Below are 114,243 nucleotides of genomic sequence, written 5' to 3'. Positions count from 1 at the left end.
TGCTTGAGATCATGGAGCTAGTAAATGGCAAAGATGTGATGCACACTCAAATTTTCTCTCCCTCAAATACTGGTATTCCTAAGTCATCATAACTACCTGGATATTTAAAATGTTTTAGGTAATTGAAAATAGCTTTGTAATAGACCTGAATTTTACTATGGTTCTATTCTTTTATTTCTTATTACAAGCAGTCTTGTTCTCAGGAATGCCCATCATTAGCCACTTCAGTCCTCTCTCCCTGGTTATCTTCCTACCTTTCCTTCCTCCCTCCCTCCCACTTCCCTTCCCTTCCCTCCCCTCCCCTCTCCCCCCGCTTCCCTTTTCCTTTTCCTTCCCTTCCCTTCCTTTCCCTTCCCTTCCCTTTCTTTCCCTTCCCCTACCTTCCTTCCTTCTTTACTGCTTGAGATAGGCTCTCACTTTGTCACCCAGACTGGAGTGCAGGGGTGTCATCATAGCTCACTGTAACCTCAAACTCTAGGCCCAAGTGATCCTCCCACCTTAGCCTCCTGAGTCACTGGGATTACAGGTGTGTGCCACCATACCCAGTTAATTTTAAAATTTTTGTAGAGATGGGGTCTTGCCATGCTGCTCTGGCTGGTCTCAAACTCCTGGACTCAACTGATCCTCTCCTCTTGACCTCCCAAAGTGCTAAGATTGCAGGTATGAGTCACTATGCCTGGCATAAAACCACACTTCTTATTGCCCCTGCTGCTGTATTTCTATATCCTGCAGATTCTGTTTGTATTACCTTTAGTGGAAGATGTTTTATTTGCTATTGTATATTTTTACCCCCTCCCAGTATATATTGTATGGTAATCTGATTTGTGAACAAATGAAAACATAGTGCAGGAAATAGATGTTGTTTCTCTTCTTGGACATTTTGAACTTTCTTTTTCTCTTACTTGGTGTGTTCTGGTTTATTTTATGATTCATTGAAACATAATAAATTCTCTCCTTCTTTTCATTTATATTAAATATTAAGGATTACCATTGCTTCTGTTACACGGTCCTCACAGGATGGACGTCAGTGTCTTCTATATACCCTGCACTCAGTGAAATTCTCTTCAAATTAATTAGGATATTCTATTTTTAGATGTGGAATCTCTTTATCCAGTTCTGGATGTTGCTTTATGGCTCAATTTTTTAAGATTACTGCAACCATACTGTTTCTTTAGTTTTTGAGATGGAATTTTTAATATCCACCAGAGCTTCAAGCTTTGCATTGAAGCAGCTCATTATACTCAGATAACAAAAGGACTTTGCGTCTCAAATATGTTTGACATAGTGTTCCTTCAACTACTCATATGGGTAACTTTTGAGCCAGCGATTGTTGATACTATACTGCTCACTTCAATACGTGTTGTGGCTACTCCAAAGAATCCCAAAGAATTTTTAACCTCGAAAATTATGCAAAATGCTGCTAAAAAAATACAGATTTTGTAAATACTTTTCAGTTACTGCCGTGGTGTGTGTTTGTTTCTTAGTGTTTACATTGGTCTGCTATTTTCTTCTAATTGGTGCTTTATTTTGTAGCAACAAAAATAATAACATAGGTAATAACAATATCTAACAGTTATGGAGATTTTACTGTGTATAAGTCATGACTCCAAGCATTTTACATGTATTTTTTTTTTTTTTTAGTTTTTCGATACCTTTATTGTCCCTTTGTGAGCTCCTATTTCATATCTTTTTTTTAAAAATTGCATCTTAGGTTTTGGGGTACATGTGAAGAGCATGCAAGATTGTTGCGTAAGTACACACATGGCAGTGTGATTTGCTGCCTTCCTCCCCTTCACCTATATCTGGCATTTCTCCCCATGCTATCTCTCCCCAACTCCCCACCCCCCACTGTCCCTCCCCTATTCCCCACAACAGACCCCAGTGTGCAGTGCTCCCCTCCCTGTATCCATGTGTTCTCATTGTTCAACACCCGCCTATGAGTGAGAACATGCGGTGTTTGATTTTCTGCTCTTGTGTCAGTTTGCTGAGAATGATGGTTTCCAGGTTGTCCATGTCCCTACAAAGGAAACGAACTCATCATTTTTGATGGCTGCATAATATCTCATGGTGTATATGTGCCACATTTTCCCTGTCCAGTCTACCATCGATGGACATTTGGGTTGGTTCCAGGTCTTTGCTATTGTAAACAGTGGTGCAATGAACATTCGTGTGCATGTGTCCTTATAGCAGAATGATTTATAATCCTTTGGATATATACCCAGTAATGGGATTGCTGGGTCAAATGGAATTTCTATTTCTAGGTCCTTAAGGAATCACCACACTGTCTTCCACAATGGTTGAACTAATTTACACTCCCACCAACAGTGTAAAAGTGTTCCTATTTCTCCACATCCTCTCCAGCATCTGCTGTCTCCAGATTTTTTAATGATCGCCATTCGAACTGGTGTGAGATGGTATCTCAGTGCAGTTTTGATTTGCATTTCTCTACTGACCAGTGATGATGAGCATTTTTTCATGTTTGTTGGCCTCATGTATGTCTTCTTTTGTAAAGTGTCTGTTCATATCCTTCGTCCACTTTTGAATGGGCTTGTTTTTTTTGTTTGTTGGTTTGTTTTTTTTTCTTGTAAATCTGTTTTAGTTCTTTGTAAATTCTGGATATCAGCCCTTTATCGGATGGGTGTACTGCAAAACTTTTTCCCATTATGTTGGTTGCCAATTCACTCTAATGACTATTTCTTTTGCTGCGCAGAAGCTGTGGAGTTTGATTAGGTCCCATTTGTCTACTTTGGCTTTTGTTGCCAATGTGTTAACAAAAGCTTTTTCAACAGAGTACTACTGTTATCCTCATTTTACAGATTTGAAAACTGAGGCACAGAGAGGTTGAGTAAATTATTCTGTCACATAGCTATAAAATAGTGAAGCCAAGATTGTCACCTAGGCACATCACTATACTCAAAAAGAAATATTAATAATAACATTTTGTTTTTAACATTTAACATTTTATTAACATTTATTATTGTTATTATTACAACATGCTCTCCAAGTTGGAATCCAAATTGGAAAGTGGACAGTAAAGCACAAAGGAAACTTGTTTCTTAGAATGTATTAATGAATTTCTTCATTCTCTTCAGACAATTTCTGAGTGTTCAACTTACATATTTAAGTACTGGTCAACTTTTAATATTTGACGTCAATCTATCTATCTATCTATCTATCTATCTCTATCCATCTAAAATAAATTGTTAGAATGGGAATTCTCAAGTAAACTCTTTGTATAGACTCTAAAATCTTTGAGGTTAAAAACTGTTGCTTATGAACTCACCATTTTTTTGGTTAAATTTTCTGTCTTATTTTTTTTAATTGAGGGTAAGGGCTGACTTGACCTGTCTTTGAAGGAAGCCTAAACTAGGAAGTAAAGGCAAGTGGGGGGAATAAAATTATAATAGCTGTGATGAAAGGATTCCTGGTAGCTGTAATAGCAAAAAGACTCATGAATAAAGGAGATAAAAAGTTTAACTCAGAAACACTAAAAGATAAAAGGAGTTTAAATATTCTTATATGAGAAGAAAAATAGGAATGCTTGGAAATAAATGTCAATCTATAAAACCAGAAATTAGAATTAGTTTTTGTAAATCAGACGAAAAGAAAACTTACATGTCTACATACATACCCATATGTCTACACACACACACACACACACACACACACACACACACAAAAGAAAAATTGGAGTCAATACTATTTTATCATTTTTCCTCAGAAAAATGACTGAAAAAAAGAAATAAAAAGTCAAAAAGACGACTGAGAAAAAAATGCAAAGTAACAAAAGGAAAACAAGAAAAAATTTTGATGGGGCAATATTTACAGAGAAATTTCTATGATTTTTAATGACTAAATGCCACAGATATGCAAAATGTGAGAGGAAGGCAGAGTTGAGTCATTCTCACAGCTGGCTGTTAAAGAAAAGGCTGTAATGTTTCTTTATTATGACAACTGACCGGCCAGATAATTTATGATTCAGTAAGTTACGGGTGTGGGAAATGGAGTGGAAACATACAAGGAACTCAGCAAACTGTAAAACTGCATTGGCTTTATCAGTGGACTCATGTTGAGTCCATCTAGTTGATGAACATCCTTATCAGCCAGCATATATAAATGACTTATGGGAATAATATTTCAAGGCATAATGACACAGCTATATCTAGTATTCTTCTCAGATCTGGGTTATTAAATATTAAATATCAAAGCTGTAAATTATAGTAGCAGCTTTATATAACTAAATTAAATTCAAACAAAACCTAATTTCCTTAATCATTGGCTGTAATCCTCCAGGAACATATGCTATTAACTGAACTACAAATGACACAGAAATTGTATGACTTCAGTTAAGTTATTTGATATCAAATTCTAATCCAGGGCAGACTTCTCTGTAAATCTCCTACAGGGATTTTAATACCTCTACAATCATATTGGTTTTTTACAGAGTAACTAATCTTTTCATACTGATTTCTTGCTCCTTTATTCAATTTCTTTTTTTTATCTCTCTTTTTTCTTTCAGAGCATATTCTAGGTCAATTTTTAAAACAAACTGCTTATGGAATTTTAAAATTTTTGTCCAGAGTTATCACCACAGTTATTACAACCTGGGATTTTGCACACAGAACTAATTAAACTTAGCCAAAAGTATTTATAGCTCCAATTAACTGTTTATGGCCATGTATGTCAGTGCAAACCCAAAATAGTAAAAAATTGATCAGTCTAATTTGGCTCCTTGTCCCCGTGGCGAAATGTCTATCGTGGAGTTTGTTCAGTGATGGAGTGTGTTGTGGCTATTGTAATTGTGAACAAATGGCTGAGGTGAATTAATTTTGTTCTCTTCTTGGCTAACTGTTCATTTTTTGAAAAGTTCATTATGGTCATAGAGTAAATAATTTATCATTTAGAATCTAAAATTGTTTGAAAGTAAAAGTTTGAAAGGGAGGGAAGTATCAAATCACATGATAGGGATGTACACAACAGTAAGAAAATAAGAGTCCTGGAGAAAATGGATGCCTGGGAGATTTGGGCTTCTGTTAATAACCAAAGTAAACAGTGGTATGAGGCATGGGGAGATTAGTCTTGATAGACTCTTAAAAGAAGGAGGGTAACGATTTCAGGTTTTAGGATTGAATGTCAGGATGCCTGAATGTGAGGATGAAGTAGTCCAGAACTTCCTTGAATCTAATAAGATTCCCGGAGGAGACAGTTGTTTTCCTGGAGAGCAAAAGGTGGTAAGTATTCCCTTCTGCCCTTCTTCACCTATATGGTGAAAAATCTTTTTTTTTTTTTTTTTTTTTTTTTAAGAGACAACATCTTGCTCTGTCACCAAGGCTGGAATATTGGAATACAGTGGCATGATCACAGCTCACTGCAGCCTCAAACTCCTGGGCTCAAGCAATCTTCCTGCCTCAGGCTTCCTAGTACCTGGGACTGCAGGTGCACACCCCCACTCCCAGTTTATTTGCTGAAGACACTTACATTTTCTGTATCCCAGACTTCCCCAGCCTTAGAGTCTCTCCCAACTCATTTCTGCTTGCTTATGTATATCTTCACTTGGATGTCTTATAGACAGATCAACATGAACTTGACTTTTGTCACAGTCAGGGTTTCACCATGGGACAGCTGGCATACTCAAAAGGTTTAATTGAAAGTTTAATGAGAGCCAGGAGCTGTGGCTCAGGTCTGTAATCCCAGCACTTTGAGAGGCTATGGCAGGCAGATCACCTGAAGTAAGGAGTTCAAGACCAGCCTGGCCAACATGGCAAAACCCTGTCTCTACTAAAAATACAAAAATTAGCCAGGCATGGTGGCGTGTGCATGTAATCTCAGCTACTGGGGAGGCTGAGGCAGGAGAATTGCTTGAACCTGGAAGATGGAGGTTGCAGTGCGCCGAGATCATGCCATTGCAGTCCAGGCTGGGCAATGAAAAAAAAAGAAAAAAGAAAAAAAGAAAGTTTAATTAGGCACATTTTACCACGGTGTGGGCAGAATTATAGGAGCCAATAGAAGGTGTTAAAGCATCCTAGGATTAGCAACATTGAAAGCTGTCATCCTCTTAAATCTTTTAGAGAAAAGCAAAAGGAACCCAGAGAAATCCTGAACCCGTAGAACAAGGTCCATCCAACTGAAGCAGTCATTCTAGAATGCAGGAACTGACAGATCTGCAGTGAGACAGGGAGGGGTCTAAAGGAATAAATTCTCTTACTTGTTTCTTATTCAGCCTCTTACTGGTACCTCATACTGCCTTATGCCATTTGAAATCAGATGACAGGAGCATACCCCAGCCATAAAGCAGAGCAGAGAAGTGTGGGAAATAGACAGGTATGTGCATGTGCACGCACGTTGTTTGTGGAGGTGGAAGGGGCGGGGTTGGAATAACTTGTACTATTACCGATCCCCATTTTCCAAATAAACACATACATCTTATTCTTTCTTCACCCTTCTCCATCTCATCAAAAGGCACCACTATACACTCAGCTGCTCATGTGAAAAAATGAAAAAATGAAAAAATGTTTATTCTTTTTTTTTCTTTCATTTTCCATATTCACCATTACCAAGCCCTGTTGGTTCTCTGCATCTGGGCTGCCACATCCTTATGCAAACCACCATTATTTCTCCCTTGAACCATATTAGGAGCACCCTAACTCTATTTCATTTTTTTTGGCCCTACTCCTCACCTACCTACCTCCCTATCTTTGTTAGGAGAGACTTTGTAACCTGGTGGTGACAAGGAGTTTTCACAGTCCAAACAGCTGTCAATAAAGCAATATCCCACTTCATAATTTTATTTCATATGTTTCTCCTGGGAACGAGGCCGCTGTAATAACTGTTCATTCACGATTCTACGCCCTGCAGATCTATCTGTGAACAAAACAAAGTCCGTACTCTGCTGGAGTTTACATTCTTTTAGGAGGAGACAGATGATAAACAAATAAGTGTAAAATGTGCCAGGTATTGAAAATTACATTATGGAGAAAAATAAATCAGGCTAAGCAGATAGTGACTGATGTGCTATTTTAGTCAGGGAAGTCCTCGCTAATGAGGTGTTTGAGCAGAGCCCTGAACGAAGTGACAGGGAGTTATGAGCCAAGAGTTCCAAGCAGAGGAAGAGGAGCTGCTGAGGTCCTGATGCAGGATCATGCTTGGATTTTATGAGGAAATGTAAGACGACTTCTGGCCATGCAGAGTGAGCAAGGCAGAGAGTGGAAGTGACGGACTGTGATCAAGTGGAGGCTTTCAGACTATGAAAGGGATTTGGATTTAAACTGGGTGTGATGGTGAGCCAGTAGAGGGTTTGAAGGATCAGTGGCAGGAGCTGTGTCACAACTTTAAATCATCACTCTGGTTGCTGTATGGATAACTGAGGTATAACTGAAGATTGAAGCAGGGATAAGCTCATAAGTAGAGAGACCAGTTAGGAGGCTGTGGTTATAGGCTAGGTGAGGCCTGGATTAGAGGGATAACAGTGGGGTGATAAGAAGCTTAGGATTGAAGATATGTCTTGAAAGTAGAATTTGCTAAATGGGAGGCAGGAGGTAGAGTCTGAAGTGTGGGGGAAGGGAGCTGTCTATGCTAGAATATCCAAATCTCATCTCATAACTCAACATGCCGTGGTGGGTTTTGTGTGGTCTGCCATACCAAGGCTTTGATTTATTCTAAGAAATTTTTAGCTAATTGCATGCTGTATATTTTTTACTTGTGACTAAATTTTCTATCAGTTTTAAAGCTTCTTGAATCTGTCTTAAAAAAGTAACTCTGGGTCAGGCTCAGTGGCTCACGCCTGTAATCACAACACTTTGGGAGCCTGAGGTGCGCAGATAACCTGAGGCCAGGAGTTTGCGACCAGTCAGGCTAATGTGGTGAAACCCCGTCTCAACTAAAAATACAAAAATTGGCTGGATGTGGTGACACGTACCTGTCATCCCAGCTACTCTACTTGGGAGGCTGAGGCAGGAGAATCACTTGAAACTGGGAGGTGAAGGTTGTGGTGGACCGGGATCGCCCCATTGCACTCCAGTCTGGGCATCAGAGCAAGACTCCCCACCACCAAAAAAAAAACACTGTCTGGTACCTTCCTCCCTACTGTTTCCATTCACCATTCCTCGCTTCTTTTGCCACCAGGAGTTTGGGAATCTGTTGTTGTTATTGTTGTTAGAAGGGTACCAACTTGATAGAATTTAGTAATATGGTAGAAGCCAAGTTGATGTATTATTTTTTATAAGGCTCTATAGGAGACAAAGGCAGCACTGGTATAGTTCTTAGGATTTGGGGCTTATAAAAAAAATTCGCTTTTTTTTCTTACATTGGGGGCTTTGAAAAGACGAAGCGGTAAGAACAGCAGTCAGTTTCATGCTCAATACAAAATATTATGAGCTGAAAATTCTGTACCAGAGACTTCAAAGAAAATATAAAACACACACACACACACACACACACACACACACACACACATACACACAATTTTAAAGGCATAAAGCTTACTCGTTCCATTAGGTAATTTGTAGACTCCAAATAGCTTCAACCATTTCTGTGAAGTGTCCACAATTTTCTGAAAAAAGTTACTCTTCAAATCACAACTACCATTCAATAAAAAGAAAAGAAAAGATATTGTCATGATATTTGTACAATATTTCTGCATTATCAACTTTTGATTCAGAAAAGCGGGGGAGAAACCTTAGTTTCCCCAAGGAAAGTCTGTAGCAATCTATTAAATGAATCTAACGTTGCACATTTTGGAAAGTTTAGAAATTGTTTTACAGAAAAACTGTATTCCTTTTATTTATAGCTTCATAGGTCATCTCCGAAGTCTGTGAATGCAGTGCAGTGAAAAATGGAAACACCTTAGTGTTGCTACAGACGACCCTTTGTTTGATGTTTCTTTTGGACTTACAGCACAAAGGTGTTATATTAGCACACATGAAAATATTATATAACACTTGGACGTATTTCAAGAGGTTGCTTCAACTTTGTCAAAATAAAAAAATAGTGTTACTGAAAGAATGAAAACCACCTTGTTACAAACATAAGGGCCTTGCAACAAATTAAGATTCTGAAAGTTAGTTATGTAGTATAAATTAAAACACACACACACACACACACACACACACACACACACACACACACACAATGTCTTTGTTACTCTAGTTTAGCTCCTAGGCATTGTTGGATTGCAAATCCCCCAGACTTAAACCAAGTCTTTTACAGCCTTGGTGTTGAGATGGTAGTATAACCAGGCCATGGTATCTGCTACTCCTGCTTATAGCCAAGGGTGATAAATGAAAAAGGGAACATCTTTGCTAGTTAAGGAGCAGTGTCTTCCAGGTTAAGGCTCTATGTGTAACTGTGCTTTCTACTAGAATCTCCAAATGAGCTTTTGAAAGTCAGTTTCTTTATTATAACAACCTTAAACGCTTAGATACAACAATACCCAATCCCTATCTTACAATCTAGGTCCCTCACTAGAATACTACCTAAAGGAAAGGACAGCACGTGCCTTTTTCCCCATTATATTTCCGAGGTTCAGCATATGGTAGACACTCAGTGAAAATTTGTTGACTCTTCTCTGTTCCAGACATCTTGCTGCTATTGACAGGTTCATCATGCAGCTTTTAAAACATGATGAAATCTTCCCCTAAGACATAAAGGAATTTATAATTGAGCCCTCAAAATACCCAAGAACATATGTCTTCTGATTTCTTTTTAAAAAGAGCCCCATTTAAGGTCTCTGTCCAGCCTGGAAATTCAACAGAACGGTTTAGAACATACACACAGTAACTGGACTGATATATTTTAAATAAATTCCCTCGTCTGTGATGGTGAGAAGTACCCCAGGTAGGGCTTTAGTCATTGTATTACACAGCTTGGCTACCATAACAAGGTACCACAGACTAGGTGGCTTAAAAAATAGACATTTATTTTCTCACAGTTCTGGAGACTGGAAGCCCCAAGATCAAGAGCCAGCAGGGTAGGTTTCTGGTAAGGCCTCTTGTCCTCACTTGCAGAGGGCTGCCTTCTTGCTGTGGACTTGCATAGCCATTCCTCTGTGTGAGCAGGGTGAGAGAGACCTCTAGTGTCTCTTCCTCTTTCTATGAAAACAGTCTAATTGGATTAGGACTTTACCCTTAAGACCTCACTTAAAACTAATTACCCCCCTAAAAGCCCTGTCTCCAAATACAGTCACGTTGTGGGATAAGGCTTCAATATATTGATCACAGAGGGGAGACTCAATTTACTTTATAACATTCTGCCCACATACTTACTTAAGATATGAGACATTAAGAAGAGGCCATCATGCAAGGACTTTGCATCCATCCTTTTCTGGGGAAAGGGTTAGTGTAGTTATGCTTGTATATAGGATAGCTGTATAACGTGGTGGAAGTATGAACTTGTTGATATCTTTATTTGGACACTGTATGTGTTTTACAGAGACATGTACAGTGCCAGGTTGACAAGGGGTGGGCTTATGATAGTTAATTTTGTGTCAACTTGACTGGACCATGAGATACACAGATACTTGGCCAAACTGGGTATTTCTGTGAGTGTGTTTTTGAATGAGATTAACATTTGAATTGGTAGACTGAGTAAAACAGATGGTCCTCCATAATGTGGGTGGGTTTTACTCAATCAGTTAAAGACCTATGGAGAACAAAAGACTGACCGTCCTGCAAGTAAGAGATTTCTCTTGCCTGACAGCCTTTGAACTGAAACACACACTTTATTTTTTTGTTTGTTTTTGGTGTTCTTTTTTCCTCTGCCTGATGGCCTTTGAACTCTGAGACACTGGCTCTTTCTGGTATTGTAGCGTCGTACAGCCTTCAGATTCAAGCTGGGATATAGACTCTGCAGGTTTTGTAGAATCCTATTAATTCTGTTTCTCTGGAGACCTCTGATTAATTATCAGAGGCCAATTATCACCCATGTGTTGTCACTTAGTCATGTGTATTGTAAAAGTATCCTGGTTAGTCATGTTTATATTTTATTGTTGTAAAATTTGGGAATCAGAAAATCTCAGCCATAGTTCCATGGTTTTCTGACTCTTAATTTGAGTCAGAATTTTGAGTGATTACAAAATAGTCAAGTGACTGTGAAATATTTCCTAAATTCTCTAACATACTAGCTGCATGACCTCGGGTAAATCACTTATTTGCTCCAAAATTCAGTTCCTCATTTGTAAAAAGGGAATAAAAATACATCCTCTTTCTATTTCATGGAGTCATTTAAGCATCTCATGACATGGCACATGTAAAAGTTTCTGTAAAGATACAAAGCACCATCATGTGATTGAGTTTCTTACTAATACTGCATAATATACACATGCATTTGCTGCTATGTAGATTTACCTTCAGTTGAAAAATCCTAACCTTTAAGAAACATATATTTGATGACACACTCCTTTGGTTAAATCAGAGATGGCAACTCAGTAGCTCACATGCTGCTAGTCTACCTTTCCACTTCCCTGACAGACATCTGAAATCCAAGGAGATCCATCTTTCCCATTGAGCATGTTAAGGGTTAAGACTGGGATTGGTGGCTCATGCCTATAATCCCAGCAGTTTGGGAGGCTGAGCTGGGAGGATCCCTTGAGGCCAGGAATTTGAACCTGCAGTGAGTCAAGATTGTGCCACTGCATTCCAGCCTGGGATACAAAGAATGTGTCACTTAAAAAAAAACAACCATCTAATGCCTAGTATTATGTTAGCATTTTAGTATTCCTGGCAACTACTACCAATGGACTTGAGTAGGTTCACAAATTGATGCCTTGTTGATTAGTAGCTAATCTCTAAATGTGTTACTAATTTAGCAATTCTGTGGGTAGCCTGTTCTGTCAAAGGAATGTTTGGATTACCTTTCACTTAATTGGTATGTGGATGGCATGGAGAACATGTTTAATCTTAATTGTTGCAGTTAGCAATAAGAATGACAACTCTTCTGCATCGACTTTGCTAAAGTACTTCCATTGTGTCCCTCAGCATTTGAAACCTTTACGGTCAGAAATACAGACATTTCTGCTCTTCCTTGCAAATTTTCTTACAAAATCTGCAGTTTGTGGGAATTGCCACTGTCGAAAAGAGTGGCTTGAAAATGAAAAAGAAATCAGACAGACTATGCTTCAAGAGAAGAAAATGGGCCAGGTGACCTACCTTCCTCGCTGTCCCACTCCTTTCTTGCCTTCCTCCCACCAATACGGGCACAATTAGTCCTTCTGGGAATGGTTTTTTTTCAATTCCTGCTCAAATTACATAGAAGAAACCAGAGTTCTCTGATTAAGTAAGCAGAAGGTTTTATATTTCCTTTTGTCACTGAGTCATAAAAAGAAACAAAACAAAACACATTCAGCTCAATCGAAATCTAACCAATTGCATAGCTTTATTAAACATAGCATCGACAGAAAGAAAATATGTAGTCTTTGCCTAGAAAGGATGGATGCCAAGAACAGAGTAATTTTCTGGCTTTGTCTTTGATATCTGTAAATTTTATTCTTTGTGCGAGTCACTGTGTTCCTGAATAGCTGTTGATATTAAACATTGGGAGAAACTTACAAATGGACAGTGAAATCCATTAGGGATTACCAGATGTTAACTAGCCACACTCCACAAGGACCCTACTCACATCTGTTTTTGACCTCCAGGGTGCATAAAACACTTTCTTTTCTCTTCTATTATTCTATCTCCTTATTTTTCTGGCCAAGTGTATTTTGGACGCAAAACTTGTTCAGACCAAAACTTGGCATGTGAACTCTTGATTTGGCTGCAGTTGGGTTACCACCAATTTGTGAAATAAAGTATGAATAATAATCCAAGCTGTAAGAGTGCAAAGTAAAACAAATCTTTACTTTACCATCTTATCAAGGAATATAAATCAATCTGGCATGTAAGTCAACCTTAATTTCGTGTAAAAGATCCAGATGTAGTTATGATTCTATTTTATAAATATAACCAACATGTTCGATATAATGAGAACTAAAGACTCCATAGATCTCATGAATGGCCCTTTCCTCATAAACACAATCCAAGCCTAGAGCCATGGAATTCAAATGAGTTTGCTTGATAACTTTGCCTCTATCCAGGCTCTCCTAGTCTCTTTGCTCTTGTCCCTTATGCAATTCAACTTCTTTCTCCCTCATTTTCTGCCAGGTATGTGCCTCCTCCTTACTTGCAGGAATTAGATTAGCTATTTGGGAAGCAATCACGGCCTAAAAGGAAATTGTCTTTTGTGTCTGCAGTCATGATTTGGGATGTTAACCTCCAACATTTTTGTCCCTCAAAGTAGGCATAAATATTAGACATGGAAACATTTCAAACTTCATACCTTAGGAAAGACTAGAGTCACACCCGCCCCTCACTGATGCTCTGTCTACCTAGTACCAGGATGTCTTTAGCCCTCTGCCCACTGTGTGCAGGCCTTGCACAGACCTTCAAGACTATGTAGAGCCTTTAGCTACAGTGAAAGCTAGGGGAAGAAAACCACTGACTCTCATTTATTAGGTACTTTCTCACTATGATACAGACACGTTACCTTCTTTGGTGCCACAGTATCATGTTAGGTAGTGTTCTTACAAAGGAGAAAAGGGAGGCATGGAAGGTTTAATTTCTTTCCTGTTGGGCCTTAGTGCTGTCAGCCTGATAGTAAAGCCTGTGCCCTCACCTCGTGCTGCTCCTCTCCCTGCCATATTAGAAAGGAGCTTTTTTAACCCTTCCTTCCATTTTGCAATTTTTGGTCACCAAACAAAAAGCGTTCCCTTGCCATCTGCTTTCCTTGGTGTGCGTGTGTTTTAAATGTTTTATTTTCATAGCTTTGGTGGAACAAGTGGTTTTTGGTTACATGGATAGATTGTATTTTGGTGAAATCTGAGATTTTAGTGCACCTGTCACCTGAGTAGTACACACTGTACCCAATCTGTAGGTTTTTTTAAACCCCTTGACTCCCCTCCCACTCTCCCTTTTGAATCTCCATAGATCATTATATCACTCTGTATGCCTTTGCATACCCATAGCTTAGCTCCCACTTATAAGTGAGAACATACCGTATTTGATTTTCCATCTGAGTTATTTCACTTATAATAATGGCCTCCAACTCCATCCAAGTTGCTGTAAAAGATATCATGTTCTTCTTTTTTCACGGCTGAGTAGTACTCCATGGTGTATATATGCCACATTTACTTTATCCACTCATTGGTCAGTGGGCACTTAGCTTGGTTCCATATCTTTGCAATTGTGAATTATTCCTTGTCATGCTTTTATCCCTTACTGCTTTGCAATTCTGCATGCCAACATCTGTACCTCCAACATGCCAGGATGTAATCTCTTGGCATCCAGTTGAGCTTCAACCCTTTTGAAGTGGCATCCTCTTCTGAAGCTGATGCCATATTCTTTACTAGCCTATGATTCTCTTAACCCTCCTGTCATCTCCTTTTATTCATTCAGATACTTCGCACATGAATTAGGATCCTTTTCTACCAAATTGACTCTTGAGAGATTTTACCTTCCCTGGTCATTATAGGGACATCAGATTTCTTGCTGCCTCTATTTTATTCTAGTCAGTTGACTTCATCCATTTTCTTTTTTGCCTTACTCCTCCTAGACTTTACAGCTGATCTCAGAATAGTTGATATCAACGTCCTTGGTTCCTTTAGATTTTCATACTCTGCTGACCTTGCTCCAGAAAACTGAATCCTAGATGAATGCCACAATCCACTTTCTCTATACTTGGACAACTGAAGGTTGCTAGAGGAAATGGCATATCCCTACATTATGGTGTTAATACAAGCTCAGGATTATTCGTTAACCTTTTATTTACCTTTGCTAAGATTCTATTCTTTATCTTCAAAGACAAGGTCAAATCCTCACCACTCTCCTCCAGTTCCCCACCCAATACCCACCCTTCACTATCACGTGGTCTCATGTCCTATTACTGTGATGATTGAGATCATCGGGCCTGACCCGTATCATTCTCCTGTTTCACTTTGCCTTATCCAAACCCTCACCCTTCCTTCCTCCCTGCAATCTTGGAGGACAAGACATCTCTTCTTCACCTGGAATCCTTTCCCCTTTCCCTCCAATTGGTGAACTCTTTCCTCATCTTTTAAGGCATCTCAAGTGGTCATTCTTTCAAGAAGGGTTATCTAAAGCCAGTCCCATAATTGGGTTAGGTGACTCCTTGGAGCTTTACACACACACACACACACACACACACACACACACACACACTCACTCTCTCTCTCCCTCCCTCTCTCTCTCTCTCTCTCTCTCTCTCTCACACACACACACACACACACACACACACACACACACACACACATATTTGAGGCTTTCCTGGCATACACACAGACATTCGTTTTTTTTTTCTAGTATTTTGGATGCAATAAAAATATCTCTTACTTCACATTCTTAAAGCTGCTAAAAATGAAATAGATTGACTATGGAAAAATAACCTGCCCTTTCTGAGCCTCAGTTTATAAAGTGAGAAGATTGGACTAGATAAGCTTGTAGATCCCTTGCTACTGAGATAATGAATTTTACTGATGACAAATGTCATAAAACAGACTATTTTCATGGAAGACATAAGAAAGATAATTATTTCCAGTATTTGAAAAGTATTTTCAAAATATCACATAATTCCTTTATCTGACATTTTGAAGTCAACTTTTAAATGCTTTGAAATAAAATTAACGCAGGGCATGGTGGCTCATGCTTGTAATCCCAGCACTTTGGCAGGCCAAGGTGGGCAGATCATGAGGTCAAGAGATAGAGACCATCCTGGCCAACATGGTGAAACCTCATCTCTACCAAAAATACAAAAATTAGCTGGGTGTGGTGGTGCATGCCTGTAGTCCCAGCTGCTAAATGAGCTAAGGCAGAAGAATTGCTTGAACCCAGGAAGGGGAGGTTATAGTGAGCCAAGATTGTGCCACTGTACTCCAGCCTGGTACAGAGCAAGACTATCTCAAAAGAAAGAAATAAAATTAAATAACCAAATAAAATCTTATATTTACGTTAAATATAAGATTTAAAAAACCTTTAAATTTTATAATATAGATTTACATGAAATATTTACAAAAATAATATAGAGTTCCTATATACCCTCCATTTATTGTTCTTACTAATATCTTACATTATCACATGAATTTTGTCACAAATACAGAACCAACATTGATATTTAACTACCACCTAAACTCTTGGCCTTATTCAGATTTCATTATTTTTCATTACTAATGTCACAGTAACTCATAACAACTATACAATATAACTGATACAACTCATAACAACTATTTCAAATATGTTTTATAACCAGCCCAGTCCTTGGTTTGTAAATATAAATGAACAACAAAAGATCATCAGAGTATTTGAGATCTGTCATGTTGTAAAACCCTGGAAGTTAAGGATGGGACTGAGCAACCAACCAAGTAAAATTTTGGTAGGAAGATCACAGAGGTAAAGTGCCATTTTAATAACATCATACCAAAGGTGTGTGCTATCAACACAACTTATCCCTGGTGACATTAACCTTGACCTCAATGTGCAAAGCATTTTCATATTCATTACCTCATGTGATCCTTTTAATGATCATGAAATGGACAAGATTGGCATTCTTAGCTCCATTGTAGAAAGGGGGATCTTGAGGCTGAGATGGAACTGAGATGCTAGGACTACCACTCCACTGGTTCCTTCACAGTACCTGACAACCTCTTCTAAATTGTTTGTAAAAGAAGCAACGTCTTGCAATGCTTTCCCATGTCAACTCACTCTAGACCTGCTGTGGCTAGGAATGTTCATGATTCAGTGATTCATGATATCTTCATACTATAACTATAACCCTAGGCTTGTTTGAATAAATTCAGATCATCACAGAAGATGATAAAATGTTTTTACTCATCTCCCTTTCTTGTGATAGAGTAAGGCACTGAGCTCATACAAATGACATTTACCAGCTTTATTATTAACCCCATCATTTACAAACAGCTGGCCTTAGAATACTCGGCTGTGGTCCCAGCTGGGGAATTACACCTTTCTGTTCTGAGTGTTGTTTACTCAATCCTCACTTATAGCTTCATTTATTTATTCAACAAATATTTATTGAGTACCTGCTCTATTTCAGACATTTTTCTGAGTACTTTTGAAGTATCAGTTAATTTAATCCTAATAATAGGCATGAAGATCTATCATTATTTTTTTAATAGATGAGAACCCAAACTCAAAGAAATTAAGTAACTTTCCAATCGTCACATAATAGGTGGAGTCAACTCTTGAGGAAGGTGACCTCATCAAGATCCTTCACCTGCACTTTAGATTTCTATCCCTTGTTAGCTGTTGAAGTGTCTGAAGATTGATTACTACCATTGACTTTTATTAGTTTCTAAAGAAGACTAATTATAATAGTTATTGCTAACTTAATAAAGTTCTATTTTCCTTCATGTTATATTGTAATGTGAAATAATTACAATTCCATTTCTTGTTTAATACACACATTTCAGAAGAGTAAAGCATTCGGTGAGTTTTCTCTTTCAAGTCTGTGAACTGGGAATTAAGATTTTGCCTTTGAAATGGCAGAAAAGATTTTGAAAACCCCAAAAGATACAATAAAAGCAGTATTAGAAAGCATGAGGGGGTGAACCAGGAATTTGGAGGAAAGCCAGGACGATCGAATGCAGACAGGACTGGGTCAAAGGAAAAGCCAGAGCAGAGGAAAACAGCCTGAGATAGGCAAAGTGGGTACAGTTCCTTCTGTGAATACCACCTAAGAAGCTGAAGTGACAACCAGCAAGTACAAAGAACAGTAATGCTGGAGGTGTTTGTTTAACACCTCTATTGAGAAAAGTTGAAATGTCTGAAAATCACTTCTGCTTCTTTGCACAGAGGCTGTCACCAGTGATATTTGCCCTCAAGCTAAAACCTGAGAGGTGTTCTTTAAAGAAAAGTTGTTGGGTGGGCTGTGAGGCTTCTAGTAAGGGTGTGGGTAGAATTAGAGCATTGTTATGGGTAGATATGGGTCTTCACAGCAGCCAGAACTGGCAGATGGGGTAGAAGAGAGAAGTCAAGACAGCTCTACCAAGAACTGAATGAGATGCACTAAGAACCAGTTCTCAGAGGAACCTTCCTTGCCTTGATACTCCTGCCTGCTCCTCCTCGTTGCACCCCTTAGGGAAGCTGAGCTGACAAGTGTTTCTTGTCCAAGTATCCAGAACCACAGCCAGCTCTTCCACTTAATAGATAAACAGCAACTCATAACACCTATTTTAAATATGTCTTGTAACCCGCCCAGTCCTTGGTTTATAAATGTAAATGAACAACAAAGGTCACCAGAGTATTTGAGATCTGTCATGTTATAAAACCCTGGAAGTAAAGGATGGGACTGAGCAACGAACCAAGTAAAAGCAGAAATAACTCAGGAAGACAAAAAGACATTGCAACCACCAGACAAGAATAAACTGCTGTAAAAAAAAATTCTCCATTAATAAATAAGGCTTATTACAAAATAAATTGACAAACAAAAAATCACTTATAGAGATCAACAATAAAGTGAAATAATCTGAAGACTAACTTAGACATATGGAAGTCAAAGGTAAGAAACTACAAGAACACAGATGAAAAAGACAAAGATGAAAAGACAAAGAGAAACAATAAATGAGAAAAAATTATCAGAGATATAATAAAAGAAGATTTGACTCTCCACCTAACAACACAAGACTACTGTGTTGGGTGAAAGAAATGAACGATATCTAGATGCAGTCAAATGATAAACATTATATGGTAAAAAGAATTCTACAAATTTCTGGAGATTAAAAAACATACTTATCTACACAAAGAAGACAATGAGACATAAAACAGACTTCTTGTCGGTAACATTGCATTCTAGAAAATAATGGAGAAACGTCTTCAAACTTCAGGGGAGAAACACATTACATCTGAAAATATATTGAGCAATAATTATATATATGTGCATATCTATACCTATATCTATCTCTCTCTCTCTCTCTCTCTCGCTCTCTCTCTCTCTCTCTCTCTCTCTATATATATATATATATATATATATATTTTTTTTTTTTTTTTTGAGACAGAATCTTACTCTGTTGTCGGGCTGAAGGGCAGCGGCACAATCGTGGCTCACTGCAACCTCCGCTTCCTGGGTTCAAGCAATTCTCCTGTCTCAGTCTCCCCAGTAGCTGAGACTACAGGCATGCACCACCATGTTCAGCTAATTTTTGTATTTTTTGTAGAGACGGGGTTTCACCATGTTGGCCAGGATGGTCTTGATCTCTCGACCTCATGATCTGCCTGCCTCGGCTTCCCAAAGTGCTGGGATTACAGGCCTGAGCCACTGCACCTGGTCAATAATTACATATTTTAAATATTGTTTGTTGATTTTCAATTTTTAGAGTAAACTAATTGACAAGGCACAGTATGCAGGTTTAATTATAGCTGGAGAAAAGAACGTTACAGACAATTTTAACAAATTTGGGTAGTAGAGGTGGAATGAGGAAGGAAGAAGGTATTGTAGGAGTAATGGATTCACCCAAATTCAAACTGAAAAATAAGGTCTGTAAACTGGTAAATCAACAAATAGAGAAATATAAAGTGTAATGTTAAAGTTATAATTGTAACCATCAGAAAAAAAAATTGAAAATGTTAATTGTGAGTGATTCCTCTGGGAAATAGATATATCTTTCCGTAGTGTGTGATTTTTTTTTCATGCATTGTATTACACGCCCCCCCCCCACACACACACATTTATGTATACAAGTAATATCTGAATAGGATTAAATGGAGCCAAGGGAAGAATAAAGATTGCCAGGAAACTGTAGCTTCTGTGACCAATCTGCAGCTTTGGCAGCCTCCACATGCAGATGTGACTTTGTATTGCATTCCTGTTGGTGGGTGCGTAATTGCACGCACAATGTTTAAATAATATTGGGGGGGGGGGGTTATCTTTGGCATCGTAGGTATAGGACGTGGTCATGTTATCCCACAGCTGCGATACTCCACGTACCAATGTACCTGCCATGCCTGTCCCTCCCTTACTTAAACTCTGCTGCCCAGAATCTTATATTGAAGGATGAACAAAACACTAAACTGGTATTTGCCTCGGGAAATCCGATGCATGGATTTCAGTCAGTAACCTGCTCTGTGGTCCATAGTGTTGACCCTGGTACCTTGAGTTGAAGGATGTCAGTTGAACTCCTTATCTCAGCAATTTGAAGACAACAGTGTCATAGAGTTGCTGTGCAAAGGTCTGGAAACTGTGCCCTTGGAAGCCTTGCTGCCATGCAAGTCCACAGCTTCCTCCAGCTCCCAGTTCCCGAGGCTCCGTCTTCATACACCTCCTATTCTTCATTCCAAGGAACTCCATCACCACTTTTAGACTTCACATTCCCTTCTAATAACTACTCCTTTTACATGAGCAAATTGAGAAAGTCTCTTCCTTGCAGCCAGAATCACTCAAATTGAAAGAAAATCCTGACAACTACATTCAGTTTGCATTCAGAAGGGAAGGGAGACCTGCTGATAGCTGCCTCCTGAATAGTGGAACCAGCTGGATACATTTTAGTGCAAACCCAGCCTGTACGACAAGACCTGGGTGCATGAAACTGAGATTGCTTTTTTTCAAGAAGAGGCAATTTTTAAACTTGCTTATTTTCCCTCTCTGTGTCCATGTGTTCTCATTGTTAAACACCCACTTATGAGTGAGAACATGCAGTGTTTTGTTTTCTGTTCTTGTGTCAGTTTGCTAAGAATTATGGTTTCCAGATTCATCCATGTCCCCACAAAGGACATGAACTCATCCTTTTTTATGGCTGCATAGTATTCCATGGTGTATATGTGCCACATTTTCTCTTGCTTTCTGCATTTCTGGTAAATAAAAAATTGCTTATTTTTTCTTCTTGTTTAAAGATTATTGTGCTATTTGTCTGACAGTTTTAAGATATTTCTGAAACTTCCAACAAAAAACAACCTTTAATTCTCTTTAATGACAATTTCATTTTTCAGTTCTAGAGACAACAAAACTTAATCTGTTTCTAGACCTTCAAAATAGGGAACAACAAATGATTGGAAGATGTCAGGCTGACTGCCTTCCCTTTTTTAAAGCTCTCCTAGAGAGCCCTTCCTAGTAGGCTTGAGAAAGAGAGAAGCAGTTGGGCACAGTGGCTCTTGCCTGTAACCAGCACTTTGGGAGGAGAGGTGGACAGATCACTTGGGGTCGGGAGTTCAAGACCAGCCTGGTGAAACCCCATCTCTACTAAAATTATAAAAATTAGCTGGGTATGATGGTATTCTCTTGTAATCTCGGGAGGCAGAGGCATAAAATCACTTGAACTTGGGAGGCAGAGGCTGCAGTGAGCAGAGATCGCACCATTGCACTCCAATCTGGACGACAGAGTGGGACTTCGTTTCAGAGACAGAGAAAGAGAGAGAGAGAGAGAGAAAGAGAGAAAGAGAAAGAGAAACAATCCCTGACCACAAGCAAGCAAGTGGTCTGGCATCATCAGCCAGGCATTGGTATCCTCCTCTTGAACATACAAGTTTTACAAAACATGTAAGGCCACTCTGCTATCATGGTGGATAAAATAGGACAGCTCCAAAATTACTTCTGACGATGAGTATAGTGCAAACCACAAACATCACCAAACATTCCTTTCCATATTAGATTTATCAACATACCCAACATAAAATTAACCCCACTTCTTAAGAGCATTCAATCTAGAGTAAAGCCCCACTTTTATAAGCCCCCAAATCACCTAAGTCAAGCCCAATCATGTCTAATAAGTTATCTGTAATGCTTTTTAACTTTTCCAACATCTTCCTACTGAGGTGCCCCGCAGTTCCCCATGGAGTACACCCTCTCCCTAAAAAAGTAATGAACTCAACTTGTTCAGTTCCAGATGTTTCTAGTGATGCTCATTCGGGGTTTTTGGACAGGAATGTCATGTTCCTCCAATCCAATCCTGTTACTACTTGCTCAAACCATTGAAGAGCAGCTCCCCTCAAGTAAACTTCTTGGTCCTCCCAATAATCACTGATGTCTACCAGGCATTTATCACTCACCCAGCACTTCACATGGATGAACTCATCTGATCCCCGCAATGACCCTGTGAGTAGATAGGTTTAGTGTCAAATTTACAGAAGGAAAAAAGGCACAATACTACTAAGTGATTTAGTGAGCAGTTTGTCAGCCAGTGGTGTGGGGCTCTCATCCCGACAGCACACTGCTTCCTTGCACGCTGTTCCTCTGCCACTATGCTCTTCCGCTTCATTGAATGGTGTGTGGCCACTGTGTCATCAGCCAACACTGAAGGACACTAGAAACTAAACAGCACCAGGAAATCATTGCTGGGTTTCCTGTAAGATGCGGGAGAATGCTGACTCACAGGAGGAAACAAAAATTCTCTCAGATTTCAGTATCGCAAATAACTTCTAAGCTTCTTCTGAGAAGTTAGATATTTCTCAGCTAATGGAGACATTAATCATATAATTCCCAATTTTTCAACTTGATTTTAAGGAAAGTATGAGACGATTTTAACTTGACTAAACCTAATCAGGAAAGATATTCCCTTTGCACATTTCTTTCATTGTTACTATGTGGTCAAGGGAGCATTCTTTCTTGGTATTATAGTAATATGACTATTAATGCTATATCTTCCTTTATAACAAAGAGGGAGTTTGAGGCACATAACTTTGGAAGGCACGAATCAATATCTACAGATATTTCAAGAACTTAATTCATTTTATTTTAGCTACTTTTGTAATTTACTTCCAACTATAGGGAACTCTACAGGCTTTCCATTTACAAATGATACAAAGTTTATTTTTAAAAATAAATTTCTTTGAGTAAAAATTTGAGTACATTTAAAGAGAAATGCTAACTATATAGTAGTACAGGCGGTGGGACACCAAACAAGAAAACAAAAATCATGAATGTGTTTTGGGAACCCTGACTTCGTTTCTTGTGTTGGATGCTGGAAGGAGGCGAGTTTAATTCGTAGTCATTGATCTCAAGAGCGCAGGTCCTTGAAATTGAGACTGGATGCATGTTACCGTCTAATCGCATTAGAAGACAACTTTATCATCCGTCTCCTTCTCCACTTCCCCTCTGCCGTCTTATCTTGTTACCTTTATATTTTTTCAGGAAAAAACCCTCCGGGATGGGCTGCGGTGGGGGCTGGCACAATAAGGAATCTTCAAGGAGTGAAAGTGACCAGGGCTACCAACTGGTCCAGAGATGTGCGCTAAGCTCGCAGAAAGCCCAGAGGGTCTGACTGCCTCTGATCCTGGGAAGTTTTAATTCTTCACACTGGTCAGTAACTGGGTTTCTAAAACTGCTTGGATTCTTTGGCTCCGTTGCGTCCCGGCTTCGTGTCACTGTGACAGCGTGAAACGTGTGAGTGAATGAAAGTACTTCGGTGGAAAGTAAGGAGGAGCTGCCAGAGATGTGCTCCTCCTCCTCCTTTCTGGCTGTGCGGCACCTTGACCTTGAGTCCACCTCCCTCCTCTTTCCACCCACTCGTGATGGGAAAGTCCTTGGGTACCTCCTGGAGGCCCAGGGGCGGGGTAGAGGACAGGGATGGAGACTGGCCCCGAGATTGGAAGGGGGGTGGGCAGCGCTGGAGAATAACGCCCAGGAGCGAGGGCAGCGCAGCCCCAGACTCCCTGGAAAGCCCAACAGTCTGGAAAAGCTGGGTGTGGATTCGCCCCTCTTTCAAGAGTTTTCAGGAAGTTTGGGGGAGGGGCGAGACGCGCTCACCAGTTCTACCGGCGTCGGGCGCTGAGGGTGAGAAGGGACACAGCAGCAGCAGGTCTCAGTGCTTGTCACCTTCCTGCCCACCGGGGGGCTTCGGGCGCGCCCGGCGGGGTCCTGGGGGCGCAGGCAAGGGGCCGCAGGCACAGTGCGCGGGCCAGCATGGAGGGACTGGTCTTCTTCAACGCTCTGGCCACCCGGCTGCTGTTCCTGCTGCACTCGCTGGTCGGGGTCTGGCGAGTGACCGAGGTGAAGAAGGAGCCTCGGTACTGGCTGCTCGCGCTGCTCAACCTCTTGCTCTTCCTGGAGACTGCGCTCACGCTCAAGTTCAAGCGCGGCAGAGGCTACAAATGGTGAGAGTGCCCCGGGAAAGCGAGGGCGCACGGGGCCCTAGGGTATTGTCCCCCACCGCACTCGCGGGCAGCCCTAGATCCCATCTTCCCGAAACCCGCCGATTCTACTCGAATTTGGACCCGGTTTGTCCTCGCTGGCAGCTTGGAAGGCGCGAGATGCTTGCACGTCTCTTGGGCACGCCAGGGCTACCTTAGGGTCCCAGTGCAACACTGGGAAGGCTCGATCCGTGAGCCCAGGCAAGAGTCACGCAGTCTGAGGTTTGGAAACTCGCAAGATGAATAAAGAGAGGAAGCGTTGGTATGTTTTACTGAATGGGTCATGGGGCAAGGGTGTGTGAGTGTGCGCGGGTTACTCTACGTGCGTGCACGTGCGGAAATGTCCTACTCTGGGCATCAGCGACCTTTGCAAGAGCTAAGCGCACGGGGTCACCCTCCTAAGACTAGAAGCCTCTCGCCGGGCGTCGGTGGTTTCAGCCGCTTCCCTTCCCTGCAGCCGCAGGGGTCGCGCGCTCTCTGGCACAGCGCCAGCTTCAGTTGTCTGAGTTTGGTGGGGCTTTGGAGCTTGGTTAATGGCCTGCCTATCTTGCCAGGAACGGGTTGTAACGCTGGTGAAGGGACCAGCAGGTAGTGGTTTAGTCTTAACCTCTGTGTGCAAGAACTACACGTCATGTGTGGTGCTTATTTCCTCCCCGAAAGGCTTGAATGGCAATAAAGTAATTGAGAAAAAGATTCTCTTGCCATTGACGAAGAGCCTCCCCCAACCCCCAGAGGAACTTCTCTAAGTTAGGCCTCTTTGTATATTATTTTTTAAAATGGGATGTGTTTTCATATATATCAATACGTTTAAAATACCCCATGCTATGAGAAAGGAGAAAATGGCATTAGGCAATTCACAAATTACGTGCACAATGACATTATAGTCATTGTATCCAGAAAAATAAAACAGCCCCCCTGCAATTTTACATATTAAACTACAAAAGGCTTTGTATTTCTTGACAGTTCATGGAAGAAAACATGTTGCCTCTGAAGATGATGTAAATTTTGCTTACATTTTTTTACGCTGAAAAATTTCTAGAATTACCAGTGCTCAAATTATTCAAGAACAATCCTAATTTAATGCAACCAAGCTAGGAATGTGACTACCCCTGCCTCCACCCTCCCCACCCCAGTGAAGAGTTTATTAAGCATGAGACATTTGAGGTACTTTCCAGTGTGCCTTTTGGAAATCTCAAAGAAAAATGTTGTTAGCTTCTCAAATAAGCCTTGGGGTTAAAGAAACAAAAGGGGGAAAAAGTGTTCACTCCGCAGGTCACATAACATCGATTTAACTTTGAGTAGCTTTAATAAACCAGAGTGGAAATATCTTTGGTCATAGAAAGATGAAGTCTGAGGCTGAAAACTGTTCCATGGAAAGTCTTGCCACCAACCACCAGAGATTCTGGGAGACCTTCAACCTTGGAAGAGGGGCCTGCTCTCCCCCTCCAAGAGTAGACCAGAGGCCTTAACTCTAAGTCAAACACTCACATTGTGTATAAATACTGTAGCCAATCGAACTTTACCTTCATGGCGTCTACATCTTTGTTTACTGCTGATTCAGATTGACATCACTTTAAACCAGGAGAGGAATAATGGTTGGGACAAAAAATGAGTGATGGTCAAATGTCAGGTTCTACAGGGAACTGGGGATATGCTAGTGCTTAGAGTATGCACCTCAAAATTAGACAGATAATGGGGTAAAATCTGGGTTTTCCTACTTGCTGTCAGAACTTGAGCAGGCTACTTAGTATCTCAGCCTGAATTTCTTACCTGTGAATACATACCTCATAAGCTATTAGAGAATTATATGAACTAGTATGTGTTGATTGGTGATGAATAAAAAAGCAATGATCATTTCTAGATCCAAAGATTTTTCTTTATTTCCTTCTTATTAAAAATGTTCTTGTATCAACTAGACATTTTATATCTGCACAAGTCAGACTAATTTACTTGAGTGACTAGCCAATAAACCATTGGTTCCATGCAAAAAAGTAGAAAAAAAATTCTCACCTTTATTTCGGAAGAACAGACCCATTTTATATATTGGGCATTATAACACTAATTTAAGGAAATTCTTGCTAGCCTAGCTATACTCATATTTGAAAATAAGCAAAAAAAGAAGTTGATTGATTTGACTTAGTGTACAATTTCAGCAACAAATGAGTCTTTGTAACTGGTCTAAATAGGAATATGATTAATAATGGTTTATTCTACTGATGTTATCAAATACAACTGAGTATACAAATATGTTCATTCATATGGTGGACAGAGCCCACACACTGTTCTGTCATAAATGTGATAAAAAAAACTCAGAAGACAGGCTGCTAAAAAATGTAGGAAATTATTCTGGAAATAATATGGTAACCATGAAAAAGGGTTTAATTTGGGGAAGATGCCATTTCTAGGCAGAGTTTTCTGAGTAAAGCAAGATATAATTTTTGTTTTTGAGTTTTAAGAAAATATTTCCAACAGAAAATCTAGGCTGATGGAATCAAAGAGAGATGAAGAAAACATTATGGCAATATCTATTCCTCTATATAGAAAAATATTAATATGTATTAGTCTATATCTGTATAGATTTACATATTAAACTACAAAAGGTTTTGTTATTTCTTGACAGTTCATGGAATAAAACATGTTGCCTCTAATTAATACTAATATTAATATGTATTAGTCTATATGGATATAATGATAAGCCTTTGTTCCATTGGTCTTATAGTCTTATATTTTGGAATCTACCCTATAGGACCAATGGTACCCATATGTGAGGACATGAGCAAAAATATTAATATCCTTATTGTTCATGGAAAGTAAAGCTTAAAACATCCTGATTATCCATCAAAGGAAATGTTAACAATTGTGAAATATTCACACTGTAAGCTATTTTACTGATATTAAAAATAATGAGCTAGACCTTAACCCTAACCTCAAGGAATGTTCATGATATATTATCAGGACCCTAACGTTATAGAGTTGTGTATATTACGGTTCATTTTTTAAAAATGGACTTGTAAAAGAATTGCCCTTTCTATCAATTGAAAGCATTGTTTCTACAAGTTGAAGTGAGCAGCAAAGGAGGAATAAGAGGAAGGGAAGGGGAAAAGGGAAAAAAAAAACCTTCCATATTGAAAATAAATAAATAGGAATATATTAGAATAGACTGAATGATTAACTAAACCTGAATGATGGACTAAAATATATACACATATAAGGTGAAAAACTTCTTTTCCTTGAAAATCAGATCCATGGACCTTTTTTGGACTACTTTGGGCTACTTTGAGTATTGTTCTTTTAATTTAAATTTACACTTGGACCTAAATGAGTCCAAGCCATAGAAATCGTGGAACAATAAACAGCGTTATAGAGGGAAATGTGAACTAAATATTTTGAAACATAGCAAACATATGACACTTATCCAGAGAATGTTTCTTTAGCTATCCTTTGGAAAGGAAACATGGAACTGGAATTGCTGAGCTCAGCCATCCAGGGACAAGCAGCGTTACATCAACACTACAAACTCGCCAGTTGGAGAGGTTTAATTTGTTGGAATCCTATAGAATAGAGAGGGTGAGCCAACAACACATCCCTGTTAAGCTAAAAAAAATGTGTGCTCATGGAGGTTGCTCTTTTTTCACCTAATATTTATCTGTTTCACCTGCATATTTAATTACATTTCTATAAGATGAAAATGAATATCCCTTGGCTTAAGCTTTTCTTGATTGTATTTTCTCTCGTCTGGGCAACAATCCAATGGATCTGTGAATTACCATTTAGGTAAAGTCAAATAAAAGGCAGCATTTCAGCTGTTTTCCAGCCAATAAAATATTCCTCAGGGATAGAAAAAATTACTAAGATTGTGACAAGTTTGAAGCCTGTTAAAGCAGGCATTATCTGAGAATAAGTAGAAAGCTAAGTTGGACTTACTGGCCAAAGTATACAATTTTAAGCACTGAGTTTTCTTCACCAGAAAAATCCAAGGAAAATACACTTTGTGAGTTAGTAAATAATAACTCACCTATTTGGTCACCTTGCTTTGTCTCTCTCATTTCCTTTTACTTTATTAGGCTCGATCAGATGAGTATTTTTGAATTGCTTAATAAGCAAGCATGATAGTATGCTGAATACTGTGAGACCAGACAAAAGAAAAAGACAACAAACACGCTTGACATTTTAAAAGATAGCATTTTGATGAAGTGCTCAAATGTGTTGGAATCAGAATCATTATGAATATTTAGCATTTCCTATGTTCCAGAACCTTCCAAGGGTTCCACGCAGATGATTCCATTGGATCCTGACAATAACTGTAGTTTATTTTCCGTTTCTCTGTTTTCTTCCATTTTTAGATGAGGAAACTGAGGCACAGAGCTATTAAGTCATCTCTTCCAGGACCAGTTAGTGGTCAGTTAAGAGAGAAGAGTGAAGACTTCAGGCTCTCAATCTTACACACTCTTAACACTCAGAGGAGAAAGGATGTGCTCCGGCATATGGGCTCGGGAACAGGGAACTTGATGGCATTTCAGCTGTCGCCAGAAGGACGGGTGAGAGCTGCATCTGGAGAGAGGTGTGCGAAGGCCACGTAGGGAGGGAACCTCCTGGGTGGGCAGGTAAATTAGGCAACCTTGAGCGGGTTTCTCTGGAGAAGGCACAGAATCTTTTCACTCTTCTTTCAACAACAGTGTACGGGACGTCTACTATATTGTGTCAGGCATTATTCAAGTACTGAGAATATGGAAGTGAATAAACAGGCAAAATTCTGCCCTTGAAAACCTCACATTTTAGTCAAGGGGCTCAGAAAATAAAGACATAAGTAATTAATAAAGAGACGAATGAATAGGTAACAAGAAACAAGTGAACAAATGAGTGATCAGAACTCTGAAGGCCCCAGGGGTTTGGGTGACAGGCCGAGGGGGTGTGCAGGAAGAAGGGGCCACTGGATGGTCAGAGAGGCCTGGCTGGAATGTGACATTTGAGCTGAGGCCTTATGGAAGAGAGAGAGCCAGCCAGGCATGGGGAGGATAAGAAAAAGGGACAATCTGCATGAGCCGTGAAACATTTCTGACATAACCCTCAAATGACTGATAAATACTGTTTTTCTACTCTTCCCTCTCTTAATTACAGTGTCCCTCGACTCCATGTTAAAAACTCTTCTGAATTTTCTTGACTTTATGATAGCTCATTTTAAACACTGTGTATTACAAATTGTCTGGATGGCTCACAGCTGAAAACAGAAAAGACAAGTTAGAAAACAGGATTCTATCCTAAATTGATCATAAATTCAAACCAATCTTGTAAAAAATTCAATGAAATCTGTTTAGATCATTCAATTGCATTTGAAAAGTTCAGCAGTGAAATTGAAGATGTAGGCCTGACAGATGCATACTGTAGGAAATTTGATCTTGATTTATAAGTTTTGAGCAATGCGAGAGAACTTTGTGTGATGTAATGCTGTAGTATGTGATAATATGTACTTTATTCCATCAAAAATGTTTATGAAAATACCAGAGAGAAGGTTTGGAAATAAGAACACTCTTCCTCCCCCACTCCCCACCCCAATCTTTTTGGACCCCAGAGGGATGAGATAGAGGGATTTGGAAGGAGACCCAGTGACTTCCATATGGCCAACTTGGGCACTGGAAATTCTCCCAGAAGATAAACCACTTCTCTCCCTCTTGACACTTGGTGTCCAAATTTCCTAAAACCTGTCTTTAGCTTTTTAGCGTATGTGAGGTTTTATACTCCAGGCATACCTCATTTTATTGTGCTTTGCAGATAGTGCAATTTTTAAGGTTTGTTGTAGCCCTGAGGGGAGCAAGACTTGACACTGTTTTTCCAATGTGTATGTTCATTCTGTGTCTCCGTGTCAGCATTTTTTTAATTTTATTTTTAGCAGTAAAACATTTTTAAATTAAGGTATGTACTTTTTGTTTGTTTTGAGACAGAGTCTCTCTCTGTCAGCAGGCAGGAGTGCAATGGCATGATCTTGGCTCACTGCAACCTCTGCCTCCTGGGTTCAAGTGATTTCCCTGCCTCAGCCTCCTGAGTAGCTGGGACTACAAGAGCGCATTACCATGCCTGGCTAATTTTTTGTATTTTAGTAGAGACGGGGTTTCACCATATTGGCCAGGATGGTCTCAATCTCCTGACCTCGTGATCCGCCTGCCTCAGCCTCCCAAAGTGCTGGGATTACAAGCGTGAGCCACCGTGCCTGGCTGGTATGTACATTTTGTTAAGGCATAAGACTGTTGCACATTTAATAGACTACAGTATACTGTAAACATAACTTTTATATGGACTGGGAAATCAAAAATTTTGTGTGATCCACTTTATTGAGATGTCTGAAACCAAGGTATGCTTGTGTTTATCTTCCTTGTGGGAACGTGTACTTCAGATCCTGAGTCTTGAACTCACTGCAAAAAGATGACTTAAATGTGCATCATTTTAGGTAGCACACACTGAATGTTATTAGCAAATGACTTTGTTTAAAGTAATCCAAGTCATGGTTTAGGAAGAAGAGTCTTCTCCATAAATTAGTACCATGCTTTACTCCCAAGAAGAAGGCACGCTTGCTTCTTTTACTTCACAGAGGACTTCGGACCAGTGTAATAATTATGTCTGCATGTAGAATGGCATCTCCAAGAAATTGAGTCATTGAACAATGGTCATGCTTTCTTTATGAGTATGTTCAATTGAGACATTTAGAACTAAAAGTTAAAGTTACTGATATATATTTTTTTCACTTCTTGTACTTGACTGGAAGAAAAACAAAGTACAAATTAGCATGGGCAGCTCTTATAAGTCAGTGTAAATATAGCCCTATTTTTGAATTTCATGCATTTCTTCTCATGGCAGTGACATTATGCATACAGCATCAGGACAAATCTGAATAGCTTAATGTTTTTTCCAACAGTGGAAAATTCACATTTATATCAAGGTTTATTCTCCCCATGTGTATGTTCCCCACTACTCTGGAAGTTCCTATAAAGTCTTGGTACTAGGACAATTAGGCCTTCGGTATATAATATGTTTTGTTAAAAAGAAAGTTTCTTCTCTTTTAAAAAAAATTTAATGTAGGAACTTTATGAAATGTACTTTTTTGGAAAGTCATGTTGAAATCATAGGAATATAAGGATTGTTAGTATAAGATGCCAGGGTGAGCACCAATTTTGTTACTTTTCTCTGAATATAAACCTATTACCCATAGTTACTTAAGAAGATGGGTTATATTTTATCTTTGGTTTGTCTGAAGCTCGAAGAGATAGATAATATACAACTGACTTAATGTTATCCACTTATTAGAATAAAAATCAGCCATCCTTAAGCACATAAAGATCGGCACTGCTGTAGTCCTGGGTGAGGAGGTGGGGTTGCTCCTGTAGTGTTCTTTTGCTTTCTTATTTCCCAGATTGGGCTTCCTGCCTCATGCATGTTTTAATCTACCTGAAATAGCCTCCCATAAATTGGCTAGTGTCATTCTCAGGCAAGCTCTTAATACTAGTGATGACGATTATGAGGAAGGTATGATGATGATGATGATGATGATGATAATGGACGTGGCACCACTTATCAGTTATTGAGTACTGACAATGCTACAGCCTGCTTTCTTTCCCTTATCTCATATAATCCTTACAATGACCCTATAAATTAGTTACCCATTTTAATTACCGTTTTAGGGTGAGGACATTAATGCACAGCAACACTAAATCATTAATCCAAGGTCACAACTGATAATAATAGATCATAAATACAATTCCTAGCATCTGGTGAGCACTCACATTTATTGAGCCAGGCATTGGCATTGCACACATCAGCTCATTCAATCCTGACAACTGCCCTGGTATTGCCTTCGTGCCTCTGCTTGCAGATGGGGAAGCTACAGCTTAGAGGTCTGGAGAGAGTCTTCTTCCCAGGATTAAAAGCTTAGTAATCCTGTACTGAGTCCTCCCCTTACTCCATCAGCCTACTTGTTATTTTTTTGTATTTAGTGACTATATTACTACATAGTTTTTAGGGTCAAGGATTTTCTTTAGTAGAGAAAGGATCAAAGTTTTGGTGGTGGTGGTGTTTTTTTTCTTTCTTTCTTTCTTTCTTTCTTCCTTCCTTTCTTTCTCTTTCTTTCTTTCTTTCTTTCTTTCTTTCTTTCTTTCTTTCTTTCTTTCTTTCTTTCTTCCTTCCTTTCTCTTTCTTTCTTTCTTTCTTTCTTTCTTTCTTTCTTTCTTTCTTTCTTTCTTTCTTTCTTTCTTTCAATTGTGTAGGTAAATCTCAAGTGACCAGCTCAAGGAGGACTGGCATGATTTTGCTTAGAACATAATGTAGCAAAGTCCACGCTACATATAAGAGTATCTGGCTCGAATACACTCTTGCATAAGCAAACATTCTTGTAAAACCAAAACAGGATGCAAAAGGAAGAAAAGGGGGAAAAATTCTAGACTATTTTAACTTTTGCCTTAAAGAACCAATCTCCTTTACAGAACAGAAATAAGTACTATTGTCTTTATTTAGAATGAAATAAACTAAAGCCTTACATAAATAATAATTATAATGCCTTTTAGTTTCTCAGCAAGTATTGAAGTTCTTTTAGTCAGCAGTAATATAAGTTCATTTGTTCATTAAATAAGCATTTATTGTACTAGAAGCCGTGGTGGTGGTTTTCTACAAAACATGTATAGTCATACAAAATATATATAGTCATACAAAATATATATAGTCATATGAGAACAGTATAAAATAACATTTAGAGAACCAAGTAATTTTTCACAAATTAAGCCCAAGAGTGTGGAAAGCATGCAAAATCAAGATACAATCAGTAAGGTAGGCTTGTTGACAAGGAACATTTCAGAGGTAAATGATTTCTGAGACACTAGTGGTTATGAGTGCAGAAAAGAGAGATGTGCTTTGCAAGTTGAAAGACTATCATGATGGCGATAGTTAGGATTTCAGTTGGAACAGTTCATTTAGGAGGATGCCATGATTTTATTTTCTTCTGAAATAGTCTATGAGAAAGATAGTGTGTAGATCCTCAAATGGATTCATATTTTGTTACTATAACTAGTTTAGTAATAGCGAAACATATTGTTGAAGTGTGACTGTGAACAACTTCAGTTGTAATAAAGCTTGTGCTTGCTTGGAAAATTTTAGATTGAATAAGGTATATGGGGTACAATTTTGCTATAAGTTTATATCATAATTTGAGAATATGACTTTATTTTTTAAAAATTGCAACAACAAACAATGACAGTTACAATTAAGAGTCACATTCATTAGTATCTCCTCTTTACAAAACCTAAATGTAGACAATCTTCAAGGACTTTGGAAATACAAAGAATGATTTCATTGCAATGATTTCATCTCAACCTGTTTGAAGTCCCTCGTCTCTTCTGTCATTATTTGTCTGCTCGTCCTTAAGATCACTGAATAAACAAATCTATCAACTGTTCGTGGCATCTTTCAAAACATTCTCATTTATATTCAATTTTTCATGTTGGGGTGGAATTGTCATTAGCTTTTGGCCATTTAGTTGTGACTCTCTTGCCAGGGGACAGGCACACGCAAAGGGCTTTGGGAAGGGAGGTGATGGTGAGGGACATGCTAGTTAAGAAGCTTAATGGGTGGTGGTGGGGGTCACACTGGTGACTTCCCAGGTGTTCAGAGCCTTTGTGTTCTGCAAAAGAATTGGGTTCACTTTGAGGAATTGCAAAAAGATAGAGGAATTACTGAGGCTGTTATATTGATCATATTCCTCTTTCACAGTAACAGAAAGCCCTTGCTGAGCAGCCTAGAATTGTACATGTTAAGGCCCATTAGAGAAGTGATTTTATACGTAAGGAGGATAGACAACCCTTGCACTGTTAGATAGGTTTAGGGAATTACAAAAGAATATCATAACCTAGTTTTTTGATTTCCATGAAAATAAACTCACTATTATAAAGTGCTCCAGAAATTTTACTGAGGCCATGACATGCAAAATCTTATTTAACATGAAATTTTGAAACTCAGCTCTAGTATTCTTACAACTTCACTCTGTTTTTATAGGGGAGAAAATACTGAGAAATGAAATACAAATAAAAGCTGTATTCAGTTGAAGTACACTTTGAATACTATTTTTGCTTCACTTAAATATTATTCATTTTCAGATATATGCATATGATTAGAAGACAGAGAAAACCTAAACAGGGTAGTGATATGATTGATTTTTCTTCTATAGGCTTATTTATATTGTTGTTTGTTTATAAAAATGAATGAATGTTATTTTTTTCAATAAGAAAACATCTATAATTGTCATCTTTAGAAAGAGGAAAATGGAATCCTAATTCTAGACTAATGGGTGAGTCGAAGTAAATAAAATCCATTGCAGGGCTAAATTGCTAAATGTCATGACAGGTCATTTTTTAAAAAACATTATAATTTGTTGAAATGACAACTTTGTATGGTAAATAATATTTTACTTTTGGATGAAATGAACTGACAAAAGCAATGAGTGAAGCTTTTAAAGCTTGGAGCAGTGTCTAACATTTAGCAAAACACACACACACACACACACACACATATATTTCATAAACAAAACAAAACAAATTTTTAGATAAACAAATAAATATATAAAGAAAAAATCATTTGAGATGGTGCTCCTGCTTGTGTGTACTTAGGAGATAATTGGTAGGTAGGTTAAGAGCTATGGAATTAAAACAAAAAAGCACAACCTCATGAAAAAGAAAGAATTTTTTAGGAGGATTTTATTTAGAAAAAATAGCTGAGCAAAGTAATTTGGCATTAAAGAATTCTTGTTGGACAACTTTGTTATTCTGACAGGTAATCGGGATTGTAATAAATCTGAGTTTCTAAGGGAGATAGCTCACTGGTAATAGGGCATTGTCCATTTGTAAAAAATTTTCACTTGGACATATCTTAGTCATTGAATCATATACTTATCAGCTTTTTATCAGTCCAACATATTGTATGCCTATAAACAATTATCCAGAAACCTGATATAAATGATTTGTGAGTTGGCCAGAACTTTCCATGGTATTAGTCTTCATACAAGGTACTCCACATCTCCTTACTCCTAATGCCATCAAGACAAAGACTAAAATAAAACCTGGTTTATTAATTTTTAAACTTCACACTCTTCTTTGTTCTAAAAATGAATTGCACTGACAACGCATGATCAAGAATACTGCAAAACCTTGAAATAATAAGTAGTGGCTATGATGTCACACTAAAATATTAAATCTTTCATAGGAGCAGAACATATGAAATTAGTTTCCTTCTGTAAAACTTCTAATAAAAATCAATTTATGATGATATTTCATGAAGAATTTTTTAGTCAAACCAGCAACAGAGTGTCAAGAAAGCAGGAACTGTAAATCAACCAGAGGCTTATCGAATCGCTAAACGTTTTTGGTGAGCTCATCACATGCCAGATACTCCAGAAGGATCTGAGAGGATACAGTCAGCCCTCCATATATACGGTCTCTACATTTGCAGACTCAACCAACTGCCGATCAACAGTATTTGGGAAAAAAACACAACCAAATACAACAATGTGCCAATAAAACATAATATAAATAAAAAACAATACAGTATGACAATTATCTACATAACATTTACAACTATAGTAGGTATTATAAGTAACGTAGAGATGATTTAAAGTATAGGGAGGATGTACATAGGTTATGTACAAATACGACACTATTTTATATAGAGAAGTTGGGCATTCATAGTGCTTGCTACCTGCAGGGTTTCTAGAACCAGTCCCTCTGGATATAAGGGATGACTGCAATTTGAGCAGACAGACACAGTTTTGGTGCTTGCATTATTTAGAATTGCTTGGAGTCAACACTTAAATGATATCAAATACACACACATATACATATGCACATATGTAATTATAAATTTTGAAAATCTGTGGCATAAAAGTGACCAGGGAGGGCTAATTTAGACTTGAGGAGCAAGGAAAGTTTTGTGAAGTTCCATATAACTGATATGAACTATGAGGAAATAATCAGGTTAAAAGTAGAAGAGGGGGAGATTTCCAAAGAGAGAAATACATGTTGAGGGTTTCAGTTAGGATAGCACTTTTTTTTTTTTCCTGAGGACTGGAAGAAGAACACTGATATATGAACACAGTTGGAGGAATGGCAAGCAACAGAGCACAAAACGGGAGCAGGGCCCTGAGTGGGCAGCATCTTGTAGGTCATGATGGGCAAATACTCCATGCAAACTTGTGGCAGTGTGATAATAATTACCTCAACATTGATTGTGAAGTAGGCATAATACTATTTGTATTCAATAGTACAAAGAAAGGGCCTTTGATTTCAAGAGTTTTATCTAGATTTAGCTTTTGTTGTTGTTGTTGTTGTTGTTTTTGTTTTTTTTCTGAGACAGAGTCTTGCTCAGTTGCCCAGGCTGGAGTGCAGTGACGTGATCTTAGCTCACTGCAACCTCCACCTCCCAGGTTCAAGCAGTTCTCCTGCCTTAACCTCCTGAGTTCCTGGAATTACAGGTGTGCGCCTCCACACTCAGCTAATTTTTGTATTTTTAGTAGAGACAGGGGTTTACCATATTGGCCAGGCTGGTCTCGAACTCCTGAGTTCAAATGATCTGTCCACCTTGGCCTCCCAAAGTGCTGGGATTACAGGCATGAGCCACTGTGTGTGACTTTATACAGGCTTAGTTTTGAGAATTATGGTTTAAAAATAGAAGTGATTATAAATTATATGAAGAAACAGTCTTCTAAACTAGTGTCCTCTAAGAGTCCTTCATAAGCATAGATACCAAATATGTAGCCATGAGTAAATTTTCAAAGCTGAGTCTAGGGAAAACAGCAAGTACATTTACTGAGCACCTAAGGTGTCAATCTCATGGCACACATCGTCTTATTTAATCCTCATAGCCACACTATGAGATAGATATTATTTTCCCCATTTTACAGATGAGTACATTAAGTTTCAGAGAAGGTTGTGAATTTCTAAAGATGAGTGCGTGGAAGAGGCAGGATTCAAATTTGGGTCTTCTAAGTTTCTGAAATTTATACTGGTTCATACCAACATGTAATAATTCAAGGGTCACAGCTGAAAGAGCTTACTTGATACCAGACCTCTTGAAATAAAAGATTCTTGTAGATATCAGTAGTCTCTATTCACTTTATTTGCTCAGTCCTTCCTTCCTTCCTTCATAAATTTAGGCATTCAAGTATTTAAGCATTTGCTTAATAAGCATTAACTGAAGACTTAGTAAGACACTGTGATGCCACTGGAGAGAAGAGAAAATGAACCAGTAGGAAGAAGAAAGAGATAAAAAGATACGTAAGACCCAGGATCTTTCTTCTAGGAACTTATATTAGGAAAGCAAAGTCTTATGTACACATAACTATAACCCAGTACAGCATATATTGGGTCACGCGAGAAATACAGGTTAAGATGAATTCCTACTGTGCCTGTAAAACACAAGCAGAATATTGGTGGACAGACGTGTAAGAGAAGGACATTCCAAAATAAGCTTTCGTAATTATGGGAGGTATTTGCTGTAAAACCATTGCAGAACCTCTCTCCTCAGATTAGCTGGACTAAAAGAGCAGAGAGCACTTTGTTCTTACCAGAGACACATGGCTAGTTAAACAAGACTGAGAATTGAGTTGAATATAATTAATTTTTGGGCCCTTGATATGATTCCTTTTTCTTATCCCCTTTCTTCACTAGGTCAAATAATCTAATGAAGAGGATTGAAGGGAGAGGAATTTTCCAAAACAGTTTGTTTGTTTTATTTAAAATTCACAGTAGGTTGTAACTACTGCATGACTCAGCTTGATAGGATGTGGTGAGGGAATAGGAAGGGAAAGAGGAGATAAGACCAGATAAGGAAGACTTAGGATATCAGATTCTGGAGTTTAGATTTCTACTGTAGGCAACATAAAACATCTTGAATCTTGAAATTTGTTTATATAACCAGTTTCCTATTTAGAGGAAATATGTTGAAATAGGATAGTACTTTTTTCCAATTATAGAAATAAATCTTACGTATAGAAGATGTTAAGGGTATTGTTTGTTATATTTTTAACCTCTTTCAAGAGCTGTTACATGTTCAGGCTATGGTTTTCCCTAGATTATTGTTACACTGTTGTTGTAGGGGTTGGTGATTAATCTCAAAATAAATCCCAAGAGACTCAACAAAATTGAAATTCAGCCAACATTTGATGTGTCCAAACAAAAATTTTCATATTTCAACTGTCCTTATGACTAGAATTTACTTTCTTTCCCAATTTCACAAGGGAAATGTTATCTCCTGATGTTTCCTTTGATATGTGAAGTCAAAAAGTTAATTGTTCTTTTTTTTTTTAAGAGCATGCTGAACATGGGCTTTTGATATCTCTCTACAGCTTTACCATCCTCCAGATTTTAATAATATCATGACCCATAACCTTTTGTTTCAAAATTGTTTTTTGCAGGAAACCAAAGATGGGAGACTATCTATATTAAATATTGATTTTTTTTAAAAAACCTCTCTTTCTCTTGCTCTTTTTCTCTTTCTACAAACTGGAAAAAAAAAGACATTAGTGAAAGCGTTAATAGCCTTTAAAAAAATTCATTCTAAATTTTCTCTTTTCATTTCACCTTTCTCTCCTGAATTATAATAACATAGTTTGGGTAACATTTCATCTCAAATAATTCTATTTGTTGAGCAATTAACATGTCTATTTTCTAGGTCATTTCAAACTTGCTGTGTATTAAAAGCATTTAAATAAAATTATATTGACAAAATTTTGACTTTGAGATGTTCTGTAATGCAAGAGTCCTCTAAAATAAAGTTCCATTTGTTTTTTGTTTGTTTGTTTGTTTTTTCTTGAGACTGAGTCTCACTCTGTTGCCCAGGCTGAAATGCAGTAGCTGATCTCAGCTCACTGCAACCTCTGCTTCCTGATTTCAAGCAATTCTCCTGCCTCAGCCACCCAAATAGGTGGGATTACAGTCCATACCACCATGCGTTGTTAATTTTTTGTATTTTTAGTAGAGACAGGGTTTCACGATGTTGCTCAGGCTGGTCTCAAACTTCTGACCTCAAGTGATCCACCCACCTCAACTCCCCAAAGTGCTGGGATTACAGGTCTGAGCCACTGTGACCAGCCCAATTTGAAGAAATACATTTGGAAAGTATATTATTTTTCTTATTTCAAAATTTTAAGCACCTGTTTACGTTGTACCTTGTCCCATAATAATACTAGGATTAACTACCTATCATTGAATGCCAGCCACTGCCAGGCACTGCTTTACAGGAAGTAAAATAAAAAACCCTGGGAGATAAATGTGTCTGCGGAATTGTGTCCTTTTCCAGATTTCTAGATTGAAGTCCCAACCCCAAATGTGACAATATTTGGATATTAATTTGGTCATTAAGGTTAAATGAGGTTATAAAGGTAGAGTCCTAATCCAATAAAACTGGAGGCTTTATAAGAAGAGGAAGAGACAGATATCTAAGAACACATGGGGAAGATACTGTCAGGAGACCTCACCAGAATCCTACTCTTTTGGTACCTTAATCTCAGGCTTCCAGCCTCCAGAGCTAGGAGAAAATTAATGTCTATAGTTTAATGCTGGGTCCGTCCCACAGACCCTGGCCGAGCGACGTATGAAAAGAGTACTCAGGCACAGGTATGCAGTGTAAGAGCAGCAAGGGGGTCTACCCGGCTCTGGTGGCCAGAGAGGCAGCAGCTTGGAAAAGCTGGAGCTGCTTGCTTTTATGCAGTACGTAATGCCGAAAGCCTGGAGCAAACACAGTCTGCGGGTAATTAACATTAATGTTCCCCCTGTCAGTGGGAAGTCAGGTGTGAGGATGATCAAAGGCCAGTTCCTGGGCAACATAAGTCAATAAGCCTGTTTAAGATAAATTCCCCTGCACGCTCTTGTACCTACTCCTCAGGGTAAGAGAACAGCTGCCTTCAGCTATTCCCAGAAGCTTTGCAGAACCTTCTGACCTTTCAGAAACCCTGCTCCTTTCCCCATAGTTTCCCCCACCACTCTGACCCATCTCCTACAGTTTAAGCCACATAGTCTACGGTATTTTGTACGGCAGCCTGAGTCGGCTGGTACAGAGACAGTCCCCATTTTGCGGATTAGGAAACAAACTGAGAGGTCAAAGGCAAAACTGGCATTTGAACTTGAGTGTGTTGGATGACAAAAGTCGACTCTTCAGATTCCTCTCTGAATTTTGAATCAGAAAATCGTGAATACAGATAACCTAAAAAAAAAAAAAAAAAAGAAAAGAAAAAAAACCAAAGGCTTACACTGTTGGTTGGTTGTGTTTTTATTTTACAGGTTAGCAAACCACACACAAAGCCAATGGATTACTCTCATTCCTAGTCCTCATCATCTGATTTTTGTGTTCTAGCACCATGTTATTGTTTGAGCTCTCAGAGTTCAGGGTTAATGTTGAAAAATGTAGCCAAATCTTGAAATTGTAATGTCTAACAAATCCAAGATTTACTACTGCTGTATTTGCTTTTTGTAAAACATATTAAATACAAAATATCCAGTGTTGTGCCTGAAACTAATTGGCAGTGCCCCATTAAACCATATCGAAATTACTGTCTATTAATTGGATTACAAATTCAGTGAGAATGACAGCTGCTAGTGCCTTTTACAGTTACTTTGTTTCTTTATAATCCATATGGCAGAAATCACATAATGCTTTTTTCTTCATTGAAATAAATACTTGAGATAAAAAAGATTTGACTCAGTGTAGTCAGAGTATGTGCATTTTTCTTTCTTCCTCTTAAATTTTTGTTTTTAAAAAGTTAGCTTAAAATAGCTTAACTATTTTTTCTTCTCTCTTTTCACAGGTTTTCGCCAGCCATATTTTTGTATCTGATTAGCATCGTTCCATCATTATGGCTTCTTGAACTGCACCATGAGACCCAGGTACTTCTTTTTGGAAAGTAGGAATTGAAATATTCAGCAATAAGCTTCTTTCACAGTATGATCCAATTTATTTTCAGGAGTGCACTTTTCTAAGTAATTGCAGTTATCAAGAATTGAATAAATAAGAGGCTCTCAGTAAAAGAAAGCAAATCCATGTTTTTCCAAAAAATAAAAAAAAGCCCCAATGAAAATGCTACATTTATGTAAGATTTAGGATTATGGCTGGGCACGGGGGCTGATGCCTGTAATCCCGGCACTTTGGGAGGTTGAGGCAGGCAGATCACATGAGGTAGGTGTTCCAGACCAGTCTGGCCAACATGGTGAAATCCCATCTCTACCAAAAATACAAAAATTAGCTGGACATGGTACTGGGCACCTGTAATCCCAGCTACTTGGGAGGCTGAGACAGGAGAACTGCTTGAATCCAGGAAGCGGAGGTTACAGTCCGCTGAGATCATGCCACTGCACTCCAGCCTAAGCGACAGAGCAAGACTCGGTCTAGAGAAAAAATAAAAAAGGTTTAGGATTATATAATTAACATTTTGTGTTAGAGATCTTTTTACTAAGGCTTCCCCTGGCCCCCACCCTACAGGAGTTTACATGGGGGTATGGAAATTTGATTTTAACCCTTCCAGCTTCAGTGAGGCTTTGTGTTGTGCTAAGAATGGGTGCGCCTCAATCTGGCATCCTATAAAGTGACACTTTTAGGAATTTCAAAAACAAAACCCTCATCTGTACTCAACTATATAAATACAGTCAAACTTGTAGGAGCTATTTAAAATAGTATGTTTTAAAATGTAGACTCTGCAGATTACAGGAGATTAATTTTTGGGAGTCCCATGGGCTGCCTTAGTGAAATAGAAATTCTATTCTAGAACCCTGAAACTAAGATTAAAGGAGAGGAGTCATGGGACCCACCATGTGGAAGGTGGGCTTATATTTATCAGAAGATCACACTGACCTACAAATAAAACAGTAGCTTCCAATAATCGTCCGTAATTTATTACAGAGATTTTTAATACAGCTATTTTCTACACAGACAACTCTAGTAAGCAGTATCTAGGTTGGGTGCAGTCATTTACTGCTGTCAATGTCCCTGTACAACTCTGAAGAGGCCAAGTTAGTAATGTCCATCAGACTCCATCTTTGACTTCGTAGTTCAGATTACAGGACTGCGTTACAGAGAAATGTAGTTATGACATAATCATCTTTTGATACCTTCACTGACAAACTACTTTAGAAAAGACCTGTGAGAATTTGGACTTACATAGATTTCTTTGCTATAGTTGGTCATTTTATAGCAAGGTTAAGCCTTCAGTATGTAACCCTATCTGCCACCAATGTATAACCTTATCTGTAAAAGCCTTGCTCCAAATTATAGGCACACAAAGGGTAATTTAGTTCTGTGAACTATTTTTGAAGAATTCCACAAGCAAATACCAAGAATATAGGCATGAATACAACATTTTTCCCCTTAAATCTCCTGCTAAAAAACACTAAAGTCATAGGCTATCTCAATGTCTGTAGCAAAAGTGTTTTTGTAGCTATATGTGGTTGGTTCAAGTTATCATGGCTTTTTAAAACTGTACTGTAAGGAATGAGGAGACTGTTTCAATCTCTTTACTACTTAGTACTTTCAAGGGTATGAAAATAAGCTCTGGTGATTTAAATCAATTCTTTCTTTCACATCCAATTCTATGACATGGCTATCATACATAATAACCATTCATTTCTCCCAAATGCTTTTATTAAATAAATTTGTTGCACAATTAATTGATATACAGGTCAAATCCCATTACAACAAATAAGATGCAACCAAAAGCTCCCTTTTTAATAAAAAAAGATTTTTGAGCTCTGGGCAGTAGCTCTCTAATTTTCATGCTACAGAGGAAATTGAACCTTTAATAGTAATTGATTTGACTCATTTTGACACTGAGAATCAAAATGAAAGCCCAGAGATTGAATTGCACAGACTGAGCAGAAAAATGAAATGAAATGAAAGTAGAAAAATAGTATAAGAGACCAAAAAAAAGTATTGGAATTGCAGTTAAAGAAAGAAGAAATGGCAGAATAAAGCGAGTTATAGCAATTCTTCTAGTTTACTCATTTAGAACATTTTGGGAGTGATAATAATCACTTTTCTTCAGATAGTCTGCCGTACTTTCACAAATTTTTTCACATATGTGGACCCAACAACTCCATAAGGTAAACATTATACATACATTTCTATTTTAAAGAAGAGAATTCTGAGACTCAGAAAGGTTAAGTAATTTCCCTAAGTTGATACAGTGAATAAACAGTAATGCTGGGGCTTAGAACCTAGTGGATATCTAGTCCATTAAACCATATTACCCTTCTCAGCTATGTGTTCTGTGTTTTAGAGGAGTTTGCATCAGAATTATCTTAGTTGTTCATTGTAAAAAAGAGTATTGAATTTTCTTTCACATGTTCCATTTACTCTATATCCTAAATGTTCTAATCTATGATTTGGCATTCAGAATACATCCTGACCTATTTCATGAGACATTTCTCCTAGATGACTAATTTCTTAGCTTCATTCCTGAATCTGGTTGGGTCTACATGTGTGGGAACAAAACGTTTATGAAAACGATTGTGACCTTAGCTTTTAGGTCTATTTATGAAGTAGCACAATTAAAGTAGTGGAAACATTCTGGTCTTGTTTTTTCAGAGTCTTGTTTGACCCAAAGGAATATTTTTGAAGCTAATAAGAGTTTAATAGACATAGCCTATTTAAAAAAAAAAAAAAGCATGTTGGTACCCAGATAATCTATGTGAACTCACCTATCCAAGGCAGAATGTAAAGAAAATAACCCCCAAAACAATACAGATCAGACTAGGTTTTAAGAGTCAAGTCACTAATTCATTGCAGTCCCAATGCAGAGGCCAGTTAGAGGACAATCTCATCAATCTATAACAAATAGGATAACAAGAGTGGAGAGCAACTCAGATAAGTCTTAATACCATAATACATAACTACAAAGCTATTTACTCCCAAGTTATCTTCTACTGCACTAAAGAATGGCCTTTTTTCTTAAATAACAAGATGTTTATGCATTTTTAGTGATTAGAATGTAAAAAACATATTAAGGTTACCATTTTTAATGCAGAGTCTGTTTTCATGCCTACAAAGTGATCAGAATGTATTTCCTATTGAAATAAATCTTAAATAGAGTCACCAAAATGCTTTGCAATGAAAATTTTTTGTTTGGTTCAAGATTTAATTTTTGTCTTCATTATCTTTTTTTGGAGCCTTAGCTGCACACATACACACACACAAAGTGTGCAAACAACTGTATTTTTGTTCCTAGAGATATGGCATATGGCCATTTTTCTTACTTATTCTTGTCACTTCAACAATAATACTAGGTGTTTGGATAGAGGGTAGAGAAAGCAGCTTCTCGCAGACTTTCTTTTCTGCTTTTTCAGGTAACTTATAGAATAGTCAATGTTGTATCCAGAATAATTAAGAAGAACGCAGTTCTTACAGCTTTAATTTTTTTAAAAAAAAAATAAGTCCTCTAAATACAAATATGTGATCATGGATGTGTTGTGGTTGTAGTGGTGGTGATGGTGCATGTGTGTTGTTTCAAAAATATGTTAGCACTGCAGATGTTTGCAAGACCTTCAACATTTTTTTTTAAAGCTGGTTTGTAAAATATGCATAGGGTACATTTATATTTTCAAGTGCCACACCTTTCTTCTCTTATATAACTTTTCCTTCTCTTACTTTCTCTTAGATTCCCAGCACCTGGTGGATAAATATCATGCACAATTCACTTGCAGAAATTCTCATACAAAATGAAGAAACAAGAAAGGAAAATGCCATTTTTATGTCTATTGTTGAATTTTCCATAAACCTAAATTGGTTTTTAAACTGTCACTAAAATGTATGTTTTGGTGGGTGAACATGCTAATTTTTTAGGTTGTTACAGTGCTTGACAGGCAGAATTGAAAATACTTGGATTGTTTACTTAAGAAAATGATATTTTAAATAAAGAGGTTTCTGGATAAGAAACAAACTCTTAAAATACTGTATACACACACATACACACACACATAGGCACATGCTGTAGAATACTACGCAGCCATAAAAATAACAAAATCATGTCCTTTGCAGCAACACGAAAGCAGCTGGTGGCTAGTATTCTAAGCAAACTAACACAGGCACAGAAAACCAAATACCACATGTTCTCATTTATAAGTGGGAGGTAAAAATTGAATACACATGAACACGAAGGTGGGAACAACAGACACTGGAGACTACTTTAGAGGGGAGGGATGGAGTGAAATGTGAATTGGAAGGCTACTTATCAGGTACTATGCTCACTACCTGGGTGATGGGATTCTTCATACACCAAGCCTCAACAACATGGAATTTACCCACGTAACAAACCTGCGCGTGAACCCCCAAAACATAAAATAAAGGTAGAAAAAGAAAAAAAGAGCACTGTAGTTTCCTTGACCAGGATCATATATGTTTTATTGCCATCACTGGTTATTTGTTTGGTTTTAAATTCTTGTAGGGTTCAATAAAGGAATCTTAGTTACCAATCTATACCAATCTTAGTTACCAATCTGAGTTTATTTTTTGGTCAGTTCTTTGGGATTTTCTACCCAGACTCAGAATATTTACATCCTCATTGACCTATGCAAAAATAAGACTTGTATAGTTGATGCTCCTTTCGGATTAATTAAAAAGTAGTTTTCAACCTCAAGCCCATATTTCGATTTCTGGAAATGTTTATGCATATGGTATATAAGCTCTGCATATCTGCTCATAATCTCATGAACAGATTGAAACCATTTTGAGCTCTATCTTATTGCACTAATTTTCTGCTGTAATTGCCTTCCCCGACCCCATTCTTAGTATTGCAGCTTCCAGGCTGAAGGAACATCACAGAACACCAGCAGAAAAGAGGCCTCAAATCAAACACTGACACCCAGTGAACAAACCAATGGAGCTGATGATCTCATTGAGACGGTGAGAGCTTTTTCCACTGTGTATTAAAGGATCTAGTAAATGGTGGACGTGGTATAATCCTCAATTACATGCTATATACCTCTCCCAGCTAATTCTTTTCTGAAAGAAGTTATCGATTGTTTGGCTCAGGAATTCATAAAATAATAATATTTTTAAATTATTAAACCTATTTAACCTGCATAAGTATATACATTGATATGTTTTATATGTATTAATAGATATATTTAATCTGAATCATTAAGAAACCCTTAAAGAGGATAAAGTGTGCACAATGAGAGACATATACATTTGTGAAGGAATGATATAATTAAAAGATTAGGATATGATAATATTAAGACTTAATGTTTTAAGAGCAATTTTAGATTCATGGCTAAAATTGAGAGGAAGGTACAGAGATTTCCCATTTACTCTGTGCTCGCACACAGCTTCCCATCCATAAAAACGCTGCACCAGAGTGACACATTTGTTAAAACTAATAGACCTACCTACATGACATTTTTGGGGATGCCAATAAAAATGGCATTTTGTTTTTAGTTTCAAATTTCATTTATTCTTTGCTAGTATATCGGAAAGAGATTGACTTTTGTATATCAACCTTTTATCTCACAACCTTGCTATAAATGTTTACTAGTTCCAGGAGTTTATTTTTTGGTCAGTTCTTTGGGATTTTCTACCCAGACAATTATGTCAACTGTGAACAGAGACAGTTTTATTTCTTCTGTCCCAATCCCTATACCTTTTATTTTGTTTTCTTGTCTTATTGAATTAGATAGGAACTCCACCATATGTAGTTTGTAGATGTTTATCAATAAAATGGAGATTTCTAGCCAAAACAATCACTTCCTTTTTCTTCATAAGTCTCCTATTTGGCAAACTGACCATCACCCATTTAAAGAGAAAAAGGCCCCAATCACTGAAACATACTTTCAATAATAAGATATACTATTAGTTCTGTGAAGTTTAATGGAATGAACCTTGGGTTCTAATTCATGCTCCCATCACTATTTATATCACTCTGGACAAATCACTTAGTTTCTCTCTAAGTTCTTATATGACAATCAAATATATTCATATCTACTAATGTGCTTCCTGTATTAATTAAATATGTTGTATGTGAAGTTTCATAGTAGTAATATAAGAAAGTGTACAAATGGAAGATTATTGATTTTCATGTATGGTTTCAATCAGGATAGCATCGTGCGTCATCTTTTATCCTCCCTTCTGCATTTGATATCAGCAAGTGATGAAGAGAGGTAAATGAATTTTGCACAAGCATAGTTAAGTCACTTGCATAAATAAGTTGGAATCATTATCCACTTAAGACCTAAGTCTTTGTAGGGGCAATAGTATATGTTGAGACTTATTTAAAAGGTAATTAGGCAAGAGTTGTCATCCAGAATACAGTGGCATGTAAGTTTCTCTGAGTCTAAGAATAATGGCAGAGTAAAATTTACTTGCTAACTTATGGATTATTGAATAACATGTTAAGTACTCAGAATAAAAATAATAATTTTATAGTTCTCTTTCTTTATGTTTAAGTAATTGGTAAACATTATTATATTTTTATGTTTAGATATAATTTTAAGGCAAAAAAAGGGAAGATTTGTACAATGCTACAAATATCTCTTTCAGATTTAAAAATCTATTAAAGAAAAATATAGGAAACTTTTGTGATATTAATGTGTATTTTATAAAACTTTGCTATGTGTTATTCTTTGCTACACAGTATAATAAAATGAGACATGATCTTTAAAACATTGTAAAATTGGTTCTTTAAATACCATATGGTACAATCCCACTAGTAAGTTTAAGGCTTAAATTACTTGCTAGTTATAGGCACCCCCATTTTAAGGACCACATTAGTTTTTTATTTTTTTCAGAATGTTCAGCTGAAAGGCGTTTTTACTTTCTTTGGTCAGTAAAGAATAACTACTGAAAATGACTGTCCACAAAAGCAAACTCCTGATTGAAAGCAACGGTGAAGAAAATACTTCTTTCTCAGGTAGTGGCTCATAATCCTTCTGTCTATATGGCATTTCTGTTAAACAGGCCAAAGTTTTTGTGAATAACTTATCTACAGTATGTGAGAAAGTTTGGACATTGGGACTCCATCAGACATTCCTGTTAATGCTAATAATTGGAAGATGGCTTCTACCCATTGGAGGAGGGATCACTCGAGATCAACTCTCTCAACTTCTTCTTATGTTTGTGGGGACAGCCGCTGACATACTGGAATTCACAAGTGAGACCCTAGAAGAACAAAATGTGAGGTGAGCATTCTTCACAGCAAAAACACCTTGTTTTCAAGGTTAAGACCATGCACTTGTCTCTTTGTTCTGTGACTTGCATTTCACATGAATAAGAATTTTCAGTATATTTCACATGCAATGTTAGGATCAGAGAATTTGCTGCTATTTAGTTACATATCAGAAAGCAGCACAGTCTTAATGTTTTTTCTTTTCTTTTCTTTTTTTTTAAATACGTAAGGGAGATTTCTGCTAGAAAAAGGGACACATAATATTCCCAGTGGACAAGAACAGAAAAGCTCTGCATGTTTTCATGACCACAGGTTAGATAGAGTCATGGTTCTCTGACAACCTTCTGAAGTGGAATGACCATCCCCAGCGCCTCCTTTCCATTCCCAAATGTCAGAAGCATAGCCAATCATAAAGTCCTCTCCTAGAACACAGCACAGCTGTAATTTATGAGAGCACGGAGAGAAGACGTGGAGAAATCTCTCCCTATTCGTTTGGGGATTTGCATTCTCTGGTGTAAATGGAGAATGGGGCAGATAAGATTTTATTTTACTAAATTTTATTTTTAGTCAGTTTTGTTCAAAGTGCCCAAAGGCTTTCTGGTGTAGATACCTATAAATTAAAACTTATTGAGTTGGTACTTTTAGTTTTGCCACAAGCAAATAAACTCAGAACCCATGATCACATCTGTTTATGGAACGACTTTCTTACCATTAGGGATTTAAGTCTCAGTGCCTGAATGTACTTTAAGCTTGGGTTGCTTTGCACTATGCCATAAAAATAAATTGGAATGAGGCTGGCTTTTAATGCTACAGTTTACTTTATGCTGTGTTTCTCAAACAACAAAACATAAAGCTCAACAAAATATACTAACTTACCAAGTCCCAATTTAATATCCCAATTATAGCACAAATTATATTTATAACCACGAGCTACCTTTACAAGATAATTTCCTGTTTCATCTATACTAATTTTTCTTATAGCTTATTAAGTTGACATATCCTTTTAAAACCAATCTAAATTGATTCATTATCTTCAAAGTGTTGATTTTAGTTCTGCAGTTTTAATGTTTTACATATGGTCAGTGTTTTACATTGCATAGTATTTTTTTTTCTTTTCTTTTTTTTCATTTTGTTTGTTTGTTTGAGACGGGGTCTCGCCCTGTTGCTCAGACTGGAGTGCAGTGACATGATCTCAACTCACCTCAACCTCCACTTCTCCGGTTCAAGTGATTCTTCCACCTCAGCCTCTGCGTAGTTGGGGTCACAGGCACAGGACACCACACCCAGTTAATTTTTGTATTGTTAGTAGAGTAAAATATTGGCCAGCCTCGTCTTGAATTTCTGACCTCATGATTCACATCCACCTATCTCGGCCTCCCAAAGTGCTGGGATTATAGGCATGAGCCATGATGCCCAGCCTGTATTTTCAAATGGAATTGATGTTGTCACAAGAAAAACAAAGAAATCATGACAGAGCATATAAAAATAAACATCTATGATGACAGGGACATCACAATAGAAAGATAATTAACTCCACCTACATAGAAATAAAGATGTACATGCAGAACATTTTGGAAGATGAGAGGAAACATAGGATAATAAAGGAGGTATTAAGGAGAGATATGTTTTGTGGGGCCAATCATAACATTGCAAGAAATGTCTAACTCAGTTATCTTAATGAACTATTAGTAGTCCCTTCCAGAAATGACACCAAGGAGCAATTTATAGATCTGTGTTTTCCAATAAAGGTTGAATATTAAATAATTTCATGAATAAAAGTTGAATTGCCCAGCAAAACAAAAACCCGAAATAAACAAAAACCCCCAAATCTCGAAAACCGTAAGGCATTTTTTCACTCACTCACTGCTGATTGGATATCTAATATGTGTCAAGCACTGAGCAAGGCAGAGATTGGGGAACAAACCATGAGCAAGTGTTAGTAAACTGACACGCAGTCCTATCCCGATCAAGACTGCCTCACTTTAGCAAGAATTAAGGGAGCACTTGATGTTTCAAGACACCATAAATAGTCCGACTTTCCTCTCACCTATATATTAATCTGAACGCTTTATAAATACGTATTTTTATGATTTTAAACTTGTATAATATCCCAGGAAAGCTGATGTTTAATGGAGCTCAATACATTATATCACAGTTTTTAATGGTTAATGCTTTTAAAATTTGTTTTCAATTGTCATTATCTCAGGTTGAAGTCATTTTCACTTGTAATATTACCACATTGTGACAATAGCCTTCTGTAATTCCCATTCAAGTCCTATGTGCCTCTATTACTCAAACATCCATCCTCACAAAAGCCCTCCCAAAGTCAAAGCCCAGAAAGAATTTAAAATTTTTCTCTCTCCTAAAAATTAGCTTCTACATTCTGATTTCCCGTTTTGGGTTTCACCTATATCATAAGAATGGACACTGCAAATATCTATGTTTACAAAGAAGGAGGCCCTTAATCCCTTCCCACTGGGAAGCCTTTGCCTTTGAGCTCAAGAGGATAATCATGAAGAATAATCTTAATACATAAGTAAAATATATTTATATCTAATAGAAGAAGGAATCACTTCATCGTAGCCTACTCAGCATTGCCTATTATTATGACATTTAGTTTTTCTCTAATGTTTTATTTCATAGTTTGGGCTGATAGATTTAGGATGAAGCCTAAAATGATATCTGCATTACCACAATGTCTAAATCTTTCGCCTATATTCTAGCTAATATGTCAAATTCTGTTTTTTACTAAATACATTTCCTTCCTTTGGCTCACATTAAAGTTCATCTATCTGTTTTATGCATTTACATGGGCTTGTAAATCCTCTGATTCTTCAATTTTTGTCTTAACAGCTTTATGAAGTTATAGTTTAAATAACAAAGTTCAACTGCAATTATATAGTTTAATGATATTTAGTAACTATAGATTTGTTTATCCATAACCATAATCCAGGTTTAGGACATTTCCATCACTCCCAAAAGGTTCCTGTGGCTGTTTGCAGTCAATCTTCGCTTTTTTTTTTTTTTTTTCTCTCTCTCAAGACGGCGTTTCCCTCTTGTTACCCAGGCTGGAGTGCAATGGCTCCATCTCGACTCACCACAACCTCCACCTCCTGGGTTCAAGAGAGATTCTCCTGCCTCAGTCTCCTGAGTAGCTAGGATTACAGGCATGTGCCACCACACCTGGCTAATTTTGTATTTTTAGTAGAGATGGGGTTTCTCTATGTTGGTCAGGCTGGTCTCCAACTCCCAACTCAGGTGATCTGCCCTCCTAGGCCTCCCAAAGTGCTGGAATTACAGGCCAATATGTACTCTTAGCAGGCAACCTCTGATATACTTTATGCTCTGTGGATTTTTCTTTCCCAGAAATGTCATGGAAATTGAATTATAGAATGTGTACTCTTTTATGTGCAGCTTTTTAATGTAGCATAATGTTTCTGGGATTCATCCATGTTGTTTCATGTTTAGCTCCTCTTTAATTGCTAAATAGTGTTCCATTAAATGCTTATACCCATTTTGCTTGTCCATTCAGTAGCAGACGTACATGTGGAGAACTTTCAGCTTTTTGCTATTAAGGATGATGTTGCTATGATCATTCACTGACAGACTTTTGCCTGGCTATGTTTTCATTTCTCTTTGGTAGACATCTAAGAGTGGAATGACTGGTTGTATGTTAAGTACAGGTTTAATTTTTAATAATCCGATGAGATTTTTCTAAAATAGCTTTATTAATTTATATTTCTACCAGCAATGTATGAGGATTCCATTTTCTCTGCATCCTTATCAACAATTGTTTTTTCTCCGATTTTTTTTATTATACCCTTCTGATAAATGTGTAGTGATATCTTTTGGGAACATTAATTTGCAGTTCTTTAACAACTAATGTTGGTGAACATATTTTCATGGTATTATGAACTATTCATATATCTTCTTTGGCAATGTGAGGCAATGTGACTGTTGAAATTTTTTGTTCCTGTTTTATTGGATTGTCTTTTTATTATTGAGTTGTAAGAGTTCTTTATATATCCTTGATACAAGTCCTTTATCAAATATCTAAATATAAGTATTTCATCCCTGTATATGCTTGTTTTTTTATTTTTTAATGTTGTCTTTTGAAAAACATGTTTTAAAAATTTTGATGAAGTTCAAATCTATTAATATTTTCTTTCACATTTTTGGTGTCATATCTAGGAAATATTTTTCCTAACCCTAAATGAAAAATATCATTTCTTTTGTTTTCTTATTGATATGATTTGGCTGTGTTCCTACCCAAATTTCACCTTGAATTGTAACTCCCACAATTCCCAGATGTCATGGGAGGAACCCGGTGGGAGGTGATTGAATTATGGGGGCAGGTCTTTCCTGCACTGTTCTTGTGATAGTGAATGAGTCTCGTAAGAGCTGATGGTTTAAAAATGTTTTCCTGCACAAGCTCTCTTTGCCTGCTGTCATCCACGTAAGAAGTGATTTGCTCCTCCTTGCCTTCCCCCATGACTGTGAGGGCTCCCCAGTCATGTGGAACTGTAAGTCCATTAAACCCTTTTTTCTGTATAAATCACCCAGTCTGAGCTGTGTTTTAATTTTTACATAATTTTTGTGTACAGTGGGAGGTAAGGTTCCAAGTTCATTTTTCACTTTTGGCACTGTCCTGTTCCAGCTGAGACTAATTTTCCCAATACTATTTGTTGAAAGGATTCTTCTCTTATTTTACTGTCTTGGCATCTTTGTCAAAAAATCAATGGATCACAGATGTAAAGATTTTTCTCCAGACTTTCTGTTGTGTTCCATTGCTTTATATGTTTATCTTTATACCAACACCACACTATCAAGATTATGTAGCCATAGTGAGCTTTGAAATTGGGTATTGTAAGTCTTCCATAATTGTTCTTTTAAAATTTGTTTTAGCTATAGTAGGTGCTTTGCATTTTAATATAATTGTTATGATTCTCTTTTCAAGTTCTAAAAAAAAAGGTAAAAAAAAATTTAAATATATACCATGTTCTTGGTAAAGAATAAATTGAATATGAAGATCAATTTGGGAAGAATTGTCATATTAACAATATTAAATTTTCCAATCTGTGAACAAAAAATATCTCATCCTTTATTTAGATGTTCCTTAATTTCTCTCAGCAATGTTTTGTAATTTTCAGTGTACAAGTTTTGTACTGCTTTTCTTAATTATTTCCTAAGTATTTATTCTTTTTGATGGTCTTGTTAGTGGAATTATTTTTTTAATTTTATTTTCACTGCCATAATAGAAACACAGTTTACTTCTGTATGATGATCTATTACTACAACCATGCTCAACTTGCTTATTAGTTTTATCCCTTAAGTTTTCTCCCTATAGGATCATGTCACTTGGGAACAGAGTGTTTTGATTATTTCTAACCTGTATGCCTTTAATTTATTTTTCTTGCCTTATGGCACTGGCAAGAATGTCTTTCAGAGTCAAATAGTAATAAGAGTGGACATTTCAATATCAAGAGATAAGCATTCTGTCTTACTCTGTTGAAGATGATAGTAGTGGTGAATTTTGTATAGATGCCCTTTACTAGTTTGAAGAAATTCCCTTTTATTTCTAGATTATTGAGAATTATTTTTTGGTTGGTGTTAAATTTTGTTAAATCCTTTTCCTGCTTTTATTGAGATAATTTTGTGTTGGTTGTCTTTTATTCTATTAAAATGGTATATTACACTAATTAATTTTCCCATATTAAAGCAAGCTTGACTCCCGGAGATAAACTCCACTTTATTATAACATATAATCTTTTTTTCTTTTTTCTTTTTTGAGACAGAGTGTTGCCCATTAGCCCAGACCCAGGCACCACCCAGTGTGATCACCACTGCATTGATCTCCTGGGCTCAAGAAATCCTTTCACCTCAGTCTCCCAAGCAGCTGGGACCACAGGCACATGCCACACCTGGCTAATTTATTATATTTTTTTGTAGAGATGGGACCTCCCTTTTTTGACCAGTCTGGTCTTGAACTCCTGGTATCAGCCCCCCCCCCCCCACCTAAGCCTCTCGAAATGCTAGGATTATAGGTGTGAGCCACTGTACCTAGTCTGTGATATTTTTTATATGTTACTGGATTCAGTTTGCTAACATTTGCTTATGAGGCATATTGATCTGTAGTATACTTTTCTAATGATATCTTTTTCTGTCTTTGGTAATGCTGACTTCATCAAATACCTCAAGAAGCATCCCTTCTTTATTTTCTGAAAGATTTTACGTAGATTTGGTCTTAGTTCTTCTTTAAATATTTTATAGAATTCACCTAAGGAGCCATCTGGACTAAGGTTTTTGTTTGTTTTTTTGTGGGAAAATTTTTAAAATTATCAATTTAATATTATTACTTTGTATGGGTCTATTTAGGTATTCTATTTCTTCTTAAATCAGTTTTGGTTACATTTTACTTTCTAGGAATTTTTCCATTTTATCTAAGTTGTAGATTTTTGCCATAAAATTGTCCATAATATTCACTATACATGTGTTAATTTCAGTGGAATGACATTTGGTACCCTCCTTTTTATTCTCAAGTTTAGCAAGTTCTGCCTTCTTTCTTGTTTTTTTTAGGAGGTTAGGGGAAGGGCTGTTATTTACTTTTTTGGTTTGGTCAGGTTTATTGATTTTGTTGATATTTAAACATAACCAGCCATTGGTTTTATTGATTTTTCTATTGTTATTCTGTTTTCCACCTCATTGATTTCTGTTCTGATGTTTAATTTTTCCTTCTTTATGCTTGTTTGGATTTAATTTGCTCTTCTTTTTTTTCTAATTTCTTCAGAGGGAAACTTTGATTACTGATCTTTCATATTTTCTATTATACTTGAGACCTTTCATCTTTTCTATTATACACATCTAAAGCTATGAATTTTCCTCTAAGCATTGCTTTGCCAGCATCTCATAAATTTGATATGTCTTTTTTTTTACTTAATGCAGTTCAAAATATTTTCCATTTTTTTCTGTGATTTCTTCTTTGACATGGGTTGTTTAGAAATTGGCTGTTTAACTTCCAAGCATATGGGGATCCCTTAGACTATTTTCTGCTGTTCCTGCTTTAATTCTATTTTAGTCTGAGGATCTACTTTAAATTGTTTCAATCTTTAAATTTATGGAGACTTACTTTATGGTCTACTATACAGCCTATCTGGAGATCTGTGTGCACTTGAGAAGAATGTGTTTTTACTTGGTGTTGGTTGGAAGTTTTATAAAATGTTAGTTACACACATTGGTTAATAGTGTTGGTCAACTCTTTTGTATCCTCACTGATTTTGTGTCTAGTTGTTCTATTGATTACTGAAAGTAGAATACTGAAATCTTCCATTGTAATTGTTGGAATGTCTAAATACTGTCTCTTTTAAATACTGTCAGTTTTTGCTTCATGCATTTTGGGGCTCTGTATTTAGGTGTGCAAAATTGAATTGTTAAATATCCTTGGATTGCAGTCACTGATGTCTCAGATTTTCCAAAAATTCCTAGCTTTATTTTTAGCTGACATCTTAGTGGTTACACCTATAATTATGTAGTTTTTGATCAGCCAGTAATTTGGGCAGATTGTAATCAACTACTGTGAGCCCTTATGACTTCTGTTCTCTGAAGATCTGTGCATGGAGTGGGTAGCACATTGAGAGTTCAAGATGTTTTCATGTCTGCCTCAGCTTTTGATTTTCACTAGGCTCTTTTGGGCCTTCCCTGAACATGCCTGCAGTTTCTCAGTCAGCCAAGCTTACAGGAATACTCATCTAGCCCTTCTATAGCTCTCATTTTAAGAATCTCTATTAAATTTAGTTTGTTATTCACTCCAATTGAGATTGCAATCTCAAAGTAGCAAGCTACAGGTTTTTAAAATAATTTCCAATCAAGTTTGTTACCTTCATTGACATACCACTGAGTGTGAGATTTCATCCTCCACTCTAAAGCCATCACTAGTAAAATTACCACTTTAAGTGATCAAGATAGTCTTACCATTCCCACAACTGTCTGAATCAAATTCAGACATTCTTTTTTCTGAATATATGTCCCTAACTTATCTTTTCATAGAGGATTTATGAAGAGAAACTTGATATCATAAATTCTACTTCTGTCCCTTTAAGATGTAAATTTTCCTGCCTCTTGCCAGTTTGCAATCCAACAATATCTTTCTCAAGGACCTGGGAGCCATCTCTTAAAATGCAGTCTTAATGAAAGTTGGAGCCCCTATCCTCCTGCCTCTGTAAGAGGGTAAGATCCTATTTTGAAAAATGTCAATTACCAAACACAAGTGGCCTAATCAAATTTACTAACCTCCATCCTGAAATTCTCCAGTACTGTTCAAGTAGGTCACTCCAGTTTTTGAAAACTCTGCTACTTTTTGTTTTAGCAGAGTTGAGTTTAATCTTTTCTTCTGTATTGCAATAGCCTTGAATAACTTCTTCCTCATCTGTTTAACTTCATTCAGTGCAATTAAAACAAAACAAAAAACAAACATAGCCAAGCTGGGGATAGGGGAATGAATATATGGGTCAGAATGCTTCAGATTTTCACTGTTCTTACTTGAAGCTTGGCTAGTTTTTCATGAATAAATGTTACTCAATTTATTGTTTGCCTTTGGTTGATTTTCCAAGCTCTAATGGTTGTTTTTGACAATTTTTTTAGTATTATACATGTTTGTTGAGAAGATAATTTGTTGACCTTTTTGTTTTGCTATAGCCACCTTCCAAAATTTCCTAAGTCAGAATTTCAGCATCATTGCCACGAAGAGCTCCCTGGTCATTTACATCTTTGGAGATCAATTTGTGCAGTCTTTTTTTTTCTCCAACATATTAATAGATCATTTATTTTCACAGCATTACTAACATTTCACTTTGATTACTTAACCATACAAAGGAGACTCTTCCTATGTTTATATTGTGCTTTCTCTTTATTTTGCAGAGTTAAGGCCAATCTCTCTTTCACCTGGAAGAGATGCAGAAATATTTCTTCTAGGATAGGTTAATGCTTCATTTTTTCTTCCTTTTTAATTATTTTCTCTTTTCTGATTGTATTTGTCATTAAAAAAGAAACTAGACAAATTCTATCCACTGATTCTCTCTTTTCTACAAAGATATTTACACTTCCAAAAAGAAATAGCGAAGCAAATTGGCAAAATATGACTTTTTATTTTTATTTTCAACCACCAGATTGAGTGTGCTGATATGCCAAATGCCAGTCTTTTATGTTCCTAGCTTTTCAAATAGAAACGTGATACTAATCTCAATAATTAAACTTCCCAAGATTTTTTTTTTTTTGTCTGTCTCTGAATCAAGTTCATTGTCTACTTACATCCTTCTCAGTTGACATTTGTGAAGGCAGATTACACACATGGGGACAGTGGAGAATAAATCAACCCCCAAAATTCCTTTGCAGATCTTCAGTGTTTGCCATTAATATCCCTGATTTATTTACATTCTAACATTTAACCTTGCTGAGAATTTTTACTATCTAATCTAATAATTCTGCCTGCTTTAAAAATTTTCTGACTTACTATTCCAAAATTGTGTTTGATAATTTTACTAGTATGTCTTACTAGTATGTCAACATCACATTTTTCCATATTTTGTGTGTGCATAGATAATATATGCATATTCAAAAAGCATGCATTCATTATTGTGTGGTTAAAGTTGAATTCATTTAGGGCTAGGGTTAGTATATCATTTATCCCTGTTTTGTAGGATGATGAATAATATATAAAGATTTTAAGAAGTGTGTTGACATACCAGTAAAATTACCACTGCTACAATTATGTAATGTTTATTTATCACTCACTGTGTGCTAAGAAGTCTTAAATATTTTAATTTAATAAGTTATTTTGCCTTTACATTCACACTATGAGGTAAATAGCATTATTACCACCATTTTATAAGCAAAGGCATGTCAGGCAAGGAAAATTAAGAAAGTCTCAAGATTACATGAAACCAAAATAACTAACTGGTAGTGATCTACCGTAATAGCTTGTGTCACGTGCTGTTCTAGGAGCTTTATATGTTTAACATACTTAAATAATATACTTAATAAAATTATCATATAATCCAATAACTATTAATATTGTATTCCTCACAATATAAATGGGTAAAGTATACAGTTGTTAAACTACTTATTCATATTCATATAACTAATAACTGATCAGTCTGGAATAAGAGTCTCACATTCTATTTTTTCAGTGAGAGGTGGAGCTGGTGTTAGAACTCTGGTCTCTTGGCACCAAAGCCCCCTGCTTTGCCACCACTTTCTACTGCCTCGCAGGCAAATTGCACATAGTTTTTGGTAGGATTATTGAAGTTTTGGACTAGAGGAAACTTCAAAAGCAACGATCTTGTGAAAAATTTCTTTTGTATCTATTGAAAAATCCTTGCCAAAATATCCTCAACAAATTTTTCTATAGGCTTTGTTTGAAAAATTCCACGAATAGAAGATATACTAACCCGAAGGGGCAACTTGTTCTATTTGAGGTAATATTATTAGAAACTACGTTCCGCTATTGTGATGAAATTTGAATTCTTACAGATACAACTGAAATCTTTTGAGCCTGAATTGGCCATCTCAAGTCAAAAGAAATGTTTCATTCCTTTTCCACACTATAGCTCTTAAACATATGAAATACAACTTCTAAGGAATTTTCTCTAGTTGTCACTTTCTTGAACTATTTCACATAGATCATGACTCTGAATTCCTTTACCATCCTGGTTTTTCCCCTTTGGTACAGGAAACTTTATAAATGTTTCTCCTAAAACATGAAGCACCACACATAATATTTCAGGTATGTTCTGAACATTGTAGAATAGAGGAGAACTAAAAGTTTCCATTTCATTCATGGAAATAATATAATGTAATGTTAAAAGGGTAGATACTGAAATCAGTTGTCTAGTTTTGATTTCTGCTCTCAACACTCATAACCAGATTATTTTGGACAAGTTTTCTCAAGTCTCTCTTACCTCCTTGGTAAAATAGAGATAATAATTGTGTCTACTTTGTTGAGTCAGTATGAGGATTAAGTGTAATCATATAGTTAAACATTTAGCAAACTGCCTGGCGTCTACGTCTGAAATCAGAAACTGCATATAACATTATTTAAAAAGTCAGGCATTTTTTGAAGATCTGTTGTGTATAGATATTGACAGTGTAAAGTGGGAAAGTTATAGTCTGAATTCCCAAGGCATTTCCACTTAAAAGTTTAGACATTATATTTTTTGTGAAGCAACCTATGATTTTATTTGATTTTGGTAAATTGTAAATTTTGTCATACTGTGGACTCATAATTAGATAATAGTAAGGGAAAATCTTTGAGCCCTTTTTTTATGGCTGCTGCTGTGAAATGCTATCTCTTGTATCCAATTCTATTCTAATCTAGGTCATCCAGTTACTTCTTTTGGAATCCTGATTGTGTCTTCCAGGGTACTGGTTTTCTATCCACGCTCCATGCCATATGTGCATAGGAGAAGCCTTCCATCAATGTCAACCAAGTCATGATAAAATGTGAAGTAGAAAAGAATCGAAAGCACAGCCTTCAGCAGCCCATTGGAGAGTCTCCCTACGGGGAGTCATTTACACAGAAATCCGTCTAACAGTATTCACACCTGGAATATTTCTTAATTTTGTTAATGAGGACACTATAGGAGACTTTTTCAGAAACCTAGTTTAAATATGAATGTCTGTCATCAACTTTTATAGCTTTACCTGCTTGGTAATCTTAACTGTATTTTTTAGAAATAGGAGCTAAGTTTAGTTGAGTGCAATATTTCTCACAGAAGCTGTGATGACACTTTGTAATATGTCTGTTTCTAAAAGGGCTCTCAGAAATCTTTTAAAGAATAATTTTTATAATCTAACTAGAGATTAATAGTAAATGTGCCTTTTGCACTTTAAGACATATTTCTGCTTTGTTTTGAAAGATGAGACTATTTTTCTATCACCAACCTTGTCTCCACCATTAACTGCCAAAACAGATAATGATGGTATAGAAAGTTCATTTACAAATTCTCTCAGAGTTTAGAGATGTAATTTTGCATTTAATACCTCTACACCTGAAGCATTTAAAGATATTCCTTACAATCACCTCATTTCTTTTGGTTTCAATTACTCCTCCCTGATGCTTTTCAGACTTCTCCAATCTGAAAATCTCTCTTGACAGAAGATGAAAACAAAATCTCTTATTATACCACCAAGCTCAAATGGATGACTTCCTTTCTATCTTTGCTAAAAATAAATGTGACCCTTTTTAACATCCTTTGCATTTCTGTGACCTCTATTCTTTCTGATTGTAGTCTTCATGACCATTTTCCTAGGTCTAGGACATTCATATATCAGTCTGAGTATAGACTCTGCTTCTGTGCATTCAACCATTTCTTCCACAAATATATGTTGAATGCCTGTTATCCATCAAGCACTGTTCTAGGCACTGAGGATACAGTGGTTAATGAAACAGGCTTATTCCTTGCCTTACATTCTATTATTTGGTATACATCTTTGCTTATTAGATTTATCTCTTTACTTTTCCCTGTCTAATGACAATTTTGTTTCAATGTTGTGTTTTTAATTTTTGAGCATCATTTAGCTCTTTTGAAATGTCTTTTCAATTAGATCCCTGGTTTCTTAGAATAATTATTAATCTCCTCTGCTGACATTCTTTGAAATCAGCCATTTGAATATCCATGTCAATATCTACATTTCCTCCCCTATCATTTTTCTCCCATAATGTTTCCCTAATTTGACAAAACTAAAGACAGCAATAAGGGACCAAGAGGCTTTGTCATAATTCATGCATACATTGGGTTTTCAGTCTCTGATTATTTATTTTTCACTTCTTCTTTATTATTCCATTACTATCATGTAAGAAATTTTTTCCCTGATTTATTAAATCACTGGATATTTTGGCCACAAGAGGTTTATTAAAGATATACTAAAAAATGAGCTGAGAAGATTTTTCTCTTCCTCATGGGATCATACTTTTTATTACAAATTTAAAATTTGGTCTGTATTCTAGGAATAGCCCTGCACTAGTCTATGCCATCCTTGTTATATGGACTTGGAGCATGCTGCAGTTTCCACTTGACCTGGCAGGTAAGTATCTTGATGTTTGTGCAAAGAAAAGAAAATTACACCTCTTGATTATAAACTATGCTAAAGCTAAGAAGGCGAATGAGAGCATCTTCATGTCTATATCCCAGTGTTAGTTCTAGTTCAGATTAGAAGGAAAGTAGATTGAAGCTTAGTAAAACCAAGAAGAGTGGATCCATTGTGGTACATGGTGAGCTTAAGATAGCAGAGCAGATAATTGCACAGTGTTATATTTACTTCAAACAGCAGTTCCATCAGTTATGATTTATAAGACCTCCTGCAAACCAGGTCATACATCCGTGTCTCAGTTTTTTTCATCCATGTAATGAGGATGATAATCATAGTCAATAGGGTTGAATATTCTTGCCATGACGTAGTAATAATACAGTTGACTTAGCAAGTTGCTGCCATAAAAGTTGTATCTCTCATTATTTGTAAGAAGTAATTTTCATTCTTTGTCAGACCCATGTATTAGAACTTCAGAAGGCATGGGAGCAGTTAAAATTGTCCTCATTGGTGGTCCCTGGAATCCCACTGGTCTTACTTTAATAAAAACATAAACCTCTAAGATTTTGTAAGACATAATCTGTTTCTCAGGCATTTTATATTAGTGTTGATCTAGAGCTGCACTGTCCAACAGGGGACCCACCAATCACATGGCTCTTTAAATTAAAATTAATTAAAAATTTAAAACATTAAAAGTCCAATTTATCAGTCACGCTGGCCACATTTCATCCACCCAGTTGCCACAATGGCTACCATATTGGACAGCAGTAATATGAAACACTTCTACCATCACAGAAAGTTCAATTGAGCAGTGTTGATCTGGGGTTGTCCCAAAACTTCTTGGAACCCTGGAATTTTGTTTTGAGAATTCTCCTGGATGTCACTTTACTCCAAAGAAATTCTAGAAATTAATAATCACATTTTCCTCAGCCTGACTTTTTATTTTTTATGACACCCTACTTGACAGCCTCTGAATTAGAATTAACCCTTAGGACAAGGATATGAACTTTTTTTCTCCATCTTTTTTGGTTCACTTTTGTAAGCTCAGAGGTCTGAGGCCATTTTAAATGTAGCATTCACTTTTTGGAATTCTTAACAAAATGGATGGAAAAAGTTGCTGTGGCTTTTAAGAAATACCAAAAACAGAATCACTGATTAATAATTACAAACAAATAGATGCCAGTAACACACACACGCACACACACACACACACACACGTACACATACACACACACACACAGAGTTTGTCATAGTGTGCTCTGGAAGGTATGCTGCTATACTCATTGATCAAGCTGGTGTCCACTTATAGAATATTAGGTGCCATCATTTTAGATATTGAGTTAATACCATTAGAAAGTCCTTTGGGAGCCATTTTCTGGCCCTCGTTTCTTCAGAAAGGGCACCATTGATCTTACCTTGGTTCCTCTTTTGTCTTTCACTCTGCTGATCCTCACCCTCCCGTATGGTGTGGTTTATTGCCTTGCTAAGAAAATCTGTATTTAAGAAAGACATTTTGTAAACTTTCAAGGGTGATAATGTTATGCAGCTGTTTGAAAAACAAAGACCAAATGTTACTTCTGACTAAATCATTATTGTATTTTCCAACAAATAGTACATTATGTTCATCCATATCAAAGCAGCTTCATAATATTTGCAGGCTCCAGTAGACGAAGACATTCTTTGTTTGAAAACTCCAAATGGAAGGCTTTATTATTATAAAAGGATTATTTTCTGTCCTTGACCCTGAATTAAATTTACATTTGAGAAATTAAGACAAAAGTTTCTTCTGCTGATTGGACCTCCTTTTGTTTAACTAGAAAATCAGTAATTATATTCAGTCTTTCTTGTAAACTGTGAAACAAAAGCACAAGGAATTAGGACAAAATAAAATGACAATGGCATTTATGCAGGACTTTTTTTCCTCCATCATTTGAAAAATACATTTCACATGAATTAAGTTTGAATTTGAATATAAGCACTTGAATTTTCACAGCACAATTTGCACACGACTGAGTGTGTAAACTAACAGATCCTAAGAAGAGGATGTAGAATGTTCAGAGCCATTTACACTCTGCTTGGTTTCCCAAGCTTATCAATCAAATCATTTGTGATCCTAAGGGGAAGATTGAAGGAAAAGGAGGACAGAAAGCACGGCTGTTATTCTATTGGAAACAAAATGAGTCAATGAATAAGGACCCTTCTCCTCACAGATATGATTGTTATCCCAGTTTTCAAAGGAAGAAACTGTGACCCAGGAAGGCTTAAGTGACCAGGCCAGCAACTCGCTGCTAGAAAACGCAACAGTCATGCTTCCTGACTTGAAACCTTGATCATGCAACTGTGAGGGCTCCTTCCAGTGTGGACCCCAGGATCACAATGGCAGTTTCCTTAATTCCCCTCATGGTGCAGCCTCAGCCTCACAAGGAGCTTGGGCTATGAGCACCTGCGACCATGCCCGGCTCCTAGAATCTATTTAATTGTGCTTTGCCCAGGGTAAGAACTACATGTTCTTACATTTCCTACATGGGTGCAAGCCACAGAACAGGGTGCTTTCACTTGTTTCACTCCGATTTAAATTACTGGATAATTCCAGTTGATTTCCATTCTGTCATTAGATCACAGAATCGTTACTTGCACAGCCCCCATTGTTAATGACTCGTCCCCACGTCATCGCCTTACATGTCTGTGCTTCCAAGAGAGCTCGTAACTCGTCGGTCTTGTGTTTTCAGTACAGAACGTCGTGTGCCCCGTGTCTGTGACAGAGAGGGGGTTTCCCAGCCTCTTCTTTTGCCAGTGCAGTGCGGATCTGTGGAACATCGGCATCAGCGTCTTCATACAAGATGGGCCCTTCCTTGTCGTGCGTCTCATGCTGATGACCTATTTCAAAGTGATCAATCAGATGCTGGTGTTCTTTGCCGCGAAGAACTTCCTCGTGGTGGTGTTGCAGCTCTACCGCTTGGCGGTGCTGGCACTGGCGGTCCGTGCCTCGCTGAGAAGCCGGTCAGAAGCCCCGCAAGGAGAGCACCGTTGCCGGGGGCGGACCTCCGAGAGTGGGCCCTCCCTGCGGGACGGGCGGCGCGCGTCCGAGGAGGGCCTGGCTCTTCCTTTGAGGGGCTCCCCAGTCACCTCCGAGGACTCCCACCCCACCCCGTAGTTATTGATTGACAGTGGTCTTCGGCTAGAACCTGACTCTCTGGTTCTTCTTACAGGGAGGATCTTTTTTTCTCCCCCAACCTTGGCATGTAATAATTTTCAAAAAGAACAACTTAAAAAGGTGATCTTAAACCAAAGCCGAGGAATTTTCTTTCTTTTTTTTTTTTCAACGGAATGGAAGAAACTTTGATGAGTGACTATTGCTACAACGTCTGTGTGATGGTATCAGATGTTCCCGTTGTTCAACGACTAAGTGATTTGTTTGTCTTGAACTGTTTGAAAAGCTGTGGAAGGGGTTACAGTGACCTGCCCTCGAAAGATTTAGTGCAGACAAACTGTCGCGGCTGCTACCTGAAAATAGAGAAGCTTTGAACTTTGGCTCCATTGTCAGACTATTTTGTCTGATCTTTTCTGCAATGTCCCTCTGACATCAAAAAATGTACATTCAGTGAATGCAGAACAAATGAAGGGAAAAGGGCCTTTAAAATTACCTCACTGTGGGCTGGAAGCAGCGAAGATCTCTGCCCAGCTTCCGTATCGTAGAGAGCCCTATTCATCGCTGCACAGGCCTTCCCAGGAAAATCATTTTTCCGGGCTGATGTTGTATTCTGCCATGGCGCATATGCTCTTACAGAAATTTTATTGCTTTTGGCTTGGATGCTACACAATTCACAGCAAGCCATTTTGGTTACGTATCTGTTAGTTGAGAGGCAGGAAATACTGGTGAAATGCTAGCAAAGTCACAATTTCTACTCTGAACATGATTTGCAGGGTTCGTCAGTATTTTTCTGAACCCTACTTTACCATTTTCTACATTGCCGAGTCGAATCATGTGGGCTGAGGCAGAGAAGCTCTGAAGCAGTGAAAAAAGGTGTTTCGGGCCCTGTAAGTGTTACCATGGTTTCTGGTGTCTGCCACAGTAGCGAACAAAGCTGCAGCTTCTCTGAACCGCCACTACTGGGGGTGGCCTTTGGTCTCAGGGAACACGGTGATGGAGGATTGCATCAGCCTCACCCACGGCCAACAGCTCTTGTTGAGTCACGGGAGTCGGAATGTGCTACCCCGTGGTGGAAATCGGGCAATTCGCTTTATTTTCTTGCATTAAGACTTCATTTTCCTGATATTGAAATAGCCATCCTTTTCCTTTACATACCTCGATACTTTCCAGATGGAGGTGATTCAGAACCTTTTAAAGTGATTTTTGCTTTTAAAGATACAGTGTGAAAATTTGCTCTGCTGTATAGCAGTAAATACATGAGGCACGCAGTTCCAGAACTGTTGTTTTGGGTTCAAAACCTAATCCCCCCAAATTAGTATACTCGAGAATTCAAAGGGACATTTAAGTAGCGTATGCTCTTAATTGGTATGACCTATTGACAGCCAGTTGGGACAATTTTATCTGTAAATCTCTGGGTGACATGATGCCTATTTGAAACATTTTATAGAAACTTTTGTCAACAAATTTTGTTTTTATACAGAGTCATGCATATTTTTTCATAAATGCCTTCTTCAGTGCCATTGTTATGTTTTTATTTCTTCCTTGTGCTTCTAATTTTAACAATATAATGACTGTAAAATGACACGTGGAACTAATGGAATACATTTATAATTTTCCATAATAATTTCATGAAAGTTAAGATCAAGAAATTATATTTATATGAAGTAGAGCACTTGACAACTTTTAAGGGCATGTTATTTAAAGTGCTCAGCAGTTGAAAGCAAAATAATAACTGCTATTTATAAAAATGCCTCAGCAGAATCTGTTTTTATGTTGACTGCTTTATGTTGAATATTTTCTTCCACAACATGTATGTGCTGCTTATTATTGCAGATTTGCTCATGGCATACTTTTCATGTTTTAATTTTTTTCTTCCAGCAAAACAAACACGGAGGCCCTAAAAATAGATAAAGTATAAAGTAGTACGGCTGTTGCAAGGATATTTTTAAATGCTTTCAAATCCGAGACTTGGCTTGGGTTCGTGAATGAGTTTCTAGTGTTTAAATTAAAGTATTTTGTAATTAGCACTCTTCTGCTGGCCTGAGAAATAAAAAGCCTGTCTAAAGTCTAGCTTTATTTAGAGGGTCAGGAAGTCAAAGGGCATCCAGGACCATCTTGGCAATTAATAGTGGCAAAAATAGACACAGGCTCTGCAAGGTTTTCCAGGAAAATCTGCTTAGGGCAGCATTTGTTAACCTAGCTGCCAGTACTCCCACCCTCTTAGATTGGCTGCTTTTATAGTAGGAAAAAAAAATCTGCATTCCTTTAATTTATTCGGGAAAAAAACCCTAAACCTAAATTATATAATAGCCAGTCCTACAGATTTATTCAGTTAGTTGCCTGTTTTTAGTGTGGAATGCTAAATAACGTAATGTTTCAAAACATCTAAGTGTTTGTTATAAGGTGGCTGGAACATCGATTACCTCCCATGTGTTGACATCTTGGGACTTGTTTACATTTGCATTTTATTTGTAATAAGATAGTAAGTCACCTGTATCATGTGATGCAAGCCATCCTGTCTATCATAATCCCTCACCCAGACACACAACAGATTAATCCCCAACCTCTGAAGAAAGTGGCTTATTTGAAGCTGTTGGTGCTGTTGCTATTATTGCCTTCGTTGTTATTTAATTGCTTGATTAAAGCTCACTGAAATATCCTTCCTAAAAACTTATCATTCTACTTGTAAAAGAAAAGGCAATGTGCATGTTTCAATGATACTGTGTGAAAACACACCTCATGATCATCTTGTGAGTTTCCTTTGCCCTTACTGGATGACTCTCAAAGGACATGACTTGACATAGTAATATTAGTACACTGTCTTTATCTTTAATTATTCTTTTAATTTTTATTTAAGCTGTATCAATAGCATAATAAAATAAAATTTTGAATTGGCCAATAACATTCTTTTTAATGTTCCAGTGGAGAATCTGATATAAATTTACTCTCAGCTCTATTTTAGTTCCACTAACAAATAGCACTTCAAGCCTTATAGAACCATATAGATATGGCCAAGGAATATCAGGATTCACTATTGTAATACTAATTGTTAACTATTTAATTGAAGCTTTTCAAAGCTCTGGAGAGCCATGCATTTGCAGGGGCACATGCTTTAAGATTTCTATCCAGGTTTCGGAGTTGAATGTAATAATCTGTTTGGCACTTAATTCTTGATAATTCTTAACTGACTTTTCCTGTGAAAAGAGTGAAAGAATTGCAAATGCCAGGTCTCTGTCCACTTTAGCCCTCCTCCAGTGCCAAGGAAGAGGGATGGTGACGTATACTACAGAGACTCAGAGACGCAAATGATAAACCAAACAGTCTTGAATTACAAGAAGAAAAGAAGATTGTTGTTGTTGTTTTTTTTTTTAATTTCAGACTTTGCTTTTTACTCAGTGGACATTCTGATTTGCTCTCAGAAACATCTGATTTGGGGTTAAACTAGGCAGCTGGAGGATGTTTACAGCTTTGAGGCTTCAAATAACTTTCCATATGCAGGGAGTAACTTTACACAATGTTTGAATAATTAACTGCTACGGTCTTATATTTTATGAGTATCCATTCCATCCTCTGAATCTTTCTTACTAGAATACCATATAAGAATATTTTCTCTGGAGTATTTATATTTATACTATTTTGCTGTTAGTGGCCTTTGTATTTTATTATATGCATTAAATAGTGTGTGCACAACTTTATCTTAATGTGGATTTTTTGCTGGCTTTTCATGTCTTTGTTCTCTATTTCAATTCATTTCCTTTACAGTTTTAAAACTCTGGTTTTAAAAAATCAAACTGATCTATTTAGAATATGATTAAAGTGGCATTTCAAACCAGTGAGGAAAGGCTGACCAATTTTACAAATGCTGTTGGGAAATTTTGCAATCCATCTGGAAAAAATAAAGTTAGATTTTTATCTCCTGCAATATATAGCAATAAATTCCAGATGGATTAAAGATGTAAATGTAAAATGAAAACTATAAATATTAGAAGAAAATATGCAATGTGTCTTTAGCCTGTGGGGGATGGGAAAAATCTTCTGAAACAAGACATGAAGCTACAGAAGAATTGACAGATTTTTTTCCTACATAAAAGCTTAAAATTTCTTAATGGCAAAAGGTTTCATAAATACATCACTCTTATTTACATTTTTGGAGAAAGGAGTCAGAGAAATCAGAAAAGAGAAATGAGAGGTATAGAAATTGGAAGGAGCCAAATTTATCATTGATTCATAGAAGACTAAGTTTTGAACATACAAGGAAAACACATTAAAACCTAAGAAACTATTAAAAATAATCTGAAATCACACAAAAATCAATAGCTTTTCAACATTCAAAATTACATAGAATATATACTTGATGAAGAAATTTCTTTTACATATAAATTAAATCCATAAAACCCATAGGAATAAACTTGAGAAATGTATAAGATCCACGTGAAGAACACTTTAAAATTATTTTGAGGGCCATACTTGTAAAATTTAACAATAAGAAATTATTTTATGGGGATTGGTAAGAAGATTTGATTTTGTTTTTTAAGTTTCAATTTTCCCTAAATTGATCTATAAGTAGGTCAAGTAGCACAATCTTCATCATGCTATCAACAAGATATTAACTTTTTTGTGATTGCACAAGCTGCTTCCAAAGATTTCATGATAAAATAAGCATGAAAGAATAGCTGGAAAATACCAAAAGAAAGTAGAAAAACAAGAAAGATATTTCAATATGTTGAAATATATTATACAGCTATAAAAACCAAGACAATTTGGTTGTGGAATATGAATAAACAGGAAAAAAGTTGAACAGAATAAGTTTAATAAATAGACCAAGCTACACAAGGGATTCTGAAATGTGATAAATCATGGGGTGGGGTAAGATATTATAAATAGTTTAGGTTATGGAAAATACTAAATTGGATTCTTACCTCAATCCTTATGTCCAAAACATTTCCAGATAGAGCAAATAATTAAACATTTAAGATAAAAAAATAAAGACTGAAAACTTTTTTTTTATTGTGATGGTGAGAATGTTTTTTGAGCAAGATACGAAATGAGACACCATAGAAGATTCATAAATTTCAGCTCATAAAATTAAAAATTTTAGCATCTTAAAAATACCATAAGCAAATTCAAAAGTTGAACAACAAACTGAGTTAATTTGTTTGCAACAAATATAGCAAAGCATTAGTTTTCTTAATGAACAAAAAGTTCTCACAAATAAGAAAAAAAAAAATCACTGGAAAAAATGATGTAAGTATCTGATTCACTGAAAAAGGAATAGTTGAAGAAATGCAAATCAAACCACAATGAAATGCAGACTCAACTACAGGGTAACCATTTTTTACTTACTGGGTTGGCAAAGACTCAAAAGTTTTTTAGAATGTTCCACTATAGGGGATCAAGGGAAGTAGGCATTCTTACTCATAGTGAGGGTGTAAATTGGTACAACTCCTTTGTAAGACAATTTGGCAAGGGCAGTCAGAAAAAAACCACATTTATCATCTGACCTAGCAACTCCACTTCTAAGACTGTATCTTACAGATATGTGTGTGCAAAAATGTGTGCATAAGGCTGTTCAGAATTTATAGTTGCAGCATAATGTCCATCAATAGAGTTATGGTTAAATAATGGAACTTCTTTACTACATAATACCATGTCAGTTTTAAGAATGAAGTAGAGCCATAGTGTTGATAGGAGACAATAGCTTAAATATTCTGTTAAGTAAAAATAAGGATACAGAAAAAGTTAGTATGTTACTCTTTTTGTAAATGTTATCTGTACCTTCACAAGTGGCTAATAAATATGAAATGATGATCAAGTTTTTAATGATCATGGATATTCCCTTTTTAAAATTACTTTTTATCTTTGATAGCTTGAAATTTTAAAATTATACATCACTTTTGTAATGTTAAAAGTAATTATAACAAAGAAAACCTCACCACTTGTAACCTTTACTTGCGCTTACTGCTATGTACAGATGCTTTGATATCATTTTGCAAATAAAGTAAAAGCACATCATTTATTTTCACCAAAGAAAATAAAGACCTTTGCAATATAACTAAGGATAATCTTGAGAAGTTTTAGATAAATCAAGGGCTTAAACCATGTCAAATTCTGCTTGCCTTAAGAAGTGTCAAATACTTGGGAAATGAAATAATGAATAGATATAGAAGAGCACAGAAAAATCAAACTTATTAAAAAGATTCACTGGGTCTTTCTTGATGAGTACCATAGAGACTACTTTGAAGCTGCCAGTCTAACACTTCCACACTCCTGACATTTATAGGGTCACCAAAACAAACCATCAAGGAATTTCACTTTGAATGACACCGTCAATGCTGATTTCCCCAGAAGAGATTGAGAACTGAAGGAACCCTGACAGAGAAAACTTCAGAAAGAATCTATGCATCTGTTTCCATGTCTGTATTCACAGCCCATCTAATTTGTGTATGTAAGCTTTTATAATTTTGCCAAGTATTTACTAAATTTATAACTGATTGTGGTAAGTGATCAAATGGATCATATGCAAATCTGATCGACTTATTGAGGAAACAAGCATTCCTAAACCAACCATATGTCAAATATCATATAGTCTTTGTATCCAAACTAAGAATTTTGGGCAAGGAAAATTGGATCTACAAGACAAAATATGTTTTCTCTATGGATGCTGGTTTTCAGTTTCTGCCAAATGCATAGCTGAAGAATTCAGATGGTTGTGGCTCTGGGATCTTGGGGGTTGTTTATACCTTCTGGCAAAGAATATTTCTCTCTATTATGCAAGAGTCCCCATATGACCTAAGTGGCAGCGAACAGCTGGGTCAAATTCTATAATTATTCCATTGGCTCTCTTGGTTTCAACTAATTCCTATAACTAGTGATTTTTATTGGTATCTCTAACCCCAAACTCTTTCCTTTTCTGGACTCTATGCCTGGATTTGCATTTCCCCTAGATATTCTGCAAATATCACAGACTCAATTATATATGTAATTGTATATGTCTTACCGCACTCAACTCCCAACCTACTCCTTTCCTGTGTTCCACGCAATGACCAGCAGCATCTCCAGCCACTGAAGCACCATGCCAAAACCAGATGTTTCCTAGGCCCTTGCTTCTTTTTTCTTACACCTTCTTCTTAAGTAATACCTAAATTCTGTCAGTTATGCTGCTTATACTTCCTCTCAATCTTTATCCTACCATCTCTATTCCAAGTACTAATATCTTAACTTAGTGTCACATCATTTCTTGCCTCAGTGATTGTAATTATTTCCCAACTGGTCTTCCCACCTCCTGGTTTAATCCTCCATAGTAATCTTCCAAACTGCATTCTGAGCTGGCTGCTCTAAAATACACATTTGATCACATCTCTTTTATTTAAAACACTTTCATGATGCCTCACTGCCCACAAAATCAAACCTAAAGTCTCTCCAAAATCATTCAAGAACTTTCACAACTTGCCCCTAACCTAATTCTTCAACTTGGTTTTTCATTACTGCAGTCTCCTACACACACACACACACACACACATACACACACACACACACACACACACCCCTGCCACCATAAGACCATAATATACATGTTCCTCTAAGCATGCCATTATCCTTTACTTTACTGGTGTTTACAAGCATAATTCTCTTTTTAATGATGCCACCACTCCATTACTGGTGACCTAATTTCTCCAGCCAGAGTTGATAGCTATGGGAGAAAGAACAATCCCAGAGGCAAAAATTGTTCTGCACCCTCTGGGTACTCCAGGTGAGTGAGTGTAGACATGCCCTATCCTGAAAGCAGAGACATCCTTCAGTCCTGGGTCTCTAATTTGTAGGTTTCCTTTGAAGCAGCAATCCTAAGGATGCCAGGTAAGGCAATATAGATACAGAGCTATGGGATCCATCACTTCTCATGGACCTTGACTAGAGTCTGCAAGAGAAACAACAGGCCAATGGTTTTCAGAAGTTTTCTCCGATTCTTGAATCTGGCTGAACTATGCAATTATTCTGTGTTTACTAATCCAACAGCTTGTAAATATATTATAAACATATTGTCCTCTCCCTTTTCCTTCCCCTTCCAGAGATTTCCCTTTCTAGCAATATTTCCCCTTTGCTTCTTACCATCTTTTTGGCAAAATCCCTCATAAAAGTTTCAGAAGGTTTGTGAAAAATATTACACCCTCCTGCTTCCCGACCTGAATGTCTTCCCTCTATTTATAGCACTCATACTTGTCTTGTCTCTATCCTGGTGCTTACCATAATGTATTGCAATGATTTGTTGCTATGTCCATCTCTCCCATCAGACTGTGAGCTGTCTAAGGGTGCAGGTCATGTTTTATACTCTGCTGTAATAACCACAGAACTCCAGACACATTGAAATTTTGTCTATTCCCAGAATTCACCAACTTTCTTTCTGTCTCTGGGACTTTGCATTTGTGGATGCTTCTTCCTGGGATGTCCCTATCCCACCCCAACTCCACCCTAGAGCAGCTCCTTCTACTCATTTTGATTCCAGATGGAATGCAAAGTTCTCCTAGGGGCTGACACATCGTCGTCATCTGCACTCACATGGTTCTATGAGACCCATCACCTCCTCTTTCCTCATTATTGGCGTCTTCTGTGTGCATGGGTCTGTTTACTGCTTTACTCTCTAAATTTACAAGCCCTAATTTGTTCATTTGGGCTCATCTCTCTTTCTGTGATTGCCTTGTCATCAATGCCGCATTAAATCTGCATTTCCAGCTTTGTTCTAAGCTTCTCTTCAACATTTCCATGCAGAAACACTTCTGGCACTTCCAACTTAACATGCTCACAATTAGTTTCAAAACATCTTCTCTCCCACATCTGTTTCTCTTCTTGATCTTTCAATTTCTTTTAATAGAACCATCACCTCTCGAGTCATTTGGGCTCAGACTAAGGAGTTATCACTGACTCTCAAAGGCATTTGCTGCATCCTTTACTTTGTTTCATATAATGAATATAATTTTGTTTCTTTCTCTGATTATATAAATCATATGTGATCAATGTAATAATTTCAAACATACAGAAGGGTAAAACATACAGAGGGCAAAACATACAAAGGGTAAAAATCACATGAACTCCCATAGTTTATTATTAACACTTTAAAGGTTATTCTCTGGTGAATACTTTAATACAGATAGATAGTTATAAATGGAATAATATACTGGCTTATTCTTTAAAAATAAAAAGAAAACATCGAAAGAGTTCCAAAAATTTTGGCTTCATTTAAATATGTATTTTGAACAACTTTAGCTCTCAATCTTGTCGTATCACCTTTATGAAGGCATACATAACCTCACTTGGAGAAATGAAAGATTTTTCAGGCCTTTGTGAATTTGAAGCCTAGACCAAATGGTGCCCCTGTGGTAAACTCTGGAATTGAAACCTCATTTTATTAGTTTTTCTGTAATCCACAGAGACTCTCATGGTACATGAGGAATAATTTTTTGCTCTATGAATGATCATGGCATCACGAGTGTCTTTTAATATCTATCATATACAAACCACTGCTAGCTATGTGAGGTATATACAAATGAAAAAGACATTTTACTTGCTTTAGAGAAAATTTTATAACAGTGGCCTTTGAAAAAATGCTGCTACAGCCTCCATAAACTTTGCTCCCTGCCACCTATCTTCATGCCTGTGAAGGGCTCATTTTGGTTCTCTATGAGTATTGTGTGGAACCTGAAGTCCCTAGCCTGGCTCCCAACATGCACTTTGAAATATAAGAGGAAATGCAAAAAAGAAAGTAGATCTTAGAGGGCTGATTTAAAAGAAATGAGCGTTGTTTTTTGAAAACACATCTTTGTGGGTTGATGGCCCTTGATCACTGTGGGATGGCCACCATAGGATCCCCCAAACATGGCAAGAGCTCATTCTAGACTTACAACAGTTTTGGCTATGATTTGCTGTCTTCTTTTCAAAGGATGCGGCACTTCTGGAGAGGCTTCTGTCTGAACTCAGCCATATTTCTATGCTCAAAGTGGTAAAGCAGCATTCATGTGAATGCCCCATGGAAGACTTAAAAGCACTTTACAGACCTTCAGAATAATTTAAAGTGCATCCCTGGTAGATATTCAGGGCAGAAGATGTTCATTTGTCACATGTGAGAAGAACTGAGAGGTTTATTTTTACAGAATCACTGGCTAACAGGAAGAATAGTTGGGGCCATTACTCTCTAGCAAATTTAATTACAGCAAAACAATGTTAGAAGATATACTTGCAGCCCATACTTGAGGATTATAATCTCTTTTCTTAACTCTTCCAAATACTTTTTGAAAGGTTTAAATGATATTTAGTGATAGTGATACATGACATAAAAGCCATAGAGAAAATGCTAGTTGGGGGAACACGTCAGTCATTTTTAAGAACAGATGTCCACCACCACTTTTCTCTTTCGGGAAGCAGCCCATTAAGCTATGTGCTGCTGAATCAGATATGACAAAAAAGTTCATTCAGTCTGGTTTATTTTGGCTTGGGAGTCAACATCATGAGAGGCAATGGCTGGTATTTCTGGATCTGCTGTTGATTCTACTTTAGAGACTGTTGAATCAGACTTGATTGAACTTGCAGACATCTCTGGTCCTGCTGCACACACATGCTGCTTCACAGCCTGAGTGCTGGTGATCTATAGAGCATCCTGGTAATTTGCATTTTAAAATTGCACACCTATCTGCACAGATGTAAAATCAGCACCGACCAAAAGAAGCTCACCCTTGAATCTCTGCATTCTGTGTTCTTCCATAGAAGACTAAGCATCCAGGCACCGATCCATTTGTTATACTATACATGGCATCTCTAGGATGACAGACACATTCATCAAAGCTCCAGTCCCTTGAAAGGGATAACGCTCAGGCACTATTTGAGCAGCTATCAGAGAATTCACCCTCATCTTACGGCTTTTCTAAAACTTCATAAAAATTCTCTTTACAATCAGAAGCTTCCAAAAAATATAGACCTTGTTTCTCCAACTTCTTAGAGAAGCTAAAGCAAACACTGACTATGATAACTTCTATTTTTTCAGCTTCAAGTCCCTCAAAAATGCTTTTTCACTTAGTGTCATGCTGTGGACTTCCTTTCAGAGGTTGCCTGTACAAGGATTTTACTCTTAGACTCTGCTCTTTATTTATACTTTGAGTCTCATACTCCTGGAGCCTTTGAGCTTGAAGGGGTATTGGATCTCCTTATCTCCTTGAAAGCAAAGAAATGAAAGCTGAGAAAGGGCTCATCCTAGTTGTATTCTAGGGATTGCATACTCAATACTAGAATGACCTGTACATAAAAGCAAACTACAAGAAAAATCTACAACATACAAAAAAATTAAGCATCTTTACTTTTCTGCTATTAGCACATAATATCTATAATATCCCTGAAACAATTTTACTTTCCCACCATTTTAAAGTTCATACATTTTTCTCATCTTTATCTCAGTCTTGACAACCACTCTGGAGGCAAGTTAAAAAACAACAACAACAACAACAAATGAGGAAATGACCACTCAGAGAGGTCAACAGACTTATAAAAGGTCAAGTCTTTGGGTCCAAGGGACTCCAGTCCAAAGGTTCAGCTCCTGAGGTAGGAATGCATTATGAAATGACTTTGTTCCAGCATGGAGCAGTAGTGACAACAAGTCAACTTAAAAATCTAAGTAGATTTGCTTTTCCCATTGGTCTGAAATTTTCTAAACTTAGCTTTGACCAGTAAAATAGTCTCACTGTCCCTTGAAGTGGGTACAAACCCATCTCCATAAAATGACAACGCCATCTCTCAGCATAATCAGAATGGAATTGAATCACCTCCTCTTTCTTCGGGCCCTAAGCTGGTTTATTGCCAACAGAGTTCATTTCCAGAAATATTCCAACACTCATCAGAAATGAGAAAGGTCATTTGACTGCCTCTTTCCAAACAGAAGTTAACATTGTGCACATTGGGTCAAAGGAAAACAATTGCCCTTATTTCTGTGGTACTAGAATTATTTCTGTCAGAGTGTTTTATTTTGATTGTCTTCTCTTCTATATTTAATGGGGCTGGAAAAAAGAAAACTAGTTTTTCCTTCTTCTTACACTGAAACCCTTACTACATTTCAAAAACAATTAAAAGAATAAAAGAAGCACACCATGGCAGAGAAATCTGTGAGGTTCTGTGATAGAAGACCCTTCAAGCTTCCATGACACTGGTTTCTCCCTTCCTTTCTCTCCCTCACTCTTCCACTTTGCATGCGAGCACTTTAGGTCATGGGACATTAATCTGCAACAAGCAAAAGTGAAACTAAAACAGCCACTTCCCTTCTCTTATTTCTCTGACTTCTTCATCTGCATAAATTAAAACCTGTTCTAAACTGACTTTGTCTGTATTTCATGAAAGTAAGTTCCTAAGTACTCATTAAATGCCCAGTGCTGGTGATGTCACTTCATCCTGTCTTCTTCTTCCTTACTTTTTGTTCCTCAACTTCTGTTAGATACCTCTTGTCAGACTGGTATAATTCTTTTTGTAGAACCTGAATTGGTAACCTTGGAAAGTCTGAATTGCATCCAAAAAGAATTCATTACTGCATGGGGGTGACTTTGACTTTCATGAAAATGAATCCAAAACCATCAACTTTAGAAAATAATTCATCACACATTTTTTATGATGAGGAGGGGGATACAAATGTCTTACATAAAAGCACCTCTTGTATGAGTATCCTGTGTGACCTATCTCTCATGAAAGAAAATGGTAGGACAGTCAGCTATTTGGAAACATTGTACGTGTAAGCTTTTATGCTGACTTTCAGCGAGAACAAGTTGAATCATGAATACTTACATTTTTTCCCCATGGTTCTGATTAAATCCTAGTTTAATTGTTTCAGAGTATGCACCTGGGAGACTCTGTATGTAATATGGATTTGGGAGTTAGAACTTCCAAGAATTGTCTAGCTTAGGGGACCAGTGGGAATGTAGCTCCCTGGAATTTTTATCTTAGTCCTCCTTTCTCTTATTATTTGGGGAGATACTTTCATGTCTCTTTCTCTCTCAAGGTAAAAGAACACTTACCACTAGCCCCAGTATTTTGAAGGTTGACAAAATGCCTTCGAAGACTTTTTACTTAATTTTGAAAAATTACAGGAAAATATAGCGTGTAAGATTCATGCACCTAACATCCAAGCTTAAAAACTATAATATTTTGCACATATGCTTCAGATGTTTTTAAATATGAATACTGAAAGATAGCGGAGATCAACTAAAAATCCTCTTTGTACTTCTGTTCAGTTGTCTTCCTCTTTCTCCCTGCCTAAAGACACATTTTCATAAATTTGGTATATATTCTCCCAGTCTACATTTTGATATCTCTATTACCTGTTTTTAAACAATATGTAATATGTGAGGCAATAAATTCTAATGACCCACCCAGTTGTCATTAATCCCTTCTTCTGTCCTATCAGAACTTTAGTCTGTGGCCTAGTGAGTTCTAGTCATTCCCCCTCCCAGCCTCTTCTGTCATTAGCTAAAAAGCCAAATGGTGGATAGAGGACATGGCCAAGTTCTGGTCAAGGAGGTATAAGCAGTTTTAAAGGTGGGACTTCTAGGAAAATCATAGCTTTCTTGCTAAGATGGGGCAGATTTAGATTTAGTTTCATCTTGTGTCTTCCCTCCTTCTTTGCATCTGAGCATGGATGCAATATCTCTCACAAGAGTTATTGTCTTGTGATCCTCAGGATGAAAACATAAAAGAAGATAAAATAAGCCATGATCCTTATGGAAGGGACCCTGGCGGCAGGTATGAGCCCATACAAAAACAAATGTTTGAGTCCTTTAGCAAAAGTGTACTAATTAAACATACTTGCACATTATCATTCCCTGTTCTTCTTTTGGACCACCAGACCAGTTAATTTTGTTCTCTCCCTCTCTTTGTGGGGACAAGATTGATAGCACCTGGAAGCCAACTTCAGTTAGATTACCTTTAGCTGAAATCTTTCAGGACAAAATTACCTTTAGCTGAAATCTTTCAGGACAAAATTATCTGTCTGGTTAAGCTACTATTGTTAAATTTCTTTAAATGTAGCCAAATACAGTCCTAACTGGTATTGTATTATTTTGCTGTAACGATTTGTATAAAAATGAAGTTGCCTTACTTTTTCCACTCAATATTATGTTTGAACTTTATCTACCTTGATACATATCTAGCTCATTTGTTTTTAAATTCACTTTTTCTATTCATTTCTTCTTAAGAGATATTTAAATTGCATCTACCTTTTTACCATTCCCAATGATATTGCTGTGTGTAGCCCCACACACTCACATGCATAGGGTTTCTTTAGGATGTGTGCTGGATGTAGACTAGGATAAATCTTTTTAGGATTCTTAATTTGGATGTGTGCTGGATGTGGACTCGGATGAAGCTTTTTAAGATTGTTAATTTGGGTCCAAGCAGTTTTTAGAAATATAATTGTTTATGGATTTAGAGGCAGATGGGTAATGATAATCTGCAGGACTCTAAACTATTCTATGTCTTATTTTCTTATTTTCTTACAGTATTTGTTAAGCCTCTGACAAAACTAGAAACAAAAGTCAGAAACAAAATCATGTATTTCCATCAGCTTTATGGCAGTTTCTTCTGTTAGTCCCCTCTGGAAGTGAAACTCTAGACCAGGATTTCCCAACTTTCCAGGGTTTCTCAGCCTTGACACTATTAACATTTTGGGCGAGATCATTCTTTGTTATGGGGGCTGCTCTGTGCACCCTAGGGTGTTTAGTAGCCCCTCTGACCTCCACTCATTAAATACCAGTTTTACATCTCTCCGGGGTTGTGACATTTAACAATAACTCCAGACACTGCCAAATACCCTTGAGGCAGAAGGAGAGGAGGGGCACACAATCACCCATGGTTAAGAACCTTGCTCTACAGTAGCTAATCTTATGGGATTTAGGGCCAAAGTAAATAGAGAATCCCATGAAAGCAATGGGAGACCACGCAATTTTAAAAAATGGTCATTTTAAGCCCGTTAAAGAATGCTACTATGGTACTTTGAGGAAATCTATATTTCCAATGTTTAAGGTGAGGGAATTAATTTAGGATAGTTATAAAACCTTTGTAAAATAACAATATAAAATAATTGCATTTAGTCTATATGGGAATTTTTCTAAGTATGATACATATGCCTACCACTTTAATCTTCACAATTTACCTATGACAGAGGTATTACTTTATAACTATTTTCTAGGTGAGAAAATCGAGCTTAAAGAAGGTTAAGCCTTGCTCTTCATAGAAATTTTCTTTAATTTTCAGGACAAGTCTTTAAGGTGTATGCTATTACCACCATTTCATAGATGAATAAATGAAAGAGATATTAAGAAACCTAATGGATATCCCATAGTATTAAACTGTGAGTCTACATTCAGTGTTCATTAATATGAATACATTCATGAACATGATACAAGTTAAAACTGGTACCCACTTATCAAAGCTATTTTGCCTTGGAGATATGGATCCCTTAGAGGAATTCAATTACCTTTTTGTAATACAGAAGAATTAGATCTTATAATTTATCACAGAACATTATGCTTATATCAAAGTTTACAAATTTCAACTTTTTTAGTTTTTCTCCTCCCCAACCCCCACAATCTTTCAAGTAAGTATTTAAATAAAGCAACTAAACAGATGTGTAAAGCTAACAAAACATAATAAAACATGGTGTAGGAACATAAAGTGGATTCAGAAGTGATGAGAAAAATACTGACTATGAGGACCTATAATCATCCTGGCAAACTGAATCCAGCAGCACATCAAAAAGCTTATCCATCATGATCAAGTGGGCTTCATCCCTGGGATGCAAGGCTGGTTCGACATATACAAATTGATCAACGTAATCCATCACTTAAACAGAATCAATGACAAAAACCACATGATTATCTCAATAGCCACAGAAAAGTTCTTCCATAAAATTCAACGCCCCTTCACACTAGAAATTCTCAATAAACTAGGTATTAATGGAACAAGAGCTAGTTATAATAAACCCACAGCCAATATACTGATAGGGCAAAAGCTTAAAGCATTCTCTTTGATAACAGGCACAAGACAAGGATACCCTCTCTCACCACTCCTATTCAACATAGTATGGAAGTTCTGGCCAGGGCAATCAGGCAAGAGAAAGAAATAAAGGGTATTCAGTTTTGAAGAGAGGAAATCAAATTGTCTCTGTTTGCAGATGACATGATTGTGTATTTAGAAAGCCCCATCATCTCAGCCAAAATCTCAAGTTGATAAGCAACTTCAGCAAAGTCTCAGGATACAAAATCAACGTGCAAAAATCACTGTGCAAAAGCATTCCTATACACCAATAATAGACAATCAGACAAAATCATGAGTGAACTCCCATTCACAATTGCTACAAAGAGAATTAAATTCCTAGGAATACAACTTATAAGGGATGTGAAGGACCTCTTCAAGGAAACCACTGCTCAAGGCAATAAGAGAGAACACAAACAAATGGAAAAACATTTCATGCTCATGGATAGGAAGAATCAATATTGTGCAAATGGCCATACTGCCCAAAGTAATTTGAATCTATATTAAATCTATACTCAATGCTATCTCCATCAAGCTACCATTGACTTTCTTCACAGAATTAGAAAGAACTACTTTAAATTTCATATGGACCAAAAAAAGCCTGTATAGCCAAAACAATCCTAAGCAAAAAGAACAAAGCTTCAGGCATCATGTTATCTGACTTCAAACCATACTACAAGGCTACAGTAACCAAAACAGCATGGGACTGGTACCAAAACATATATAGACCAATGGAACAGAACAGAGGCCTCAGAAATAATGTCATACATTTACAACCATCTGATCTTTGACAAACCTGACAAACACAAGCAACAAGGAAAGGATTGCCTATTTAATAAATGGTGTTGGGAAAACTGGCTAGTCATATGCAGCAAACTGAAACTGGACCCCTTCCTTATATCTTATACAAAAATTAACTCAAGATGGATTAAATACTTAAATGTAAGAACTAAAACCATAAAAACCCTATAAGAAAACCCAGAAAATACCATTCAGAAGATAGGCATGAACAAAGACTTCATGACTAAAACACCAAAAGCAATGGCAACAAAAGCCACAATTGATGAATGGGATCTAATTAAACTAAGGAACTTCTGCACAGCAAAAGAAACATCATCAGAGTGAACAGACAACCTATAGAATGGGAGAAAATTTTTGCAAACATCCATCTGACAAAGGGCTAATATCCAGAATCTACAAGGAAATTGAACAAATTTACAAGAAAAACACAAACGACCCAATCAAAAAGTGAGCAAAGGATATGTAAAGACACTTCTCAAAAGAAGACATTTATGCAGCCAACAAACATATGAAAAAAAGCTCATCATCATTGGTCATTAGAGAAATGCACATCAAAACCACACCGAGATACCACTTCATACCATTTAGAATGGCAATCATTAAAAAATCAGGAAAAAACAGATGCTGGAAAGGATGTGGAGAAATAGGAATGCTTTTACACTGTTGGTGGGAGTGTAAACCAGTACAACCATAGTGGAAGACAGTATGGTGATTCCTCAAGGATCGAGGACCAAGAATACCATTTGACCCAGCAATCCCATGACTGGGTATATACCCAAAGGATTATAAATCATTCTACAATAAAGATACATGCACACTTATGTTTATTGCAGCACTGTTCACAATAGCAAAAAGATTTGGAAGTAACCCAAATGCCCATAAATAATAGACTAGATAAAAGATATGTGGCATATATACACCACAGAATACTATGCAGCCCTAAAAAAGGATGAGTTCTTGTCCTTTGCAGGGACATGGATGAAGCTGGAAACCATTATTTTCAACAAACTAACACAGGAACAGAAAACCAAACACCAGATATTCTCAGTCATAAGTGGGAGTTGAACAACAAGAACACATAGACACAGGGAGAAGAACATCACACACATGGGCCTGTTGGGCAGTGGGGATCTATGGGAGGGATAGCATTAGGAGAAATACATAATGTAGATGATGGGTTCATGGGTGCAGCAAATCACCATGGCAGGTTTATACCTAAGTAACAAACCTACACATTCTGCCTATGTATCCCCGAACTTACAGTGTAATTAAAAACAAAAAATAGGATAAGGACCTATACACTGCTAGGAGAAGTCTGCACATTAGAATTGTTTTCTCTCACAGGCAGCATGAAAAGGGAAACCTGGTCAATTACACAATTCCCAGGGTCCATTTTACACACACACACACACACACCACACACAAACACACACACACACACACACACATTGAAAACCCATTACTCAGAAGAGGTACTCGTGTTCTTGGTACTAAGACAGACAGGATCTCTCTCACTGGGCCTGGCACTGTCACACATAGTTTATTGAACAGCACTCTTGACACCATTCATACAGTAAATCCAGCGAGGAGTTTCATGAGACGACGGGAGGTTGTAGGTTCACTTGAGGAAAGCATGTTTATTAATGGTGAGGTGCCCTTTTTTGTGCTGATTTACTTCTCTCCTGAATACCTCTAAAGTCATCAAAATGTCAAATTAACTAGAAATTTACACATTATCTTGACATCTTATTTTTTTCTGATCCTCTGAAATCTCCATTTGACACGGTCTTTATAAATCTCATGAAACGTGTATTCAATTTTGACTCTACTTCCTTTTGCAGGTGTTAAGAAACTCCTGATTGAAATGACTGTATTGAACCATCATAGGGTCACGGTGGTTTGTGCTACTAACTTAATGGCGATTTATGTAACTTTATTTCCCCAGCTCATTCAATTGCTTATATTCTGTAAGGCTCAGGGCACTTTATAAATTAATAATTTTTAAAAAGCCTGTGACAATAGTTGCAAAACCAGCAAAACCCGCAGTGGGCAGATTTCACTTTCTGTTCCAAATTGCTAGCACAGGTTTATTAGCAACCAGGACAATGGTGAGGATCATAATGGCTGCTTTTTGCATTACCTTTATAAAAGAAAATTTAGCAGAGTCAGTCCAGCTGAAACTTCTAGTTCCTGTTGCAATTCTGAAAGTAGTCATACTTATTATTATCATTATCATTACAAATAGTGAAAGTAGGGATGCATAAATAAAGTCTGCCTTAGGGGCAGCTCAAAGCTGTATTCCAGCAAGTTACTGTGCTACAGTATTATGAGAATTTTTATCCATCATCAATAAAAAATGAGAATAGCAGTTACTATGGCAGTTGCCACAGTCAAGACTGTTTCTGTTATTACATCTCTTACTAAAAGGGTGATACGCTCTCCATTACATGATGTCAACTCATCCACCTTTCCGACATTAAAGTATAATGTACAATCTTTATATGGATTCTTCCCTCATGAAGTCACATTTCCATGAACTTGGGGGCAAGGACACAAAGGGCTAAATTAACTGTGGGTAGAAAGAAAAGTAAATTACATTTCTTTATAAATGAACAGCACAGAGATACCGCCATTTTTTGGGAAAGAAACGGAGTTATAATAAAATTGATAAAATAAGTATTTTACAGTGCAGGCCTCTGCCTACCAGTGGTGGAATTATGCCAGACCAATGCCCTTGATGCTCCACTGGGCACACTGAAACCACAAAAGGAGCACGAACATCTCTATGCCTCAGGCTTTGCAGCACCAGGCCCATGAATACACAGTCTGAGTTAACTGGACACTGCAGTCATCTTTCTGGCAGCAATGGTTGAGGTTGGATTCTCAGAATATGGATGCCCTCATTCTCATAATCTGCTTTTTCTGCTTTTTTTTTCTTCCCCTAAAGCCTTTCTATTTCATTTTGTCTTTTTATTTTATTTTATTTTATTTTTTTTTCAGAAATGGTCTTACTCTGTCACCCATGCTGGACTGCAGTGACAAGATCATAGCTAACTGCAACCTTGAATTCCTGGATTCAAGCAATACTCCCTCCTCAGCCTTCCAAGCAGCTAAGACTGTAAGTGTGCACCACCATGCCTGGTTGCTTAAAAAAAATTAATAGGGCATCTTGCTATGTTGCCCAGGGTGGTCTTGAATTCTTGGTCTCAAGTGATCAGCTGGGATTGCAGGCATGAGACACTGTGCCTAGTTCCTGTCCTATTTTATATATCTTTTACCTCACCACTCTTGCTTGTGGTGATCAAAGTGACACAAAAAACTCATGGGTAACTCATTAAAGAATATATATGGCAAAGTTCAAAATGCCCAAGATTTAGGACAGAAGACCCCAGTTCAAATACCGCTTCTTCAACATCTTAGGGCAAATTTATTCTCTTTTTTTCTTTTAGAGAGTGTAGAGGAATCTAACCAGCTCAAAATGATTTTCACTTCTGTGGGAAGCTAGCTGTCTTCTTTGCTACTTACCTGTAACAAACTGGACTGTACCAATCAGAATTTCTCCTCCCAGCAAGGTTAATAAAAGGTAAGCTATGGGCCAGGCGGAGTGGCTCATGCCTGTAATCCTAGTACTTTGGGAGGCTGAGGTGCGCAGATCACCTGAGGTCAGGAGTTCGAGAACAGCCTGCCCACCATGATGAAAACCCATCTCTACTAAAAATACAAAAAAAATTGGCTGGGCGTGGTGACAGGTGCCTGTAATCCTAGCTACTTGGGAGGCTAAGGTGGGAGAATCTCTTGTACCTGGGAGGCAGAAGTTGCAGAGAGCAGCGATCACACCATTGCACTCCAGCCTGGACAAGAACAGTGAAAGTCTGTCTCAAAAAAAAAAAAAAAAAAAAAAAAAAAAAGGTAAACTGTGAAAAGCTGTATTCTTCCACATGTATAAAGGAACAGAAAAAGCTAATCGGCAGGGAGAAAACAATGTGGTAGAAAGGAAGAGTTTTTCTTCCTTCCTTTGTTTCTCTCTTATTGCCAAGTTTGAATTTACAAAGAAGTTCCAGTTTTAATTTCCACCCCCTGTGTTCAGTACCCACGAAACATGAGTCACGCTGGCGAAAGCAGATACTTCCCTAGAGCCGTCCGGAGGCTCAGAGGCATCGAGGTTTTCCAACCATCGCTCCTCACTGGGACAAAAATTATTTACATATTTTGAGTTCAAGGAAACGTAAGGAATTCATACAGTGTATGCCCAATGTCAAGATGACTACATTAAGTGTTTCAGATTTACCTACTTTGTCTAAACAAGATCAAAATCAGTTCACCCCATGCCTTTTTTAAAAAACTGGGCATCTCAGAGACCTTAGAGGAATCTAGCACGCATCTGGCAGGGCTGCGTTTCTTGACCTGCTCTTTGGGTTGCTTGTGAACTCAAGGTCTGGGTGGTGGGAGGCTGCTGAGGCTCTGGGAGAAGAACCAGGCTGGGAAGGTAGCTGCTCATGGGGGCCCCTCCTCCCAACTCCATGCTACAGCGGAAGCTGGCCCGTCCTGTCTGGGGGAGTGCCTGAGCTGGCCCCATCTGACCTGCTGGGACAGGCACTTCGAATGTCCAGAAAGGGACAAGCACATCTCCACAGCAACTTTCAAAGCCAAGGTTTGGGAGTTCCTGGAGCCAGCCCTGCTCCCTGACTTGGCAAACGCAGCAAGAGGGGCATGGGGGAAGGGTGGACCATGGGTCTGTCGGGGCTGACCTCAGACATCTGAGGCTATGACCTGAGTGTCAGAAGCCCCGGCCCCTGCTTTTTTTTTTTTTTTTTTTTTTTTTGAACTAGAGGAGGAGGGCTGAGCTGAGCGCAGCCTTATCACCTCCTCAGAGACTCAGTATTGTGAATCGCCCCTTACAGGGTCATTTTTGTACACCATGAAGTAGCCCTGCACCTGGGCAGGACTGATCTGGGTTGTAGCTTGAAGGATGTGTTCTGCAAAGTCCTCAGCTAAGGAAGGTGCCTGCCCTGGATAGAACCTCTGGAACATCTGGGTCAGCTGCCAGTGTGAGCAGTAGCCCACATACTCCTTCAGGTCCACTCGCCCAGGGCCTATCAGGGCAGGGTCCAACCTGTCAACATGGTTGGTGGTCATGAACACGATGCGGGCCTCAGTGGAAGCCACACCATCCAAGGCATTGAGCAGTCCACTGAAGGTGAGGCGACCCAGGCCTTGGTACTTTACTGGGTTCTCCGTGGCCGAGTCTCGACTGAGAAAAGCAGCATCCACGTCCTCCAGGAGCACCTGATCCTGACACATGCTCTCCCTCCCAGCTGCAGAGGCTGGATCTGCTGCCCTCAACTCTGAGCTGGGAGTTCCAGTCCCAGTACCTCAGTACTCATGAGGAAATGACTCATCACAAAAAGCCGAGGGTCCTCTGGCCAGAACACAAGTCATGAGATCTGGATCTTAGCTGTCAAAAAATGTCAAATAACAAAACCTCAACAACAAACTGAGAAAACAGGATCTCTCTCTTTCTGGAGAATTCAACACCCAATGTTGGCTTTAGGGATGCTGAAGCCAATGAACCCTCCTTTACTAGTTCTAAGGTGAAAACTGAGGAAAATCAGAGAAATGCCTGCAACTGTGTCTTCTCTGAATAGAGGAGAATCAGAGAGCTTCTTATCAACCACTTCAAAGCTAACACCCATGGTTACCAAAATTACAACTATGAGATAACTTCTGTCCTAGGAAATCAAGTCATCTTCTAAAACAAAGCTAAAAAAAAAAAAAAGATGAGAAAGGGAAACAGAGGCCAAGCTATCTTGAGGATGGAGAGAGAGTCAACTTGGCAGCTTTCTTACCTCACAACCCCATTTAAATCCTGTCTGTGACTTGGCTATCAACCTGCTCTCTGATTTGTGAGACAGCCAATGTTGTATTGCTGGAGTTCTTTCTATTACTTTTCTAGATTTTGTGAGTTTTATCACCTGCAATCACGAGTTCTAAGACACCTTTTGAAGTCTTGGTTTTCAACAGACCGACAATTTCTCAGCCACTCTTTGGTCATGGTGTCTAGAGAGGGAGAAGTGAGGTGATGGACAATGATGTGCTATTGTTAATCACTTACAAGTTCATTCATACATGTGGTCAAGAAATGTTTACTGGGCATCAACTATCTATCTGACACTGCCTTAGATGTGGGACCTGTGCACTGAAAAAAGCAAAGTCATTGCCAAATGAAATTCATGTTCTGAGGAAGGAAAATAGAAAGTAAAAATTTTTTAAACAGATAAATGTATCATATGACAGATCGACAAAGGAAGGAAAAAAATAGCATAAAGCTGACATAGAGTGGTGGAGGAGAGGGGTTGTTATTTTAGGTAAATTGGATAGAGAAATATCAATAATGCAATGACATGTGAGACCTGAAGGCAATTAGGGAGCGAGATGGGACCATTTGGAGAACAATGAACAGGGAAGGGAAGTACAAAAGTCTTGAGGAAGGAGTGGACATGGCATATTTGAGGAGCAGAAAGACCAGAGTGACATACTAGAAGATACATTACAGAAGGCCTAGCATAAAGACTTTTACTCTGGATGAGATGGGAAGAAGCTATTGGTGGTTTTTGAGCAGAGATGTGACATAATTTGACTTTCATTTTAGAAGTATTATCGGGGTGCTGTAAAGAATATAGCAGAGGTGAATGGGCACAGTGGCTCATGCCTATAATTCTAGCACTTTGGGAGCCCGAGGTGGAAAGATTGTTTGAGTCCAAGAGTTTGAGACCAACATGGCAAAACAGCAAGACCAGGTCTCTACAAACATTTTTAAAAATTAGCCAGGTGTACACACTTGTAGTCCCAGTTACTTGGGAGGCTGAAGTAGGAGGATCATTTGACCCAGAGGTTGACATTACAGTGAACCATGATGGTGCCACTGTACTCCAGCTTGGGCAACAAAGTGACACCTTGTCTGAAAAAAGAAACAGAAAAGAAAAGAAAACAATACAGTAGAGGGGAAAGGTGAGGCAAGGAAGGCAGTTAGGAAACTTTCGTGATGGTTTAGGTGAGAGATGGTCATGACTTGGACAAGAATCATGGCTAAAGAAAGATACAGAAATGCCAGATTCTCCTATAATGTTGAGGCAGAAGCTGTAAAGTTTACTGATGGTTTAGAGATGAGTTGGAGAGAAGACAGGGTCAACAAAGAGTAAAAATCTGGGCCAAACAGCAAGATGGAGCTGTCATTGATGAGATTAGCAAGATGATAGAAGCGGCAGTCATTTAAGTGGAGAAATTTAAGAGTTTCGTATTGAATATGGTAAATTTCAAACAACTACTGGCATGTAACTAGAGAAGTCCCTTAAGAATTTGGATATATCAATATGGAGGCTTGCAGAGAGCTCTAGATTGGAGATCTAGTTTATATTCCTGTCTTTCTTTTTCAGAGGAGCATCCCATTTGAGGCTGCTAGAAGATCGATTTTTTTTTTTTCAGTCAAGGAGGTTAAGAATTAAGGAGATTCTCAGCAAACTGACACAAGAGCAGAAAATCAAACACCGTATATTCTCGCTCATAGGCGGGTGTTGAACAATGAGAACACATGGACACAGGGAGGGGAGCACTACACACTGGGGTCCGTTGTGGGGAAATGGGGGAGGGGCGGGGGTGGGGAGGAGGGAAGAGATAGCATGGGGAGAAATGACAGATACAGGTGAGCGGACGGAAGGCAGCAAAGCACACTGCCATGTGTGTACCTATGCAACAATCTTGCATGTTCATCACATGTACCCCAAAACCTAAAATGCAATAAAAAAAAAAGAATTAAGGAGATTACAGATGACGTAATACTTCAAAATCAAAATATTTGGAAAGGAAACGAGAACTTTTTAAAAGCCTGATTGACTTTCACGGCTTTCTGTAATTCGTTTGGGTCAACATATCTTTTATCTTTGAAGAAAATACTATTGGCAACAAAATATCTCATATCTACAAATTTATTGGAAACACTTGGAATTTCTGAGTCAGAAAATATATAGATTACTGTGCTAATAATTAACAAGTTATTCTTTCATACATGAATTGTTGGATGAGCCTATCAGTGGTTGAATATTTATTAAGCACTGATGTTGTGCTGTTGAGCATAACCTAATAAAGGCTAAGGCTAATAAAAATCAGTCTTTCATAAATAAATAAAATAAAATTAATTCACTGATTAATTAAATTAAATTAAAAAATTAAGTTCTGCCTTCAATGAGTTTACAAGAAAGAGCTTAAAATCTGGCATATTACCAAGGTGATCTCACAGCAAACTTGCAAAATCTGTCTTTGGTTCTTTTCTACCACCATATTGAAAATTTAACTTATCCCATAGCCCATCCACTTTCCCAAACAACCTGTAAACCAGAAAGATTGTGTAGCAGGCAGACCTTGAAAATTCCAGTACATCTCAAATATTGAAATACAGCTGAGAACCATGAGGGCAATGCAGTTTGCTGTAAAGAACATCAAAATAGAACTGACTTCTTAATCCTACTCAGCGTGTTACCTATCAACTGTGTCTTCTATCATATGCTCATATTTACAATAAGCTTATATGGAACACTTCAATTCCTCATGGATCCAAGACCGACAGCAATCATCTTTCACCAAAGTCTCAGACACTTCTATCTTCAGTCCTTCAAACCTTCTTCAGTACTTCACATAGCTTTATTTTCTAATCCTTACTTTAGTGGAGCTTTATGTACCCAACCGCCAAATATTTTAATTTATAATTTTCACATGTAGCACTTGTGAACCAAGTAAACATTAATTGGACACTTACTGTGTGCCAGGTACACACTGGTGACACAAAGAACAAAATGGAGATGTTCTCTTCAAGCAGAGAGGAGAAACCACATAAATCTAATGTGTAATGAAAATTTCAAAGGCGTATCTTTGTATGCCATATTATGAGAACCCAGAGAAAGGCAATTATCAACCCAGGGAGGTCAGCAAAATCTTCCTTGAAAAGTATTAGAGGACAAGTAGGAGTTCATCAGGCCAAGAGAAAAGAAGGTTACAGGTAGGAAGAAAGATCATTTCACTTACACAGAGCAATAACAAAGAACAATGAGTCAGTTGCCTAAGATTACGTGCTGTTGGAATATAAATTTAAAGGCAGGAAGTCATGAGAGTTGCACCTGGGGATAAATTGGAATCAAGTCATGGGGGGATTCTGATAACTTAATTCTGCTCTTGCTATGAAGCTGTTCTTCCCTAAGCCACCTCAAATCCTTTTGTGGGAGGAGGGGAATAGGGCAGGGTAAATAACTAAGTAGATGACTTTACACAACTACAGAATCTTCTTCTTTTATGTTTTCCAGATGCCTGGGGAGAAATGATGCAAAAGGCAAGAAAATAAATCTTATGGAAATTTATTAATTAGGATATTGCTTTTTGTATGTAAGTATTCAAAAATAATAATACTTGCTACAAACATGTTTTAAGTGATTATTGGAGATTACAACCAAAAGGCATAAATATTACGTCAATAACCTTTGGGGTCCCTTATAACAGTTTTAAAATTCTGTAATTATGGCAGTACTTTGAGTTTTGTTTCTAAGGAATTGCTAGAGGGGAAATAACTCTAAAAAAGGAATTAAGAACTCAGTCTTGGCTTGCGTTGCAACATCTTTCTGTTCTTAGGACTCACTTTATAGCAAACAATGAGGCTATTTACCAAGGGTTTCTCAGAAATCATTTCAAATTTCAAGCAAGTACATTATAGGAATTCAGGAGATTAGTCTGATAAAAAGCTTCTAAGAAAGATACAAACTGTGAAATCACCGATTTAAGTAAACTAAACTTACTATAGGTAAACGAAGATAGATATATATGTAATACATAAACTACACCTCATTAGCATTTTTATGATTTGTTTCTGATTCTGTTACTAAAAATGGATCCATTAACACACATATTTTTGGTCCTGGTACATTTTCATTTTAAAAATTATTTCTCACATCTTCCAATTATTGACATTGCTGACTAGTGCTATTTGAAAACTCTTTGTAGTCCAGGCTACTTACCATCATGTTGGATAAAAATAGGCAAATGACATATGCTCCCTTTTAAGAAATAGAATTTTTGGCTTCATCTAACCTAATTAACTGGCTAGAGTAGTCATCCATAAAAGCAGAAGCTAACACTTCAGAGCCCATTAGCATTGCCCCATGAAGCTGATCTCCTTAGCTGGTTGATTTCTCTCTTTTCAAGCCTAAGAATCCTAACCTATACTATGTGGTAAGTCACATTCAAATTTCCTCTTATCATTGATCCTGTAGGTGGTTAGACGAGTTTGCTAATAGGTTAAACGATGGGCTGAAATCCTAGGCAGTTTTTCTGATATTGTTCTTTAGGTTCAGACCTTGCCCCAGTTAGTTCCATCAAAATTAAGAAGGCAGACAACCAGTAGTAGGTATAGCTATATATGCTCTTATAGAAAGTATACTGTAACTTAAAAAAATATCTAACACTAAATTTTAAATGTTTGTTTTATGGAACACTAATTCCCAAAAAACGTCCTTTCAAAAGTAAAGGAGGAAAGGCTCCAAGGTCAAACTTTGCATGTTGTATGTTTGAAATGTTGCATGGATGGCTCAGTCAACAAGACTCTCTAACATTAGCATACTTAAAGGTTCTGAAACTTCCAGCTATAAATAAACCTATTTCCCTTCATTTAACCAGAATTATGAAGCTTTCCTGACCAAGGAAGTATTTTTTCTTGGGAAATATGTCAATTATTCTGTGGAATTTCACAATTTTGGAAAATTTTATTGAAAGATATTTAATAAGAATTTTGGAATTCACAATGTTCAAAAATTTATTTATTTTACATATCTACAGTAAATCTCATTTGACAGACAATTTAGGGGTCATGAATATTATGCCCAGATTGCCTTGTTCCAGTTGTAGAAGTGATAATAAGGTTTCTTTATTTCCATTCCAAATCATCTCACTGTTACCAAAGAATTCTTAATCGGTTGCCCAAAGATATTCACTAATATTTATCTGGAAGTATGATATACTTTCTATCAGTTTTGAGATAGGAGCACATTTACAATTTTTAATTTAATAGCGAACTAAGTGCCAAACATAAGCCAAGTGGAGCATAGTTTTCACTTTTCCCATATGCACAGTTCCAAAATCATAGCAATAACCAATAAAATATATTAGGCATTTGAAATGTCATCATGAAGCTCACCAAGATAAACTCTTATATAAAAAAGACAGAATAGGAGAGCAAAGCAGTGAGCAACACTGACCCCACAGGTTCAGATCCAGGTTGTACCAGCCACTGTTAGGGTGGCTTTAAAAAGTTCCCCATGAAATTAAGACCCAAACAAAAATCATTATTTGAAAACATGGGCTGGGGGTGTGTTGATGGTTCCTGCTCATTAAAAAGCAAAAACAAAACCTGGAAAAACGAACCCCAAAACACTACTGCTGACTTACTTCTGGAAACTATGCTGTTATAGGGTTATGGGAAGACAATGACAAAACCTCAAATGAAAGAATAATTTCTGCATAACAAGTGCAATAATCTATAAAACATAAACATTTGTAAATAAGTCCCAAAGGAGATAAGACAGACTAAACCACCATCTGGAAATGAAAAAAATATAGTCACTGAAATTAAAACACACACACACACACACACACACACACACACACCTGCGTGCGCATACACACACTCTCTGTCATCTCTCTCTCTCTCTCTCTGTGAAACTATTCTGCAGAAAAAGAATTCATGAATTGGAAAAGTATGCTGGGGATTTCACATAGAATGGGTCACAAAGAGTGAAATAAATTTCTAAAAGGCAAAGAGAAGCAGCTAAGAAATATGGACAATTGGTTTCAGAGGCTCCACGATAAAGGACAGACTAAATAAAATCTGAACAGATATAACTGAATTTTCCCTAAGTGAGGAAAAACAAAAATGCTCGTAACAAATTTTGAATTTTGAGTCATGTGCAAGATACACATAAATACAATCAGAACTAGGAGACTAAAGATTTTAAAAATAATAGCAAAATGTAGAGGAAAACCATTACAGAAAAATGACAAAATCTTTTAGGAAATTTCTCTTCAGTAATAAAAAACCCAGAAGACAATGGAGTTCTATATTTAAGGTGTTGAAGCAATATCTGTGACTTAGAATTTTATTCACAGGAAAATCATAAAGATGAAAAAGAATGAAGACAGTTCCAAACACACAAAACACTAAGAGTATTTACCAAAGATACTCAGCTTAAAAAACAAAGATTGTCATCAAGTAGAGAGGAGAACACAGAAATGGATAAAAATGTCACTAAATATAATTATTTATTGACCATAACAACAATTTAGTATTTTATGTATTTTTTAAAATATCAAATCATGACTCTAATTGTAAATAACTAGATGATAGGTTGAAATGATTAATGCATAGTTGTAGTGTGATAAGTTCTGTGCCATATATGAGAGAAGGGGAGAAATTTGTATTGTTAGAATTTGTTAAAAAATGTAATGAACTATATATTTTTAAAAAATTTTAGAGTGTCTACAAAAGTGATTATACAATTAGAGCTTTTAAGCCTGTAGAGGAAAATAAAAGTAGCTATTAAAATTTTTAATTCATTAACTATCTTCTTTTTCTTTCAAAATTAATTTGGAGATGATTCATATATCTACCTGCATATATTAAATGATTTTAACAACTAAACAATACCCATGACATTTTTAATGAAATTTGCTTGAGAAAATAGAACACAATTATTTTCAATGTGGTTCTAATAGTTGAAGAAACCATGAGAGAAACTCAGTCTCTTGTGTTCTTTGCAATGATTGTTGAGTGGTAGAGTTTCATACAGATATTTTTTTTGTGGGTCCCATAATTTCCTTAGAGATTTTCTTGAAAAAAGAAAAATGAAATGTAATTCTTAAGCTAAAACTGGATTTCTACTCTGTATGCTACTTTTTAAACAATTGTTTCAATCAATAGTATGTGATGACTATTTCCACCTGTCCTTAAGTATTCAAAATACAGACAAAAATATTAATTCAAAAGCAAACAGGAGAAAAAGAGAGCAAAGGAAAGGATGTGGAAGAAAACCACAAAATAAGATGGCAAAAATAAAAATAAATGTATTTGTAATAGATTAAGCTCACAACAAAAGAGTATGATTTACCAACCTGAGATTAAAAATCAAAATTCAAGATGCAACTATGCTGAGAAATAGAAAATATAGGATATGGCAAAAGATGCCATATAAACAGTAACCAAAAGCAAGCTGGTAGAGAATTATTAATATCAGACAAAACCGAACTGAAGAACTGAATTGGAAGAAACAATCACAAAAAATAATTCACAAAGAATATATAAGAATCATAAGCTTGTGAGTAGATAAATATGTAGTTTTTATCTAAATAAAGTAAAAACTAGCAAAATTCTAAGGTAAATCTTACAAACTTACAAGCATGATGGGATATTTTAGTACAACTCCATCAAAAACTCCATAAGCCAAGCAGCCAAGAATAAATTAGCTAAGTTGTAGAAATTTTGAATGAAACCCAAAGAGAAAGAGGTTGATTTACACCTAAGAAATAAAAAGTATGCTTTCAAGAACACAAGAATCATTTACTAAAATTAAGTTTATACATTTCACACACTCTTTTGAAGATAAAATTAAATTAATAAGTTAATAAATAATTTATATTAGAATGTTAAAAATTTAGGAAGCCATTTCTAAATTACTAGAAATTTTTCAATATTGGGTTGAATAATAATAAATGAAGCAAACAATAAAAGTGTACAATACTTAACTACATCTGTAATTGGAATGAACTGATAGTTTTAAATACCTCTATCAAAAGATAAGAATACTTGAAAATAAATTTAGATTTCAAATTAAGAAGCTAGAAAAGTGACAAAGAACATCTCTTAATTAGGAAGAAGAAAATTTCAAAATTAAGATGAGAAATTAATTGCAAAATGAATCAAAGGAACAAAAGGTAAACAAAAGTAAATATAATTATTTCATGAACTAATAAATCTAATAACATAGTCACATTACCAATAGGAATGATCAAGAAAAATGAAAAAATAAAAATAAAAAATACAGTCATGCACCACATAACGACATTTTGGTCAGTGGTGGATCATTATAACATCACAGGGTAAGGCATTACTCATGAGTTTGTCATGATGCTGATGTAAGCAAACTTATTACACTGCCACTTATATAAGGTATAGCACATATAATTATGTACAGTATGTAATACCTGATAATAGTAATGACCAACTATGTACATGTTTATGCATTTATTATAGTATACATTTTATTTTTATTTTAGAGTTTAGTCTTTCTTTTTTTTTTTCTTTCCTGTTAACTGCAAAACAATCTAAGCAGGTCCTTCAGGAGTTATTCGGAAGAAGAAGGCATTGTTATGACAGGAGAAGACAACTCCATGTGTGACACAAAAAAACCATACCAAAGATAAATGACACTAAAAGTTGGTTTTTTGAAAGAATAAGTAAGATTGATAGACTGCTAGCTGGACTAATAGAGAAAAAAAGAGGGAAGATGCATATGAACACAATCATAAATGACAAATAAGACATGACTATTGACCCCAAAGAAATTCAAAAAACCCTCAGAGACTATTGTGAACACTTGTATGTACACAAACTCGAAAATCTAGAAGAAATGGATAAATTCCTGGAAACATACAACCTCCCAATATTGAACCAGGAAGTAACTGAATCCCTGAATAGAGCAATGATGAATTATGAAAATTCAATCAGTAATAAAAGCCTATCAACCAGAAAAAGACCTGGACCAGACTTATTAAAAGCTAGATTCTACCATATGTACAAAGAAAAGTTGGTACCAAATCTACCAAAATTGTTCTAAAAAATTAAGGAAATGGAATTCCATCCCACCACCTCATTCTATGAGGCCAGTATCATTCTGATACCAAAACCTGGAAGAGACACAACAAAAAAAGAAAGATTCAGGCCAATATTCCAAATGAACTTAGATGCAAAAATCTTAAACAAATTACTATAAAACTAAATACAGAAAAACATCAAAAAGCTAATCCATGATGATCATTAGGTTTTATTCCTGGGATGCAAGGTTGGTTCAATACATGCAAATCAGTAAATGTGATTCATCATATAAACAGAACTAAAAACAAAAACCACAGGATCATCTCAATAGATACAGAAAAGGCTTTTGATAAAATACAACATCATTTAATGTAAAAACCCTCAAGAAACTAGACATAAAATCCGCAACCAACATCATACTGAATGGGCAAAGGCTAGAACCATTTCCCTTGAGAGATGGAATAAGATGAAAATGCCCACTTTCACCACTTCTCAACATAGTACTGAAAGACCTACCCAGAGCAACTGGTCAAGAGAAAGGAATAATAGGCATTAAAGTAGGAAGAGAGGAAATTAAACTCTCTCTCTTCACAGAATATATGATTCTATAGCTAGAAAACCCCATTCTTTACTCAAAGCCTCCTAGATTTAGTAAACAACTTAGGTAGAGTTTCTGAATACAGAATCAGTGTTCAAAAATTAGTAGCATTTTTACACAATAATCTCCAAGCTGAGAACCAAATCAAGAATGCAATCCTACTTACAATAGCCACAAAAAGAATAAAATACCTAGGAATACAGCTAACCAGGGAGATTAAAGATCTCTACAGTGGGAATTACAAAACACTGCTCAAAGAAATCAGAAATGACACAAACAAATGGAAAATCATCCATTCTACTGGCTAGGAATAATCAATATGATCAATTTCATTAAAATGGCTATGCTGCCCAAAGCAACTTACAGATTCAATGCTATTTATATCAAACTACCAATCACATTTTTCACAGAATTAGGAAAAAAAATTCTAAAATGCATATGGGGACCAAAAAAGAGCCTGAATAGCCAAACTGATCCCAAGCAAAGAGAACAAAGCTGGAGGCATCACACTACTCAGCTTCAAACTATATTTCAAGTATTAGTAACCAAAAAGCTACCTATCAGACACTATGCTCACTACCTGAATGATGAAATAATTTGTATATCAAACCTCACAGCAAACAATTTACCCATATAACAAACCTACAGATATAACCTGGAACCTAAAATAAAAGTTGGAAGGAAAAAAAGTTACAGTAAGCTAAGATTTAGTATTGGAGAAGTAAATTATTTGTTATAAATTGAATGTATTCTAAGTACAAACTATTTACAAAGTCTGCAGTAATGTACAGTAATATCCTAGGCCCTTACAGTCACTCACCACTCACTGATTCACCTACAGCAACTTCCAGCCTGCACGCTCCATTCATGGTAATTGCCCTATACAGGTGTACCATTTTTTATCTTTCATGCCATATTTTTACTGTATCTTTTCTTTTTTTAGATATGTTTACAATACAAATACTTACCATTATGTTACAATTGCCTGCAGTATTCAGTAAAGTAACATACTGTATAGGTTTTAGCCTAGGAGCAATAGGCTATGCTGTATAACCTAAGTGTATAGCAGGCTAGAACATCCATATTTGTGTAAATACACTCTGTGATGTTCCCACAATGACAAAATCACCAGTAACATATTTCTCAGAATATACCCTTGTCATTAAATGACACGTGACTTCATTATGAACTGACATTATGAAGTGACATATGACAGATATTATATCAACTTTGAAGATCATAACATAAAAAAGTTTAAAGATATAAAAACATGAATTAAATATGAATATTTCTTTAAAATTACAGATTCTTCAAATTAAAAATAAAGTGTTATAAACCAGAAGTTCTTAAATAAATTTACTTTATATTCAAAAATTTTCATCCGCTTTCCCTACTAACAACAATGCACAAAAACTTCAAATTATGGCTATTCTCAAAGCACATTTTTTTCTGACCTTCAAAAAACCAACAAGTACAAAATATTTAGCAGTGGTTCTTGTTTCTTCTATTCAGAAAACTCATTTTATGAGACAAAAGCCTTGAAATCAAAATCAGAGAACATAAAAATAAAACAGTGAGGCAGGTCGTGGTGGCTCACGCCTGTAATCCCAACACTTTGGGAGGCCAACGCAGGTGGATGACAAGGAGAGGAGTTTGAGACCAACCTGGCCAATATGGTGAAACCCTGTCCCTACTAAAAATACAAAAATTAGCCAGACACAATTGTGGAAGCCTGTAATGCCAGCTACTTGGGAGGCTGAGGCAGGAGAATAGCTTGAACCCAGGAGGTGGAGGTTGCAGTGAGCCAAGACCACACAGTTGTACTCCAGCCTGGGTGACAGAGTAAGACTCCATCTCAAAATAAATAAATAAATAAATAAATAAATAAATAAATAAATCAGTGAAAATTATGAATGTATATAGAGAGTTTCTAAATAAAATACTAGAGAAAGAATTAAATAACATAATATGCATGTCACAATTTAAAAAATAAGTCTAGCCTAACAAACAAATCAAGAACATTTAAATGCTATAAGAATCCAATGGAAAAATGAGAAAACTCACAGAAGGGAAAAACTACATTCTTATTAAGAGATATTAAACCTCACTAGTATTCAGAGAAAAATACAATTAATATCAAAACAAAAGTGAGGAATATTTTTGCACACACAGTATTGGTAAAATTTAAGAAATCTGGCAATATCAAATATTGACAAAAATAGGCAGAAAGTTGTAAAATTGAGAATTTGAACTTTGTTAAGAAAATAGTAAATTTCTATAACTACAAACACTTTGTTCAGCATTTGGGCAATATCCAATACCATTGAAGAAATTTACACCTAATGATGCCACACTTCTTCCTTCAAGTATATTCACTAGAGACAAATCTGGCAAAAATACACAAAATGATATTTGCAGCATGAGAATTGTAGCACTGTTTATAACATCAATAAAAGTGAAAATAACCTAAAAAACTTCCAAAAAATGGATAAATTGTAGTTTTTATTAATATGAAACAATGAAATAAACAAAAGTTTAAATACATGAACTAGAGCTATAAATATCAATAGTAATAAATATCAAAAATTTAAATATAAATACGATTAAGTGATACAATATGATATATACATACACATTTAAAAAGTACAAGGAAAAATACCATATATTGTTCATAGATTCATATATATGTAGTAATAGTCTACAAATAGTCATAAAGAAAGCTGCTGCTGATAATGTCAGAAAAATAATTTGGATCAACACGCCCATAGAGAAAATCTGTATGTATATGTATTTGTATGTATATGAATGTATATATTCTGGATAAGACAGTTGAGAAGCTGTAAGTAAAAAACAAAATCAAAAGGAAAAGTACACTATATTAGTATATTTTGAATTAGTGATGATAATAATGAAAAGGCTACATGTCAAAACTTGTTCACTGCAGCTAAAGTTATTATGGTAGAGGGACATTTGTAGCATTAAATATGTATACAGGAAAAGGAGAAATGCTGAATGTCTATGTGCTCAAGAAATGAGAGAAAAAAGCAAATTAAACCCACAGAAAGTCCAAGAAAGTGACTAATAAAGACAAAAGCAGAAACTTTAATGAGACTAGAAAAAAGAAAAATACTTTCAACTCATTATGTGAGGCCAGAATTACTATATTTAAAAAAGAAAACTGTGTAAGACATCAAAAGAGAGAAAATTACAGGCTAACTTACTTATAAAGATAGATGCAAAATACTGAGCAAAACATCTTCAGTGGAAATCTAGCAACCTGTACAAGGGGTAACACATCACAAGGAAACTGAATTATTCTAGGAAAGCAAGGTTGTGTAACACAAAAACACTAAGAATAAAGTAACCACATGTATAGAATAGAGAAGATTTATGATCATTTCATTTGATGAAGAAAAATTATTTGATAAACATTTATTTTCCAGGGTAGCCTGGAAAGGCCTCCAATGAATGATGTACATGACTTAATCCCCAGAACCAATGAATGTGATTCCTTATGTGGTAAAAGATCATTTTAGATTTAATTAATTTGAGGATCTCAAGGTGGGCATATTCTGCATGATTATCCTGATCAGGCCAATGTAATAACAAAAGTCTTTATAAGAAGTGGGCAGGAGGGTCAGTGTCAGAGAACCCGTGACTATAAAACCAGAGGCTGGAGTGATGGCCATGAGCGAAAGAATGTGGACAGCCTCTAGAACCTGGAAAGGCAAGGAAACTTATTCTACTGTAGAGCCTCCAAAAGTAATACAGCCCTGCTGACCCATTTTGGACTGCTGTCCTTCAAAATTGTAAGATAGTTAAGTCTACTATTTTAAGCTACTGAGTTGGACCAATTTCTTGCAGTAACAAAGGACACTAATACTTTATCATTTATGATTTTAAAAATCTTAGCAATGAGGAAATAAGGAAAGTTGTACATCTTAAAAGGCATCTATAAAAACAGTGCAAACATCATCCTTAAAGGTGAAATGTTGAAAGCTTCTCCTCTGAAATTAGATGTGAAACAATGGTCCCCAGTGTCACTTTTTAGATTTAATATTGTATTAGGAATCCTACAGAATGTCATAAATGCAGGAAAAGAAAATGATTTAAAAAAATATAGGAAGAAAGAAAAAACCCACCATTATTATGACCAGATGGAATGATTATGAATTAAAATTCAAAATAATGTATAATAAATATTATAATGAAAAAATTAATTTAGCAAATTAAAAGAAGAGAGAAGATTTGGCTAATTCCAAAGTCATTACAGTAAAGATAAAAAATGGGCTTGTAACATCTTATAAGGTCAAAAACTAAGGAAGTGCTCAAAAAAAGAGGACATGTCAAAATTACGCAAAACCAACTTGAAGAGGCTTTCTAGTGGCCATAGGGCAAAATTAGCTTCAAAATGAATAACGATAGTCCTACAGTTGAATAAAATAAGAATCCATAAGTACATACTAGTAAATAAAAAGATAAAGGCTAAGATAAAGCTCATCTCTATATCACAATAATTGAAAATGAATTCAGATAAGAATCATAAATGAATGTTTAAGCCACTGAGTGAATGTGTGAAGGGGAACAAGATATTTATTTAGACTTCAAGTATCTCTCAGTTTATTTATTAATTAAAAAGAGAAATGAATGGTAAAGAGAAATAAATGATAACGTAAAGTGAAAAGGTCTGGTGGGTACCACCTTAACTAAGTGATGAAAGTTAAAACCACTAGAAGGAGAAAAACTTAACTTATGTAGCTGGGATTACAGGCACGCGCCACCACGCCCAGCTAGTTTTTTGTATTTTTTTTTTTTAGTAGAGACGGGGTTTCACCATGTTGACCAGGATGGTCTCGATCTCTCGACCTCGTGATCCACCCGCCTCGGCCTCCCAAAGTGCTGGGATTACAGGCTTGAGCCACCGCGCCCGGCCTTTATTTTTTTTTATTTTTATTTTTATTTTTTTTAAAAATTTTTTTTAAATTTTTTTTTGCCAAGATAAATCACTTTTATCTCTATAGGAAAGGAGAAAAACTTAACTGCCTTCTGATGTATGCACCAAGGAGGAGAGAATACATAGATATAGAGACAAAAATATTATGCACATATACCTATGTGTATATGTGTTTGTGTGTGGGGGGGTACATGGAAAATTTAGAAAAATTGAAGAACTAAATAAATGGAGAAATATTAATATATGCCTTCTTCAAACATTAGAATAATCATATTGCAAAAATGTAAATAATCCTCAAGTATACTTATTTATACTTATTGGTTCCAAATGAAAGAATTCCATTTATTTTTTGGTAGAAATTGATAGGGATAGTCTAAAATAGATACAAAAGTGCAAGTGGCAAGAATAGCTGAAATACTCTTGAATAAGAAGCAAAAATGTGAAATTACTTTATCAAGGATAAAGGCTTATAAAGCTACATAATTAAATACTATGGTATTAACAATAAGATGGAAATATGCTTCAACATAAGAAAGCAAATTGTCTCACCTATGATTTATAATAAACATGCACTGAAGAGCACTAGGTAAAAAATGCCTTTTTCAATAAATAAACTCAATAAATGGACTTACGGATTCTCATTTTATTCACTTGAGTCAATTGAATATCTATATGGAGGAAAAACAAGACCATCCCTACCAGACACCATATACAACAATGGTTTTCAAGTGGATTGAATATCTTAATGTGAAAGAAAAAGCAATAAAGTTTCAAGAAGAAAAAACGGGAGCATATTCTCATGACTTTGGGGTGGGGAATTATTTCTCAAATAAAATAAAAAAGAAGGCCATATCCATAAAGAAAAATATTACAAAGTTATACCCTGAAATTAAGAATGTCAAATAAAAATTATATGAGTGAAAAGGCAAGTAAGGGAATATGTTTCGAACGCATAGAATTTGACAAAGGGCTCCTGCACATAACATATAAAGAATTCCTAAAAACCAGTGAGAGAAAAAACAGACAAGTCAATAGCATACTGGGCAAGAGGCTTAAATAGTACCTCATCTGAATGGGTCAATAAACATGTAAGTTCTCCTCCTCATTTGTCATCAGAGAAATGCAAATAAAAAGCACAGTAACACTTCAGAATTATCAACACGGCTAAAATTAAAAGACCGACCATGCCAAGTACTGACAAGGATGCAGAGCAATGCCACCTCTTGTACACTGCTGGTAGGAAGGCAATCCTTAAAATCATTTTGGGACTTGTTTGGCATTATCCAGAAATTTCCCAGTTTCCGTCTTAGATAGGCATCTAACAAAAACCTTGTGTAGAAAAATGCTCATAGCAGCATTATTAATTGGAAACTGGGCACCATGAAAATGCCATCAGGAATATAGAGGTTAAAAAAATGTGCATACCATACATAATGAAAATGAACAACTACATCCACATGTAACAAAATGAATCTCACAAACATCATTTTAAGCAAAAGAAATGTGCCACAAAAAGACATACAGTTTGATTCCAAACGTATAGTTTAAAAACAGGCATAACTTAACAACAGTGGTTAAAAAAAAATATTGGTTACTTTTGAGGAGAATGGTGGAGGATGGTGGTTGTTAGGACACACAAGTTTGGAGGTTCTCCTTGAGTGCTAATGTTTTACTTTCTAACTGGGATAGTGTTTGCATGAGCCTCTTCACTTTGTGAAAATTAGCTGAGCTGTGTGCCTAACATTTACATACATATGTTAAAAATTCAACTAAAAAGTAAAAGTTTAGATGTGCCCAGGACTGGCCAGGCGCAGTGGCTCACACCTGTAATCCCAGCACTTTGGGAGGCCGAGGTGGATGGATCACCTGAGGTTAGGAGTTAGAGACCAGCCTGGCCAACATGGAGAAAGCCTGTCTCTACTAAAAATACAAAAATTAGCAGGTGTGGTGGACAGCATCTGTAGTCCCAGCTACTCACGAGGCTGAGGCAGGAGAATTGCTCGAACTTTCGAGGAGGAGGTTGCTCATTGTGGAACTTCCGTAGAGGTTTCTCGGTTGCAGCGAGCTGAGATCGCACTACTGCAGTCCAGCCTGGGCAGCAGAGTGAGATTCAGTCTCAGAAAAAGAAAAAAAGAAAAAGGAAATGCCTAGGACTAATAAATGTGAAACAGTGGTTACCTCTATAGAAAGCGGGTGGTAACTAAAGTTTTGGAGGTGTTTATGGTAGGAAGGATATTCAACTCCAATCTTAATGTCTTATTTCATTTTGAAAGAATATAATGCAACTATAGCAAAATATTAAGAAGTAATTAAGCCGAGAGTTTGCTGCACAGGTAATTGTTATATTACCATTAATCTGTACACACTTTGTATATTCAAAATCCTCCTCCACACAAACAGAAACCAATCAATGAGGTTATTCCAGGTAGAATCCTTACCAATGCAAGAGAAACTTTTAGGATTATGCCATTATGCTCTCCACATTGCTCTCAGAGAGCCAAATTGTAGCTTCTGAAGATGCTGTTGAAGATTGTGTTTATTGCATTTCATAGAGTGCACTTTACCAATTTTGGGGAGAAATTCCCTCTGACCTGAGTGCTGTGAATAATTGAACTTCCTTTACCCTATGGGAAATAATAGACATTTTGAATTGTCATAGAACCGATCCTATTTTTAATTTTCCATCATTCATTGCAGATCTCAGAGACAAATTTGTGGCTCTTCCATATAATATACATTTTTAGTACTAATCTAATTTGTAGTTTAATTTAACTTAACATTCATTATTGTACATCCTTATCCATTGTTTTTTATTTCACTTAGTTTTGAATATATTAAAACTAAAAGATTAATGCTTCTTAAAGCCTTCCTGGAATATAACTGGTTAGAAAGTATTAAGCACATGAGGCCGGGCACGTTAATGCCTGTAACACCAGCACTTTGGGAGGTGTAGGTGTGTGGGTCACTTGAGACCAGGAGTTCGAGACGAGCCTGTCCAACATGGTGAAACCCCATATCTACTAAAATTACAAAAATTAGGTAGGCATCGTGGTGTGCATCTGTAGTCCTGGCTACTTAGGTGGGTGAGGCAGGAGAATCGTTGAACCCTGGAGGCGGAGTTTGCAGTGAGCCGAGATCACACCACTACATTCCAGGCTGGAAGACAGAGAGAGTCTCCATCTCAAATAAATGAATGAATGAATAAACAATAAATAAATAATTATTTTTTAAGCACATGATAATTTTGATCCAATTATTTTGTTAAAAACATTCTTTCTATTGTTACCTTCACATGCATTAAGAGATTTACATGACATAGGAATTGAAGGGCATATGGCTAAGAGTTCCTTTTTTAGTCACAAATGATTGCTATGCGGTTCTTTGTAGAAAATGTAAAATGTTAGTGATGCCTGCTAGGATCTAAAGCTTTATGAGCTCCTTATCAAACTCCCAAACTCTTCTGCATGGGGAAATTTCGTGGAAGGAGAAATTGGTTTTCTGATTCTCTTTTCTAAATATCTTGTATAGTGATTGATACTGTGTTTGCAGTTTTATTACATTTGAGTTACTGTATCTTATTTTATTAATATTAACATTTTTATTATATTTTATCATGTAGACCTTTTGTCATTAAGTTATAATCGGTACATTCTCTGGTTTCTCCTGTTTCCCCTTTATTCTTTGCATCTGCATATACAGACACATAAACACACATCTTTCAAAAAACTATGGATGATTTGTAAACACTTCACATCTCATTTTCCATTTCACTCTCGTTAAAATTTCCAAAGTCTACTCCAGAGTTCAAGTTTCTCAAAGATCAATGCAGACTTCACTTGCCATTGGGTTTTGTTGATCCATCCCTCAAAGAGCTAATTTAAATTTATGCCTACTAGGTAACAGTGAGTCACTGCTCTACGTCAATATTTGCTTTAAGTTCTTTTCCACTTGATGGAGTTCATGAGGTGCGTAAAGCATTTTCTTGGCTCTTCAAGAGTGGGTTATACATGTATATGAAAGTAAAAAGGAAATGAGTGTAAACTTTTCCAAAAGACCTTTCTGAAATGAATGATCATTTTATTATTTTCTCAGATAAAAATAACTCAGTCACTTGAAAGAAATACAACACTCATATTTAATGCAAAATATTAATATGAGAAAATGAAATATATCTGTATTTATAATTCATTATGACATCTTATATTCAATTTTCACCTCACCAAAATGCACCCATCACTATATTTTAGAAAAATAAAGGAATTCTTAATACCTTGTGAATAAAAGTCATGGGTAGGGGGGTGGGATTCCCTCTGGTAGTAGTTTTATTTCAACACAAGTTCTATGTTCACTTCTTTGACACAGGCAAAAATTGGAAAGAAAAAGTTTCAGTGTTGCAATACGTTCTCTTAATATATACAATATTAAAAGGTAACTCCCTAGACTTAGAAACATAGCTACAATAGCAACCTCCCACCTCTGAGCCTATTAACTTTAGGTTCTGACCATAGGATGACAGGAGTTGGCCAGTGAAAGAATAACATTTCTGAGAGTTCATTTTACTTTAGAGTCACTTTTGCATGAAATGATAGCATCCCTCCTGGAGACTGGCCTCAATGCATCTTTCAGTAAATTACTTACCATATATCAGTCTTGATTCAATAGGCTATAAAATATAGGTGCTTTTTATTGGCAAGAACTTAGGACATTTTTACAATGAAAAATAATGCTCTCCAGCAGGAAAACTTAAAAGAATTAAGAATTATGGGACTATAGGAAGAAACTGACCATTTCTTCCCTTTTAAAACCTTTTCCCTTATCTTCCCCCCCAGATCTGTCATGTGTGACCTTCCAATTCTTTGGTTGAAAAAAGGAAGACTAAAGTTGTAAAAATAATTTCGACTCAAACTTATTTTACTCAGCTCACATAATTAATTCAACAATATCTCAAGGTTTCTTTTCCTTTAAACCATTTTCCCCCTAATTGCCTGATTTTCTAATAGAAATTGGAATTTTCTTTTGAGTCCACTAAGAGCCTGATTTCATTGTGTCATAATATTGGAGACTAGAGAACTGCATTGCATATTAAACTTACTCTACTTTAAAGCGTCTTGAATTAGTTTCTATTGGATATAAGACTCTTTTAGTAGCTAAGAAACCATGAAGACTGTGTGGCGCAAAATGCTTTGAGGCAATCAAGGAGGGCCTGCCTCTAGCGTTAACCATTATAAGTTATTTCTTTCTGAAACAAAATTGCTTATTTGTAGCATAATTCTGTTTTTTTGAATTTTATTACTTTGTTCAGTTTAAATGTTTTTTACAGGGTTCAAAATCATAAGTGGTCTTACCCTTTAAGGAAACTGGCATAAATCCAGGTTCACCTACACAGGAAAACTCCAAAGAGAGGTTCAACAAAGAGCCATTTAGTACAAATGATCTCTGAAGGAGGTATAAATACAAATTCACTTTGGTAGTGTAGTTCCCAGAGGAAAATCTTCACTGTTGGAAAAAGATCATCATGGAAGAGTCAAACTGCTGACCAAAGTAGGTTGCCTGATTCTATTTTCCTTTTCCCCTCCTCTGTCTCTTGCCATGGAAGGAAAAAGAGTAAGTAGAAAGCAAATTAGAAATAAATAAGGCTGAGGACCTAAAGTTGAGAAAGAAATGAAGAAAGTTAGAATCCCCAGAACCAGATAATGAGACAAAAAGTTAAGGTAAGTAGAATTACTACATATCTTCATTTTAGCAAGCTAAACGCAAGCAATAAATAGCCTGGAGCTGTGAATAAAATGTGTAGCTATTAAGAAGAAAACACTAAATCTTTCATTTATAAATAAAAATCAAGGCTGAATTTAGTAAAAAGGCACTAATGATGGAAAGATCTTTAGCAAATCCAGTCACCTTATTAGAAGAGAGAATTGAGGATCAGAGAAATTAAATGCTGTGTTCAAGCTTATGCAGGTTGTTAATAGTGGGACTAGAACCATAATTGACATCTGAAATTTCCGCCCTCACCCACAATACCCAAAAGGCTGTGTGTCTTTAAACTTGTGTTAATTTGCATTCATTCCACAGTTAAGTATTAAGCAATTTCTCTGTGCCAAGACTCTTATTTAATTCTGCGGATACAAGAAAGAGATATTATATATGAGTTACAGTCTTTACACTTATGGAACCTAAAAGTTTTGGGGAAAGTCAATATTAAACCATTAATTACAAAATGGATTACAACTGTAATGAGTGCTACAAAGATGCAGAGACTGATATAAAAAACTTCTGCAAGTACCAGCTGTTTATCTAGGGCTTCCAGCTCTACTGCTCTGCTGTAATTTCTGTCACTATGGTAGCTAAAACACATCTCTCTGTTCCATTATACCTCTATTCTCTTCAACTTTTGAAATTGCTAACAGTTCTTTCCTTTATGTAGTTCCCTGCTTTCTTGACAACACCTTTACTTGGGTGGTCATTTACCTCCCAATCAACATAATGCAAGGGTTTTTGGAATACAGGCCAGGTTGTAGAGTGATTGCAGGATGGGCTTGTAGCTTCAGACATTGAATAAGACAGGAGCTAAAACAGAGCTTTTGGGGCTGAAACTACAGTGGTGGCAAATGGATGGTTGTAGCAGAAGTTTACCTATAGCACAATGAAAGGCGTTGTCATTTTTCTGTAGGTAAACTTGGAGAACATGACTATGGGTCATGTGGACCCAGTTGAAATTTTCCCAGGCATATTTGTATTTCCACATGCTTAAAAATATATGCAGTTTTTCTTATAGTACAAGAATGCCTAAGCAAACTGAATGTAAATTAAGCAATTAATTAAGGCACATGATTTGCATTACATAGACTGCTATTAGATGTGAAAAGAAGATAAATTTGTATTTAAAATATTAAACTTATATGCTTATTTTCTCCCTAAATCATAATGTCCTATAACCTTTCTGCCGTTATGGCTCCAAGAAAGGACAAAATTTCTGCTCTGGGAAAGGCACTATCAAGATAACTGAAAGATGGGCCACAGACCAGGGGAAAATATTTGTAAAAGATATCGTTGATAAAGGACTTTTATCCAAAATATGTGAAAAAAATCTCTTAAAATCAACAATTACCAAACAACTCATTGTTCAACACCCGCCTATGAGTGGGAACATGCAGTGTTTGATTTTCTGGTTTTTGTCAGTTTGCTAAGAATGACGGTAAAAAATGTGGATATTTTATATGTATATATACAGATTTCATGTTCTCTTTGAGAATTTTGCAGAGCTTACTGTCAGGCTTGAGTTCCCACATGAAAACAATCAGAACAATCAGGATTTGACATGACCAGCCATCCTTATTGTCTCTCCAGTGCCAGATTCACTTAACTCATTTTACATAGTTTGTCCCCCATGGGCGTTGGAGTTCACACTCTGCTCTAGTCAAATGCGCGTGATGCTATCCTATGAAGATGATTACACTGATGAATCACATGATTTGGCTCAAGTGTCAAAATCCCAGACATTTTTCTGTCTCTGGATGGCAAACTCCACCCATTCCCTGTGGTCATAGCAAGTGTACCGCCACCCTGAAAATAGAATATTTTACTAACCGAGACAGCATTATGCCAATTAAATTTTGTCCTTTCTCACACTGCTAATAAAGACACACCCGAGACTGGGTAATGTATAAAGAAAATTAACTCACAGTTTCACATGGCTGGCGAGGCCTCAGGAAACTTACAATCATAGTGGAAGGAGAAGCAAAGATGTCTTCCATCACAAGGTGGCAGAAGAGAGAATGAGAGCCAAGTAAGGGAAAGCCCCTTATAAAACCATCAGATGTCCTGAAAACTTACTATCACAAGAATAGTGTGGGGGTAACTGCCCCCATAATTCAATTACTTCCCACTGGGTCCCTTCCATGACATGTGGGGATTATAGGAACTGCAATTCAATATGAGATTTGGTTGGGGACACAGCCAAACCATATCAGATTGTAAATTGCAAAGTGATATGCATATGTAAGGCAGTATTACGCTGGTGTCATTTATAAGCAATCTGGAATTTAGCCAAAGTTTTTAAATGACTATTGGATGTTGATGACAATTTGATATAAAAAAATTCCTAAATTAGCTAAAAACCATCCTGGGATGGGAAAAGTGAAAGAGCCTTTAGACACCTATAAAAAGTAACATTTGAAATCTGTACATTTGTTTTGGAGAGCATAAAGCCTTCCTAGCAGATACATAGATAAAAACTTTAATTTGAAATACGAATTTTTAATTTTAGTGCATGAATATATACTTCTCAACAGTTGTAGGTACTTTTAGGAAAATAATATCTTCATCCCTCTGGCATTTTTGTTGATTTAGGACTTGTTTTCAAGGAAAAAAACCACAAACTCCAAGACTAAGCAACTATTTGAAGGTCTTACAGTGACTCAATGCAGAAAAAAAAGTTGAATGTCTACACTTTTTTTCATTGTGACTTAGTTCTTCCCAGGTACCAAGACCTAGTTAAATAAGCTTTTCATTTCTCATGTTATAAGGATTGATTAAATAATGGCCAAGATTGTCATTGAAATTTTATTATTTTGATTAATTGCATAGCTGTCAATAGTTTTGTACAGATTCATTAAAGATCATTCTGTATGTGATGTAAAAATTGATTTTCTTTCAGAAAACTGATCACTCAGAGGTTTGAGTGCAGAATTCTTTTAGAAATGTACTTTGATTTCTTAATAGGATTATGGTTAATCTCTTGATGAATGATGGTACAGAATCCTTTATTCTTGGCTTTATGACTTTTAATAGTTAATTTTGCTATACTCTATTACTGTATGTTTTCTTTGGCTGTGTCAATAAGCACAAATATTAAAATATTTCACCGGCTGAAGATATCTCTTACTGATCTACTTTGTCCCAGAAAGCTATTAGCGGAAATAAGTTAAAAACAACACCCCCCCCCACACCTTTCTATTTAATGTAAAATAAATTCACCCTGAAAGATAAAGAGATGATTTCCAATATTTCCTTAAAACATTTACTTTCCTGGAGATTTTTGGCTCAAGATAGGTCATAAAATTATTTTTCATCTTGGTTCCTTTAGGTTAGTTACAAATTTCTGGTAAAAAAACAAAAATGGAACTGTGAGAAATATTTGAGACAATGATAAAATCAGAAATTTAGGGCTGTGGCTTCCCTTTGTTTCAGCTGAGACACAGCTGAGGTTTTTTACTAAGTGTATTGGAAAATAAAGGAAAAGAAATTATTGCCAAAAAGTAAATATAATAATAGCTGAATATATGTATTAAATTATTTTCCAAGGAGCCTTTGTGTGAGAGCCTGTCTGATAGTGCACTTCAATACATTTACATCTTGGAATTTTAAAGGGTCTGTCTATCAGTGTGCTTTCTGAATGGGTTTTCAATTGCACAAATGGTCTCTATCACATGAAAAGCAATACTGTTTTTTGAAAGGCTATGTACTTATTGTGCTACCCACATGGGACTATCAGTGCCTATTGGCTAGCAACAATTACCTTTGAAATGAAAAATATTGTTTGTATCAAAGAACTGTTTGAGTCTAAAGAAAATGCTTTGCAGCCTGCCAATCATCCCCATATCCTGAGGATTTATTGTTGGGAGTTTTATACAATTTACATGCAGAACCTGAAAATGACTCCAGTGAGTTATATAACCCCATGGGGTGTTTTTGCTCTGGTTAGGTTGCATTTCTGACACTGCTGACATCAGATTCTTTTTGTGGTGGTAGGAACCAATGCCCTCCTAATTTTAGATGTCTGAAGTCTGTCCAGCAATTGTTATCATCAGTGATTATTTGGAATGCCTTTTTCCTCCTGATTTCAGAAAATCACCTTTGTCAGTGCAGTAGGGGGTTAAGGAAAACAGTTATTATAAATGTCTCTCCAGATTATTGATTTGGAAAAGAAGCAAATAGAATAGTGAGCATCACCTACATTATCAGAATAAGTTACCAGGGATATTAAATTTCCAGTAACTAAAACAAATACAAGGATCTCTATAAATCAGTATTTTAGAATTTTTTCCTTAACCAAGATCCTTTGAAAAAGCTTTATCATTCATTTTTAGATCATGAAACTGAGCCAGACTGTCATTCCAAAATGTATTCCATATTCAAAAAATGCATCTATAATTTCTTTATAGTGTGTGGATGCCATGGCAGCAAACTCCTCTGGAGACATAAGACATGCCAGTGTCATTAAACAATCCATATGTCTGCCTAATGCAGCAGAGTGAGTTATTGTAAAGTCTGACATAAAAAGATATGTTATTTGATAAATAGATAATAGAATATTTAGTGGAAGTTTAAGCATTCCCAGATACTCGTGGGGTCTTCTAGGCATATTTCCAAAGGAACTCTTGTCTTAGCCTTGTCTTTCTGTTAATAATTCTGATTATTAACAGAAAGAGACTTTTTATTTTAATCAAAGACATATAGATTTTATATTTCAAACTAGAAAGCAAAATGAGCTAAACGAAAAAGGGATTAGGGTGATGTAGAGAATATTATTGCTTTCATTTATAAAGTAAAGCATATTATAATTATAAATCTTCACTATCAGAAGGAATCACTCCATGAGTAATGCTCCTACGTGTGTATGTATTTTGGGGAGAGGACTATTTATATTTTATATATATTTGATGACCAAAAATATATGTCTTTGTAGTAGATGCATATTAATGATATTACATATAGTAGATATAGTAGCTTGCTATTTAACATTTTATTTTATTATCTCATATTCCCAAATGTTCAAGAGACCATAGTGTGACCATAAAAGTCTTAAAATCTTTTTGCTTTTTGGGAACCTGCTTTTGATTTCATATAAATCCCAAATCACAAACTAAGTTAATTAAAAAAAAAGAGTGCTTACTGTTTGGCTTATTGAATATTTAGTCATTATCTGTGTGCTATGACTAAAGACATATTGAAGAACGTTAAAATGAGAAAATTCAATCGATTCATTTAATTTTTCTGTGTCACAGAAGAGGATTTCTGTTATTTGTAGTTTATAGGGGACATCTGGATGACAGGGAAAGACGTGTAATTTGAGAGTCACTGTGTTAAGCAGTTAAATGTTGTGGGTTCATGAGTGGAGAGGAAATGAAGTATGAAAGCAGATCTTTTTGGCAGCAACCAAGTATGGATGCTACAGGCCCTGGGAGGAGGCAAACAGAGAAAGGACAAGATCAAGTGCAGATCAAGACTTGAATTAGAGTCAGCCAAGAGAGTATGAGTAGATAAATTCTCAACTCTCTCAATAGCATGCACACAACAGGAAAACTATCTTTAAATTCATTTTTGTTTATTTACTTAACTGCTTTTAACATTCCTGATTCCTGAAAGATATTCAGGTGTTTACAAAAGCAGTGAGGTCAAGACAACTTTTGGGGCAGGGAGGAATGAAAGAACCAAGGACATTTGAGATCTATGTTCAAGGTGATGAATTGGCAGGGAAATGAGACATCCAGCCAGCATACTGGTACCCATGTAGATGGCGAGAGTGGGAGACACAGAGATGGACAGGAAATGCCGGAGAGAGTAATCTGGCATTTAGAAACTTGGGTAAGGAGTTGGACTCAAATGTAATGAGAAAGAAGACTGGAATGAAAGAATATGACAACAGCCATTTGCAACTCTTCTTGGTGAAAAGGAAGGTTGAGGAGGAAGCACCGCGTCTGCTCAAACCAGTGTTCGATATGCTACCTGTTATGTCCTTGACAAATCCCCAAGGCTGCTGGGACTTACAGTGAAGACAAACCCGTGGACCTGGAGGAAAGTGGAAGGAAAGAAGAGGGATGAGACTGGAGATGTTCCTAGGAAGAAAGTAGTCGGGGATAGGAAGACCTAGAAGGTAAGGATCAGGCATGAACCGATGAGAGGACAAACCAGGGGATGAGCAGTGAGGGCAGGGTGGAAAGGAAAGGGAATCTAAATGAGAACATGATATTGGTCGTAAAATATATATATATATATATATATATATATATATATATATATATATATATATATATATTTTAGATGGATTCTCGCTTTGTCACCCAGGCTGGAGTGCAATGCACGGTCTCAGCTCACTGCAACCTCCACCTCCCGGATTCAAGCGATTCTTCGGCCTCAATCTCCTGAGACGTTGGGACTACAGGTGTGCGCCACCACGCCCAGCTAATTTTTGTATTTTTAGAAGAGATGCGGTTTCACCATGTTGGCCAGGATAGTCTTGATCTCCTGACCTCATGATCCACCCGACTCGGCCTCCCAAAGTGCTGGAATTACAGGCATGAGCCACTGAGCCTGGCCATATATTAATTTTAAAAAGGTCAAAAAGCAGGCTCATAGTTTGTTTACTTTCAGTACCCTTGACTTTATTTTTTTTTCTCCACTGATTTGCTTTCTGTTTTTAAGAGTAGTTT

At 36.6% G+C, this 114,243-nt stretch overlaps 1 protein-coding gene across 1 annotated transcript; it reads left to right on the top strand.

The window, feature by feature from the left end:
- The first annotated feature begins 23,293 nt into the window (after positions 1 to 23,293).
- Positions 23,294 to 70,778, top strand: TMEM26 (transmembrane protein 26). The gene is made up of 6 exons (XM_003928695.4): positions 23,294 to 24,080; positions 40,942 to 41,020; positions 45,909 to 46,022; positions 48,072 to 48,292; positions 61,280 to 61,356; positions 64,089 to 70,778. Exons 1-6 carry the CDS (start codon positions 23,890 to 23,892, stop codon positions 64,511 to 64,513), a joined length of 1,107 nt encoding a protein of 368 aa, XP_003928744.1. The 5' UTR covers positions 23,294 to 23,889; the 3' UTR covers positions 64,514 to 70,778.
- Positions 70,779 to 114,243: the final 43,465 nt, after the last annotated feature.

Source organism: Saimiri boliviensis, chromosome 12 (assembly GCF_048565385.1).
Source record: "Saimiri boliviensis isolate mSaiBol1 chromosome 12, mSaiBol1.pri, whole genome shotgun sequence".
NCBI classification, from domain to species: domain Eukaryota; kingdom Metazoa; phylum Chordata; class Mammalia; order Primates; family Cebidae; genus Saimiri; species Saimiri boliviensis.
Note: the sequence above shows the minus strand (reverse complement) of the source record. Positions and strands in the feature narration are given on the sequence as shown.

Coding starts and splice junctions, on each gene's coding strand:
- TMEM26 (XM_003928695.4), top strand. CDS start 23,890: ATGGAGGGACTGGTCTTCTTCAACGCTCTGGCCACCCGGCTGCTGTTC. Junction 24,081..40,941: donor CGCGGCAGAGGCTACAAATG/GTGAGAGTGCCC, acceptor CTCTTTTCACAG/GTTTTCGCCAGCCATATTTT. Junction 41,021..45,908: donor AACTGCACCATGAGACCCAG/GTACTTCTTTTT, acceptor CCCCATTCTTAG/TATTGCAGCTTCCAGGCTGA.